This window comes from Cheilinus undulatus, linkage group 6 (assembly GCF_018320785.1).
Source record: "Cheilinus undulatus linkage group 6, ASM1832078v1, whole genome shotgun sequence".
In the NCBI taxonomy this organism is placed as follows: domain Eukaryota; kingdom Metazoa; phylum Chordata; class Actinopteri; order Labriformes; family Labridae; genus Cheilinus; species Cheilinus undulatus.
Window position 1 is genome coordinate 13,911,510 of NC_054870.1, and position 144,179 is coordinate 14,055,688.

General features: G+C 40.3%; 2 protein-coding genes across 5 annotated transcripts; one reads left to right on the forward strand and one right to left on the reverse strand.

Moving 5' to 3' along the window:
• Positions 1–29,441: 29,441 nt before the first annotated feature.
• Positions 29,442–60,107, forward strand: LOC121510901 (serine/threonine-protein kinase VRK1-like). Of its 4 annotated transcripts, none has more exons than XM_041789245.1 (15): positions 29,442–29,602; positions 29,828–29,973; positions 30,303–30,434; positions 32,757–32,812; positions 36,262–36,331; positions 37,082–37,169; positions 38,867–38,975; positions 40,450–40,542; positions 40,881–41,013; positions 52,184–52,304; positions 53,354–53,412; positions 57,145–57,323; positions 58,924–59,070; positions 59,284–59,478; positions 59,736–60,107. In XM_041789245.1, exons 3-15 carry the CDS (start codon positions 30,308–30,310, stop codon positions 60,105–60,107), a joined length of 1,749 nt encoding a protein of 582 aa, XP_041645179.1. In that variant the 5' UTR covers positions 29,442–29,602; positions 29,828–29,973; positions 30,303–30,307. The 4 variants fall into 4 exon arrangements, with proteins under 4 accessions (XP_041645179.1, XP_041645178.1, XP_041645180.1 ...); XM_041789246.1 differs by having other exon boundaries at positions 29,588–29,692; XM_041789244.1 differs by lacking the exon at positions 29,828–29,973.
• Positions 60,023–111,233, reverse strand: fancl (FA complementation group L). Its single transcript, XM_041789249.1, has 14 exons — positions 110,910–111,233; positions 110,380–110,438; positions 108,555–108,615; positions 107,983–108,039; positions 107,589–107,686; positions 92,360–92,456; positions 88,806–88,874; positions 75,071–75,221; positions 74,877–74,960; positions 72,500–72,545; positions 66,869–66,950; positions 63,732–63,848; positions 62,703–62,774; positions 60,023–60,159 (listed from the first exon to the last, which is right to left on the reverse strand). The coding sequence occupies exons 1-14, from the start codon at positions 110,994–110,996 to the stop codon at positions 60,124–60,126; spliced, it is 1,116 nt and encodes a 371-aa protein (XP_041645183.1). The 5' UTR covers positions 110,997–111,233; the 3' UTR covers positions 60,023–60,123.
• Between the last annotated feature and the right edge of the window lie 32,946 nt (positions 111,234–144,179).

The window sequence follows — 144,179 nt, forward strand, 5'->3', positions numbered from 1 at the left end:
TTTATTCTCATTTTGAGGGCTATAAATTGCCAGTTTTTCAGTCATGCTATTGATTTTGAAAATGATTCCATCAACCTTTCATCCATCCATCATCATGATAATCACTGTCATCACCATCGTAGCATGGCAGTGAAATTTCACAGCTCATAGGGGAAATAGAAATTGTATAGTTCTGGAAGTATTCAGCTCCTGCAGCCTTTAATTTCTTATGTATTTTCTCATAAAGCGCAGCACCCTGCTTATAAGTGCAGCTGGAAAAAGATAGCCTTTTCAGAGCAATATTTCTATTTCCCCTTTTCAAATTTATCTGCTTCTTGGAAGTGGTTACGACTATCTTTATCAACCTTAACACGGAAGCTTTAATCCTGTCTCCTCCATCAGAGAGAGAAGACAGGAAAGTCTACAGGCTGAAGTTTCCCTGCATCCTAATAACCTCTAAAAATATGAGAATTTCACTGAACTAGAGCATAAAACATCCTATGGTATAAATACATAAACATATCAGCTTGTAGACAGTTAAGAAACTCATGAGACCAAAACAGACCAAACTCTTATCCATATAAAATACATCTGTCTACACACCTTCCTTTCATCATCACTGTATACCTCAGTCTTAGTTTGATTCACCTGCAGAAATTAATTCCTCCTACTATTGTAATAATAATAATAATAATAACATCATCATGTCCCATGAGATCCTTTGTGATAAATAAGAGTGTTGTATGGGTGAGTGCTAGGTCCTCTTATAATTGCTTCATGAATTTTTGTGTATGTTTCTGAACTCATGTCAGTATTGTTCTTTTCCTTTTTCTTTTTGTTCACATTTGCATTTGAAGAAAATGTGCATTAAAACGTTCATCCAACCATGCTTTATGAAGCAAAATAAAACCACCACAAATGTGAATGAACATAAACTAACCGTAGTAGATTCCATTTTGCAACACATTTAAAGACAGCAAAACAACAGAAAGCTCAAAATATAAAAAATATTAATATAAAAAGCAAAATAAGGTGAAGTAAACACAAGTGCTTAGGACTGATCTGAAACTGGCTGGAACCGCTCTCATCCATAAACTTTAATGGTCATATATTCTACAGTTTACTGATAAGGTAAAGATGTAAAATTTTCATGTGAAATATTGATGCTTCTTTTTTTCCACATTGTATTGTCCTTTATTGATTGATTCATATATGTACACATTTGAATGATAGACTCAAGGCAAGGATGGTAGAATGGAAACAGAAAGACATTTGTTTTGAAATTATTGATAAGTAGGGGCCTTAGAGTTTGGTCAATCTAATCTAATCCAACCTATGGCTGCTGTCCAACATGCCATTACCCGCTCTCTCCCTGATTTTCTTCTCTGTACACTGTCCTCTTCTCTTCAAATAAAGGTAAAACACCCAAGAAAGTAATGCAAAGAAGTTTATTTTAATCAAAGACTAGAGCTGTCTTTGGGGTTTAAAGCATTTGTGAATCACTTCTGTTCAGTTTTTCAATATTTTAACAAGATCTGTGGGAAATATATTAATAATAATTGTTCTAAAATGTACATGAATTCTTTAGAGGTGGAAATGATCACATCTATGCCCTAAACAGGAAATGCACCCTGCAAGAAACAGCCAGTAAAGTGGTAAATAAATGCCATATTGTGAAAAAAGAGTCATGAAACTCTGTGTCATCCTTTGGTCTAAAACATTAAAGGACAGAAATGGGTTTCTGTAAGGGACACATAACTCCAGTGAATACACTGCAGTGAGAACCGGTCTGAAATATGAAAGGAAACTTTACGTCAAAGTCAACTTTTGTGGTTGAAAAGAAAAAGGAGAAAAAGGAAAAGTCATGCAAGGCAGACATCACACAGCGCTGATTCACCGTGTGACCAAACGCTGAGCCCAACTAGAGACTAATGAAGTCTTTAATTTGGTTATAGTTTATTAATGTCAGAGACACTCCCCCATTAATCATATTATAACGCCCCTGAGTGTGAGTGAGCTTAATGTGTGTATACCCGGCCTGTGTGTGCGTCTGCAAGCGTGCTCCAACGTTACAGACGAGTTTTTATCTACACGCTGAATGTGTGTGTGCGTGAGTGCATGTTTGAGAAAGTGAAGGAAAAGTGTGCAGCTCTCCACCCGCAATAATATCGCATACATTTTAGAGGACCGTCATTATCGCCGTGGGTTACCCCGCGGCCCCCCATCACAAACCCCACAAACCATTTTCATTCCAAACTCATTAATATGCAAACTTATTCAAATGAGATTGTAATTAAGCATCTACTGAGTGGGAACCCTTTTCATGATAATTTATGATAAACTCCGCGCCACCTTTGATTGAGATTGATTTTTGGCGCAGGCAAGCCGACCTGAATACAAAGCTACACCTGAGAGACCTGGAGGGAGAATAACACTTTTAAAACAGCAAAACTTATTTCATGGCTGATTGTGCCACAATCATCTTGGAGGAGTAACAAAGATCTATTTGAATAATGCATTCCCACTGTGCAGGCGATGTGCTCAGCCTTAAAAAAAAAAAAAAAAAAAAAAAACTTGGGCATATCTGTTCTTGGCATCGAGGTGACAAAGTGATGTGTGGCTGTGTGAGTGTGCTTTATAATGAAAGATAAACCAAGCAGAACTCCATTTAACCAACGTATTACTGCGTTCTCACTTACTACACCTTTTTCTGTTGAAAACTATTTGTTTAATGTTCAAATGGATGGATTGTTGACCTCTGAGGGCATTTTCATTCCAGACCAGTGGTGGCTGGTCAGTAGGGGGCACTAGGGCACTGCTGCCCCCACCATCCCCCTATCACTCTCTTTAAACAGAGAAAGAGAGATCTTAAAGTGTCACTAAACTCCAATATTTCAGCTGAGGTTCAGCTGCACTGGAATTTCAAAAAGTGCCTTCAGAACTTCGTAGAAAGGCCCATTTTCTCCTTCCTGCTGTCCCTAATCAGCCACATCTTTCTGTCTATGTTGCTTCTTAGATTTAATTATAAGTCAGAATGTTGTAACCATCAAGGTAGACTTACCATGAGCTGGGAAATGATAATGATAGATGCTCATGTTGGGGACACAATTTCTCATGTAGTTGACATTGTTTTTAGGAAAAACATGGTTTAGTCACAATCTCAGCCAGCAGCACTACATTACCTACAATACTACTGTGTCACAGCATCATCCTTTATTGGCTGAATCCATCTTTAACCTCCAACTACTATAAAGGCTGTACTGCAAGGGAAAATCGCTCCCTCTTTTGTAGATCAGAGCAGTTCCACTGAACTCTTGCCAGTCCACCTCTGGTTCTCCACCTCCAACTTCACTTTGAGGTGGAAAACCACAGAATCTTACATTAAACACACATCCTTTGTAACAAACACAAACCATTTAACCTCCTAATGTACTCACCCATGGTAGAAGCAAAAAAAACAACAAAAAAACATGGGTTTATGTTGAAATGAAAGGCTAATTAACCCAAAAAAGACCAAACTGATCCATAGTTGACATTCTGCTCCTGCCTGAACTCATAGTTCTTTCATGATCTTGTGCCTTCTCATCTCTTTCTGCACTGCACAGCACTCCAGACACAGTTCTGGTGTGTAACGTCGATGCAAAACCCCTGCGCTTTGGTTTGCAGCACAGTATTGTATGTGAAAACTGGAGGTTGGTGCAACACATATGCATTTAATCCAACACTAGAAGCCAGTTTAACAGTAGTTCTTCAACAAAAAGCAGTGTAAATTGGACAAAGAAGGTACATCAGCAATAAATGATCATCTAAACCACATCAGTTTGTATATCATCCACTTATTTTTTAGGAAAAACATGGTTTTCTCACAAACTTGGTCAACAGAACTACATTACCCACAATCCTACAGTGTCACAGCATGTCAGTCCTAGAGGCAATCCTACAGTGTCTCTGACAGGTGGATTTCTCCTTTAAAGTGAAACTTCCGAAATTCAGTTCAATAGCACCTATCTGCAGCAGTTTCAGGATCACAGATTCAGGACTGTAGAACCAAGAGCTGTGTTTTTTGCAACAGTGCCACCCAGTGAAATGGAGGAGCATTGCAAGTGATATTGAACAAGTTGCAGCAGTTCCAGGACTGCAGATTCAGGACTGTAGAACTAGGACCTGAGTTTTTAACTTGAGTTGACACGAACTTTATAGGCAGAAAGTTCACTTTAAGTACTTTTGATGATGTTTTTAGTTTTTTCCTTTTAATTTTTTATGACTGTTTCATACATGTTAAGTTGTGTAATCTCAATACAAATTCCTTGTTTAAGTTTAGTTGAACAAGTTTTTGTCCTACTAACATAACCTTTTTAATCATTCTGAAGGACATTTCATCCCTTCTCTCAAGAATACATACACCCATGCACACACACACACACACACACACACACACGAGATGGCTTGGAGGAGCTGCACCTGAGCACCGATGATATGGAGGTGGCTGGGGTGGAGGAGGGTTGTACCAGTTGCACTGAAACAGACTAACTGTGAAGGATTGAAGAACAGATTTTAAAATATGACAACTGCAGGATGATTGGATGATTAGTTGTTGCAGAAAGGGATTGGCTTAGAATTGAAGTGAGAGGATGCCCATACCAGCTAATACCAGAGCAGGAAAAGTGAAACACATGAGTGCATGACTGTTGATGAATAAGAGGATACATGGACATGAAAAAGTCTTCCTGCTTGAACTTACACATAGCTTTGTTTATTCCTTTCCAGTGTCTAACAACCAGAGATGCACACAAGTCACTTTCTGCAAGTCAAATTCAAGTCTCAAGTCTTTGGTCATGAGTTCAAGTCAAGTCTCAAGTCTCCGATGGTTGTAATGAGTGCTCTATGATCTGCCTCTGACATCCAGTCTGCTTAGACCGCATTGTTCTGTCTGAGGAATTTAAATCCTGTACTGCGTTGACACCATCAGTAGGGTGGAGTCAATCCTGTACTGTGTTATCACCATCAGTAGGGTGGAGTCAATCCTGTACTGTGTTATCACCATCAGTAGGGTGGAGTCAATCCTGTACTGTGTTATCACCATCAGTAGGGTGGAGTCAATCCTGTACTGTGTTATCACCATCAGTAGGGTGGAGTCAATCCTGTACTGTGTTATCACCATCAGTAGGGTGGAGTCAATCCTGTACTGTGTTATCATCATCAGTAGGGTGGGGTCAATCCTGTACTGTGTTATCACCATCAGTAGGGTGGGGTCAATCCTGTACTGTGTTATCACCATCAGTAGGGTGGAGTCAATCCTGTACTGTGTTATCACCATCAGTAGGGTGGAGTCAATCCTGTACTGTGTTATCACCATCAGTAGGGTGGGGTCAATCCTGTACTGTGTTATCACCATCAGTAGGGTGGAGTCAATCCTGTACTGTGTTATCACCATCAGTAGGGTGGAGTCAATCCTGTACTGTGTTATCACCATCAGTAGGGTGGAGTCAATCCTGTACTGTGTTATCACCATCAGTAGGGTGGAGTCAATCCTGTACTGTGTTATCATCATCAGTAGGGTGGGGTCAATCCTGTACTGTGTTATCACCATCAGTAGGGTGGGGTCAATCCTGTACTGTGTTATCACCATCAGTAGGGTGGGGTCAATCCTGTACTGTGTTATCACCATCAGTAGGGTGGAGTCAATCCTGTACTGTGTTATCACCATCAGCAGGGTGGAGTCAATCCTGTACTGTGTTATCACCATCAGTAGGGTGGGGTCAATCCTGTACTGTGTTATCAGTGTTATCAGTAAACAGTGTTTCACTATAGCCACAGTTCTGTTGTTGGTAATGTATGTGCTATGTATCATATGTACTCTGCTATAAGATCCCTCATCAACATGATCAATTTCAGCTCTCCTCTTAATAAAGCTCCTCTCTGCGTACATATGAAACACTACAGACACATGAGTCAGACTTCACTGATAGAGACAGACACTGAGACACTGGAGATTAAATGTTCTTGTTATTTGTCAGATATATTTCTTTAATGGCAGTAGTTCAATACTAACACTGTTCATTCTGAAATAAAATAAAAATTCAATGAGCTTCTCTAATTCTCACTCAGACAGATCTTCAACAGAGTATGCTGAGTATCTCTCTATTCTCCTTAATAAACTTCTGTCATCATTTATGGTGTAAATTTCTTTATACGAGTAAAATCAAGCTAAATTTAGCTTTATTCAGCTGAAATCTCCTGGACTCTTTAGTTACTAATTTATCTGTCACAGCCTCGTATCTATCTGTGTCTGCTTCTCGCTGCCTCCATGAACCGTATTTAAAGTTTTAATGTTCCTGTTGTCAATGCAGAGATTCCAACATTAATTTGTTCACCATAAACATACGACATTAAGGGAATAATAACCAAATCATATAATGCAGGAGAAAAGAGTTTAGGTATTCTGAAACTTTTGCCCTCAACAGACTAAAGTCTGAAGTCTGCAGTCTACCAACATTTTAGCGTGCCTTTCCTGAGTAGGTGTGTGCGTGAGCGTTGCGTTTGTGTGTCATATGCAGCATGAACAAAGATGAGGAAGAGAGGAGAGTGGTTGTTGGTGCCGCGTAAAAGGCGCGTGAACCATCAAACATAAGGAGAGGAAAGGGCAAAAAATAACAGAGGGACAAGAGATCATGATGGAAAAATTAAAAACCGAAGATTGTGCGCGAGTCCCAAACCACAAGTCCGAGTCAAGTCTCGAGTCTTTTGTACACGAGTCCAATTCAAGTCTCAAGTCACTGATGTGTGCGACTTAAGTGCGACTCGAGTCCAAGTCACAGACTCGAGTGCCCATCTCTGCTAACAACCCACACAATTTTCAGCAATATTTCCTTAAGAAAGTTGGATTAAGTCCCTCCATTTTCAAAGGATTCTTCTTCATTGTGTTTTGCTCCTCTAGTTTGAACTATTGGCTACACTGTGCTCAACACTGCCCCCATGATTGCCTGTGATATTACAATGTTTGGTCCTATCCATAAGCCCTGAGAGAATGGGTGGAATATGAACAGAATAGACATATGTGTTTCAAACAGAGCACAAATGAGACATTTAGTTCCCAGAGAAGCTGTTTTGGCTTGTAGAGGAGCTGACAAGTATGGCTGAATAGAGTTTGGACTGGTTTGTTTGAATGGCGCTCCATGTTGATGTCTTTGTTATTAATGGGGTTTATACACAACTTATAACCTCCAGTTTCATTGACATTGATATTTCATTTAGAACTGGGACAAGTTCTGATACATAACAACATAGTGGGCCACTAACAGGTCCATATGTGGCGTGTTTGTTTTATTAAGGTAAAATATAATTAGCGAGTTCATCAAGTACTGAAATTATTCATGTAACAGCCTTCTTCTGGGCTTTTTAATATGTAAAATTAAATCTCACCTGTAATAAACTAAGGTGTTAATAGCTGACAGGATTTTCTACTTCCAACCTTCAGGAACTCGATGTCCTCCTCAGAACTGTGTGTGACCCACATCAGGATCCTGGCCCATTATTCGGGAGCCAGCTCTTTGGATGCAGATGGTAATCGCCTTTGTAATTAAGACTCTGTGGATACCAATGGGGATGAGGAGAAAGAAAGCGTTGTTGTTTGAGGAACAACATCAAAGAGAGAGGTAGTCTCCAGCAAATGATAGTTGTGTAATTGCCCTGCGGTACCTGCGAGCCGTATGACCGTCTACTCTCTGAGCTAGTTAGGAGCCCCAGGTGAGAGAACAGCAGGGCCGGATCTCTGCTTCCCCTGAAGTCTGCACACATACACACACCTGCATAAATTGGATAGAAACTTTGGGATCAACATCAGAGGTGCTTTTGTATTTTCAAAAGTATATTGTTTATTGGGGTCAGAATGATTTAGGGGCGGGATTTGGGATGAAACAAAAGAAAAGCAAAGTGCTGTTTGTTTGTGCAACTGCAAAGTCTAGTTAGCATAAAGAATAAATCAATAAATTCTTCTCTGCCAGCAGTCTTCCTTTGTTGTTATGTTGGACGCTTGGTGTTGCTGTGAGAAGGAAAAATAGGTGAGTCTTGTTAGTGGGGATGGCTTGCAGGCCAGCAGCCTCTCCTGTTTGTGTGAAACTGCTTTCACAGAAAGTGTGCCTGAAACGCGCAAAAATGAGCGAAAGTGAGCACGGTTTTTCTGAATGTTGGCTTGTTTTATATGAATATTTTTGTTTCTCCACAATTTACATTCACACTTCACATATACAGATTTCATAGTGCCCTTTCATACATCGCTACTTCACATATTTGAGGTTTTACTGAAAATATCTCCTTGAACATTCTGGAGGCTCAGGAGTTATGCCAACATATTTTAAGCTCATTGAGCTTTTCATGTCTTACATATGGTGTAAAGTTCCTGCATATTTTGCATACAGTACTTTATGTGTGCTGACAGAATGCCAGTTCATATAAAAGAAAAGAAGCTGACCTCCAGCTGATGTGGAATTTAGCAAACCTTCTGGTTCTCTATGACCAAAATTCTTATCAACACTCTTTTGCATGTGCAGATGATTTTTTAAATTCTTTTTTTGTTTAACCTTCACTTAGTTTTTTAAATATTAAATTAGAGATCTTTTTACAATGAACACTTCCTCAGAAGATCAACAGCTGGGAGTGACTGAGACTGGGACAGAACTTTTTGAGGTGTAAAGGTGAGAGCTCTCTGGGTCCCAGCCAGTGAGGGGTCCATGGAAGTCAACAAAATCAAGGTCTGTTAAGTTAAGCTGTGATATCACATATTTTATTTTTGACCTGAATGATAACCACTCTTATCAAAGCAATGAACAGTGACTTTATATTTATTCATTCTGTTCTACAGTATAACCTTTTCAAAATGTAAACCTCTTCTGTTAAAACTGAATTATCTTTTTATTGGAAATGTTGATAATATGGGTGAACATACTGAACTAAATGATTAGAAAAAGTTTTGTCAGACTTCAGAGCGAAGTCTGAGGCCATGGTCTTCTGCCGGACATTTGTAAGTAGAGTGAGTCTTTGCCCCAAGTGAAGGAGTTCGGGTATCTTGGGGTCTTGTTCACAAGTGAGGGTGGAACAGACCGTGAGATTGACAGGTGGACTTTGACTGTTCTTGATGAAGTAGAAGAGAGGAGAATCCATGTATCTAATGTTAGGAATAAGCATGATAGAGTCCCTCTTCCTTTCCTTTCTTTTCTTTGTAAATTGTTTTGGACTGGTTTTCATGTGGGAAATAAACATTGGGTTAAGCTGTGTTGAAATGTCCGACCGTCTTGAATGCACCATGACAGCAGTGCGCGAAGCTGCGACTGTGTCACCTTTAAATGACGTCAGAAGACTCAGGTAGTGGGGAACGCTGCCACGGAGAAGAAGAAGACGCCAACTCGGACTCTACAGCAACCAAATTCCCACGGACTTGAATGAAACTAGTATTTGTTTTTGAGTTGTTATCCAACCGAACTAAAACTGAACTGGAAGCAAGCTTGGGCTCGCCGATTCACACCACGCTGGCAGGACGAACTAGGCCGGAGGCCCTGACGACAGCGGCGTGCAGGTGAGCTTACCCAGCTTGTATTTCCATACTGAAAACCAGTCCTGTTTTCCTTCTGCTTTTCTTTAATACACTGGATGTTGGGGCTAGAGTTTTGACAGGGTTTACTTACCCGGGGTTTAGCCCGCAACATAATTGGGGGCTCTGGTCCGGGATCTGTCTGAGGATTTTTTACGCTCTATCAGCGGTCCTTGACAGGACACTGGCTTTAGACAGTTAGTTACGTCCAAACATTATTTTGTGTAAAGAGGCACATTGAGTTGTATTCAGCTCGGGAAAAGCTTTGTGTCGCCAGGTTAATATTAGGTGTGGGCACATAGCTACGTACAGGCTAGCTGCACGGTGCTAACCTTTTCACATTACTAATGTTTGTGTATGTATACAAAACGAAGATAGTTAGTTTTCCTTGTGTGTATTAACGTGGACTGGAGGTCGGTACTCGTTTGGTTTGAACCGTGTTTGGCGAAACATTTGCGGTTGTGGCTTGTGTTGCTTTTCGCGACATCAGAAGCCGTGTGGCGTTTGGGTTCGCTTTGTTTTGGCGTGTTTCCGAATGGCACTTGCGGATTTTGAGTGTTATATTGTATAAATCGTGTCGGATAAACTTCCTCTTTCTGCATGGTTGTTTTGTTTGTGAGGCTATTGTGTATTGTTACCTTTGCGGTAACTTTTTTGGGTGTTGCCCATTTGTTTGGCCCACTTTGTGCATTTGTTCACACTTACCATGAATACCTTTAAGGTAGAGGAGTTTTGTGACACTGATTTTGGACGCAGTGAATTGCGTAAGCTCCGAAAGGAGGATTTGTTTGCTGTAGCGGACCATTTTGAAATTGATGTTGCCCCGGAGGCTAAGAAGTTAGCCATTGTTGAGCTTCTTATTAAAGAGCTTCGTTTGCACGATCCTGTGCAGGAGAGAGAGAGAGAGCAGGAACGTCAGCTCGAGTTAACAAGGGAAAAGGCGAAGGCTGACGAAAATGACAGGATGCTGCAACTTGAATTTGCTAAGGTAAGAGCAAAAGAACAGGAGCAGAAGCTTGAGTTAGCGAAAATAGCTTTAGAGCAAGAAAAGCTTAAAGCTAACAGTAACGCTTTACAGCGTAAGCATGACACTCGTTTTGACATTGCAAGCTGTTCAAAGCTCATGCCGAAATTCAATCGTGATGATGTTGGGTCTTTCTTTGATGCTTTTGAGAAAATTGCCATGGAGCTTGATTGGCCTCAGGATAAATGGTCGTTGCTTGTTCAGAGTGTTTTGGAGGGTAAAGCCCAGGAAGCTTATGCAGCTTTGGATGTAAATGACAGTAGAGACTATGAAGCTGTCAGGAAGGTGGTCTTAGCTGCATATGAGGTTGTCCCTGAAGCATACAGGCAGACTTTTAGATCTCTGCGGAGGAAACCTGGTGAGTCCTTCCTTGATTTAGCTCGTCAACAGGAAGTTGTGTTTGACCGGTGGTTGGCAGGCACCAAAACTTATGACTTCCAGGAGTTAAGACAACTTATTTTGGTCGAAAAGTTTAAAACTAGCTTGCCTCGAAACATTGAAATTCATTTGAATGAGTTGGATGTGTGTGATCTTAGGAAAGCTGCAATGGCTGCGGACTCCTATGAGTTAACACACAGAGATGTGCTGTGGAAGGGTAAGCCCGGTAAACAGGTGCTTCCAGACAGGCCTGCTGAGGCCAACATGGCTAAAGCCCCTTCCACCTTTGTTCAGTCTCAAGGACCAGGTAAAAGGTTTGAAAAACCAATCCTCCCTAGGAATGACATAATCTGTCATTATTGTAAAAAGCCTGGTCATATGAAGTCCAACTGTCTCAGTCTTAAAAAGAAACTGGGTGAGGCAAAAGTTGTCGGATTGATTGGTGCCCAACCTGAGATTATGTCTGGTGAGGTTGGCAGTTTGAACATGGCACCCAGTCAAGTAACTGAAGGGTTTGAAGGTTTTGTTTCTAAAGGTTCTGTTGCATGTACACCCGAGGGTGAAATGGTCCCTGTAAACATTTTAAGGGACACAGGTGCCAATCGTTCCTTGTTGTTGAAAGGTGTTTTGGATCTTTGGTCTGACACCTATTTGAATGCATGTACCCCAGTAAAAGGGATTGGGGATGGTTTTGTTAGTGCTCCTTTGCATAAAGTGTTTTTGGAATCTAATGTTGTGAAGGGTCCAGTGGTTGTGGGGGTTGTCCCAGACCTTCCCATTAAAGGGGTGACTTTGGTGTTGGGTAATGATTTAGCTGGTACCCGAGTTTGTGTCACACCTGTTGTGAGTGAGGAACCCTGTGAGGTCCCAGAGACTGTGGCTCTGGAGCAAGAGCACCCGGAAGTGTTCACCGCATGTGTGGTAACCCGTTCTCAGTCTCGTGCTGTGGACAATGAAAGCTCCAATCAAGACGAGGAACTGTCTGATGGTTTGGCAGATACCTTTTTTGCAAAACTCGCTGAGGTGTCCCCTTGTTCTCAGTTTTCTCGTGAAGCTCTTATTTCAGAACAGGAAAAAGATCCCTCCTTAGCTTCTTTGAGGAAAACTGCTGGTTCAGCGGAAGACCTGAAGGGAGCAGCCGAAGGTTTCTATCTCCAAGATGAAGTTTTGCTGAGAAAATGGCGTCCTCGTGACCGCCCGGCAGATGAGTCATGGGCTGTTATGACCCAGATAGTGTTGCCAAACAGCTTTCGGCAGGTAGTCCTGCGTTTGGCTCATGAGGTGTCAATGGCAGGTTATTTAGGCATTCGTAAGACCCATGAAAAAATTGGTAGGCATTTTTATTGGCCTCGGATGCATAAAGACATTGTTTCTTTTTGTCGCAGTTGTCATGCTTGTCAGGTGACAGGCAAACCGAATCAGACGATTCCAGTTGCGCCTCTTTGTCCTCTTCCTGTTATGGAGGAACCCTTTTCACGTGTGTTAATTGATTGTGTTGGGCCTTTACCAAAAACTAAGAAAGGTAATGAATATCTCCTGACAATTATGGATGCTTCCACAAGATTTCCAGAAGCTGTACCTCTGAGATCTATCAAGACCAAGGTCATTGTTGAGGCTTTGCTTCACTTCTTTTCTCGGGTGGGTTTACCGCGAGAAGTCCAACATGATCGTGGCTCCAACTTTACTTCTGGAGTGTTTCAGGAGGTAATGCACGAGTTAGGTGTTAAGCAGATCATGTCCTCTGCATATCACCCGCAGTCGCAAGGTGCCATTGAAAGATGTCACCAAACTTTAAAATCCATGATTAAGACTTACTGTGTGAGTTATTCAGGTGACTGGGATGTCGCAATGCCCTTTTTGTTGTTTGCAGTCCGTGATTCGGTGAATGAGGCTACTGGTTTCAGCCCTTTTGAACTTGTCTATGGACATCAGGTGAGAGGACCTTTGAAAATGGTCAAAGAGCAGCTGCTGCGTGCTGAGGGGTCAGCAGAGACTCCAGGAGGAGTGCTGCAGTATGTAGCGTCTTTCCAGGACCGGTTACATACAGCTTGTGATTTGGCCCGGAGTAATCTACAGGCTGCAAAAAGTAAAATGAAAGCGCAGTACGACAAGAAAGCTGTCAGGCGTACCTTTAAGCCTGGAGATCAGGTTCTTGTGTTGTTGCCCATGGGTGGAGAGAAGTTGGGAGTGAAGTTTTATGGTCCGTACAAGATCCTCAAAAGTGTAGGTGACTGTAACTATGTTGTGGAGACTCCTGATCGTAGACTCAAGTCGCGTCTTTGTCACGTAAATCTTTTGAAACCATATTATGCTCGTGACACGTCTTCTGGTGTTTGTCTGGTGTCCCAGACAGCTGTTGAAGATGAGGACAGTGAAGATGAGGAGGTTGGAACAGTTGAGCCAGTCACGGCTAGGCTTAAAAACTCTAGTGCTTTGGCTAGTCTGAGTGAGTCACTTGGTCATCTCACTTTGGACCAGAGAACTGATGTACTGCGTTTAATGGATCAGTTTAAACCTCTGTTCAAAGATTCTCCTGGTTTGACAAACTTGATAACACATGATGTGGACACAGGTGAGGTGGCTCCGATTAAGCAACATCCGTATCGGATAAACCCTCAAAAATGGGCTCAGGTAAAACCTGAATTGCTCTATATGGAAGAAATTGGTGTTATTGAACAAGGCTCAAGTGAGTGGAGTTCTCCTTTAGTTCCTGTTCCTAAGCCAGATTTGACTGTTCGTCCATGTATTGATTACCGAAAGGTAAATAATGTGACGAAAACGGATGCATATCCTATTCCAAGACTGGAGGATTGTATCGACAAGATTGGAAGTGCTCAGTTTGTGTCAAAGTTTGATTTGCTCAAAGGTTATTGGCAAGTTCCTTTGACAGAACGAGCAAAAGAAGTGTCTGCGTTTGTAACGCCAGAGTGTCTATACCGGTGTCAGGTTCTTCCTTTCGGCATGAAAAATGCGCCAGCAACATTTCAGAGGTTAATGAACCTAGTAACTTGTGGTTTGCAGAACACTGTGACATATCTTGATGATGTTGTGTGCTACAGTTCGTCCTGGTCTGATCATGTTGAGCACATGAGGAAGCTTTTTGAGTGCCTTCAGGAGGCAGGGTTGGTGATAAACTTACCAAAATGCGAAATAGGTAAGGGACAAGTCACATATCTTGGCCACCAGGTGGGTCAAGGCTGTGTAAGGCCAAGAACTGCCAAGGTGCAGGCTATTTTGGATCTCCCTGCTCCAAAGACAAAACATCAGTTGATGCGTGTGTTAGGTATGTGTGGCTTTTACAGGCGGTTTGTTCCGAACTTTGCCGCGGTAACTACACCGCTGAGTAACCTGTTGAAAAAGGGGGTTAAGTTCATTTGGTCAGCAGATTGTCAAAAGGCGCTGGAGATGATAAAAGCTATCCTAGCTAGTGAACCAGTGCTAGCTGCTCCTGACTTTTCAGCCCCGTTCAAGCTGGCTGTAGATGCCTGTGATGTCGGCGTGGGGGCAGTGTTGCTGCAGACTGATGTGTCTGGTATAGATCGCCCTGTTGCTTACTTCTCTAAGAAACTGAATCGTCATCAAAGACGATATTCGACAATAGAGAAGGAGGCTCTGGCTCTGGTTTTGGCCGTTCAACACTTTGGGGTTTACATTTCTGGTGCTGGTGGGGATCTGGAGGTCCTAACGGATCACAACCCTCTGACATTTCTTGCGAAGTTCAAGACTTCCAGTCAGAGAGTGTTCAGGTGGAGTCTGGTTCTTCAACCCTATAGTCTGATAGTCAGACATTTGCCAGGGAAAGACAATGTAATCGCAGATACTCTGTCAAGAGGTTGAAGTTGTATTGTGAGTGTAAATAATTTGGGTGCAGTGTTGATTGTTGTGCTTGAACAGAAAGCAAAGTGTTCAAATGACTTAAAAAAAAAAAAAAAAAAAAAAAAAAAAAAAATTATGGATTTTTGCAAATGCACATATTTGAAAAGAAAGTTTGGTCTGCGCTGTAGCCTAGACATAAGATGAATGTCTTGTTTTTAGGGAAAAAAGGAAAATTCATTAATATAAAAATGATAAAATATATTAAAAAAAAAAAAAAACCCACAAAAACAAGGTTGGGTGTTTTTTTTTGTAAGGGGGGGAGGAATGTTAGGAATAAGCATGATAGAGTCCCTCTTCCTTTCCTTTCTTTTCTTTGTAAATTGTTTTGGACTGGTTTTCATGTGGGAAATAAACATTGGGTTAAGCTGTGTTGAAATGTCCGACCGTCTTGAATGCACCATGACAGCAGTGCGCGAAGCTGCGACTGTGTCACCTTTAAATGACGTCAGAAGACTCAGGTAGTGGGGAACGCTGCCACGGAGAAGAAGAAGACGCCAACTCGGACTCTACAGCAACCAAATTCCCACGGACTTGAATGAAACTAGTATTTGTTTTTGAGTTGTTATCCAACCGAACTAAAACTGAACTGGAAGCAAGCTTGGGCTCGCCGATTCACACCACGCTGGCAGGACGAACTAGGCCAGAGGCCCTGACGACAGCGGCGTGCAGGTGAGCTTACCCAGCTTGTATTTCCATACTGAAAACCAGTCCTGTTTTCCTTCTGCTTTTCTTTAATACACTGGATGTTGGGGCTAGAGTTTTGACAGGGTTTACTTACCCGGGGTTTAGCCCGTAACACTAATCATATTAACTTGTATATGAGAAACCTCACAACTGTCCTGCACTGTAAGACCAAACAGTTAAAGGTTGTTTAAAACAAAACAGGAAAAACAAAACTGAAACAGCTATCCATTCATCCATCCATCTTCTTCTGATTATCCAGGGTTGGGTCGCGGTGGCAGCAGGCTAAGCAAGTCTACCCAGCTGACCCTCTCCTTCACAACACTTTCCAGTTCCTCCTGATTCCCGCCCAGTAGGACATGCCTGGAAGACCTCCACAGGAAGACTCTAAAGAGGCATCCTGATCAGATGCCTGAACCACCTCAACTGGCTCCTTTCGACATGAAAGAGCACAGGTTCTACCTCGAGATCCTTCCAGATGTCCCAGCTATCCCTAAAGCTGAGCCCTGCAAGCAAAAGTTTGTCATGCTCTGCTCACGTGTGCAAAGATAAACACATTTTTTGTGCTGCACAAAAATTGAACTCACAGACATTTTTTTGTTGTCCTCACTTCTGTTTACAGCACAGGTAAACTTGGCTAAGGCACATGCTCAGATGACCCAGACTGTTATATTTATTCTTTTTCTCCTTGTTTGAGAGTTGCTTTAACCTGGTCACTGCTACCTACTGGACCATGGTGTGAATCAGCAAAAGGCAGCCCAGCCCTCAGATGTTACAGGTAAATGGTTAATATGTGCATCATGATGGACATCTTTTTTTTGCAGATGAGCGCAACCAACTGCAAGAGTCACACTTTCAGAAGATGATGCTTTCAGAGATGAGGTCTATTCACTCACTCTTGCTGTTCACATTGACTGCTCACAGCAGGTAAAATAGACCCTCAGACCACTAGTAAATGTCCTGATGTACAATCCATGCCTACACATTATCCCTTGAATATCTTTTTTTCCTCTGTAAATGACCAAAGTACAGGAAGGAATGTGTAAGTTCAATCTGTGATTTTGTGGTCAGCAGAGGCAACAATCCTCCGGTGCAGCGTGGACAGTTCTGGTCTCCACGTTGTCCATAAATTACTGATAATGGACACTTTGTTGGCCCTAATCCTTTACGTAAACCTAACCTGCTGTGTGCTGAATAATATCTGAATCATGTCTTCTAAGGCCCCCTCAGGAGCAATTAGAGCAGTAGCAATGACACATGGTTAAATTTACTTGAGGACAAAATTAGTGCTGCTGGGTTGTTGTTTACAGCTTGATTTATGGCTGGTATAATCCCTCAGGACCAATAAAGGACCGTTTTAATAAGCTGCTTGAACAGACTTAGACTGAAAAACATGAAGTTTTATTTTTAATATTCTTAAGAAACTGATGAAATACTTCAGATGTAAAAACAAATACTGGGACAGGTGATTGTTTGTTAGTTCTGACTGCTTTGAAAAAAAGTCAGCAGAAGATAAACATCTTCATCCTAATGATGCCTCTATGTAATCCTGTAAAAATGAATAATTAGAGCCATTATAAATAAACTTGGCAAAAAAATAAATCTTATGGTTTTTTTATAACTCATTTTTAAAGGGTTGATTTTTCTGATGTTGTTTCCTAAAAGACCTGGAAAAGCATAAAGGAAACATGGTGAGTGCCATGCTTTAAGGAGTTGAAAGTAATGTGTCAAGCTTTTGCTTCTTTTTTGGTCAAGCTACTATTTTAATCTGTAGATTTGATACTTTAAAAAGTGCACAAAAGTCATAGAGGCCTTCCCTTTTCTTTTGGACTTAATACCTTTATTAACTACCCAGTTAGACTCAAAAGAAGAAAGTGATTGGATGTGTGAAGGCTGTTTTATATCAAATGTAGCAGTGACAACAGTCCATGAACTGTCAAACTCACATTAAAGGTTGAATAGAGGCATGATCAAGTGATGGTTTCAGTCAGTAATCAAAGATTACTGCTCAAGGTAAGACGGTAGACATCAAACTCAAAAGTTTTCCAGAAAATTCTTGCTTATGTGGTCTTGTCACAGTTATTTTGCCTTTTTGTCATCGTTTTCACCCACAGGTTAACACTAGACTTGGTATTGCCTCTGCCAAGGTCTGCCATGTGAATACACAAAGCTGTGAACGTGTCAAGAGCTGGAGAGTTCTGTGCAGTGTCCTTACAATAAAACTTTCATTTTTTCCTTCAGTCTTAACATATTATTTCCTGCCTGTTCTTCAGATTGATGAGAAAAGATCGACGGACAAGCTTCCAGTGGTATTGTATTGTTCAATGTCAAAGAGATAATTGATATTGGGTTTTTTGCTGTTGGTGACTGTGGCTTCTGTCAGAGAGACCTTGAACAAACATGGCGAGGCTGTAGAGGGAAAATGAACTAATCACTGATATGTCCAGAGAGATAGCAGAGTCGACCCTCTGACTTCAGCATTTCATACTTTAGAAAATGAGAATTTTCAGATAAAAAATCAAAGGTTTTTATGTAACTTTTTCTTCGGAAAAAAAGAATGGATGATGACTGCTCATAGTTTCAGAAACTGAGCATCTTTGGCAGGAAGCAGCTAAAGCATGCAAAAACTTTGCAAAAGGTTGTTGCATAAATGGGGATAGTCAGGGGCAAAAGTAGTTAGAAATTTAAAAATGGATGAAAAGGGGCAGAAACAGGATAAAAGTGGTAAAAAAAAAATTGTATTAAAAAATGGCAAAAGGGTGGCTTAAGTAGGCAAAAAGATGAATAAGAAAAAGTGGCAAAAAATGGGCAAGTATGGAGGGAAAGTGGTTAAAAAGTGGTAGAAATGGGAAAAGGGGCAACAATTGGATAATAATGGCAAAAAATGGGCAGAAAGTGGCAAAAAGCTATGGCAATAATGGATGAAGAAAGTGGTTAAAGTGGTTAAAAAGTACCACAAATAAATATTTCAGCATTAGAACCCAATAATAGTTTGCCAGGAGGCTAGCATCATTGCTACTGATCCAACAGACATACTGTACATTGATATCATCAATAAATCACAACTGGCGAGGGCCCATGGGTTTTTCAGTGGCCCAGCCAGTTTTTTGGGCGGGCCTGCCTCCAATACTTGGTCTTATCCACAAAGCATCTAGATTGGATGATACTCAGGTGCAAACAAAAAAGTTACAACTCTGCATATATTTTCTCTTGTGCTTTAAATTTGGGAAGATAAAGCAAACACTGTACGATCTCATGCACAGTGGTGGAATGTATCACATAGCACTTTAACTATGATGTGTTGGTCCTTAATTGACTCAACTATGAGCTCCTCTCCAGCGTATTGATTGGATCAATAGCTGATCTGTCAAGCCAACGACTCTGGTCTGATATCTGGTCCAGTTTGAGCTGTCCACCTCGGATGTGATGGGTATGCTTCATGATTTTATGGCTGAATTGATCTATGGGCTATGGTTGTTTATGAGAGGCCTCTGAGCTGAATTGACTCCAATGCAACATTTGAATTGATCTACTGTGACTATGACTATCCAATGACAGAAGAAGTATCCAGATAAACCCCAGAGTTTTAGCTGTGATTCATCTACCCTGGAATTAAAAAAACGAACATGGAGGGAAGGGGGAAAAGACACACCTACTACTTCCCTTCTGCTGTCTGCATAAGCTAAATAGATATGATAATAAGCAATAATGCCAAAACCACCAAAGGTAGACTTACCACAAGCTACCTAAGTATGAAACAATGATATATGGCCATGCAGAAGACACAAGTTCATATATTATCAACTTCGATTTAGAAACAACATAGTTTAATTGACTTCTCAGTTAAATGGAACAACATTGCCCACAATTGCTGAGATTTACATTGCGGTCTCTGATTGGTTTATCATACCTTTGCCCACTAAACTTCCATATTCTGCTTAGTTTGCTCAGCAAAACGACTCTGTAAAATGACTTCATATTTTGCTTGGCAGTTCTGAAGAGAGGTGTCTGGCTGCAGACACTCACACAGACCGTTCATCTGAGAACCTGTATATCTCAGAAAGGAAGTGCCATAATTTGCTGGTACAACAAACTGCCAGTTTTAGATCTTTTTTAAATTGAACATCATAACACAGTCTGGCAGTTACATTCATGAAATAACCACATTGCAAACATCACAGACCAAGCAACATCTCATCAATAAAACAGAGAAAAAGAGCAGAAGTCCAGTCCAGGATAGAATTCTGTATATGATATGGTATATATATTTAGAAGTAGTTACACACACGGTGGCTTGCTTTAGCTTCGTTAGCTTAAGCTAACATGGCTACGCTAGCCACATAGTTAGTGTTACCACATAAGCCAAATTAACTATATTAGTGTAAGCAACAAGCTTTAGCAAATGTAGCTAAAGCTAACTAAGCAATGTAGATGAGGTTGATATGTAGCTTACTTAGCAGCTTTGTAAGACCAAAATTTCCCAGTTTGGGATCAGTAAAGTAAATCTAACTAACTTTAGCTGAAGCTGACATAGCTATGCTAACTGCTAAATAAGGTTACCACATAAGCCAATGAAACTAAGTTTGCTTAAGCAATATGAGCTTTAGCCAATGTTGCTAAACCTGGCTTAGCTGCATGGATAATGTAAATACTTTGTTTACTTAGCTGCTTTACAAGCTTAGCTTCAGCTAGTGTACATAGCTATGCTGGCTACAGAATTAATGTTACTACATAAGACAATGTAGCTAAGTTGGCTTTAGCAACATGAACTTTTGCTAATGTAGCCAAAGCTAACAGCTATGAAGATAGCATAGATACGCAGCCGCTTTGTGAGCTTAGCTGTAGCTATGTTAGCTATGTAGATATGTCAGCTACATAGCTCTGTTGTCTACGTACCTTGGGTAGCTAAAACAGCTATGTTAGCTGGAATATTTACACGGAGGCAAAAATAATAAAATAAAAAGGCAAAAAAAGGGGGGTATAGAGAAAAATAAAAAATAAAAGGACAGAGGTCATACAACTCTCAAACAGTTAGTTCAGTTTTGTTTTTATTAGAATGTAAAAAGCTCAGGGCCACTTAATTTTTAATGTCTTTTAGACAGTGTAATGGATGTTTAGTAGAGCTGCCCTGGGGAACTCCACGGGGCATGGGGTCACAAGAGGAAACACAGTCACCAGTTTTTACTTTAAACATCTCTCTGTCCGGTAGGTCCTGAAAAAAGTTCAAAAACTAAGCTACACATCTGTAGCAGTGAGTACATTCACAGGAAAATATTGGCGTACCTAATTACTGAATAGATTTAGATTCGGCTGTAGTCCTGGAGGTATTTAAAGATCCCAAACTGTCAAACTTTTTTCTGTGCTGGCTTAGTACCACACAAAGTTATCATCAGAGGGAAAAACCCTCAAAAGAGGTTCAAATTCTGAATGAGGAGGCTGTTGAGTGGACGCAGATTAATAGAAATGAGCAGTCAAAGCATCTCAATGTAAATCCAGACGCGCATCTTCACTCATGAAGGGAAGCCTCCTCAGTACGATGTATGCATGAAACAGAGCAAATTACAGTTAAACAGCGACATGACTCTAATTTTGACTTGCTGGGCCACGTCAAGAAACGTAAGGACTAAATGATGTTTGGTTTGGGGTTTTACATTTCAATTTAGCCCCAGGCCTGGAAACCATTAAGGCCTAATCTGAATCCTGGTCAGTGCTTGCTCCCTGGAGCAGAAAGTAGGGTTTTATTAGCATCAAATCATACGCAGCATTGAGAATGCACATACACACACTGGCAGAGACCCAGCCCACATCCAATAATGGTGAAACAGCATCTCATTACTGGCCATTAGATTTGTATTACTTTCATTTGAACTGGCAATACATCTCATATTCATAAAGGGAACAAAGTCACAACATGAAATAGTGACACAGCTGCATGATGGGAGCTGAGAGACAGGGCCAGGAACAAATGATTCATAAAATGAAACAGTTTGAAAACGTCGTTTATGATCAGGGGCAGACTGTTACTGACAAAATGTAACGCCCACAAATGTGCTGACAGGTTTGACTACCGTGGGTAATTAAGCAGTTAAAAACGTCAGGTACTGAGTGAATTTTAGTCTAATTTTTATTGGAGGAAAAATGTAAATGCATGTGTGCATGATTGAGTGAGAGGGAGGAGGTAGAAGTGAGGGCAAAGAGAGTAAAACCTCCTCCATCTCTTTGGCACAACGTCCATACTGAGTGTCTCTCACTGATGGACACAGCACATTAACTGACTCATTATCAGCCTCCCACCATATGGACTCAGGCCGGGGTGGGTCAGAGCCACGGCCGCCCCGATCTGCACCCCCCTAATTAGGACAATTACGCCATCTCCATCACAAGGGCCAGTTACACAAAATGGTGTCACGCCCTCGCCGAGATTGGTGTCACCAAGCCCAGACTATGAGAGGCGGCGGGAGGAAGCTGCACCGGCGCTCTGCAGGCACCACCGAGCGCACAGAGCAATTACCCCGGGTGAGAGGTGGCAGAGTCGGAGGGTGGGCTTGAGAGAGAGGAGGAGAGCAAAAGAGGTTGAGGGCAAGTGAATGGGGAGAAGGAAACAGAGAAAAAATGGACAAGAGGTACAGAAGGGCGAGGGTTAAAACCTGGACCACAGCGAGAGGTTATGGTATCAATGAAGTTAACATTTTGTGACTTTTGGATGGATTGAGTGTGGATGTCCTACTGTACAAGGACATGAGTTTCATTCAGTCATTTAACCTCGGCTGGGCTCGCTGAAGTGAAGTCTTTTGTAGGTGAGAACTGGTGAATGGAATTGTGGGACATTCTGGAAATGTGCTGCAGAAGTAGACAGCCAGGGTTACAAGAGTTTGGGATTTTTAAGTCATTTTAAAACCTTAGTTTAGTGTTAATACTGGTTTTGCTTCCTTACCATTTAATTTTTAATGGTTTAAGTTTATATAATGTGGGATACAAGTCTGATAGAGATTCAACGCTGCTGGAAAAAAATTAAGCATCTTACATTTGAAAAAATATGTTATACTTCAAGTATTAAACAACCCCTGCCACCCACATAAGATAAACAAGCTACAGCACCCACTTGTACAAATGGTCCACCTTGAATAAGAGGAAGATTTGATACAACTTTTGATACAACTTAGGACCTAAAATAAATGTAGGGAATTTAGGGAATTAATCCCAATGACCTTATAGCTATAATATGTTGATTTTTTAAACTGAAATGTCTATTTCCATTTTTACAATACACTTGTTACAATTGTTACAATGTCATTTAGCAGATGCTTTTCTCCAAAGCGACGTACATTTGAGAGCAAGAACAACACAAGCAACAATCTAGACAAGAAGAAACAACATCAGTAAGTGCCATCAAGTGCTTTTTTTAAATGACTACTATGAGGTGGTGGAGTCTATTTTTTAAAAAGGAACAATAGATTAGGTTTGCTACAGTTATCAGATCCATAGGAAGTTTCCCTAAGGGGTGTTGGAAAGGAGACTCCAGCTGGTCGTTGATCCTTGGCTACAGGAAGAACACCTGGGATTCTGTGCTGTCCGTCGGACATGAGGACTAGCTCTTTACTCTTGTAGGGCTTCTTCAGGGAGCATGGGATTTTGCTCGTCCAGTCCAAGTGTTTTTTGTGAACCTGGAGAAGGCTTACAATCATGTCACATGGGGGTCATGTGGGGGGTACTGCAGGAATATGGGGTCCCAAGGCCACTGTGGTGAGCCATCAGGTCCCTGTATAACCAAGGTGAGTGCTGTGTCTGCATCCTAGGCACAAAGTCAAACACATTCCTGGTACGTGTATTGAAATGCAGCAGGATTTTCGGTTTGGCAGCCACAAAATTTTATCCCTGCTTTTTGCAGGTGATGTAGTTTTGTTGGATTCTTCAGCCAGGGACCTCCAGCAGGCATCTGGGCGGTTTGTAGCTGAGTGCAAAGCAGGAGTAGAAATATCTTGGGGTCTTGTTCGCGAGTGAGGGTAGAAACAGCCGTGAGATTTACAAGTTCAGCATAGGCATTACTGCAGATGTTGTATCAGACCGTTGTGAAGAGGGATTTGAGCTACTAGGTAAAGCTCTCTTTAGCAGTCCATCCTCATCAATGACATCAAAGCTTGTTGTTAGCATGGATTCAGCTGCAGGGTACTACTGCCATAGTTAAAAGTATATGTTGAAATTTGCACTGAAATGACTATACTGATTTAAAGGGACAACTCTTATGTTATATCTGTGTTTAAGTTGATTTCTTACGTTACCTTAATTATTCCAACAGCTTTCAAAACTAGAGACAGGCAACTTTTAATACTTATAATGAGACGTGTCTGGTTATGGTGGCTGCCTTCAAAGAGCCACCTTCACAAATATGACTTTTTTATCATTGCTGTTGAAACACTGGATGTTACATGAAAGACTGCAAGAACCTCTCCTGAAAGCTGACCTTTTGTTGCTGCATCTCAGTCATGTTTTCTACTGCTTACTTGTGATGGACCAAAATAATTCTCGGAAATTGGTTTTGATTTCAGTCACCCTGTCTGTGACGTGAGATAGCTTGTGGTCAGATGCCAATAATCGACCTGACAAATAACTGCCTCCACACATAAGGACTTAAGTGCAGTAGACCAGGACTTGACTTTCATGTTTAACCAACTGTAATCTTTGTCTGCTTTAGAGACTTTCACAACTTTTAGAGTAATTAAAATTAATAGGGTTCATGTAACTGGCTGTGTACAACTGTAAATATACATGCGTATGTAAGTAATCTTTGGCAAACACTTAAAGAATTTTCAAATTTGACCAATTCTTTTAATATGAGAGACCCCACACATTGAGGCATATAATCACAGATTTAATAGATTTAATTGAGCAATGACACAATAATCACAGTACACCACACACTGATTAATTCAGCAACACAGTCTTCACTCTCAAAACTCCAACACTTGCATGGTCAAATGTGACTTTAGAGTAAGCAAGCTAAAAGTGGCTAGCTTTACGCTTCATGTTTATTATCATCACTGTCATGGCGGTGTTTGTTGTGCTTCCTCCTTCAGTCAGCTTGCGTCAGTTTTGCATAGCAATCCTGCCCACAGGATTTCTGATTGTAAATATGGAATATGAGTAATATTTATCCCAAGACAGAGCGATTTCTTCCAGTCAGATCGGAGGGAGAAAGACCACTGTAACACACCACACACAACAAGAACACCTGGAACGATCATCTTTGAACCAACCGATAATCAGGCCTTTTCTGGTTTTGGTTGGAAGGGGAAATCAGTCTTAAAATCAGCATGATTATCCTGTAGTGTCTGCCAGGCTTGACATAACTAATGTACCTTGTCACTAAACCAAACAACTAGTCTTTGTTCTTAGACACAGCCAAGTTTTTTGTGATTACAAACTTGACTTTGGCTCATGCCAAGGACTTGCAAGACAAGCACTAGATTGGTGCAGTACTTAAATCGTAATACACATTTGACATGGAGAGGGAATATGCTGCAACTTCTTGCCGAAATAAGGATGTACACAATTGTAAACAGATGCATTGCAATCTCTTTGCAATCATACATATGCCCTATCCATTTATGTTCAGTAAATAGTAGGTATTCAGATGCTATAGGCTCTCTAGAGCAATAATTAGGCCCCATTCATTGGAAGTGTTGTTTAACTGATCTTCAGACAAACAGAGCACATGACTTAAAGCTCATTTTCAATCCAAAGCCTGTTTTCCCAGGTTTCCTTATGACTACCTGATGTTCAACTAGTGATGTTTTATTTTCTTCCTTTCATACCAGAATCCTTGAGTCTTAAATTAGGCCCTGAGGGTGTTTGTAGATCGATGGGCTCACTGCAGGTGCACACTGACAGGAACAACAAGAGAAGGCATTTTCTCTCCCCTTTCATCAGAATAAAACAAGCTTGATTGGGAGCGATGAGTGGAGAGAAGTGCGTGAGTTCCTGTCCACCACCAGTTCTGGTGTTACACTTGTTCCCGCAGCCTGTGTTCATTAGGCAGGCGGGGTATTGACCACGTTGTACAGCAAAACGGAGATCAAGCTGGGTTACAACAGGGACGCCTGGATTCCTGAAACAAACTGGTATTGATTTGAGTAAGTAAGTTGAATAAGAAGTATACAAGAGGCTGCTTTGAAGGCCCAACCCCATGTCAGAATCCACCTCTGCTTTTATTTTATTGCATGTTGCAGCTAACATCAGCTGCCCTTATTGACTATGTTCGAGTATTAATGCGCCGCTGGAGCACATCCTTGTATTAAAAGTAGCAAGGGCACAGTTGGTTCAGTCTGGAACTAAATTTTACTTTCAGCAGGGTCAAATTCTTTGAATTAAGAAGAACAGCCAACAGCTGCCCAATGATAGAGACTCTATAGCAGTAATTAGGCAGGTAAGGACTTTCATTATATTACAAGTGAAGGACATAGCCAGCTGTAAAGACTATTCATTATAATCTGAATAAAAGGAATTTTAAAAAACTGGCTCTAAAAATTAGGTTTGTATTCATTAATATTCAAATGAACTTAGATGTTACATTTGAGATGGTTTATTGAGATTAATAAAGAAAAATTGATTTAAAGTATTTGGTATCCTTATGTCCTGGTATGAATCCCATCAGGGCCTTTGTGGAGTTAACATGTTCTCACCTTGCATGTGTGGGTTCTCTCCGGGTTCTTGCTTCTTCCCACCTCAAAGACATGCTCGTTAGGTTAATTGGTGACTCTAAATTGGCTGTAAGTGTGAGTGAGTGCATGTCTGGTTGTCTGTCTCTGTGTGTCAGCCCTGCTATTGACCAGTCCAGCGTGTACCCTGCCTCTCACCCAATGAAAGCTGAGATAGGCTCCAGCCTCCTGTGACCCCAACAGGATAAGCTGTATAGAAAATGGATGGATGGATTATTTTAGCTTTTTTGAATTGGCTATATTAAAAAGAAAACATGATCTAATGTGACCTCAGGCTTAAAAAAAACAAAAAAAAAAAAAAACATTTTCAGTGTTTGGTCATCAAGACAAGCAACAGATGATCCTGTAAACAGCACATACACTTCATAACTGTAGAGCACTGATCATCAACTGGCGGCCCGGGGGCCACATCAGGCCCCCCAAAGCTTCCTGTCTGGCCCCCGAAAGATCGTTAAATTCAGAAATGGAGGTAAAGAAGATGTTGTGGTTTTAGGAGTATCCTTTGGCTTTAAATGTCTGCAACTGTTAAATCAATCCAACAAACAATTAATATTGAAATTGTTTTAGAAGGACTGAACATTTGATCTGTTTTTACTGAAATTTACTGTCATGATTAGCAGATATTTAAAAAAGGGTTACGGTTGGCAAAAGTGTTACAAAATAATGGGTGATGGGAAAAATGGGTTGTGGAGTGTCACAAAGGGACAAAAATTGGTAAAAAAGTGGTGAAAACAGGAAAAAAAATGGGTGAAAATATCAAAAATGGGGTTAAAATTGGCAAAATAGGGCAAAAAAAAAAAATGAATGGGGTTAAAAGTGTCAAAATAGAAGAAAAGTGGAACCAAGAGGATATAACATGCTGGTGATTTAAAAGGGGTCAAGAATGGAAAAAAATGGGTTAAAAGAGGCAAAAACAGCACAAATAGCCTGGTAATGTTGCAAAAAGGTGTTAAAGGGTGGCAGAATGGGTCAAAAGAAGCAAACATTGATTTAAATGTTGAAAAAATGTTATGAAAAAGGGGCTAAAAAGTGTCAAAAATGGATAAAGTGGGTAAAACATGCAGGAAAACGGGTTTTAGAGTGGTTCAAATCCTGCAAAAAATTGGTAAATATGGGAAAAAGTGGCAAAAGTATTAGAAATGGGTTAAAAGTGGCAAAAATGGTGCAACAAATAATGACCAGGGGTTAAAAAGTGGAAAATAGAAGAAAAGTGGCAATAATGAATAAGAGTGGCTCAAAGAGGATAAAACATGCTGAAAAAATGGTTTAAAACTGGCTAAAGATTTGAAAAAAAAAATGAGGTGAAGAGGCAAAAAGTATCAAAAATGGGTTGAAAGTCTCAAAAACAGCAGAAATAGCCTGGAAAAGTTGCAAAAAGGGGTTTAAGAGCAGCAAAATGGTTGAAAAGTGTCAAACATTGATTTAAAAGTTGAAACAATTATTGAAAAAAATATAACGAAAATGGGTTAAAAAGTGGCAAAAAATGGATAAGAGTGGGTAAAACATGCAGGAAAAGTGGTTTAAGGGGGGTTAAAATCTTGCAAAAATTGGTAAAAGAGGAAAAAAGGTGCAAAAGTGTCAAAAATGGTTTAAAAGTGTCAAAAATGGGGGATAGATAGGGACAGATCTCCCTGGTAATGACTAAAAATGTCTTAATACTTATTACTTAATACTACTACAATAATATTTCAATCAGACCAAAATATTTATTTATTTATTTATTTTTTGTGTGTATTTGAAAGTCCAGCCCCCACGGTCCCTGTTGAGAATAAATCTGGCCCTTGTGCAGATGTACTTGATGACCTCTACTGTAGAGCCATGATAAATGCCTGATAGGCTCTAAAAACTTTGACATTCTTCACAGTTTTGGGCAGCTGTAGCTCAGTCTGGAGAGACTTGAGGTGGGAACTGGGATGTCACTGGATGAAATCCCCGGATTCAGTGTGCAAATTGATCTGGTTGCTGAAGAGGAGTCAGCTCACTTCTAAAGTATAGCTGAGGTGTCCTTACAAGGCACTGAAAACTTGATCAATGAAAAAAACTCTCAAACAGATGCAGCTAATATTCAGATGCTGAAAACAACAAAAACTTGCTACAGTAAAAATCCCTTTAAACAATAACTGTTGAGGAAAAAACTGCTGATCAAGTACTGGAAAAAGGAAATGACAGAATAATGAAACTTATTAACTCTCATTATAAGGCAGACACAGAAATGAAACCAAAAGGTTTCTTTCTTTCTTGAAATACATTCCCCCATTGATTGGTATTGCACTTTTCCAATTGGTACAATCCTGATTTTCACATTTGAAACTGGTAACATGCAGGTTTTATCATTTTTTAATACTAAATCACATTAATCCCATTTCCCCTCAGAAGAAAAATATATTTATACTGGTGATATATTAGGTATTACACGGGGGAGCAAATTGAGAACACTTTACTGGCGCTCTGCGCAATACAGTATCACCTTCAAAATCATTTTATTAGTCCATAAAACTCTCAGAGATTCCCAAATGATTGGTGAGGGGGCCTGAAGTGACTCTAAAAACAAAATCACTGCAGACCTGAAGTCTATCACTGCTGTGTCTTTATTCAAAACTAAAATAAAACCTATATTCTACAAAGAATTTCTGGGTTGGCGTTACTGTGATCCTTGTATGGTTGTATGCCCTGTTTCTTTCCTTGTTATGCTTCCCACTGTTAAATTTATCAGTCTTGTGTCTGATGTGATTGTTCACAAGCTGTCTAAAGTGTTTTTAATGATTGTGAGAATAATTGTTGATCTATTTAACCTCTCAATGTAAAGCACATTAAGCTTTCCTGTAATGAAAGGTGCTCCATAAATAAAGTTGCTTGCTTGTTATATAAAAAGATAGGCTGACAGTCATATAGATATTTCTCTTTTAGGTGTGCTTTGCCTTTGAGGTTGTTGTTTTCTCTTAATAAAAGATACTTAATCAAGTACTGAATATGCTGCACAAAGTTTCAGGGCTTAAACATGAAATTAATGAAGGCATCCGGTTTTAGATGATTATTCGTAAATCATCCGGTGATATTCTCAATCTTTAAAATAATAAAACACATAATCCTTTTACTGGGAACTCCCGCCTCTCCTGCTCTTCTATTGGCTAACGGCTTACTGTAAGTCATATCATTGGCTGTGGGGCGTAGCGGGAGGGACAATTTCAGGAAGTGATCGTGATTCGCTTTTGCTTCTCACCGGCAGATAAAGAACTGTTTCTGAGGAAATAAAAACGGAAAGAATTTCAAAAACCCTGGCAGGTTATAATTATGTTTGTACACTGAGAGCTCAACTGACAACGGACAGCTTGCGTTGCTACGGAAGCCGGCGGACGAACGTCTGTGAGTAGTTTAGTGATAAACAAAGTTAGCTTCTTTACAGCTAAATACGCTTTTCTAATGTTTATCAAGACGTTGCTTACTTCCCACAAGGTAATCTTTAACGCTTGTTTAACAGATTTCCGTCGTTATACGGTTAACTGCCCAACGTAGTCAGTTATTACTAACGTTTAATGAACTCCGTACATTTATTATTTGACAGTCTGCCTTTCATTTCATTCTGACCAGACACTTACCAGGTGGACAAAAACAATATAAGGCTCGGTTTTCAGCTAATTCTGGCCTTGAAACAACACTATGAAAGTTTGCTGCTAAACTACAACCTCTCTCAATGGAAAGAGCTGAAGTTCAGTTAAATTAACTAAAAGGAAAAGGTAGACGATGCTTGATTTACTTTTGTTGATGAGTTAATTAACTCAGATTATATTCTGATATCAGATACTTTAAACTGTTTTATTGGTTTCTGAGTATGTGTAACGATATAATACGTTATGTCACATGATTTATTTAACTTAACCCACTTTGTGTTGTTTAAACCCAGTTTTTTTCAGTGAGTGCAGAGCATTTTTACAGATCAGTTTTGTTCCAGCGTAGTGTTGTACTGGTTAGACCAGTTTTGTGTTAATCATTCACCTTCAGTAATTTCACAAGTGTATTTCATTCTTAAAATGATTTTCACAGACATTTCCTTGAACTTGTCTAGTTTAAATGGCACCAAGAAAGACAGCATTACCCAAACCGCTCCCAGACGGCTTCATACTGACAGACATGGAGAAGAAGAAATGGAGACTGGGGAAAATCATTGGACAGGGTGGCTTTGGACTGATCTATCTTGGTAATAAAAATACAGTGTTTCATGACATACCTACACACACATTAACAATGTACACCCCCCCTACGTAATTCAATAGATGCACATGCTGAAGAGTAGAATAATATTCCTGTGTTTCATAGCCAAATACATGTATTGTTTCAAGGAGCCTATACACTAGCTGATCTGTTTTGTAAACTTGCTTATCTTAAAATGTTTCAACTCTGCTGCTTTTTTTGTTACGTTGCTGTATTTCCCCATCTCCTCCTTAAGATGTCTGTAATCAGCTTCAAATGACCCTTTGTCTTGTTTTCTCTTGACATGCTATCGCATTCATACCTCAGGGTCTATCTGAAGGAGAGCTGGTCCATAATGCCCTCCTATTGATACAGCAGGACAAGTTCATAATTGTTTCCTCTTTAGTTTTACAGTTATCCTCACACACCTGGCTGTAGCTTCCTCTTTATTATTTTACTTAGGCCAAGTTTATTACAGGATCAAGTTTATTACAAAGTAAATACAGTGGTGTGAAAAAGTATTTGCCCCCTTTCTGATTCCTGAGTTTTTTTGCATATTTATCACACTTAAATGTTTTGGATCATCAAACCAGTTTTTATATTTCACAAAGACAACCCAAGTAAATAGAAAATGGGTTGGGGATCCAAACCTCTCTGGCCCTGTGTGAAAAAGTAATTGCCCCCTGAACCTAACTGGTTGTGCCACCCTTGGCAGCAATAACTGAAATCAAGCATTTGCGATAACGGGTGATAAGTGTTTCTCATCACTGTGGAGGAATTTTGACCCACTCTTCTTCACAGAATTGCTTTAACTCAGCCATATAAGGAGGGTTTTTCAGCATGAACTGCCGTTTAATGTCACACCACAGCATCTCAGTTGGATTTAAGTCCAGACCCTGACTGGGCCACTCCAACACCTTAATTTAGTTTTTCTTGAGCCATTCAGAGGTGGACTTGCAGGTGTATTTCGGGTTGTTGTCCTGCTGCATAACCCAAGAGCGCTTGAGCTTGAGGGCACATACTGATGGCTGGACGTTTGCCTTCAGGATTTTCTGGTAGACAGCAAAATTCATTGTTCCATCAATCACAGCAAGTGGTCCAGGTCCTGAAGCAGCAAAGCAGCCCCAGACCATCACACTGCCACCAGCATGTTTGGCTGTTGGCATGATGTTCTTTTTTATCAAATGCTGTTATTTTTACGCCCAATATAATGGGACTCAAACCTTCCAAAAAGTTCAACTTTTGTCTCGTTAGTCCACAGAATATTTCTCCATAAGTCTTGAGGATCATCAAGATGTTTCATGGAAAATGTGAGACGAGCCTTTGTGCTCTTTTTGGTCAGCAGTGGTTTTGGCCTTGGTATTCTCCCATGGGTGCCATTTTTGCCCAGTGTCTTTCTTATGGTTGAGTCATGAACTCTGATCTTAACTGAGGCCAGTGAGGCCTACAGGTCTTCGGATGTCGTTCTAGGTTCTTTTGTGACCTACTGGATGAGTCGTGGTTGCACTCTCAGAGTGATTTTGGTTGGCCGACCACTCCTGGGAAGGTTCACCACTGTTCCTTGTTTTCTTCATTTGTGGATAATGGCTCTGACTGTGGTTTACTGGAGTCCCAAAGCCTTGGAAATGGCTTTGTAACCTTTTCCAGACTGATAGATTCCAATCACTTTGTTTTTTTCATTTGTTCTTGAATTTCTTTGGCTCGTGGCATGATGTGTTTCTTTTTGAGATCTTGAAGCCTACTTCATTTTGTCTGACAGTTTCTATTTAAGTGATTTTTTTGATTAAACAAATCTGGCGGTAATCAGGCCTGGGTGTGGCCAGTGAAATTGAACTCAGCTTTCCAAAAACAGTGGTTAATTGCACTTAACTCATGGTTTAACAAGGGGGGCAATTACTTTTTTACACAGGGCCAGAGAGGTTTGGATTCCCCCCCTTAAAAAATTAGGTAATCTTTCAAACACTGCATAATCCATTTACTTGGGTTGTCTTTGTAAAATATAAAAATTGGTTTGATGATCCGAAACATTTAAGTGTGATAAATATGCAAAAAACTCAAGAATCAGAAAGGGGGCAAATACTTTTTCACACCACTGTAGATGATAGTCAAACTACAATGTATTTTCGATTGTTTGAAATGGAAAGCAGTCTATATTGACAAGATATTATGCCTAACTTAGTAACAGTAACCAAGGAGGGCAAAGCCTGACAAAGGATCAGTTTCTTAAATTTACAAATTCAGTTTACAAGCAAAACAAACACACGATGTACCACATATGTGTATATTGCAACTGTCTCATCTTCCCTCTCTGTCTTCTGTTGTCTCAAAGCCTCCCAGGATGTAGACAGACCTGTAGCAGCAGACACTGACTTTGTCATCAAAGTGGTGAGTACATCTGTGGAGGACACAGTCACAGACACCCTATCTGTTAAACAGATATTCTATGTTGCAATTTATCCTGCAGCTGCAGATTTGATATTTGGCATTTGGCTGATTATTGGTATCGTTCTATCAGTTTGCCGATAACTGATAAAGTAAATTAACCAAAAAGTGCACTACTTTGGCTTCACTGCAAAGTGTGTCTTCCCCTCTGGCTTTATTTTCACTTTCCAGTCTACCCAAATGTCCCACATACAACACAATCTGACTGGCTAGATTTCACATGAGTACCAGCCAATAAACACTTATGGCCAAACCAATTTCTACCCCTTATTCCTACCCCTTGCCCCTTGAAACAGAGTGGTAAGGGGTAGGTGTGAAAACCTTCCCTTAAGAAATGAGACGCCCCTTGATTGCTGTACATCAGCACACATTGCAGATAAACAGTGCGTCATCAGAAGTGACAATAAAGCTTCGACCATCTCGTTCATACTATGGATCTCCGTGTCGATCTTCTCCATATATTTAGAAAGTTAATAGTTGTGATTTACACGTGTACATACCGAAAATACAATAAACTCCAATCCCTAGTAGCTAAAGGTTGAATGAGAAAACACAACTGTTGTATTTTCTATAATCATTTATGAATGCTTAAATACATTTACACGCCTCCTAAGTTGTCTATTGTGCAGTTTCGCAAGTGAATGCAGAGCATGGTGGGAAATTCATCATACCCCTTGGTTTCAAATGTGGTCCTGAAAAATCTTTGGTATTGGTATTGGTATACCCCTCCAACTGAGGTGAATGTGCAAAACCAAGGGGAAGGGCTAAGATAAGGGCTAAGGGGTAGGAATGGGATCGACCCTTAAGCCTGGGCACCACCAACACAGTGAGCAAGTGGAATCACTTCCTGTTTTTTTTCTGCTGCTACTATGTTTCTCTGTGCCATTACTCATGCTGACAAAGCCAGGGCTAAATTGTTAACTCACTGAGTGCCAGCCCTTTTATAAAATGGAAAGTGGCTTGTGCATTTTTGGCCATTTTGAGTCATCTTTCAAGACCCACAGAATATTTTGTACTATGACTCTGAAAACACCAAATATCTCAAATGAAAGAAGAAACTCTATTTCATCATGGAAAAAATGTTTGTTTGCACCTTGTTCTGTTCTTGATTGATCTGAAGTTGAATAGAGGCTAGTTTCACAAAAAAGACCACAGTTTTTCTAGAAAGCTGTGAAAATACATTTTTGTGAAAGAGTCTGTCAAGCAAAACAGTGATTTGAATGTTATAATTTTGCCTTCAATGACATAAAAGACATCTGAAAACTGTATTACAAATGTTATTTTATTGTAAAATAAATAGCAATGCTTCCAGTCACTGTCATTCACACTCTGGAACTGGACAGCCTCCATGGGACCTCCCCATACGCCTACGCCCTCTCCTGCTTGCGTATCCCCTGGCACTACCTGTAAATTATAGAAGTAATAGAATCTAAAATAGGTTGTATATATATATATATATATAATATATCATATATAATATATGATATATAATATATAATATAGAATTTTTTTGTTCGTACCTCTTTTTCTGCCAACAGACAGTGTTGTAGAACTGCATGGGGCTTGCTCTTCTCTCAAGTCTGCTTCTGAAATCACAGAGCAGGAATGCATGAGTGATGGTTTCATTCGATAAATTTGGCTGAATAATCAGTGGGTTCCTAACGTTAACTTACCTCCATCACTCTGGGACGGAGAACAAGATCCGCTCCGCCCACTCGGCAGCCATTCCTCAGAGTCTGGGTCGGAAAAGTCCGTCTCTGAAGTGTCATCGCTGTATGCATCCAGCTGGCGAGAGGCTGCCTTATTTCTCTGACGCACTGGGGAGACGTCACGGCATTCTTTAGCCTCTTGGCCGGCCGAGGCAGATCAATGAATGTGCTGATCCCTGGATTCGCTGTTTTTAGTTCAGTGTTGGTTTCAGTGAGTAAGCGATTTCTCAGGCAAAAGTATAAAGTTTCTTCCAGCGTCTATTTTAGAACTTTTAGCTTAGATTACCTCTGTAACGAGCGCTCTGCTCTTTGACCCCAGGGTCTCCACCTCTCATCTCTGTGGTTTTGATCTACCGTCTCTTCCGTGTTCCAACCATCTGACTACGTATCCCAGAGGCCCCAAAATTACTCACAGGGAGTGTGAGAGCGCCCCCTTGTGCCAGTTGCCGAAAAGACACTTTGAAGTATATATACATCTATGGCACTCAAGCGTTGGTTTTCAAATGACGTATATATACGTCAATGGCACTCAATGAGTTAATTTTCTTTCATTTTTTTAATCATGCAATTTTACTTTTGCCACATTGAGTATATTTTGCACATCACAATAAAAGCACATCAGCTCCTAAAATCCATCAAAAATAATGTGGTTTGAGCCTATGTAAGTAGGTGAGATAGGCGATATGGCCTAAAATTTTTACCACAGTATTTTTTTTTGCTCTTTTCAGTAACAGTGTTGTGTCCCTGTATTACAAATCTAAAAGGGATAACATATTTACATGAGTACTGAAGTGCGGAATCCCCCTCTCTACCTAAAATAAGCCTGTGATAAAATACTCAACTCATGTATGAGCATAAGATCACAGGAAAATGCTCTTATAAGTCTCTCTGTGTTCACTTCTTTGTTACTGCACCCGTAGCTTTCAGTTTCATTTCTCTCCTGTGCAGGTGTGTCAAGCTGCTCCTTACAACAACATATTTTCTGATGTGACATCCACAACAAAAGGACTCATATTAACTGACAGCCATTGCATTTTTATTGTGAATAACTTGTCAGAAATAGCATGTTTATCATTGAATTAACTTAGATTTAGCAAAGTTGAGGTGTTTAAAGCTGCTTCTTTGACTTTTTATTAACACCACAGCCCGCTTTTTTTAATCATCATAAGCTTAAAAAAAAGAATTATGTATTAAAATTCACTTTAAACTGTTTAAATGTCATTATAATACAAATAACTGCTGCACTGGGCTCAAAAAAAAAAAAAAAAAACAAGTTGCTCATAACATAAGGTGCATTGTCCTCAGCCTTTTGAATATTACTATATGCTGGGGGGACATTTTGCATTACATTTGGACCGAAGCTGAAGCATAGTTCAGCAGAGTTGGACCTGCATCCGTCAGTGAATTCACTTACTAGGCCTGCTCCCTAGTAAAGCTCACATGCAGCTGGTCTTGTAAACATAGTGACTGTATTTGAACAACCTCATAGAAATTGTGAGACCAAAATATAAAAAAAAGAAAATGTCCAAAGTTTAAAAGTACTGGAAATCCCCTTACAAGGAAAAAATGGGAACGAAGCTTTAAGAAATGCTTAGAAATGTATACCAGAGATGTTAATTGTTCCTAGGCTGCTGCTTCTTTACCCACTGATCATTAAAGGTTTAATAATGCTTGTATGTGCAGGAGTACCAGGAGAATGGCCCCCTGTTCTCGGAGCTCAAGTTCTACCAGAGGGCAGCCAAACCGGAGAGCAGTGAGTAGCACCGCCCGTCCAGCGCCATGGCAGCTCACTGGAGCACGAGTGTGTTTGACTGATGAAGTGGCCGCAGACACGGAGGCTTAGCTGCCTGCCGCACCGTAATTAATAATAAGCCAAAGCAAACATGCACCTCGGTGGCAGTTAGCCCCCCTCATTGTGCTTGTCTGAGCTCTCCAACGCCTTCGTTTGGAGAGGAAGCCACTCACACGTAATGATGGCCGGGCCTCCGCTGAGCCCCTGACCACCTGCCAGCCTGGTCGAGCGCCAGTCAGGCCAGCCGCCATAGAGCCCAGAGCCAGGCCTACTGCTTTGTCTGGGGCCTGTGTGTGTTTGTAGTAGTTTTCATCCTCAATGCGGTAAGATTGATATATTTATGTATGCTTTAATACACTTACAAGGACAAATTGGAATTCTGGACAAAATGTCAGCCTCTTTTCACGAAGTTTGGGAGCTTTTTTCAGAAGGGTCTTAGAAATGAGGAAATGTTCCTCTTGGGGCTTGTTCAAGATTATGATACCATCAGTCTCTCATCAATAGCTTCCCCAACCTCTCCCTTATAACTTCTTTTTGTGCATCTACTGGGTCCAAAGGTTTCTGCTTCTTCAAAGCAACCATTGTGATTTTGAGTCTAATGTAGTTGGTGTTTGGACTCCTGTCCTTCAATCTATTCAGACACCTAATATAAGAGTCTGAAAATAGAGACGTGCACACATCTTGACATAATTATTCTTTTTTGTTCAACAGTGCAGCAATGGACGAGGAGAAAGAACCCGGACTTTCTGGGTATCCCAACATACTGGGGATCAGGACTTGCTGAACACAATAACCTCAAGTAACGTATTTTACTCTAAATACCATAAGATCTGGATTATATGTTGCATGGTATTAAAACACAGTCTTTTTTTTAGGGGACTTCTATATAACCTGACATGCCAATGGATTGTTTCATCCATTGCATGCATGTTGCTTAGATGGATTTGATGTGTCTCAAATCCATCTAAGCAACTGCTCACTGAAAGTGTTTTGGAAGGGCAGCATGTTTGAAAACAATCCAAGAGGGTTGATTGGATGAACGTTCTTTCTGTCTCGTTCATTTCAACTAATTTGGGCAACAAAGTATATGATGTAATTGGCATGCACAGCTCCGAAGTGAACTTTCCACAGTAGAAGTCGTGGCGGTTATTGCTAATTATTATTGGAGCTAGCAGGTGAATCAAACTCATGACGAAGCCAGTCAGGAGAGGAGTAAAAGCATTTTTTGCCTGCCGTCTCATTTTTGACAAATGATGCTGATTGGCTCAGCCAGTTCTTCAATCAATTCAGACTGGAGCTTTGCAAGATTGGTCTGCTTGTTGACAGGAATCTGACCTTTACCTCTGCTTTGCAAGGTTATCTTCCAGCAGTTTTTAGGTGAAGCAGTTTCCATTGTGTTAAACAAACTCCACATCTTATTAAATATGATATCGAAAAGGAATTAAGGAGAGAACAGATGAAACTAGAAAGAGCAGCAGAAAAACAAAAATACTTTAGCTTTCAGCCTACAATGATAGTTGTGAAGTACAGACTCAAAGCCTGAGAGTCACAATGTCCACCTCCTCTGGTCATTTATTGTCTTTAATTAAGGAGAATTTTCAAACAAATTAGCACTCCACAAGATTAATTAACTGAAAAGTATACCCTTGCTGTCTTTAAAAGCAGAATTAGGACCAAATGAGGGGGAAAAGCTGTTTAAAAGTCGTACCAAACCTACCAGCCTTAAGCAAAGAAGCAGCTTCTTGTAGTGCACTGCGAATGGGGGCGAATTTTCAATAGCATCAGTTCTCATGCAGTGTGCAATAGTGGCGGTTACACTTTAGAAGATTAACCCCACAATTAAGGGTATTTCTTAAATATACACTGCTGGCTGTCAAACCACGAAGGGAGATGAGAGATTAAGCCTGATCTCTCAGACCAGAAATCAGAGTCTCCCATGCCTGGGAGCTGGCTCTCTTTTAACCTTGCTAGATCATCATGGCAGCTGACTCTAAACTCACAACCTAGTCAGTAAAAAGTCATCCTCAGAGTTGAGCTTAAAATAAGCTTAGGGTTTTGTCATTTTTCTTTATTCGTTTTTAGTAATGTCGCCATCATGGAGATCTTCAGCTTAAGAAATATATTTATAGAACGTTTTACCATCATAACGTGTTTTATGCCACAGACAGTGCTGTGCAGTTGCAGCAACACATAAGCCGACTGTATGCATAACATCCCGGAGCCTACATATCCTTGTTTTTTCCTGTTTAAAATCACGTTTAATTTCAGCAGATGATAAGGACACAGCCATCTTGGGAAACTTATTTTAATGTTTGGTCATGATATCCTGAAGTCAGTTTAACACAGCTGCTTTAACTTTAATGTGATGTGTGATGTCCAGTTTTGATGTATATTTGTGGTGACCTCGATTTAAAACAGGTTTTTTATATCAGTAATTAAAACAGGGTGTGTTTCAGAATCAGTAAAACTGGTGGTTTTTCTTCCTCTCCTGTGCAGGTATCGTTTCATGGCTATGGACCGCCTGGGCAGTGACCTTCAGAAAGTCTTTGAGAAAAACGGGGGCCGCTTAAAGAAGGCCACTGTGCTGCAACTTGGCCAAGGACTGGTGAGCTCATCTGTGTCAAATGAAAGGGACAACTATTTTTTATAGTCATTGATTGTTGTTTAAAACTGGAGCTTGAGCACCAGCTATCGAGATAAAAATGCTGGGTTGAAGGCCACTTTAACAGATAACGACCCCTTTTAACCATAAGACTAACATGACATACACTATATTGCCAAAAGTATTTGCTCATCTGCCTGGACTCGCATATGAACTTAAGTGACATCCCATTCTTGATCCATAGAGTTTAATATGACGTCAGTCCACCCTTTGCAGCTATAACAGCTTCAACTCTTCTGGGAAGGCTTTTCACAAGGTTTAAGAGTGTGTTTATGGGGATTTTTGACTATTCTTCCTTAAGTGCATTTGTGAGGTCACACACTGATGTTGGACGAGAAGGCCTGGCTCTCAGTCTCCGCTCTAATTCATCCCAAAGGTGTTCTATCAGGTTGAGGTCAGGACTCTGTGCAGGCCAGTCAAATTCGTCCACACCAAACTCTCTCATCCATGTCTTTATGGACCTTGCTTTGTGCACTGGTGCACAGTCATGTTGGAACAGGAAGGGGCCATCCCCAAACTGTTCCCACAAAGTTGGGAGCATGGAATTATCCAAAATCTCTTGGTATGCTGGAGCATTCAGAGTTCCTTTCACTGGAACTAAGGGGCCAAGCCCAGCTCCTGAAGAACAACCCCACACCATAATCCCCCCCCTCCACCAAACTTTACACTTGGCACAATGCAGTCAGACAAGTACTGTTCTCCTGGTGACCGCCAAACCCAGACTCGTCCATCAGATTGCCAGATGAAGAAGTGCGATTCGTCACTCCAGAGAACGTGTCTCCACTGCTCTAGAGTCCAGTGGCGGTGTGCTTTACACCACTGCATCCAACGCTTTGCATTGCATTTGGTGATGTATGGCTTGGCCATGGAAACCCATTCCATGAAGCTCTCTATGCACTGTTCTTGAGCTAATCTGAAGGCCACATGAAGTTTGGAGGTCTGTAGCGATTGACTCTGCAGAAAGTTGGCGACCTCTGCGCACGATGTACCTCAGCATCCGCTGACCCCGCTCCGTCATTTTACTTGGCCTACCACTTGGTGGCTGAGTTGCTGTCATTCCCAATCGCTTCCACTTTGTTATAATACCACTGACAGTTGACTGTGGAATATTTAGGAGGAAACTTCACCACTGGACTTGTTGCACAGGTGGCATCCTATCACAGTACCACGCTGGAATTCACTGAGCTCCTGAGAGTGACCCATTCTTTCACAGATGTTTGCAGAAACAGTCTGCATGCCTAGGTGGTTGATTTTATACACCTGTGGCCATGGAAGTGATTGGAACACTTGATTTCAATTATTTGGATGGGTGAGTGAATACTTTTGGCAATATAGTGTACCTCTGACTTTGTGTGTTCACTATTTTATCATTAAAATCTGCAAATCGCATCATTTGCCCTGTTTTTGTTTGTTCCAGGTGTCGGTTCTTGAATATATTCATGAACATGAGTATGTTCATGCAGACATAAAAGCTGCCAACCTCATGTTGGGTTACAGAAACCCTGAACAGGTTAGTCCACTGCTGATCACTGCTAGTAATCCTTCTTTTCTGCAGGAGCAAGGTCTGCTCTATTACCCATAAAATATAGGAGACGAGCCTCAGTAGCGTAATGTTGGAAGAGATGCCAAATTAAAATATTCCGAAGAGTATGCATTGGATGCCAACACCAAAGCAGTTCAAAAATGGAAGTAGTGCTGGCTGAAATGAAACCAAGACAGGCTGATTTAATGACAGGATATTTAGTAGCATCAGTAGTGGTTATGTCGCTAAGAAGATGTCAATTCTTTCTATCTGTTGAATGCCTTTGAAATAATAACTTAAGTATGCTTTCCTGTTGTGTGTTTAAGGTCTACCTTGCAGACTATGGACTGTCTTATAGATACTGTCCTGATGGAGACCACAAAGAATATAAAGAAAATCCCAAGAAGGGCCACAACGGAACGATTGAGTACACCAGCCTCGATGCCCACAAAGGCCTCTGTAAGCTCTTGTTGTATTTATTTGTCGAATCCAGATTTCATATCAGGCAGGTCCATCTTGCAAAGCTCCAATCTGAAATGAATGTGCTCATGCTGGGAATAGAGTGGACCATCAGCATCGTTCAAGGAGAACGAGGCTGTGGCTATGGGTGGAGATTAATTGTGCAGCAAGCCAGCACACATTTGTAACTGGTTATGTGCTAAGCTCAGTTGTAGCTATAGTATAGTGGCATTTTTTTAATCAAAACTGGACATAATTTCTGTATTATATGAAGGAAAATGATTTCACTAAAAGCTTTTCTTGGTGAAAAAGATGCTTTTCTCTTCTCCCAACTGACTTTGTTCGTTCAGCATGTGTTTGTTTAAACAACTGGCTCCAGTAATTGTTAGCAACTGTGGCAGCTTCTGTGTCAAGCTTACAATTTATGAAACTGGACATGTCCACCAGGTCATATGCTTCGTTGTTCTTATTTACCCATGATGAATGAGACATACAAAATGTTCACCCAGTCCTTTTTTGAAAGGTCCTGCCTTTCCCTAACACTTTCAGCAGTTCAGAATTTAAAAAGATATTATGTCAGTAGGTGGAGCCACAGGGAGCCAGGAGATCTCGGGAGAGCCGGAAGCTGGCCGGTCAGGTTTTGCCAACAGTGTGTTGCCAGTGTTCTGATTGGCTCATCAGCAGAAGAGGTCCTCCCATCTTCAGTGACCTGAGTCCTCTCAGTGGTAGCCATTAGTGAACGCAGTAGCAATCAGAGGACCCAAGCAAAACAGTCTATCTGGCATGTCAGATTACAGATTGACCGTGAGCGAGCCATCTCACATCCTGTCTTTGGTCAGAGTTGTGTAATATGCAAATCAGCTACTGTAATGTGACACAGAAATAACATAATGGCTGCCACTGATAAAACACCTCTGTGTCCTAAAACCAAGAGCACTTACCTTTGGTACTGCACATAAAAGTATTTTCCAGCACCAGTTTAGCTCTGTTGGTAAAGCAGGCGCCCGTATTCTGAGGCTAAAGTCCTTAATACTCTGGTTGTGGGACTGATTCTCGGTCTCAGCGCATGTTTGGCACACTTCTATTCCCACTCTATATCCCCATTTTTCCTGTCTCTCTTTAGCTGTTTTATCCAATTATCCACTATCCAAAGGCAAAAATCCCAGGACCAAGTGGGCTGGTCCAGGCCCCAGGGGAGTCAGCAGCAAGTAACGTGCTGACACAAGAGCCTGTTGTTGTACACACAACTTAAACGTAACTTTTATCCTGCTAATCTTTTCAGCTATCAATTCTCATTTCCCCTCTCTCGGTCATGACAATGAGAAACCTCTCCCTCTCTCTGTCATACACAAAGACATCCAGAGCTCCTGTCTCTTGACCCACACGGCAGCACTCAGCTGGTCACAAACAGAACAATACTTCTAATATATTATATTAAGATTACATGTGAGACTTGTAAAGTGGAGATGCTTATCATGAGAACTTGATAATATGCAAGCACCAATAGAGATGGTATGTTAGATTTCTCACTTTTAAAACTCTTTTTTGTCATTTATTTTACCTCAAAGTTTGATCGATGTAGTGATTTTTTTCCCATTTACTTTTCACCGTCTTAGCTTACCTTTGCCTTAAAACAGAGTTTTTTCTCATCTTCACACATCTTTTTCCCTCCTTTTCATCTCTTTGTCTTCTGTCACTCTTGAGGTAAACAATGAAACAAACTCATGTCAATATTTAACTTTCGTATAGATTTATTTATACAAAAACATTGATAGCCTTACAAAAACTGTATCGTCCATCCTACATTGTCACTTGATCTGTTTAACTGTTGAGCATATTGCCTCAATAGGAGCCATCAAGTAACTGCACAACAGTCTGTCTAAATAGTCAACATATCACTCTGGTATTTGCTGACTAGTCGACCACCAAAATAGTGATTGTTGCATCCCAACTCAAAAGTAGGTTGGGCCCTTGCCCTGTCTGTTCCACAGTTCGTGCTGTGGCAGGCTAGTTCATGAATGGAAATTAATAACTCTGCTTAATAATAGATTGATAACTCCCCACCCTGGAACACAAAACTGTTTGACAGCAGTCAGGTAATGAGTCAGCTGCTGCATGAATACGCTTTTAACATTAAACATTCTGAACATGAAAAATGCTGTCAGTCAAAATGAAACTGAAAATAAGACCTATTTAAACCAGCAGTTCAAGTTAACAGCATAATTTTCCGATGAGTTTTTCTTGTCAGTTCATGGTAAATATCTCTTTGCAAATGCCAGGAATACAGAAAAACCTAAACATAACCCTAAAGACCAAAAACATGTCCTGATTTATCCCAGACTGCTTATTTTACTCACTACTTTTGATTTTCTGTCTGTCATAAAGAACAACAGGTTTTCAAATGGTAATAAATGTGTACTGTAGATGTTTACAGTATCTATGTTAACCTCACATTAGAATATGTCCTTTCAGTTTACAGTCTTACTTCATCAATACATGTAAAACAGTCTCTCTGCCCCGCCACCCTCTGCCTCCCTCGGCTGATATTGGGAACACATTAACTGGCAAATTGCCTACATGCTCCCTCTCTTCATTGACCATCGATTCTCCATCCCCAGCCCCTCCTGAATTCCCCGGTACCGTCTCTGTTTAACAATTCCCTAATTAGCTGAAGTCATAACCTGCATCGTGTATTCATCCCCCATTAATTAAGAGCTTTGATGTTTGGTTAGAGCGAGGCCTGAGCCACAGATAACCTCTCTGAGCTCTGCACAGGACAACTCCACTCTCCTCCGGTTCAATATTGTGAGTTAGCATGGCTCAGACTGCCTAATCGCCAGGGTAGTGTTTCTATCAACAAGATCGATAAGTAAAAGAGGGCCAGAAAATGTCCTGGTCAGCAATAACTATGAGATGAAAGTCAATTTTAATATGATTGAGAAAGAGGAAGGGAAAGAGTGGGATAATACATGTTTTTGCTAAGAAATGTGCTTGCATGAGAACCACAAAATGTTGAAACCCTGAAAGAGATCATTATTTTTTAAACACTGACACATTCCTTTATTGTACTTGTATTCTTTAACAAACGGAATATGACTCAATATTGGGAAAAAAAAGAAATCATTTTGGGGTTTTAATGCTTTTATTTAGGTAGAACATTGGATAAAGTGAGAAACTTGGGATAGGGCGAGTGAGGAATTGCATGTGATAAAGGAGCCACAGGCAGGATTTGAACCTGGCTGCCTGCTTAAGCTAGGTTCACACTACAAGATAATCATGCCAATTTTGGATCAGATCCCCCCTTTCATAGAAAGTCAGCAGAGGCCTGTTTTAAGAGTGATCTGTCCCGCTCATCTGTTTGAAAGATGATCAGAGCATCTCCGATTTCAGAGAATGAATATCAAATATATTGAATATTTTTGATCAGAAAATGGGTGAGGACAGCTGAGTGGGCATGAGCAGGATTGTAGGGTGAAACGGACCATTAGCTAATCAGAAAATAAAGTGACCAAAGCAGGAAGCACAAGAGACAGTCATGTCAGTGACAGTAAACATGAAGTAAGAGGGATGTCAGAAGTGGAGTATCATTTTCTTGATTTGTGGCAAGAACACAAGCTTTTATACCAGCGGTTTTCAACTGGTAGCAACTGGCTTTGCAACATCTTTTTTTAACATCTGCGACCCACTAATAATGGCTTAGTGACCCACTTTAAGGTAGACCCACCACTTGAGAATCAAGTCACAAATCATACCACAATCCAACTGAAAAGGGGAGGAGTTGGCTTGTTTACTTTAAAGTCACATTTGACTGAGCAAAATTTGGAGTTTTGTGAGTGGAGTCTTTGAATGAATCTGTTATAGTGTGTTGTGCTGTGTTGGTCATCTCATTGCATACCACACAATATGTGTTGCACATCAGTGATCAAGCCAAAATCTCACCATCTTCATATCCATGCAAAGCCATATCTTTAGTTGATGTAAAGTTGTAGTATGATGCATAGTTGTTCAAATTCCCAGCACACACCTAGGCATGCCTCACTCCAACATTTAGGAACAACTTAATTACATAATTACATGCTAAAATGTATGTTTTTTTCAGCCTACATTTTAGCCACACCAGCCTTATTCACAGTTGTTGATCCAAGCAATCTGCTCTCGCAAATCTAAACCTTTTGTACCTGTTTGTAGTCACTTTTACACCAAATTACCCAAAACACATGCATATGTAATCAAGGCAAAGTGGGAAAATACTCAGAATAACACAGAAAATATTAAGTTATCTAAGTGGTTCTCAACTGATCCAGCCATAGGTCCCACCAGTCTGTCTTACAACAGATCGACCCGAGTTTCCAAAAAATTTTGAACAACGCATGTTTAGTTAATTGAATATGTTGCAGTTTGTAGCACGATTGGACCAAAACACCTGATATAAAAAAGAAAAGGGACAAAAATGACAAATTTTGTACCCTCTTTCCCCATCATTATGTGTCAATTTTTGCCAATTTTCCAGAGAACTTGTGGAACTACTTCATTATCATGGGAGAAGTAGCATTTATTGCAAGAAGAGAAAAAAAAATATTTAAAATATTGATCAAAGATTTAAATTTACCCAATTTCACAGTAAAAGAGGGTAAAATAAAAGGTATTGATGCATGTCAAATAAGGATTTTAGGACTTTTGCCACCTTTTTTTTTTCAGACACCTAGTCATGACCCACTGAAAACTGCTCCACCACCCACTTTTGGGTCCTGCCCCACCAGTTGAGAACCACTGGTCCAAGAGGATGTTCAATTTTTGGATATTTTGATACCTTATGATACTGAGAGTTTTGAAACAATATTTTCATCACAGCAGTTGTCTATCTTATCTATCCGTAGAATCCAAAAATACCAGTGCTAACACGTAAAAGTATCTGTGGTTGTTGTAGCTATATTAATCAGGCATGGTTGTGCAAATTCCCAAGGCATACCTTTTGAGAACCACTGATTTAGAGGTCAGGCAGCTTTGTGGACATAACTGCATGAAGACTACCAGCAACAGATAAAAACCAAGGCTCCAATGTATCCTCAAAAGGGCTAAAAAAGTCTGAACTTTGACTTTTGAAGGTGATAAAAGTCAAAATTCTCTTTTTTTCTTGTGAAAGGTCTTAAATCTTAGATGACACTTTAAGATTTATCTTTATCCAGTCTTTCTTTTCTAGATAAATATTCAATTTTAAACATTCTTCTCATTTACACTGTGTGTCCAATTAATAATCAGATTTTGTTTTTTATGACCCAAAAATGTCTTTGCCCTTTACTACTTGACCTTTCATAAACAGTTCATTAAATCAGAAAGTGTAGTCCTGGTCTGTTGTACCAAGAAATCATCCATGCCTTTCATTTTTGACTGCTGCACAAAAGGTGGTATTAATTTTTTTAGTTCAGGTCTTAAAAAGTCTTGAATATGTTTTTAAGCATGCCAGAACCCTTGAAAGGATATTATTGTGTTGTGAAAGTAAATTGCTCTATAATTCAAAACTCCATAAACACCTGCTTCAAAGCAAATGAGCATACTTACTTTCTGCTGTGCATGGAGATTATGACAGAGGAAGAGACCTTTACCTGCCCTTTTCTGACCCGATGGCACCAATCCCCACAAAGATGTTGACATGTTGCCATAGTAGGGCTTGGTGAATGCAGCTGCCGACTGGCATGCCTTTGAACTCCGAGCTAAACGGTGTAATTACCACCATTCGATGGGCGTCCAGTGGACACAAGACCGTTTCTAAACAACACGACTGTAAAGCACAAGGGTTAAGAGTGTGACACCACAGCATGCTTTAGGGAATCTGAATAACAATAGGAGATAATTAACAAAAACACCAGCGCTGCCTCACCTCCTTGTCTAAAGCATGTAGAGGACATGTGAGTAGTGTGTGTTTATATGTATGTGCGTGTGTATTTTCAAGGAACCTCCCTCTGAGAGCTGTTTAAGTGTGTACACACGTGCATATCTCTCTGCTCCACTGTCCTTTGTCTCTCCTCTTATGAGGGCAAAACACATTAAATACAGAAGAGCAGACGCACAAAACACTATTATGAGCTCAGATAAGGTGCCCAAAGCGCTCACAGAGGGCAGCAAAGCTTAATGTAGTTGTTGATCTTTTTAATTGTTAATCTATTATGCTGCTCTGGGAGTTGCAACACTTTTTCCAGTGTCAGTATCACATGTATTTTTCATCTTTATTCTCTTTTAACAGGCTCTCAGTAGCAATGAAGAGTTGTGTGATTAGGAAGCCCCACTGTAATGCTGAGTGAACACATTCTTTTCTCACACAAGGACAAAAAGACCTTTAATTCATTGTCAGACTTGCTCAGATGTAATGCAATAGACAAGGCAGTAATTGCAGGAAACCTTCTGTAAACAGTGTTTTTCCTTGCTGATTTTTTAGTCAAAAGTATCCAACTAGTTGTTCATACAGAGGTGATAAATAAGGGGCGGTGTTCAATAATAGCCATAGTATCCCTTAATGGAAAAATGTGCATGTTTAAGAATAATGTTCTAAGAGTGTGTTTCCATGTCCAGCAGCAGCACCATTGTCTGTGTTTGAAGATTCTCTAAAAGTGATGACAGAACTCCTGTTAATGATGTAGACCTCATTTGTCAAACAAACAAAAGGTAAAAAAAAAAAGATTCAGAATTTAGACATGCTTATGGTCATGATCACGTGATGGAATCATACCATCATCCTCTTCACAAGCGCAGCTCACAAAGTGATGTACGGCAAAAGACTGTTTTAAAAAGCTGAAATACTGTAAATTTGGTGTAGAAGGTGCACTCCTAGTACCTTTTTCCCAAAAGCTGCCCTATATATGTTATATGCTTGGATGACCAATATACCAGATATCTACTCAATGTGAATTGCAAACAGCTGCTGTACTACTCAGAATGTGCTGGGATATATAAAGACACAAACCAGGCCAGGCAGGATCTGGCACCACTTTTTAACTGCTTTTCCTTATTAGGTCACAATAGTGCATTCAAATAAAACAGGCAGGATACCGTTAGTGTTACAGTTACCATTGAGTGCTAGTTTGACTGGAAGCACTTCTCAGTAAGGATAACAAGTGATGGGTGGAGCAGGGCATGCTGTGAGTCAGCCTACAACAATCACTAGCAGTCGAGAGTTCAGTTTCTGTATTGTAGCTGGTAGATGGGCAAACTTCATACAGCGAAAACAGATGGTACTAAAAGAGCAACACAGCTGCACAGAAACTGCACATTGTTGTCTTTGCTGAGTGGTTTGAACCCTTTTCCCCTTGGGTGATTCCAAAAAATGAACTGTGGCTGATAATCTGTCTTTCGACACTGATTGGTCCTGTCACTTTCTAACCGGGCCCAAATGGTTCAGACGGGAGCTTTGCAAGATGGATTCGCCAGTGAGAAAGTGACAGGAAATGGGCGTATCCATCTGCTTTGCAAGGTTATACAATGATAATATTCTCTTTAAAGATTGACTGAATCCCGGACCATTTTTTCCAGCTACAAGCCTTTGTATATACTGTTGACCAAGTTGGATCTAGACCTTAGACCTTAGATTCATCTGTGGACTTAAAGGATTGAAAGTAGGGTAATTATTTTCACTAGGATTGCAAATTAACCATGTTTTTCAGAAAATGAGGTTGCTGAAATATGAACTGTCTTCTACAAGAGCATATACCATGGTTTCATATGCTGGTAGTTTGTGGTGAATCTATCTTGAATGTTTTTGACTTTATGGTTAATAATCAAAGCTGCAAAAGTAGAAACTCTGGTTGTTGGTTACACCTTAAACATTTCCACATTAAGCCTTCTGGGGACACACCCAGTGACAGCACTCAACACTTAATCTCTTCATTTTGTCTTCTTCTACTCATCAACATGTCTTGATATCTCTTACTTACATTTTGTGAACTAAAACTTTGTTAACCTGTAATCAGATTACTCTCCATCCATTCCTTGTATCCTGGTCTTGTGTGGCAGTGACCATGTTTCCTCCTCCTTAGACCAGCCTGTTGGATGGAGAGGATCAATGCATGCCGTGGCTCAGGGAGGAGATTTCTCCCCTCTGATGGAGCCAGTCGATAGGTAATTTCTCCGGAGACGTGTTGCGGCCGTTACAGTATTGAGCTGCTAAAACTCCCCGGGCTCGACCCCTCTGGATGGACTTGGTCGACAAGTATTGATAGACTTCGCACATTAATGTAGACCCCTGCAATCAAACACACTCACAATAAGATGCAAACACAGTCCAGACTTGTGCTTAAAGAAAACTTGTCCTGTATGTTATTTATATTTTCTCTAGTTTTTGTTATTGAACTTTTCATGAAATGTGAACATATACTCGATACAGATGCACGTTTACAGTGCTCTATTAATTAGATAACAAGTTCTTAGTTTTGATGTTAAACACCACAGATTTGGAAAATAGATAAAATTATAACAAAGACAAATGCTATGGCCCCTGTGGTACACTTTGCACAAAGCGTCTTGGCACACAGTGAAGGTATCTTTCCTTTTTTTCATCTCTTCTAGTTGTTTTCACCCCAAGCTTCACCACTGTGTAAGTAGCTGGTGAGCTTGCTCCTTTTTGCTCCCATGGGTGTGTTTGTCTTGAAATGAGGTGTGGTCAGGCGCAAAGGTGGCACTTCCCTAACTTAAGGACGCAGAAATTGACAGCACCATAAACCATGTGAAATCCGTTCTAAACAATGCAGCACTACTGACTCAGACCCTGTATGGATCACATCATTCACTCCCTACTTCAATTGCCATTTTTGTACTATTTTACAGGCTGTAATTTCAAAGAAATATACACGGATCATTGATAGGTGAAACATAATGAGAGACATGTTTGGATTTTTAATTTCTTTTAGAGAGTTTTAATTCTGTTTAAACTCATAAATCTGCATTTATATCAAACTTTGACTAACCTTGCAAAGCTTTCCAGATGGACTGGCCAGATTCCATGTCTGTCTTTAGGAAAATCCATCTTGCAAAGCTCCAGTCTAAAACAATTGTGCCCAGTCTGACAATGGATAGGACCAGTCAGTGTCATATGAGTAGAATGAGGTAGTAGCTACAGGTGGGGTTTGTTTATATTGGAAGCTGGTAATAATGGCTGAGACAGATTTAGGAATTAGCTTGGATGTAGCTATAGTATAGCAGCAGTTTGATCAGAACTGGACCACAATGCTTTGTATAAAAAAGAACAAAGAACCCTACTGGAAGCTTTTCATGGTGGAAAATGGGTTTCTACTTTTCTGCCAACCTACTTTGTCATGACTTTGCCATAGTTACGGGTAAGGTGTAGCTGTATTGCAAGACAATGGTAATGACTGTTGTTGGTGAAGCTCATAGCTCGGATGTAGCTTTAGCGGCAGTTTTGTCAGATCTGAACAGCATTTATTTATGGAGGGGAGCAGAGAGCCACACTGAAAGCTTTCCTGTGCATAGATGTTTTTTGCACTTCTCTCTACTGACCTCGGCATGAGTTTCATCCATAGACTGTAAAAAGAACTGGACAAAGCCTGTGTGACGTCAGCCGTTTGATTACAATAGGCGGACTCAAACAGCTTTTGAAGCTAATCAGCGGTGGCTTCCATATTGAAATCGCTGTCACAACTGAACTTTGAATCAATCTAAAAGCTCGCCCACTAACTCAACTTCCTGTCAGCTAGCTAGCTAGCATTCTGCTTGACAGAAATGTAGCTTTTGCCTATCAAGCTATCTGTCAGTCAAATGAGACATCAGTCAGTGCATTGTGAGGTTTTTCCTAAATATAATCGAAACGATTGTGGTTAAAAAAATTCCCCCCCTGTACAATGAGAGGACATGAAGTCATTAGCTAATGAGAAACATTTTGTTTCTTTAAACCAGGCTCTAAACCAGTTTATTTCTAGTGTGAAAAAATGCTTTTTAACATGTGTTGTATATGTGACTTCCGGCGTTCCTGCAGCCAGCCTCAAGTGGACACTCGCGGTATTGCAATATTTTGCACTTCTGCATTGACTTCCTTTTCCAGGACTAGAGGTTGTTGCTTGGTTTTATCCAACAATGAGTGCCACCGTTGATCAACCATGACACCGCCTTACTGCTGAGATTATATTCCTTACCGGAGCTGCACAGGCTAACTACCTAATTTGGTCATTTTGCTCTTATTGGTCCATAATGAATGTGACGGACAGAATTTTAGTCCAATCACCTTCAGATAATTTTTTCAAAGCTCTGCCCTTTCCATACACTTAGTATGGGAGGTATCCCAGAAAAATTTGAAATATACCCCAGGCATGCAATGTATAAATGAAAGTCTTATCTGGCAAATCAGATTAAACGTTGACTGCGCTAAGGACAAAGCATTTTATTTGAATATTTTTGTGAGTTGCTATGTGATAATTGAATTTGGCGCAGATTTTAAAAACATTTTGAGCCTTTTTATGCTTTTCATTAGACAAATCTTATGGCAAGTTTGTGTACACTGCTACACTGGATAGTGGCCATTTCCGTGGTGGCAACTTGGCATCTGCGGCTGTCTGCTGACTATAACAGCAGCATGGATACTTGGATAAAAACATTATAAGCAACCTTGGCCAATCTGAACTTGAGATTGTACATACAAGACATCATTTACAACAACAACCTGATTTAAAGAAAAAAAATGCAGTATGCCACACTTTTTTATTAAGTATGACTCGCTAAGTTAGTCCACTCACTAGTAATAATTTTGAAAAAACAGCAGCATATTATCAACACAGTCAAGTAGTGATTTTGAATATATTTAGTTTTAAAATTTAGTTCACTTTTTTAAATATTTTCATTTTTTTGCTAATATTGCTATACAGGACTGTCAATGATAAAGCTACTGAGAAAGATATTTTTAGAGAAGAAAAATGTTTATTATTGTTCAGTTATTGTTAGATGTTACTAAGTAATGGCAGCTTGTCAACTTGCTGTTTTCCCTGGAATTGTATCTTTTTTCCTTTGCAAGGACACAGAAAAATACTGAATTTGTGGTTGACAAATGTGAGACCTTTCACAACTGAAATGTGAGGAAGTAAGGCATAGTCCATTTGTAAAAATGAGAGGCAGAAGCTTTAAAGTTTGGCAAATTTTATCTTCCTGACCACTTCATATGTATGTTTTTGTGTAGCTCCATCCAGACGAGGGGACCTCCAGATTTTGGGCTTCTGTCTTCTGCACTGGTTATGTGGATCTCTGCCTTGGGACAATGTCCTGAAGAACCCAACGCAGGTCCAAGAAGCCAAGGCTAGGTAGGTATTCACTTTTACACTTTCGGTTTTTTTCACTTTCTCTACAGACCTGACTGAACAAAGTGTGTTGCCAGGTAATCCTTGCATGAACTTGTATGTGTCTTTATGCATTATATTTGCCATAAAAATGTCAGAAATCTTTATTCAAGCATGAATAAGTTCAATGGAATCCTTCACACCAGTGACATAATTTCACTCTGTGAAATTGCAGCAAATATTTTTTTAACTGTTGTCAATTCTTTTAACTTTTGGAGGAGGAGCACAAATCTGACCAATCAAAATGCCCGGACTGACACAGGCAGCAGGCAGCCCGCCATGTTCATGTGAACATAGATGCATGGTGCGCACAGTTGGAGCTGTTTACAAACTAATGGGACTTTGCTCCAAAAGTCTCCTCTTACATTAGATATACAGCTAATCACTGCTCCAGGTCAATATGCTTCCTCACATTACTTGTCTGACCAGTCCTTGCATCAAACCTCGACTGTGCCCTTTATATTATTATTGCTATTTAACTTATTGAAAGAAAGTAAAGTCCGTCCCTACTCCCAGCCAACTGAGCTTAGTGGAGAGAACATCTCAGTGTTAAGGCGAGCCTGGAAATAAGTCGTACGTCCAATACAGGAGATAAGACTCCATCACTTAACTTAACTATAGACAAAAAATAATGACTTATACTTGGACATTAAACCCTGCACTGTCCCATTGACATGGATGGTTTTACAGAGAAAGTTGGAAAAAGAGTGTAGCCCATAGACTTTAATCTTGAATTAAATCCAATCATGAAATTGACTAGCCCTCTATTTGCCTAAACACTAAAGTTATTATTTTTTTTAAATTTCATGATGTGGAAGTCTCAGACCTGATAACATCTCCTTTGTATAGAGCTCAAACGAATGACGCCTATGCATATTCTCAAACGAAATTTGCCTGAATTCAACATGTTTGCACGTGTGTTCCTCCTAACCTACGACATCCCTGAACTCCATCCATCAGAACTGTTCTGTCCTCTCTTGATCTTTGTTTTATCTCCTCTTCTCCTCTCTCAGGCTGATGGATAATCTGCCAGGCTCGGTCCAGCAGCTGTCAGTGAGCGGAGCCAGCACAGGTAAGCTGGGGACCACAGGGCTTTGTCAGGTAACAGGACATCTTTTACACTTCTTAGGTTAATCAAAAAAAAATTGGAAATAAGACGACAAGCCTGTGGAGGAGAGTAGAAGAATCTCTGTGTCTAATCTTCTGCTCTTTTAATGGAGAGCCAGAGGAGAGGCCAGAGCCAAAACTAATTTAGATACCAGGCTGACGTGCACATAGTGTATGGGTAAGAGCTATTGTGCTCTTATATATATGCCCAGGAACATTAAAGAGATGTAGTTCGAGAAATCATATAAAGGCATTTAACTGAAAATGATACTTGCTCTAATTTTCTCTTAATTCTTAAAATGTACTTACTTGGGAGGGGGCATCATTTGGTGCTGTGCTTGTCAGAGTATAATCTTCTCAGTTTTACATTTCATTAGTTTTACTTGTACCTTTATAAGGTTTCCAGTAACTTTGTGCTGTTTGCATGGGGCAATGGGGATGTGTCATTTGAGAGTTTTAGTTCATTTTCTTAAAAGTTTCTCTGTTATAACCTGACACGCCAGATGGATGTGTTTCACACATCCATCTGGAAAACCTCCCATAGATGCTGTTTGGGAAAGGGCAGAGACTTTGAGAAAAAAAAAAAAAAAAAAACTCAGAGGGTGATTGGATGAACGTTCTGTCTGTCACATCTTTACGGGCCATTTAGAGCAACAAAACATGTGACAGCACCTACCAAGGTGCGCCACCACCGAGGAGTAAACTCCATAGAGAACTGCATCACGCGAACCATGGCGACTGTAGACTTTTGTTGTTTGTGAAAAAAAACAAACAAACAAAACAAAACAAAACAACCTGATGCTGTTCTTTGTTCTTCTTTCAACGAAGAAATGTCATCAAGTTCTGATAAAATTAGCCCTTTAGCAGCATCCATGCTAATGTCTTCTGCCATAATTGCACCGATCTCTTGTTGCTGCTTGCTTACATCACGACTCCACTGCGCCCGAAAGTACTGCCCCCTTGACACTGATTGGTCCTGCCACTTTCTAACCGGGCCCAAACAGTTCAGATGGGAGCTTTGCAAGAAGGATTTGCCAGTGGGAAACACAGAAACGGGTGAATTCATCTGCTTTGCAAGGTTATCACTGATATAGATGAACACAAAAAATGACTATATTGAATATTTTTTTCTCTCTGCTGTTTATATGCCATTTTTTAACATTTAGAACAGGAAATTATACCAGAAGAATGCAGTCTGTTTTTAAGATTTACTCTGAGCTTTTTGCCTTTATTTGAAGAGGGCAAGACAATGGATGAAGTAGGAAATCAGAGAGAGAGAGAGAGAGAGAGTGGGGGATGACATGCAGGAAAGGAGCCACAGGTCAGATTCAAATCTGTGCCATTACCTTGAAAAACGACAGGATGCAACCTAACCACTAGGTCTTTTGGACCTAACATGCACGGTCTTTTTATGTGCATTAATTAAATTTAAATCAAACAATTATTTTTTTCTTATTTGGGTCTTAAAGTCATTTTTGGATTTTGCCAACTTACTCTCATCAACCTGTGCAGCCCTCTGCACAGGGGGAAGACACAAGGTGGAGACTTTACAAATAGACTTGCTGTGCGTTGTTGTTACTTTAATAGGATCAATCATTTAAAAAAAAAAAAAAAAAAAATCCAAGTCACTTTTAGTCTACATGATCAGTCCTTTAATGAAAGCTCACACACTGTGGTGAATACATGCAGCTTGAATGTAAAAATAAGCACCATGTCTGTGAACACTTAATGACCATATATTTGCCCACAGCATTAACACGTACCAGGGAGGTGGAGGGGCTGCTGTTAGCATGAGTACAATTACTCAAGACCCTCCTTGTGTAACTGAACATTTGCCTCAAGCATCATGCTTGTGAATCTGTTACAGCAGCAGTGCCACCTGTATATAGCAGAGGTTAGATTTATTACCAGAGCCAGAAACCAGCCCAACATGACTGAACAAGAAGCATGTTCAAGCCATGATGTCTACCTTCCCTCTATCCCAGGCCAGGTCAGCCTTGATGGGAGTTAAAGATGCCATGTTTGAAATAGTGACATAGATATACTTTACCCTAGACTTTTGATTTGTTTTGTCCATTTCTCAAGCTTAAGAACAACTTCACTCAGTGGAAAACCACTACCCAACCCTGGCCCATGTTTCTTGAAATCATATTTTGTATTAAAAAGTACATTGCAAGTGGTTTGTTTACCAAATTTATCACTGTTTTCTTTAAATGTATGTTCTTTACATAATGAGGGAGAGAAGTGGTGCTGGCAGCCAGTTCCACTCTGTGAGGACACAATGAAATAGTGCAGTGGAGCACATACAAGGGAAAGGGGGCACCTTCATACACTGTTGGAGGAAAAAGAAGCAAATGCCTCTCTGCTGACAAAGCTCTGCACGTTTGGTGTACAGTACTGTGTGTGCATCTGCACCTCATCCTCACTGCTTGACAGGTGAACACAGGAGGGCACTTGTTCAGTTTGTTCATGAGGGAGAGAAATTTAAAGGAGGCAGGTTTTAAGGTAGGCACCAGTCAAGGTAGCTTAGGGATCCAAGACTGGGAGATGCAGGAAGATTTGGAAGGGAAACTTCTTGTTCCACAGGAGATAGTTTGCACTAGTTTGAATTGAGTGTCTTGACCAAGGACACATCAACATGTGACTGGGGAAGCTGGGGATCGAATCCACCACCTTCCACTTGTGAGATAACTCTACCTACTAAGCCCCAGTCAAACTGTAATTATTATACATATGCTCATCTCATTCAGGGTTGAAAAATGATAGGTCATTCAGCCCTAGTAACTGCTGTTAGGATGCAACTTTTGCTGGCAAAGTAATTGAAAGAAACCAACGCAGAGGAAAAATGATATTTTTGTTAGTCCAAAGCACATTCTGCATCTTATCTGAGATGGACAATCCTTAGTGAGCGCAGGGCTTTGAAGGAAATCATCCAAATTTAACTTGAAATCTTTAAATCATGTCCTTAAATTGGAAATAAAATACCTTTGAGAAAGACAGGAAGACCTCCTCTTTCTAAACAAGGTCTAAACACACAAACATAAAGCCACATCACATAAATGAGGCTTTCGACCTACAATTTAACACTTCTTCTCTCCTTCAGTTACCTGGAGCTCCTGAATAACTTTGTAGCAGTTAAACAGCTGTCCCATTGACATGCCTTTCAAACTTTGTCGTGTTTTATCTCTCCTCTTTATGGAGAGGTCACTCCTGTGTGAGGGCTGAGTGTGTGATGTATAGTAGGGACCAGGCGCCTCTCTGCTGACAAGGCCCGGCTGCTGGCCTCAGATAAGAGCTGGAGAATGCATCAACTGTGTGTGTGAGAGAGAGATACAAGTTCTCCTGCAGTGTGTGTCATACGCGTCGTCTGGCCAGTGTGTGATGCATCGCGGCTGACTGTGGATGACACTTCCAAACACACACATACCAAATGCATATCCATAGCCGTGCCATGCCTAATCTACCCTCTGTGAGAGATACATTGCCAAGTGGTGTATTATCTGTACAGTGAGACCTTCAGGTTCAGCCTGCTTTTTCTGCTTCATGACTCAGGTCTGCCAAAAGTCTTCAAACAGCAAATGCTTCAATAGGGGCTTGTGCTTGTATGAACTAGTAAGTCACGGTTAGTAAAATCAGTGCAGTGCCTGAGCTTGATAATTCAGCATTTAAATCTGACACTGACTGTTTCTGTCTTTAGATGAGGTGGCTGCATTCCTCCTATATGTTAGAACTTTGGACTACCAGGAAAAACCAGACTACCAGCATCTGAAAAAACTACTGGGCAACGTCGTCAAAGGAAAACTTGACTTCTCAGTCCCTGAAGACTCTACAGAAAAGTTTACCACCAAGAGACGAGATCCTGCAGTCAAAGAAAAGGTAGGAATAAGATCCAATCAAGCACTTGAGAAAGAGGTAATTTTATACTTGGCTGTGTTCAAACCACAACCAAAGCAAATTTTGCCTTTTTCTTCTAGCTTTGAGTTTGACTTCAGGACTTTTTGTGTTTCTTTATATTGGCTTACTGTATGTCAGTGAGCCAATATCCATCCTTTCAGATAAGTTTAGTACCATATCCTGTTGTGCATGGAATAACTGGATTGTCATTGCTACCTTCTACAACCTTGAGTCTCAACTGTTGGGTCAGATGGAGCTGGATACGAAATGGAGCGTCTGCTGTGGAATTGCAAAGACTGACTAGAGTGAGGGATTTGCTCCGAGTGCTTTGTGCAGAGATCTCTGCCAAAGACTGGCTACACACGACGTTTTTCAAAACTTAGCCAACTTTGAAAACAGGAGAAACCACTGACAAAAAGTCCAATTTCAACCAGTTTTTAACAATATAATCCTCCGAATGCACACAATAGACAACTTAGCCAGACTGGGAAGATGTTTTATTTGTGTTTTTTAGCTGTAAAATGGTGAAACATCTAGTTGGTCAAACCACATGGTGTGCCCGTCTCATCAGGTATTGCAGGTATTCAGTCAGAGGATTTCCCCACAATAAAAAAAACTGGGGCTTATGGAAAACCCTGCTGACATAATAAAAGAAAAAATACACTGAACGGGCTTGATACCATGCAAGTTTAAATTTTTAACATAAAAAATGAAAATTTGTATTTAAAGTGAATCCTTAGATATATGCTCCAAAGTATAAGATTGCACTGACCCATAACAAACAAAAGACAAATATAAAAGACCTGACTTCTTGTGCATTTTTGAATTCAAGTCCCAGAGGAGATCTGCTCCACATAAGAAATACTAAATCTTAAATATAAATACAGAAAAGGTCATTAAGTTTTAGGAGAGTAGTCAACATTTTTCATTCAGTGAACGTTCAGCAGCTTGAGAGTTGGTCACAATGATTGTTTCCTCTGTCAAGTCTCTTAACCTCAGAGTGGAGGAACGTGACAGTAAAGTGAAGGGGAGGGTTAATCCTCCCCTAAAGCAGCCCCCATGAACACGCTAACCAGGGGCGGGCAGGTCTAAAGCTGGATGAGGACTGCGATTCTCCTCAATTTTGCCACAATCACTTCTTGACCCCTCGGGCCTAGCGAGCACCCTCTCAATGGCCCAATTTGAAGAAGTTGATGACACACACTTTCCTCAGCGTAGGGCGTCTCCAATTATGCTCCTGATTTCCTCTCCTCTCCTTGTGTCGTTTCATTTCCATGCTAAAGTGCTGGCCAGTTTGATCCCTAGTTAAACAGAAGTGGCCATTTAGCGGCGGTTTAGCGAGGAGACTAAATGTCAGCAGAGATAAAGGCCATTCAGTTCATACGTTCTCTGAATCAGTGCCACTGGTGTTGTATAAATATGTTACTATTTTATGGATAACTGCAGTTTTGTAGAAAGGAAGTTTTGGTTAAGAAAAAAAAGCATTAAAAGTATTCCTTTTTAAATAAGGAGGAAAAACTGAGCACCAGAAAAGACATGAAAACAGCAAACAAAATCATTGTTGCAATCACTGTCTCAACAGAAAGCGGGACGAGCCAAAGGGCCCTCTAAAGCCAAGGCTGCAGCTGCAGAGGTGGATGAAGAACAAAAAGAGGAAAGGAGGAAGTCTAAACCTGTGCCTGCTCGCTACATAAGAGGACCTCCCATCACTAAACCTCAGCCCCAGCAGGTAAGATCTGAACAATGTGCAACTAACTGTGAAATGCACTTTTATGACATAGTTTTCTTCTAAAAAGTTGTCCATACCATACACAACAGTGAAACCAGTAAATTTTTGTATTCGTATAATGTTGCCCTTTAAACGGTAAGGGCAAAGTTATATGAATACAACAGTTACCCAAACAGGAGTGAATCACTGATGACCTGCTGTGTTTGTTCACAGAAGGAAGATGGAGCCTCTGCTGCTGTCAGCAGATCACTGAGGCCAAAGCAGAAATCTCCTTTGACTTATGAAGAAGAGAACAGTGAGGATGAAGATGAAGAGGAGGAGGAGGAAGAGGAGACGCCCAGACCCAGACCCATTCCTGCATGCTATGTGAGAGGACCCCCAATAGGTCCAAGAAATCAACCAAAACAGGTGTGAGGCCAAGATGTCAGAGCTGCAAGGCTCCACTAACAGCTTTAATTTAGATGAATATAGGCAAAGATTTGTAGCCTTTTTAATGTTAAAACCAGAAGATATATTCTGTGGATATAAAGAAAATATTCTGCAGTATCAAACATGAGTATTAGTGCAATCTTTCCTGCTTTATTTATGTTGTTGAGTTCTTCACATATAGTCCAGGTTAGCAGTACTTATAAGAAGGCAAACACATAAATTACCCTCTTTAACAGACTACTAGATCCAAAGAGAGCGGCTTGGAGAGACAAGACTTCAACGTGACATCAGAGCGACGACTCCACCCACAAAGGAGGAAACTCAATCAGGCAGATCATGAAATGAAGGACCAAAAACACAGGGATTCATGGGAGACATATGATGAGAGAATGCTGTACCACAGAGAAGGCTACAAGCATCAACAGTGGAGGGACAATGAGAGAAGACATGTTTGTGGTGAATGGGAAGAGTTTTTTCTTAGAAGGTCAAAACAGGAGGCTGGTCCATCAGAGCGGAGAGGACTGCTGTCCTGGTTCGTCTATTTAATTATCCTCCTATTCCTGGGTGCTGTTCTTGGAGTTTGTCAAAGTGCATTTAGTCACTTTTGAGAAGGATCCAGGTGTCTCAGGACTTCTGGGCCGCCATTTTTACTGTGATGGGCTGAAACAGAAGGAGAAGCATCACATTACTACTGTTTATTATGATTTCAGCTAAGCTTGAAGCTTGGACTTGGTATTTTTAATGTATCTAGAGGACAGCTGGATAAAGAATGTTAAAGAAGTAGCAGGTTGCTTGAGTCCGCAGCCTCATATCAGGTTCTGAGAATATCCTTTGACTAGTATTAAACAACTGATATAGCACGTTTGTGCCACTTCCAGCATCACAAAAGGGAACCTTACTGCTATCAGGATGTGTTTTAAAATCAAACAAAAAATTTAGGTGTTTTATTTGAGTCAGATTTTGGTGTTGACCCACATATCCGGGACATCACCAAAAAAGCTTTTTATCATTTAAAGAACATTGCGCGACCGTTTCTCTCTCAAGCCAATGCAGAGACATTAATCCTTGCTTTTATCACTTGTAGAATAGACTATTGTAATGCGCTTCTTTCTGGTCTCTGTAAAAAGAATATTTCCAGCTCCATCTCCTCCAGAACTCAGCTGCACAGATGCTGACAAAGACCAGAAAGAGAGAGATCACATTACACCAATTTTAAGGTGTCTTTTGGAATAGATTTTAAGATTCTTTTGCTGGTTTTTAAAGCTCTTAATGGTCTTGCCCCTTCTTCTGATTTGCTTTTACCTTATAAGCCCAGTATGGCCCTCAGGTCTTCAGGAAGTTAACGGTTCCCAAAGTTAGAACAAAAAATGTACGGTGAGACATCTTTTTATCACTACGGCCCTGTCTGTGACACACATAATGCTTCTTCATACCCAAAGGTTAACCCCTTTTTTCCTATCTGGTTTCAGACTTTTGACAGTGTTAGCACCAGAAATAAAAACGCTGTTGTCCTAAGATATGGTGTCCTCATTATTTATGATTTGATGGTATTACACCAGTAACTATAAACTGGTAAAAAAAATAAAAAATAAAAAAACAAAAAAAACTAAATAGGGTTGTGTGGACTTGTGTTACTATGACGGCTTGGCTTTGTTCTGTGGCATTACAGAAATTCCAAAGAATCATATAGTATTCACAGGATCTAGGGCCAGTGCCACAGCTACTGTAGTAGGGGAGAATGGGGACGGTTGTCACACTCATATCTCATTCTTCCTGAGTTTAACCTCAGTAAACCTCCTTACAAGTGACTTGATTCAGTGTATAGGGGAAGCTTTCTGCAAGCTTTTCAAAATAAAAGCATTATCTACAAACAAAGGGAGTTTCTCCAAAGAAATGCTGAAGTGGGCTTTTTGCTTTAAAAAGCACACTGGTCCCAATTTACTAGAGAGAGGTTTTACATTTCAGAAGGCATTGACTAAGACATGTCTTTATCCAGTCTTTGTTTCTTAGCCAACCCTCTAAGATTTGAATCATCCTTTTTATGGGTATATGCTTGTCTACGTCACAATTACCATCATTTTCAGCAGTGCTGCCTATACATAATCTATGTCACAGCCCTGTGAGCTCAGAGAGAAGCCTTCTGTGTTAGAGCCAGAGCTCTTCTTCCATTTTTAATGTAAACATGAGTGAATTTTGTAAGTGATGGCTTCTTAATGTTTCTGCTCACTATATATTAACCTCTCCTACCCCTAGATGTGCATCAATACAGAAAATAAACTTCCCTAAACTATCAAAAAAAAGTTATTGGTTATTGACCATCAGGTGTAGGAAATTATCTGTAATCAGCATTGGCTCAAAAATACTTATGGTGCATCACCAGTAGCTTACCCTTTATTTTGCCTCTGAGTAAACCCTCATGGTGTCAACCACAACACAGTAAGAGAAAAAAACTTCTGCAAGGCAGCTGTTAACAGGAACTCCCGTTTTCTCCATGGTAAAATTATAGTTTTAGTCAGTTAGGTAAGAGAGTGACATTAAAGATGTTCCTGTAAAAAACAACATACTATAAAAGCTCTGTGGAGCCTGTCTAGAGTGTAGTTAGATATATTAAATAAAACCTGAGCCCTTTCATTAGCCATACTTTGATATGCTATTCTTCACTGAAATATGTTCTAATTATCAGTGCCTGACTTTTGGCTGTGCTGAAGTTGAAGCAATCTACCGGTTCAGTTTCCTTTTATTTTGACCTTTCAGTAATTCTGACTTAAAAAATTCAGCCAAGGTAAAAACTACTACAAGTTCGTTTTAAATGATCAGTGTTGCTTAATGTGCTATGATGGGTGTCTTTGTGGAAAACTGAAGTGGGCTCTTAATTCTGACTGGACTGCAGATGAAGGACTCGGAAACATACTCTAAAATCATATGTTTAAGTAAAAGCATATTTAATCTGGCTCAATAGCATGCTGTATTCACGGAAATCTCCTAACACATACAGCTCTTTCACGTCCTCCCACCTGGAGTAGCATGAGTGAAAGTGGCTGAATGTGACGTATTGTGGTGAACACACTCAGCGGGCTTTCAGCAGAGAGAAGGCTATATGATGTATAGAGCCAGACTAATTAAGATATCTGAATATCTTTTGACTCTCTACTGAAGGCCTTTATGAGAAGGCGGCTGTCTGTCAAATTCAACTGAACACATACCTTGCTGCAGTAAGGACACTCTCCAAAAACAATGTTGAAGCTCTGTCTGCTGGAGGGCAGCGCTCGCAGCCACTGAAGGGAAAGGACAGAGAGGGAAAAAAGACTGCTTTAGAAATCATTACCTTGGATGTGATGTGTCAGTGTCAAGTGATAATAACGCTTGTTTCAATGCTCACTTACTACTGCACACTTAAAAAGAATGCACAAGATTATCTGGTACTTTGAAGCGTTTGAGGGCTTTTATGTGGAACTTCTGAATATTCGCTGGCCACTTGTTCAAGGCTTTTAAAAGACATTGCAATAAAACAGTTTTACCAAATACTGAATGTAAATCAAGTCATTGCTGTGCACGCACAGGGAGTGTATTTCCTGTTTGACACAAAGCAGCACTGCAACACCTCCTATTCTTTACCTCTACGGTTCTTTACCCGTCTCAGTCCTATACACGGGGAGCTGGATCCATCCCTAGGAATGCTGCTTTAGTCCACTTTGATTTCTATCTAGTCCATACTGTGGACCATCACTGCCTACATGATCTGGTTCTGGTCAGAATGGATTAAAAATATAAAACACCTGTGGGTCAAACAGACAGCTCCAAGAAAGTCTGAGATTTTCCATCAAATCAAGTAATTAGATAATTAGATTATCTCTATAATATTCTCAGTAATGATGGCAGACTTTAAAAAACATTCCAGTTAAATTAGTTTTGTTACAAACAGGAATGTTCTCAAATGTGCTCACTGCTACAATGACTGCAGATCCATCATGTTAGCCTTAAATGGACTGGACAGATTTATTTATAACAATCATATCGAGTTGCTTATTTCCAAACAATAGCTTGATGACTGAAAATTGCCTGCAATATCACATTACTCTCAGTGAGGTTATGAGACAAACAAGCACTCCTAAACATCTTGTCAGGTTCTCAGAAACCATGATGGATGGTTTCAGTTTTTTTTTTACAATTTATAAAACAATATATAGATAATTCTGATGGTAGATATCAATCATACATTGCTGTGTACTTACCTCATAAAGACAGAGCTGGTGGAAGGGCTGGCCACAGCGAGGATCATTGCACACCTGGTCAGGGATCGCAGCTTCAAGACGATACGAGTAACAGATCCCACACTCCACACTGAAGCTCTGCACATACATACACAACAAAAACAGTCAGAATGCTTTCTAACATGCAGTTTAGCTAAACAAACTAAAGGGGAATTCTGCTTATTTTGAATCCGGGCCCCATTTTCCATGATTGGATGTGCTATTGACTAATAGTTACATACTTTTTTAAAACTGAGCTGGTCATCACTTAAGCGGGTGACTTTAAAATAGGTTGTTATATTCTGTAAATTCATCTGGCTGAGTGATAAATATACATCAGTTTAACGCAGCTATAAACTGTAGCTGCATAAACTCACTGGTATAGCAGCCAAAGCCAAATTAAATTATTGATAAGCATGCCACTTCAAACAAGTTGCTCGTTTGAAGCATGCTACTTCAAACAACTTGCTTACAATTTAAGTCCATAGTAGTTATTTTTTCTCAGATGCTTTTATTGTGAACATCTACATCAGGAAATGTGCTCAAGTCAGTCGCAGTTTAACACACGTCAGCAGGGTGGAGATGACACTTTAAAACTATCGTCACGAACCGTCATGGTTCTACAGTAAATGTTCAAAATGTATTACATTCATTTTTATCTAAAAAATTACACACAATACACCGTATACACTTTTGAAAATATATATTAAAAAAAACCTTTTTCTCAACACTTTGTTGAAGTACCTTTGACAGCAATTACAGCCTCAAGTCTTTTGAGTATGATGCTACTACCTTGGCCCACCTATTTTTGGGTAGTTTCTCCCTGTCATCTTTTCAGAACCTCTAAAGCTCCATCAGGTTGGATGGGGACGTTAGTGCACAGCCATTTTCAGATCTCTCCAGAGATGTTTAATCGGGTTCAAGTCTGGGCACTGGCTGGACTCAAGGACATTCACAGTTGTCTCAAAGCCACTTCTTTAGTATCTTGGCAGTGTGCTTAGGGTCATTGTCCTGTTGGAAGATGAACCCTTGCCCCAGTCTGAGGTCCAGAGTGTTCTGGAGCAGGCTGTTGTCAAGGATGTCTCTGTACATTGCCGCATTCATCTTTACCTCAACCCTGACTACAAAAACATCCCCACAGCATGATGCTGCCACCACCATGCTTCACTGTAGGGATGGATTTGGCCAGGTTATGAGCAGGGCCAGGCTTCTTCCAGACACGACCCTTGGCATTCAGGCCAAAGACCGGTTTCATCAGACCAGAGAATTTTGTTTCTCATTGTCTGAGAGTCTTTCAGGTGCCCTTTGGCAAACTCCAATCAGGTTGTCACTCTACCATTACACGCCTGATTGGAGGAGTACTACAGGAATGGATGTCCTTCCGGAAGGTTCTTCTCTCTCCACAGAACAACACTGGAGCTGTGTCAGTGACCATCAGGGTTTTAGTCACCTCCATGACTAGGGCTCTTCTACCCCGATCGCTCAGGTTGGTCGGGTGGCCGGCTCCAAACTTCTTCCATTTACAGATGATGGAGGTCACTGTGCTCACTGGGACCTTCAATGCCGCAGAATTTTTTCAGTTGTCTTTCCCAGATTTGTGTCTCGAGACAACCCTGTCCCAGAGGTCTACAGACAATTCTTTTGACTTCATGGCTTGGTTTGCGCTCTGACATGCGCTGTCAACTATGGGATAGTAAATAGACAGGTGTGTGCCTTTCCAAATCAGGTCCAATCAACTGAATTTACCACAGGTGGACTCCAATCAAGTTGTAGAAACATCTGAAGGATAATAAGTGGAAACAGGATACACCTGAGCTTAATTTTGAGTGTCACGTTATAGGCTGTAAATACTTATGTTCATGTGATTTTTTTTTTTTTTTTTTAATATTTGCAAAAATTTCAAGCTAACTTTTTTCAGTTTTTCATAAGGGGGTGTTGTGTGTAAAATTTGAGGTAAAAATGAGTTATTACATTTTGGAATAAAGCTGTAACAGAACAAAATGTGGATAAAGTGAAGAGCTTTGAATACTTTTTGGATTCACTGTATAAATCAGAAACTATTTGTTCCTTTTTTACTGATGAACTAAATCTTAAGGCTAAAAACCAAGGAATGAACTGGACCGTTACCTCAGTGAACTGTTAACACCCCAACTGTAAATGTAAAAAGCTGCACAGGTTGAGAGATGAGCAGCTTTCCGAATAAAATAACAAGTATGCTGAAGTCCGAATTAGATGGCACTTGGATCCGGATCAAGACCATGGTCTGCTAATTAGTGTCGTTGACTCAATAAGGATGTCGACACTGAGCGCCTGAGTCCTTGTGCTCCCTGATTTAGACCCTGAAATTTGTAAAACTGGGGCTCAGGTTGAAAAAAACACCAGAATTCCCTTTAATATTTTGGCAGTCTCTGTAATCACAAAGTGCTGAAGCACCTTTTACTGAGAACATTGCTGACATCACCCTGTAACACCGTGAGATCTCCCTCTCTCTTAAGTCCCACCATCACAAGCTTATCACACACTTCTCCCTCTCTCTGCTCTCGTTTGCATTTCAGTGTAATGAGAAGCTCCTGTTTTTCTGGGGCTATCCATTAAGAGAGAAGGTGGCAGGAAAAAAAAAAAAGAAGCAAAAAAAAAATCAACATCTGGTCAACTCAACTTTTTTGCACTCCTCTGAATGTTAATGAAGCTGAGGCATTAATCACCGCAGCGACAGCGAATAAACACGACGCCCTTTTAACCCATCTGTAGAGAGGGGAGGGGAAAAGAACGAGTGTTTAAAAAAAGAGATAAATGGTTTTGCGTGATTAAAGCGATTTGATAGAGCAGAGAATTCTGCCATCTTTGTTATTCTAATGATCTTTTCTGTAAACAACCCAATTAAAGGGAGAATTTGTGCCCACCTCATGAAAAAAACAAAAAAGAGAGCGAGAGAGAGAGAAATATGGAAATAGACAGAGAAATAGGCAGTAGCGTATGTCCGCCCCCTTATAACTTGAAGCTCAAGCACACACAGACAGGAGTACGCATGCATAGATGTAAACACACACAGCTCCTCGAGGTAACCGTGATGGGAACGGACATGTTTGAAATGGAAAGGGGGCAACTGTGTGACATACAGATTTTTCGTGGGTGGCAGGTGACGGGAATTCGATCTCCAAAACATCCCGGAGGTTGTGCAAGACGCTGGAGTCCGGGTTCCTGCCAGCAGACCACAGACAGCTCCTTCACACACTAATTAACCACATGCAAATGAGCCTGCAAAGACACTGGGGGATGATTAGGAGACTTTCACCATTAGTATGAAAAAAAGACTCAAAAAAGCCGCTGCATTTATCTTTTCTGCTTCAAACCGAACTGTGGTGGAGGTGGAGGGAGATTTTCCTCAGACGTGTCATGCAGGGAGGCAAATGTTAAAACCTGTGGTGAAATGTAAAACCTGTACTTTATTTTTGAAGTGTCATTTATCTTTCCTCATGAGTGATAATCAGGAACTGGTGTGCATAATTTGACTCATCAGACGCTGATAGCATTAATGCAAGTTAAAAAAACAGAGGACTGAAAGATTTGTTAAAAGTCAACATATCCCTGGAGAAAAGACCAAAACCAATGATGAACTGATGCTGACAGTATTGTGTGTGATATCTTCTTCCTCTGTGGTATAGCGCTCAGAAACACAGCTAGGAGACAGAGTTTTGAACTGGAACAGACATGCTGTCTATTTTAAATGAATTAAACACACACCTAACCACGGACAGAACAAGAAGTCCAGCACTAAATGTGGATTCATCCACAGCAGGAAGGAGTCCCACTCTCTCTGAGTGCTTTTTGCTAAATATAAACTGCAGTTTAAGGTCACTACTCCACTAAAATAAACAAAACCTATATCTATAAAACATTTATTGTTGTGATGTTTGGATACCTCGGAAAACACCTCAATCATGCCAACAATTCTCTGTCATTTTAATCTTGAAGTAAAATTTCAGTTTTCCTGAATGTATTCTCTTCGCCTCTGTTTATGACGCATGGGTAATATGTTGCCACAAATGCCAACAGATTGTAACGAGAACAAGCAAATACACCACTAAACAGTGGATATAGTTTTTAGACATGTTTCAGTCGAAAGGCCAACTTTAATTGAAAACCTCCAAAAAGTAAAATTCAGACTTTTTATAACATTTTCAGACCTTTCAAATCTTGAATCCAATGCAAGACATTCTAAGAATCTGCAGAGTTCTCTTCTCTCTTAAACAAGTTCTCTTCTCTCTTAAACAAGAGGTCACAGCTTCACCAAAAACAGCTGAAAACAGCTCAGTGATTGGGATTACAGTGATATCTATGAGTTCTCTATCCCACCAAAAGTAAACAAGATCCACTGCTTTATAAACGGGTCAGAAACAGTTTCTACATAAGGTTACAAAAGTAACATGAGTGCCTGAATATAAATATTTTTTTGGGATCCGTAAGTCATGTATTTGTTGTGTTTCACATCACATCTATTACACAACATTTTTAATTCCAGCATGCTGGGTGAAATCATAGATTGGGGAAGCAACAACACAGCCGTTTTCTAAGCTTAGAAAAGCAAAACTGGCTAATCAATGGTCCATTTCATAGCTATATTATAGCATCTCATTATGAACAGTAAATTGTTGGTTTTGGCCTTTTCAGTGGGATTTGTCCATAATTTAAAATCACAGGGAACAGTCTTACTTATATATGGTTTGAATCTTGGCTATGGATACAAGAGGGTTATTGCTGCATGGTCAGGTCAAAGATGTCAAGAAAAACATGTAACCAGGATCAGGTGCTCTTCAGGGTGGGGGGAAAAGGATGAAATTGCAAAAAATGAATGGATGCCAGCAGTTTTAATTTTGACAGCTATTTTTAATTTAAGTTTCAGTCTTAGTCTTTAGATGGAAAGCCTTTTAGTTTTAGTCACATTTTAGTCATTTCTACCCTTTAAAGTTTAATTCTAGTTTTACTGGATGAAAACTTACAAACATTTTAGTCTTCACTTTTAGTCCAAGCATTTATTCTCTTACCTGAACATGGTACCAAATCATTGTAGAGTGTTCGATGCACTCTGCCAAACCCGGAGTCCGTGCTTTCTACAGCTGAATGACAGAATAGCTACAGATGCTTTGTATTTTGACATATTTACCCACAATGGAGAAATATCATGGATTTTGAATGTCTGACAAAAACTAAATTACATTTTAGTCTAGTTTTAGTCATCTTGATGAAAACTAAACTTACTGGGAGACCACAGATATGAGGGCAATTTCAAAAATTTTTTTTATCTTTAATCCTCTGAACGCACATACTAGACAACTGAGCCAGACTGTCAGATCACTGGAGACCACACACACACCTGCCGACCTGCCAGCGACCTCAGTGATCACGTGACTTCAGAAAAAACAAACAAACAAACATGGATGTCTGTCGATATCCTCTTGTTGGACTCCACAACAGGCTACCCTGGTATGTGTTATAGGTGAAGCAAAATCATAAAACTTGGGAAAGACTCAGGATGAAATCCTGGCTGAAATTAAGTTTTTAGTTGTGTTTATGGTAGTGAGCGGTGAAATTACGTATGATCAGGCTGTGACGCTGCCCCGTCTGCTCGCTCTCATTGGTTGTTGTTGGTACTCCGTCAGAGGCAATTGGACCTGGAATTGTAAATATCAAACATGTTTGATATTTATGATTCAGGATTTTGGTGGCTACAACGCAATTTGGAGCAGTAAATCAATCGTGCTGACACCCCACACATGAGGATTATTCAGACAAACAGTTGTTTGCGACGAGGCTCCTCTCGGGATACACCCCCACGATTGTCGGGGAAGGAAAATCTTGCCCCAAATCAGGCTTAAAATCCTGTAGTGTGTGGCCGGCCTTAGCTTTAGTCACCAAACATCTATTTTTGGCAAGTCTTAGTCTGGTATTTCTCATGGAAAAAAGGCTATCCAACATTTCTAGTTATTGTTTTAGGCGATGAAATTATCACTGCTTTCCAGATTATTTGCAATCAAAGTTCATAGTAGAAATAGAAGTCAACAGTGCAAATCAGAGGCACTCTGATGTAATTTAAAAGTCCTTTGTTTGGGGCGCAGTTGTCCTAGTGGTTAGGATAACCCCTCCCCGAATGTACACAGGTGGACTGGGTTCAAGTCCAGCCTGTGGCTTCTTTCTCACTTCTCTCCCCCACTCTCTCATTCCTGTTTCCAACTCCATCTACTGTTCTTCACTCTGAATAATGGCATGAAAAGCCAAAAACATATCTAAAAAAAACCCTCATTTAATAGGGATGTCTACACAGTTTAACTCCAACAAGTCTTCACCCCTCAATGAGTTTGGAGTCGAAACAGAATTTTTAATCAGAGTGCCTGAGATTTTCACTTTTGACTGCCATTTCTACCAAGGACTTTGTTTGTCCATAACCTGGCAAGACATTCAACCATTTTTTGTAGTTTCTTCCTTGACTTTCACCTTGTTTGTATGATACATTAAAGGGGATTTATATTGGATTTGGGCATTCAGATATCAAGCAGATATCATTAATACACTGCCTGGCCAAAACAAAAAAGTCGCCACCTGGATTGAACTAAGCAAATAGGTACGAGCCTCCTATTGGATAATTACTGCATGGGCGATTATCTTTCAGCTGGCAACAAGTTATTTAACCCCAGCTGATGCAATGAGTAACTTCTCATTTCTTGAACAACCATGTTGAAAGACACATCCTGTGGTCGTGGAAAAGATGTTTAAGAAGGGTCAAATCATTGGCATACAAAAAAGGCTTCAGTTTGCTAGAGAGCATAAAAATTGGACTCTGGAGGAAAGGAAGAAGGTCATGTGGTCTGTTGAGTCCAGATTTACCCTATTCCAGAGTGATGGGCGCATCAGGGTAAGAAGAGAGGCAGGTGAAGTGATGCACCCATCATGCCTCATGCCTACTGTACAAGCCTGTGGGGGCAGTGCTATGATCTGGGGTTGCTGCAGTTGGTCAGGTCTAGGTTCAGCAACATTATGTGCCCAAAGAATGAGGTCAGCTGACTACCTGACTATACTGAATGACCAGGTTATTCCATCAATGGATTTTTTTCTTCCCTAATGGCACAGGCATATTCCAAGATGACAATGCCAGGATTCATTGGGCTCAAATTGTCAAAGAGTGGTTCAGGGAGCATGAGACATCATTTTCACACACGGATTGACCACCACAGAGTCCAGACCTTAACCCCATTGAGAATCTTTGGGATGTGCTGGAGAAGGCTTTGTGCAGTGGTCAGACTCTCCCATCATCAATACAAGATCTTGGTGAAAAATTAATGCAACACTGGATGGAAATAAATCTTGTGACACTGCAAAGCTTATTGAAACAATGCCACAGTGAATGTGTGCTGTAATCAAAGCTAAAGGCGGTCCAACGAAATATTTGAGTGTGTGACCTTTTTTTGGTGGCGACTTTTTTTTTGGCCAGGCAGTGTTTTTTGTGAGGTTGGACCTTAAGGCATATGGAGAGTGGTACAATAATCAGTAGTTGAGACTGCATACAGAGATGGTCTGGGGTGCCTTTATCTGGACTGGTTTGGTTGTGTGGATGCGTCACATACTAAAGACTGCTCTGCCACCTGACTTGATCTGTGGTATTCTTCTAACAGTCGAAAGCATGGCTTAATTACATTGGTCCTGCCTCACTTAAGAGAAGTGAGAAATCCAGCTTTTTGTAGAGATCTTGACTATTAGTCTGAGCTCATCTTCAGTTATCACATGACTCTTCGTTTGGTTAAGTTTGCCTTTTGTTATCTCTTTCACACAGCGGAATGTGGAAATCATCTTTAAATGGAGCTGGACTCCATCAAGGAACCAACTCAAACTGTGGACGACAAATCACAACTTCTCACAACTTACCAACTTGAGTTGAGTTGATATTTCAGTTTAACCAGTATTCCAAAGGACTTATTTGCTTCAAAGTATATCACTGTGCCATTTCAAAGCATTATTATGATAAAATGAGGGAGAAAGCAGGCACTGCTATTCTTTTAGCTTGTGGCTGATTCCACCCATTTGTCTGTACTGCTACACAGGATGCAGGGATACCAAACCATGGTAAGACAGCCACAGAAATGATGTTTGGGCTATTGTTTGCATATCAAGTGGACAATTAAGTTCTGGTATCAGGCTGTCACTGAAGACATATTGCTAATGCATAGAGTGGATCTAGGTACTCAAGTGCAGTCACTTGGTATCTGAATGCTCAAAAAGTTTGTGAATCCCTTATAATAAATAGTCTTAATAACCTCTTGCTGTTTATAACTGTGTTTCTCAACTGGTGTAGTGTTTCAGGTCCCAACAGCACCTGCTTTTGACAAACAATGACCCAAATTTTTTTTTTAATTTTCCAATCATAGCCAAACATTTCTAATGAAATATTGGACCATTTGGACCTGAAATGGAACAAAGGATACAACAAAACAGATATGAGACATCCTTCAAAATAAAAGCACATATTAGACTTTTTGCCACATATTTTTTCCAGGCACTTATCTGTGATCCACTGAAAATGGGTTCACAACCCACTTTTGGATCCCAACCCAGTGGTTGAGGTCCAAGGGTTTAAAACACACTCTGCTTTTCTTCCTTGGAAAATGATATGAATATTTTACATATATAATGATAAATTTGAATCTTGTATTATTACCCTGTAGAAAACACTCATAAAGGCTTGATAGAGAAAAACTTACCACAAGTGCATGTTGGCATTGAGCTTATTCCTCAGTGGAGTCACCACTACAACAAAAGAAAGGAAATTACTAGTTCTTGCATGTAAACTGTGCAACTAATAAAACCTTAAATATGATTTGAATCTTTTTTCACACATTACAAATGCCTGCAGATTCACTATTATTGTATATAAGCCTCAGAAAATTAGACTCTCCTAAAACAACATACTCTGCATACCCTCAAACGCCGTGTCTTATTTGACGACAGCCCGGCTCAGCACAGACGGCGGCGTCACCGCTGTCAGATATGAACCATCATTGCTTCCTCTGTTCCACAGGGGAGCTTTGTCTCCGTGCAGCACTCATCACTTTCACTATTTGTTATTCCTACATGCAAAAAGCAATATTTCTGCGCGACCCCTCGTATTTGAGGGTCGCCGCCCGCCTCCCGTCTTGGTGGCTGAGGTGTGTATGTGTTTAATATCTTTTGAGTTGCATTGCTAGGCAACAGGCTAGGAGTTGCATGACCTTGGGTTTACAGAAACAATGGCCGACAATTGATGGGGACTTAAATAGAAAGCTGAAGCTCGCCAGCTGGCTCTGGTGTTGGTATGGTGAGAATGAAAACGTGCCGTTCTGGAAACAAGTCCTCTGACATGACAGCAGACGATAGTCAACATAAACCAGCGTGGTTGGAGTCGAGACATGGAGAAATCTGTGGAAAAGCAGCATTCTTCCTCTTTCATTCACGCCTGATGGCTCCTCACTGATCTGATCTGAATACTGCTGGGCACAAGCACAATTTGTACTTTATTGCCTGGGTTGATCCTCGGCTGGCAGATCATTCTGTGACAACAGACGTCTGATTGCAGTGATACAGGCTTTATGAAGAGGCTCAGGACCAGAGCTCCCAATAGTGATGGAACATTTATCCAATAATTACTTAATTACTCTTTAAGCATTGCCAGAAACATTGCTGAATCTAATGAAGTACTCAATAGGTTTTATCGTAAACAAAGAAGAACATCACCCTTCACTGACTGCATAAAAATGTTTTGTTTTTTTTGTTTTTTTCTATTTTAAAATTTTAGTCTTGAAAATTAAGTGGAGAAGTCTCGATCCTATGAAAGTTTTCTGCTTTTTTGATTGGCATTAATTTCAGATTTACAGGTGACTAAAAAGTTAATATTCAAACTAAAATGCAAACTTAAGATTACCAAAAGTACATGCAGCAAAGTCCAATTTCCATTAGATTAAGTAATGTCCAGTGTTTATTTTATTTCATTTACCTAAATATAATATATAATCACTTGTTTTGTTTTAGATTTGTGTTCAGCAGGGTGGGATATTAGGAACCGCCACCAGCCAAATGCACATACTTTTGAGCATTCTCAGGTTCGTTTGCTCAACTTATTAACCACTGCAGATAAATAAGCTGCCTAACCGAACAGAGTGAGTTTGTTACAGTAAATGGCACAAATTAAACTCCTTTTTTCTGCTTGTTCCTACTGAATTTATGAGCAAAGCCAAGTGGACCTACACGCTCGCTGACCAAAAAACCCTGCTTGCTCCTTCCTGTGTCAGAGCTGCTGTCTGATGTTTACAGTTGGATGTTTTAACTCAGTATCATTCATATGACAGTAGTTCTCTACTGAAACTGGTGCATCTGTCTCTGTGCTTAAATCAATGTCATGTTCATCACCAGTCTAAGGTAGTTAAACAAAGCCTGAATTTTGTTTAATTCCAGTACTGGTGTTCAGAGAAGTAGGTTGTGCAAAACCTCAGTCAATCATCTCATAATCAGAAGTTATCAAGCTTGTCTGGCATATACTGAAAAATTTTCAAAATCTTAACCCATGTTTTAAATTTGAGAATAAAAAAGCTAATTATGGCTAGCTGTTAGCTACCTCCTACTTCCATTGTGGTAGGACTGACTCTGTGGACGACCGCACTGACAATTCAACCCAATAAAAATCAGAAATAATACTACATAAGCAATGTGTGATGTTTTGGTAATGTAAAGCAGCTCTACGGTAACTTAATCACAATCTTACCAATGTTATTGTTGTTCAATTTTGTTCTAGAAACACTAGCACAATGTTATAATAACATTGCTATTCTGCAATGTTAGTTAACTAGCATTAAAATAAAAAATCGTACAACTTAACATATGTCCACATGTCCATATGTATGGACATCGGTCCAGTATGGTAGACTGGAATGTAAAACACATCTTGATGATCTCTTTTTAAAAGTCAACCATTTTGTTGACCTGCAGCAAAAGGACAGCCAACATTAGCCAACACTGCTGGCATTATATTTGAGCAGATACAGTTCTTGTGCTCTCACTGCCTGAAAACACCCTCATGTATTGGTGTGTCTCTGCAGTCCTACCCACCATGCTCTGCTCCCAGCAGGCAGCACTCTGGCAGCATCTTGGGGTGTCTGGGATCCACCTCCACTTTGATGGACACGTTGTTTCCTGCATACATACAATATATGAGGATGAACAACAACAGTTGACTTTTTTTGTTTTTTAGGAAAAAACCTTTAAAGACTTGTCTTTGATGGTGCAGAGATCTTTCTTCCTACCAATGGCAATGCGCCTCATGGTGTCAGAGCGGCTGGGTTTCTCTGGCTCCAGAATCCAGGTCTTACTGTCAATCTCATCCAGGACATCCCAGAAATCTGTCAGAGACTCCAAAACCAGCAGGAACTGACTGTGGAGCTGGTCCAGAGTACTCTACCAAACCAGGACAGAACAAGAACACCTGTCACTTATAATGGAAGGGTTTTTGAGGTCCTTCAACAGAAGAGGACTTGAACTTTACAAAACTGTGTCAAAACTGAAACATGCCGTTTCTTTCAATACAAACTTAAAAATTATCTTGGTCACAGTTTTAATTCATAAAGATAAAGGCATACGAAGGCAATTGTAAGTGGAGCAGAAACACAATTCTTTGCAACAATGACTTAACCGAGACATAAAACGTACTAGGTGGTAGTTTCGTCACTTCAATATTGATACCCCTTTTTAACATCAGAAGTAAACCAGGCCATCAAAGAAAAACTTGTTTTTCAACATTACGGTTCAATTTTATGTTGTCACATCCAAATAAAGGATCATGTTTTGTGTCTATTTTGTAAGCCAAGTGCTAACACTAGAGAGCGGCTGAACAGTTGCAATAGGATAGTTGATATCCTGTTTAGTTAGTGAACAGTCAGTGTGTTCATATGTACAGTTAAATGGAGGTATGGTTATTAGGCCATTTTGTTTGACTACTGTTCTATTTAAGCCCAGGGGAAATTCATTTATTGACGAAAATATGTCTGCCTCCACTCTGAAAGATGGCGAAGATCAATCAATCAGTTTTTTTGATAGTGTCAATTAGAGATAGGGACTCGAGTCCACTTAAGTCGCACACATCAGTGATTTGAGACTTGACTTTGACTTGTGGTTTGGGACTCATGCACAATCTTAGGTTTTTAATTTTTCCATCATGATTTCCTGCCCCCCTTTCACTCTTTTCCCCTATCGTCCCTTTCTCTTTAACCATTTGTGCGTCTTTACACAGCAGCAATGGCTGCTCTCCTCTTATCCTCGTCTTCTTTCGTGCTGCATAACAATGACACACAAATGCGACACTCGCGCACACACCTACACTGAAACGCGCGCTAACATGTTGGCAGTGTAGACTTCAGGCTTCAATCTGTTGAGGGCAAAAGTTCCAGAATACCTGAACTTTCTCCTCCTGCCTTAAAGCTCCTCTCTGACCACAGAGGATCAGCATCAGTGCTGTCTGTGTGTGTGTGCTCTAGCTGTGTGTGTCTCTGTGTCGCATGGGTCAAGGGTGTGCGCTATATTGAAAAATTATTTTTTAAATATTCCCTTGATACTATATGTTTATGGAGAACAAATAAATGCTAAAGTCTCTGCATATGCGTTCTTAAGAAAACGTTACTTAAAAATTTGACGTGTGTATTTACATGGAATATGATACATTTGCTGTTTATTGATAATAAACAGATATAAAACTTTAAATACGGTTCATGGAGGCAGTGAGAAACACAGACAGATGGAATAAAGAAAAAAAAAAAAAAAAAGCTTAATTTTAAACATATTAAGACATTTGCACCATAAACATGACAGAAGTTTTTAAGAATTGGGGGAGAAATACTCAACATACTCTGTTGAAGATCTGTCTGAGTGGGAATTAGAAATGTTCCTTGAGTTTTTATTTCATTTCAGAAAACAGTAAATTAGATAGGGTTTTATTGTTAGTATAAACTTACCACCATTAAAGAAATGTCTGTCTTCTTCCCCTGGTGTCTGTCTCTATCAGTGAAGTATGACACATGTGTCTGTAGTGCTTCACATGTACACAGAGAAGAGTTTCATTAAGAGGAGAGCTGATACTGATCATGTTGATGAGGGACAAAAGAGAGAGCATGTGTTTCATATATACCAGAGGTACATATGATATATAACACATAGTTTCCCAACAACGATGAGTGGCCATTAACCACAGTGGCTGGTGTAAAAACAAGATAATGTCAAGCCCTGATTATATGCAAGCATACACATGCGCATGCCGTGGCCAGCCAGCCTCAAACAATAACAGTACAGGCTTTGAAATCCTTAGATAAAACCATGCAGTGGTCTAACCAGACTGGACGTCAGAAGCAGATCATAGAACACTCACTATAACCATAGAAGACTTAAGACTTGAGACTTGACTTGGACTTGTGGCCAAAGACTTGAGACTTTGGCTTGGAATTGCTACTCAAAGACTTGAGACTTGAATTGGACTTGGGACCAAAGACTTGAGACTTAGCTTGAACTTGCCACTCACAGACTTGAGACTTGACTTGTGACTAAAGACTTGAGACTTGGCTTGGACTTGCCACTCACAGACTTGAGACTTGACTTGAGACTTGGGACCAAAGACTTGAGACTTGGCTTGGACTTGCCACTCACAGACTTGAGACATGACTTGGACTTGGGACCAAAGACTTGAGACTTAGCTTGGACTTGCCACTCACAGACTTGAGACTTGACTTGGACTCAGGACCAAAGACTTGAGACTTAGCTTGGACTTACCACTCACAGACTTGAGACTTGAATTGGACTTGTGGCCAAAGACTTGAGACTTGGCTTGGACTTGCCACTCACAGATTTGAGACTTGACTTGGACTCGTGGCCAAAGACTTGAGACTTGGCTTGGACTTGCCACTCACAGACTTGAGACTTGAATTGGACTTGGGACCAAAGACTTGAGACTTAGCTTGAACTTGCCACTCACAGACTTGAGACTTGAGTTGTGACTAAAGACTTGAGACTTGGCTTGAGACTTGGGACCAAAGACTTGAGACTTGGCTTGGACTTGCCACTCACAGACTTGAGACATGACTTGGACTTGGGACCAAAGACTTGAGACTTAGCTTGGATTTGCCACTCACAGACTTGAGACTTGAATTGGACTTGTGGCCAAAGACTTGAGACTTGGATTGGACTTGCCACTCACAGACTTGAGACATGACTTGGACTCAGGACCAAAGACTTGAGACTTAGCTTGGACTTGCCACTCACAGACTTGAGACTTGAATTGGACTTGTGGCCAAAGACTTGAGACTTGGATTGGACTTGTGGCCAAAGACTTGAGACTTGGCTTGAGACTCGTGGCCAAAGACTTGAGACTTAGCTTGGACTTACCACTCACAGACTTGAGACTTGAGTTGTGACTAAAGACTTGAGACTTGGCTTGAGACTTGGGACCAAAGACTTGAGACTTGGCTTGGACTTGCCACTCACAGACTTGAGACATGACTTGGACTTGGGACCAAAGACTTGAGACTTAGCTTGGATTTGCCACTCACAGACTTGAGACTTGACTTGGACTCAGGACCAAAGACTTGAGACTTAGCTTGGACTTGCCACTCACAGACTTGAGACTTGAATTGGACTTGTGGCCAAAGACTTGAGACTTGGATTGGACTTGTGGCCAAAGACTTGAGACTTGGCTTGAGACTCGTGTCCAAAGACTTGAGACTTAGCTTGGACTTGCCACTCACAGACTTGAGACTTGACTTGTGACTAAAGACTTGAGACTTGGCTTGGACTTGCCACTCACAGACTTGAGACTTGACTTGAGACTTGGGACCAAAGACTTGAGACTTGGCTTGGACTTGCCACTCACAGACTTGAGACATGACTTGGACTTGGGACCAAAGACTTGAGACTTAGCTTGGATTTGCCACTCACAGACTTGAGACTTGACTTGGACTCAGGATCAAAGACTTGAGACTTAGCTTGGACTTACCACTCACAGACTTGAGACTTGAATTGGACTTGTGGCCAAAGACTTGAGACTTGGCTTGGACTTGCCACTCACAGATTTGAGACTTGACTTGGACTCGTGGCCAAAGACTTGAGACCTAGCTTGGACTTGCCACTCACAGACTTGAGACTTGAATTGGACTTGGGACCAAAGACTTGAGACTTAGCTTGAACTTGCCACTCACAGACTTGAGACTTGAGTTGTGACTAAAGACTTGAGACTTGGCTTGAGACTTGGGACCAAAGACTTGAGACTTGGCTTGGACTTGCCACTCACAGACTTGAGACATGACTTGGACTTGGGACCAAAGACTTGAGACTTAGCTTGGATTTGCCACTCACAGACTTGAGACTTGACTTGGACTCAGGACCAAAGACTTGAGACTTAGCTTGGACTTACCACTCACAGACTTGAGACTTGAATTGGACTTGTGGCCAAAGACTTGAGACTTGGCTTGGACTTGCCACTCACAGATTTGAGACTTGACTTGGACTCGTGGCCAAAGACTTGAGACCTAGCTTGGACTTGCCACTCACAGACTTGAGACTTGAATTGGACTTGGGACCAAAGACTTGAGACTAAGCTTGAACTTGCCACTCACAGACTTGAGACTTGAGTTGTGACTAAAGACTTGAGACTTGGCTTGAGACTTGGGACCAAAGACTTGAGACTTGGCTTGGACTTGCCACTCACAGACTTGAGACATGACTTGGACTTGGGACCAAAGACTTGAGACTTAGCTTGGATTTGCCACTCACAGACTTGAGACTTGACTTGGACTCAGGACCAAAGACTTGAGACTTAGCTTGGACTTGCCACTCACAGACATGAGACTTGAATTGGACTTGTGGCCAAAGACTTGAGACTTGGCTTGAGACTCGTGTCCAAAGACTTGAGACTTAGCTTGGACTTGCCACTCACAGACTTGAGACTTGACTTGGACTCAGGACCAAAGACTTGAGACTTGGCTTGGACTTGCCACTCACAGACTTGAGACTTGACTTGAGACTTGGGACCAAAGACTTGAGACTTGGCTTGGACTTGCCACTCACAGACTTGAGACATGACTTGGACTTGGGACCAAAGACTTGAGACTTAGCTTGGATTTGCCACTCACAGACTTGAGACTTGACTTGGACTCAGGATCAAAGACTTGAGACTTAGCTTGGACTTACCACTCACAGACTTGAGACTTGAATTGGACTTGTGGCCAAAGACTTGAGACTTGGCTTGGACTTGCCACTCACAGATTTGAGACTTGAATTGGACTTGGGACCAAAGACTTGAGACTTAGCTTGAACTTGCCACTCACAGACTTGAGACTTGAGTTGTGACTAAAGACTTGAGACTTGGCTTGAGACTTGGGACCAAAGACTTGAGACTTGGCTTGGACTTGCCACTCACAGACTTGAGACATGACTTGGACTTGGGACCAAAGACTTGAGACTTAGCTTGGACTTACCACTCACAGACTTGAGACTTGAATTGGACTTGTGGCCAAAGACTTGAGACTTGGCTTGGACTTGCCACTCACAGATTTGAGACTTGACTTGGACTCGTGGCCAAAGACTTGAGACCTAGCTTGGACTTGCCACTCACAGACTTGAGACTTGAATTGGACTTGGGACCAAAGACTTGAGACTAAGCTTGAACTTGCCACTCACAGACTTGAGACTTGAGTTGTGACTAAAGACTTGAGACTTGGCTTGAGACTTGGGACCAAAGACTTGAGACTTGGCTTGGACTTGCCACTCACAGACTTGAGACATGACTTGGACTTGGGACCAAAGACTTGAGACTTAGCTTGGATTTGCCACTCACAGACTTGAGACTTGAATTGGACTTGTGGCCAAAGACTTGAGACTTGGATTGGACTTGCCACTCACAGACTTGAGACATGACTTGGACTCAGGACCAAAGACTTGAGACTTAGCTTGGACTTGTGGCCAAAGACTTGAGACTTGGCTTGAGACTTGGGACCAAAGACTTGAGACTTGGCTTGGACTTGCCACTCACAGACTTGAGACATGACTTGGACTTGGGACCAAAGACTTGAGACTTAGCTTGGATTTGCCACTCACAGACTTGAGACTTGAACTGGACTTGTGGCCAAAGACTTGAGACTTGGATCTGACTTGCCACTCACAGACTTGAGACTTGAATTGGACTTGTGGCCAAAGACTTGAGACTTGGCTTGGACTTGTGGCCAAAGACTTGAGACTTGGCTTGAGACTCGTGGCCAAAGACTTGAGACTTAGCTTGGACTTACCACTCACAGACTTGAGACTTGAGTTGTGACTAAAGACTTGAGACTTGGCTTGAGACTTGGGACCAAAGACTTGAGACTTGGCTTGGACTTGCCACTCACAGACTTGAGACATGACTTGGACTTGGGACCAAAGACTTGAGACTTAGCTTGGATTTGCCACTCACAGACTTGAGACTTGACTTGGACTCAGGACCAAAGACTTGAGACTTAGCTTGGACTTGCCACTCACAGACATGAGACTTGAATTGGACTTGTGGCCAAAGACTTGAGACTTGGCTTGAGACTCGTGTCCAAAGACTTGAGACTTAGCTTGGACTTGCCACTCACAGACTTGAGACTTGACTTGTGACTAAAGACTTGAGACTTGGCTTGGACTTGCCACTCACAGACTTGAGACTTGACTTGAGACTTGGGACCAAAGACTTGAGACTTGGCTTGGACTTGCCACTCACAGACTTGAGACATGACTTGGACTTGGGACCAAAGACTTGAGACTTAGCTTGGATTTGCCACTCACAGACTTGAGACTTGACTTGGACTCAGGATCAAAGACTTGAGACTTAGCTTGGACTTACCACTCACAGACTTGAGACTTGAATTGGACTTGTGGCCAAAGACTTGAGACTTGGCTTGGACTTGCCACTCACAGATTTGAGACTTGACTTGGACTCGTGGCCAAAGACTTGAGACCTAGCTTGGACTTGCCACTCACAGACTTGAGACTTGAATTGGACTTGGGACCAAAGACTTGAGACTTAGCTTGAACTTGCCACTCACAGACTTGAGACTTGAGTTGTGACTAAAGACTTGAGACTTGGCTTGAGACTTGGGACCAAAGACTTGAGACTTGGCTTGGACTTGCCACTCACAGACTTGAGACATGACTTGGACTTGGGACCAAAGACTTGAGACTTAGCTTGGATTTGCCACTCACAGACTTGAGACTTGACTTGGACTCAGGACCAAAGACTTGAGACTTAGCTTGGACTTGCCACTCACAGACTTGAGACTTGGATTGGACCTGTGGCCAAAGACTTGAGACTTGAATTGGACTTGTGTCCAAAGACTTGAGACTTGGCTTGGACTTGCCACTCACAGACTTGAGACTTGACTTGGACTCGTGGCCAAAGACTTGAGACTTGGCTTGGACTTGCCACTCACAGACTTGAGACTTGAATTGGACTTGTGGCCAAAGACTTGAGACTTAGCTTGGACTTGCCACTCAAAGACTTGAGACTTGACTTGGGACCAAAGACTTGAGACTTAGCTTGGACTTGCCACTCACATACTTGAGACTTGACTTGAGACTTGGGACCAAAGGCTTGAGACTTGGCTTGAACTTTCCACTCACAGACTTGAGACTTGACTTGGACTTGTGACCAAAGACTTGAGACTTGTCTTGAACTTGCCAAACAAAGACTCAAGACTTGACTTGGACTTGCAAAATATGACTTGTGTGCATCCCTGGTGTCAAGTCATAACAAATTTTGTGCATATATTCAACTAAAATGTAGGTCTAGACTGTACTCTGTTGTATTGTTTTATTTCCTTATTAATCAATGTCTATGTTGACTTTTTAATGTACTTACTTGTTATAATTTGTATTTAATGAAATTTTGAGACCAGACAGTAATCCATTATCAGCACAGCACTTGACAAAATTTGGCAAGTGACATGTCAAGGAAAGACTGCTGTTCAACAGGCAGAAACCTCAACCAGAACTAGACCCATGTCATCTGCTGGAAATGAGATGCACACTATCCCTGTAGCTTATGGAGTTATTTGAAGGCAGATGACATAGGACTTTTAATATGTTACATGTTTATGCTTATAAACTTCTGGGTCAAAGGTAGGGGGGAAACTGTCCAGCATACTCTGAATACCTAAGCTAGTTTAGGTCTGATTGGGGTGTATAAATGCACAAGTAAGTCCATCTCCAACCACATGATCCAACTGTGTTGGCTGGACTTTAAGAGATATGACTTTGTACAATTCTGGACAAACGTGTTAAAATTATGAAAATCAGGGCAGATATCGATAACAGTGTGTAAAATAATAATTTAGTGAGTGCTTTCACTGATTCAGGTGTTTTTTCCCAAGACTTCTTTTGATGTCAACTTTCCAAATGTCCTCTTATGACATCTATTCATGTCACATTATTTGCCAACAAGGCTGTTATCAGCTGATATCAGTGTTACATTGATGCATCTGCACATCTCTGTAACATGCATTTTAAACTCCACTTTTAGTCAGAATAACACAATTCAATCAGGAACACTCTTGTCATACATTTTACTACCTTATTACAAAATGGATATACAGTTTTACTTGGCAGAGAAGGCTCTGCTCAAAAGATGCTCCCTGGGTTAATCAAAAAGCATGCTTTGACTTTCCAGGGAACACATGGCTAGAAACCCCCATATGGATAGGTACATTTATGACAATGTGTACTGAGTACAATAACATTAGTGCAAAATCAATTAATCCATAGTAGCATGAATCTCAATGTGAGGGTGCAACAAGGTTTACTATAAAGGAGGAGGCTGGGGTGGAGGAGGTTAAACTTGCCAGCAGTAGCAGAGTGGTGCATCAGCATTAATGCAAGCAGAGATTAGTGAGAAGTATGTCATATTTAAATACATTGCTGTGTTGAGAGAAAGAGCTGTGATAGGCTGTGGGTTGGGAGGCGATAATTGGGATCAGCAGGCTGTCAGCTGATCACGGATGGGCATATAACTACCGTGTCCTGCGTGAACTACCACTGAGCTTCATTAATTTGACTTTTTCCAGTGACAAAAAGTGAGAGACAGAAATTGCTACTGCATAAACATCAGTTGAACTTTTTTCATGACAGCAGAGTAGGTTTCATTGAATGGTAATACAATCCATGACCCTAAATAAATCCGCTGCTGAAATCTCAATTTTTCACTCAGCCACCTCTAATGATTTTGCATGAACAGGTAACACAATTTGTCATGTTGGTTTAGATGTTTTAATCTTCAACCACATAATCTAGATGTGTTAGTCTCACTTTGGAAATTCTATTTAAAACTATATCAAGTGGACAACCATGTTTATATCTATTTTAAAAGTCCATCTTAGTTGGACTAACACAACAAATCCTCTTTTTCTAACTGCATGGAGCATACTGAGTGGTGGCTATTGTTCCTGTGTTTTCATCAGTTGTGTGTGACGGCCAATCCCTTCAAAATTCTAATACACAGAAAGCTGAGAAGCAGCAGCTACACCAAAATGTGGTAAAAGCTCAGTGAAGATTTATCTTATTATTACAGAACTACTTTGGTAAAAACATTTACCCACCATGTGGCTGGTAGCCCTCTGAGATTACTCGCCATGCTGAAAATCTGCCAGCACTGGCACTTGGCTGTTAATTTTGGATCCTGGTTGTGAAGCATAGGCGGCACCTTTGTGTACATTTCCAAGGAAAAGTTTTGCATTTCGCCAGTTGAAAAACTGGGAGGAGATTTTTTTAAAGATACTATGAATGCATGAATGCAGAAATAAAAGAGAAGATTTCAGTGATAAACCAATCATATACTGTCTCTCTTCCATTAGATTCATGCAATCGGACTGGCCCACTGCTGTGTCCCCAACTGTAATTTGGATTAACACTAACGTTGCTATTGGCTTGTTAATGCATCTAGATACATAGGAATAATATCACTACATCCCATTTCAAGAAACTAGAGTAACTCAAAGAGCCAATAGAAATTGACCAGTTGGTAAAAACTGTAACAACTTAATGCCCACACACATCCTCATTTACACCCACACACACACAGAAGAGAAAGGGAGGCTGATGGAGGTGTCGGAGAGCAATACAGATGGAATGAGAGGGAAAGAATTAGGGGAAAAAATGAACCAAAAATTATGGGTCATTGTGCCAGCACAGTGCACACAATTAAGCATCGTCCAGGTGCTGAGAGCCTCAGCAATTACAGCCCAATTAATGCCAGTGGCATGATTACGGTTATGGCTTAGGATAACTACACAAGGCCCAGTTCAGAAGAGAAAAAAAAAAGAACAGGGGAAGAAGAGCTGGTAATTGAATTCCTGCTGTATTTGAGAAGAGACCATGAGCGAGAGCGGGGGGCTGTGAGATGGCATAAAAGAGACTGAATCAGAGCTGTGATATTATCTATTTATGCTGTCTCTGACTGACCTCAATTTGGCTCTTTAAAGCTGCTGGGCTGATAGAATTCACTCCTCTTTACATATGTATGCTGGTAAACTTAGCTGGAGTCAAAAAGCACAGAAAAATGAACATTTGAGTTAAAATAAGAAGGTCAAATAAGGCCCAGCAGATGAGATGCCTGTTCAAGGCCCACAGATCAGGAAGCTCAGAGAACTTTTATGTGACAGAGAGGGGAGCATTGCAAAGGCACAGAGCGGCCCAGAGAAATAAAGTCCAGCAGAGACCCACAAACAGCCCAGTTTTCAGGAACTGCATGTGGAAACACAAATAACCAAACTTTAAACCACCAAATTACTCAGATTTCTTTCCTGTATCATTCCACTAAAGTCAGGGTGAGTTGACGTCAGGATGCAGCAGGAAACTTTCAAGAAAATCTACTGCAACCATTTGGAAGGTGGTGATGATGTTTATATCCTGTGACATTGCAGGGTAGAAAGTCTGTTCTCTCTGCTAAGCTTCTCATGTTTATGTCTGAGAACCAGAGTGAAGCTCTACAGGAAGGCAAATGCTGCTAACTGAAGCTGAGGCGGCTACTAGTGGCAGGAGGCTTCATTGCAGTTTTAGAAGGGCATTTGACTGGGAATTCAAACAACTATGGGAAGTGACACAGCACACTACATAAAACATAAATATGATGCCTTAAAAAGGTTCTAAAATACACCAATCTTTATTCATTTTTATATTTATTTTATCATTCTCAGGATATTAGACCATTCACTTCTGTGTTTTCTTTTTTTTATTTTACATCTTTCAAAACCTGTTTTTTTCTTTTTTTTTTCCAAACTGAATACACAACAAGCTGTACCAACTATTAGATTTCATTCTCAATAACACAAGACGGATGAAAGTGTAAGCTACACTCATGTCAGCTTAAAAGTAATTCATGACAGAAGCCTAGAACTAGACTTACAACTTCAGGACTTTTTTTTTTCCTTTTTTTTTTTAACTGAAAATGTGAACACATATACAAACCATGACCCCAAAACTGAGGTACACTGAACCATGACCTCTGTGACCGTTACACCCCTAATAATTGGTTTGCCTTTTTCAAAACAGAAGTGTGGTAATTAGTGGGCGCATTGCTTACGATTTTTTTTATTCAGCTTTTTTATACTCACAGTCTACCACTTACGTGTATGAAATAACCACATTGCACACATTACAGACTGAACAACATTTCATAAATATAACAGAGAAAAAGGTCAGAGGTCTAATCCAGGGTTAAATAACGTATAAACCCAGTAGTTACACAAACGGTGGCTCGCTTCTTTTCGTTAGCATTAGCCAAAGCTAACATAGCTATGCTAGCTATAATCAATGTTACAATATAAGTCAATATAACTAAGTTAGACTTTGGGCTTTTGCAAACGTAGCTAAATCGAACATAGCTATGTAGTGATTGAGTTGCTTAAACCATAGCTAAAACCAACAAAGCTCTGCTAGCTACGTAATTAACGTTACTACATAAGCCAAAGAAGCCAAGTTAGTTTAGCAACATAAGCTTTAGCATAAAAACAAATGTAGATATGTATAGAACATAGCTATGTAGCTTACATAGCAACTTTGTGAGCTAAGCTTTAGCTACATTGGCTACTTAGCTATGTTAGCTATGTAGCTCATGCAGTAAATGAAGCTATGCAAGCTTCGCTCGCTGTGTTATGGTGTTTTCATAGAGGACGAGCTTCTCTCCTGTAACGGACTGTTTACTTGGAAACATAAATGTTTTGGAATAAGGTTTTGTAGGTCAGGTCTTTTCTGGTATTCTAACCATTACCTAAACAGCAATGGAAGTTTAGTACGACTTTATTTTGAAAGTTTTAGTGTGTATTTCCATTCTAAATAAACAGCGTCTCAGATGAACAGTCTGTGAGAGTGGCCATCAGAGTTGTTCAGTTTTCAGCCAGACCCCTCTAAACATCATGCACCCTTAGCTAAATTACTTTAGAGCAATGTTTGGCTACTTGTTTAACATTTTAAGCACAGCACAACAATACCATGATAATAAATACAACTGTGATAATTATGGTCATCATAGTTGAGGTACATAATTTTGATATTATTGCAGCTCTATATGTTATAATCCATCTTTATGGACATATAGTTAAATAAACGTCTTGGTTAGGACTTTATTCCTTGATTGACCAAAGACCCAATTATATTCTTTGACTTTGAAACTCTCAATATTTTAATTAATACAGTTTTAAGTTGTTAAAAATCACCTTTACATGGACTGAGAGCAAGCCGCAAGGACATACACCACACTCACACAGACACAGGTTTATTTCTCTTGCCATTCTAGTTCCACACAAACGCACAGAGTGGCATGTCTTGGCCCTGCAACAGAGCAGGCAATAATTACTCATTCAAATGAACATGTCAGGACTGCCGACAGACAGGCCCTTCCCCCCGCCACACATATGCACACACACCGACACACACACTTCACAAATCAGACAAAAAACACACTTGGCACAGATGCAAGCACATACACAAATGATAAGCACATACACGTACACACACTTCATGTTGCAGTGTGGGAGAGATCCATCAACGGCCCAGCAGGCAGACAGGCTCCATACGGTAGCGCTGTTCTAAGCTGGTCTTCACTGTACGCCTGCCATGTATCAGCTCAACAACACACACATATACACACTGATATGCGCACACATTAGCATCTCTCTGCTCAGATTCTCTTCTTCACCGTTTCCTCTCTGATTTCTGCCTACACACTCACAGAGCACTCTGGGATAGATTTGAAGCGCTGGGTAGAATGGTCCAGTGCAATGCTAAGACATGGAGGAGTAGTTTTTATGATGGAAAACTGCTGGTGTGACTGAAAATAAAAACAAACTGGATCCCTCAGTGTGTTTAAGAGTGACACAGACTTGAAGGCCGCCACAAAGATGAGAAGCAGAGCTGCAATAAAAGTAGAAAGATAGCAAACTAATATCAAGGAAGCAAAGAGAGAATGCATGGTTGGTTTTACATCAAAACTGTTTCACACCACATTAGGTGAACTAAAACTTGACAGGCTGACAGCAAAATGCCTTCAGAGATCAGCTAAAGAAGCATTACAGCAAATTATGCAATAGTAAGGACAGATTACGTTCATGTGCTTTTGTTGGGTTTCGCGATGTTCCTAGGACATTGATTTCGCATACAACTTTAATATATATATATTAAAGTTGTATATATATATATATACATATACATATATATATATATATAACACACACACACACACACACACACATATATATATATATATATATATATATATATATATCTTTAATATTTCAGCCCTAAGATATTTTGGGACGTTATCGTGATATGCAATTTTAACACTGTTATGTTCCTAATCCATAAGTTTGTTCATATCATTTTGAGACTTGATTTTATGTAGGGGTTCATCTCACAAAAATAGAAAACCAGTACAATATTTAGCCTAACATTTTAAATAGACAAGAAAGGATAGAGTTTGTGAGTAGATGCACCTGTACATACCTGTGGTGTCCAGGTTAAGGCCAGAGGAATGGGCAGGTGAGCTGTGCATTCAGGAGCCTCTGCAGGATGCTGAGGATGAATGGGAAAATTATACGGTTCTTATCAAACAACTTATTGATATGTAGTAACAAGGTACCAGTCAACAACCTGTTTTGCTACTGTGGATGGATCAAACTGATTAAACAGGTTATTCCACCTGTCTGTAAGGTTTTTGCCAGGTTCTCATTAGCAACTGGTTATTTTGTCTTTTGTCTTCTTTAGAATTCAATGTAAAATTTGGTGCAGTCATACAGGACAGTTTTCATATGTAGCCAGAATCTCCTTAAGCTCCTTAATAAGAGGCTTTGGTCAGCACATCAGAGCCAGATTTCCTCTCTCTGTTCACCTTCACCAACAAGCTACTGTACTTTGTGTCCTTTCTCTGAGTTCTTCCTCTCCCTCTCCCTCCCCTGCTGTCCAAGCCCCTCTGAGAGGCTGTGCCAGCGTTGCCTCCTCCCTGGCTGTGCCTGGTGAGGGATGACCTGGCGCTGGATCTGGCGGAAGCAGCTGGAACGAAGGGAGGACTTCAAGCTATTTTTACCCGGTGCCAGAGGGGTGAGGAGGGCCAGGTGGGCAGGTGGGCTCAGAGTGGGGTCCACCACCCTCCCGTGTCTCTGGTGGATGTCATCTGGGCACAGGTACGCACCACCTCCCTCTGCCACACCCCCACTACGCCTGGAATAAACGCAACAACACTGTGGGGTACTTATTCATGCCAGGATCAACAGGAGTAAGGTTCAGAGACACAGGGATATGTGTTTTTACTCTGAGAACAGATTCAATATTGAAAAAACTTTTAGACATTTAAACTTGTGTTAACCCTTTTTAGCGACGAAAACTGGTACCTGTTGGTTATTCGGGTGCTAAAGTAGACTGCACATTTTTATAAGCTTCCTGTAAGGTGAACTTTTGGTTGGACAGAGCCCACCACTGTTATGCAATGCTACAATTCATTTACAGCCTATCTTTATCTGTATATTAGCACATAGAACATAACTTGACATCCTGATCCTGTCTGTTACATTATGGATAATTCCTTTTTTATATTACCTCTGGAAGGGAGGGAGGGGAGAGGGAGAAAAAGAGAGTGCATATGCACCACTATGCACAGAGAGGAAGAAAAAGGACAGAACTTCATTTGATCCTCTGTCTTCATGTATCACAGTTTACCTCTGAAGTGTGAAAACAGTCCTGCAACCATAAATCCCCTCCTGTGATAAACATCCTTTTTGTTTTTGTTTTTTTTGCAGATTCAAAGCATTTTGTAAAGGGATTGAATGAATGAAATGTGTGTAAAGATGAGCTCTGCTTGCTGTGCTTGCACATGCACATCGGCAGGTGTTTGGTCCAACGTGCTTCTTGTACAGGTACATCTCAAAAAAAGTAAGTGTGGTAAGAAAAAGGTAGACAAGCAAAAATGATGCACTCAGCCTTTAGAGGATTGTCAAACAAAGCAGATTCAAGAACTTATGGGAGCTTCATAAGGAGCTGACTGAGGCTGGAGTCAGTAGCTCAAGAGCCACCACACAGACTAACAGGTCCAGGACATGGGCTACAAGTGTCGTATACTTAGTGACGAGCCACTCCTGAACCAGACCACATTATAGGCCTTTCATCTGGGCTAAAGAGAAAATAACTGGACTGTTGCTCTGTGGTCAAAAGTCCTGTTGTTAGATGAATGACAATTTTGCATTTCACTTGGAAATCAAGGTCCCGGAGACAGGAGGAAGAATCCAAGATGCTTGAAGTCCGGTGTTTTCAGTTTCCACAGTCAGTGATGGTTTGAGGTGCCGTGTCATCTGCTGTTGTTGGTTCACTGGTCTTTATCAAGTGCAGAGTCAACACTGTCAGCTGTCTACCAGGAAATTTTAGAGCACTTCATGCTTCCATATGCTGGGAAGCTTTATGGAGATACTGATTTCCTCTTCCAGCAGGACTTGGCACCTGCCAGTAGTGAAGCCAAAACTACCAGAGACTGGTTCGCTGACCCTGGTATTACTGGGCTTGATTGGCCAGCCAACTGGTCTGACCTGAGCCCCAAAGAGAACGTCTGGGGAAATGTCAATAAGAAGACGATACACCAGACTCAACAATACAGACAAGTTGAAGGCTGCTTTCAGAGCAACCTGGGCTTCATAACACCTCAGGTGTGCCACAGACTGCCTCAATGCCACATTGCATTAATGCATTAACTCATGTAAAATGATCCCTGACCAAGTACTGGGTACATAAATGAGCATACTGTATATTTCATAATGTTAACATTTCTGTATTATAAATGCTTTTTTATCTATGTTTTGTAATATTCTGATGTTTTGAGGTAGTGGATTTTTGATTTTTGTGAGTTGTAAGCCATAATTATCAAGACTAAAACAAAAAAGCTTGAAGTTTTTCATTTTGGATGAGATGAATCTAGAATGTATGGAAGTTTTATTTGAAACAGATCAAAAAGTAACTTTTTCTTATTATATATTCTTTGCGCTTCACCTGTATATTGTGGTTTGTAAGATCTAGTGGTAATACTTGTGGTTATGCCATTGGTGAAAACTTACATTATTCTTAACTGTTTTAAATGCTTGGCATAAATCATCTGCTAATCATTTAATGTGGGTAAATGTGAGAACAATATTTTGAATCCAGTCACTGTTACCTTAAGTGACAGAAATGACAGCAGACAATTAGAGTTGAGTTGTAATGAAGTGAAAACAGCCTTTAAGGTTAACAAGAAGCAGTAATGTCTGATGGACTGTTATTCTTTATTAACATTCTTTCACAAGCCTGGTAGTTGTTATAATGGGGCTGGGGGACTCATGGGGATCCTTGAGCCTATTAGAGGGAGTTACCAGTGACTCTAATGCCACAATAATTGAATTCACACAAAATTATCACATTCTGAGAACCATGTTCTGGTACACTCAGATGACTCTGGAGCCTCGTCTGCATGCATCTACAATTCATAGTAGAATCAACCACGGTAATTTGATGTTCCTGGGATTATAAAACACTGTGCCACCTCTTCTCTGACAATTTGTAGATCTGTGACATGCAAACATTTCAGACACCCTGCTACTCCAACAACCTACATCTACCTTTATCTACTGCAGGTAAAGGTTGTTCGTACTTTCCTCGACAGCAGCGAGCACAGGCAGCGACTATGCAGATGAGTGTGGGTGTATTGGTTTTCTTTATGCATACAGGAAGGTTTTCCATCATGCTGAGGTCTATGTGGAGATGTTTTATCTGTGCTACATCTCAGTCACAGTGGGTTATCATGTCTCTCCACACCCTCTCCAGTTTGACCTAGATTTAGGGGTGCAGATGTAAATCACTGATTTGCTATCAGCAAATTGAACAACCCATACGCGTTCAGTGGAGTTGGCCTGTTTGGATTTGGATTGGCGGTAGGTCAACATCAAATTGTAGAGTTTTCCAGTTGATGGTGGATCATTTTCAGTGTGGAAAGTCCTTACAGTAAGCAGTGTGTGTTACTGTGTGTTCAGGAGAGATTTTCTTACCTTCGACTTGAATTTAACAGTGAGGACGTGCTGCCTTCCAGAGGAATCGTCTGCCTTCAGTTTCACCGTTCTAAACTCTGTGTCTATGAAGAGCAGCCTGAAGATGGACACACACACAATACATAACACAATAAATCAACATCCGTACACAGAGAAGGGTACACTTAACAGTGTAAACTGACAGCAGCCATCATCCGTCATTAATCATTGCTGCAGAGAGCAATATTGAGACATCAACACTTTAGATTTATCACTCTAGGCAACAACACAGGGACACTGCATCAGGCGACAACTCCACATTTAAAACGACAAGATGTGTTGCATGCTTTTCTTCTTTTCTCATTTGCATTCATCCCAATGTTTTCAGTGCTTTAAGGAAGGAATATAATAAATTCAATCACACTGAGGTTGAGAACATTGTTGTTTATGGTGAGTCAAAACAAAAAAAAATCCTGTTATTTATGTGATGCACAGATGTATCAAACACTGGTCAAATAATGTGGCATGAACAGATATCACTAGTCAGTGTTTATCTGTTGTGTCAAATCATATTATTGCAAGCATCTGGTGCATCTAAACGCTAAATCAAACACGTGATTGGTCAAACTCTGATCTGGTCTGGTCAACAATGAGAGAAAATTAGGGACGCATAGTATTGGATTTTTCCGCTATCTGCTCTGCCTATAGGCCTATTTCTTATTTTAGCTGATACCAATACATACAGGACTAGCACATCTAGGGCCAAAAACTGAGACTGAAAAAAGGTGTTTAACTGTAAGTAAGCCCGCCATGAGTGCAGCATCAGGTGGGAAGGAGGACACAACCCCATCTCTGCTCTGGATGTCCTTGTATATAACCAAGGGCATAGGAAAATAAACTGTTGAAAAAACAGCAAACTCCACACCTTTAGGGTGGAGTAAGGGGCTTATGTGGCAATAAGGGTACCATCCAGGCAGGTCGCAGGGTTGCCCTGAGCCCCAAGTCATGATTTGGATGTTCAAAGAGCCCAAAAACTGCCAGCGATCCACAGGTATATCACCAGGTGTGAAAAGGTCCGAACAAAAGAAATGAAGTTAAACTGCCAAAAGTGTGTATAGTGCTTGACTCTGAAAATGTATCATTTTAATTAGTGTAATGTGGAGCACTTCACATCCCACACAGAAAGTCAAGAATCTTTTGATTAGTTTGTGTTTGCCCAAACAAAACCATTTAGCACTGCTAGTAAAACATGACACATTTTGTGAGACAATTTCAGGTAAATGTAGGGCTAACAATCAGGGCATTTTCACACCTCCAGTTTCCTTGATCTGTTCCAAATCAAGGCCAATTATATTACATTGTTGCATTTGACATCAACTTTGGTCTGTGCTTACATGGGGCATTTACAAGTGGACCAAAACCTGTGATGTGTGAGGAAAATGCTCTCTGATTTGTTGTGGTTTAGGAATACACCTATACTGGCATACAACATTGGCACTTTGACCTGAGATAAATCTGAAATAAATATTTCAGAGTTACAGTCATGGACGAAAGTATTGGCACCCCTGGAATTGTTCCAGAAAATACACAATTTCTCCCAGAAATTGTTGCAATTACAAACGTTTTTAGTATACATATGCTTACTTCCTTTATGTGCATTGGAACAACGCAAAAAAGCAGAAGAAAAAAGCCAAAATTTACACAATTTTACACAAAACTCAAAAAATGGGCAGGACAAAATTGTTGGCAACCTCAACTTAATATCTGGTTGCACACCCTTGGGAAAAAATAACTTCCAATCAAATAACAAACCAATCGCTTCCTATAACCATCAACAAGCTTCTTACACCTCTCAGCTGGAATTTTGGACACTCTTCTTTCGCAAACTGCTCCAGGTCTTTCAGATTTGAAGGATGCCTTCTTGCAACAGCAATTTTGAGATCTCTTCATAGGTATTCAATGGGATTTAGATCCAGACTCATTGCTGGCCATTTCAGAAAACTCCAGCGCTTTGTCTCCAACCATTTCTTGGTGCTTCTGAGGTATTTTTCGGGTCATTGTCCTGCTGGAACACCCATGACCTGGGAGGCTGATTCAATCCAAACCTAGGGATGCACGATAATTATCAGTACCGATAAATTCTCGGCCGATATTGCATATATTTTACAGATTTTTACTATCCCGTTGATAAAATATTAACCAATAAAATCCACTGATAATAAAGGCGTTTGTTTTCTTTTTCATGAGACTACAAATTCCGAAACAGCAGGTGGCGCCGCAGTACAAGAGGAAGCAGCCTCAGTGCTAAGAGGCTTTCAACATGGCGGAGTTATTCAGTATTTACGGGGAGGATAACAAGACAGTGTTTGTAAAATTTGCCCTGCAAACATCCCTATGAGTGCAAAGAAGTCCTCGACAGAGCTTAGAAGTCACTTAAGTCATCATCCTTACGACGTTAAAATAAAGCGACAGGAGCCACTAACCTCAGCCGAGGGCATTAGGACCGAGCAAAAGGCTAATACCAGGCAGAGTGCTGATTCAGCAGGCATTGGATGTTTTCATTTGCCAATCAGAGCCTGGCAGAAAAAAATGGGAACCAGTGACCTATTGTGGCACAATGACTATCATAACAGATAAAAATACTGTAGTAAATGGAGGAAAATTTCTTTTTTTTTATTTATTTATTTTTGGGCTTTTCATGCCCAAAAATTCTATCAGAGTTGTAAACAGGAGAGAGAGTGGGGAGAAACATGCGGCAAAGGGCCACAGGCCTGATTCGAACCTGGACCGCCCGCGTACATGGGTAGCGCCTCAGATTGCCAGGCCATCTGCGCACCAGATCATTTCTTAAGAAAGGGTTTATTACTTCCCTTTAATTTAGAGACATTGTTGTTCAATAAAAAACATAAAAAATTCTCCTGAGGTTTATTACCACAGAAGTAAGCAGGGAAACAACATTTTCTGCCAGCAAATGCTTCTTAACCCTGAAAAACATTATTAATCTATGTTTCAAGCAAAGGCTTCTGTGTTTTATGTGTCAATATAACACTTAATGTCCCATGTTATACAGGTCTGGATAACTCCAAAGCTCTTAGATCCAATCACAACGCCAGCAGAATGACTTAACCTGGTGAATTAAGGCATTAAGGTTTAGTTTTGTGAGAAAGACCCAAAAGTCTGTGTGTCAAGTTTAACAGGTACCAAAGTGAACCACTCTGCCACTGTCTGAGTATATATATGGAGTGCTAACACCAGTGGGACTTAAGTAGTCTCCAGAGTCAGATTTAAGCTCACATTAAATTATTTGTCCCCTGGTGACCTTAGCATGGGTTCACAGTTTCAAGCTTGAGTCAACCTGTAAATCAGACCACCTCCTCCCTGAGCTAATTATAACCTACGAGGCCGAGGACAAAACACTGATCCGGCCAGAGCACACACTAAGACTGCTGTCAGATTTACTGCTGCTCCTGATCACTATGAAGGAGTCACTTCCTCCCCCTCTGGAGTCCTTCTCTGGTCTACTGAAGACCCAGAGACAAAAGACTGATCTGAGACAAAGGATGTGGACTGTCCTCCTCCAGATTTACTGTACGCTACGACACACTCTCTGTGCAGAGGCTGACATGGGCTGTATATCTGCCAGGGATTTATGGAGTGTGTTAGAAAGGAGTGATGTGAGCGCTGCGCTCAGGAATTACACACACACTTAGGGAAGTGATGGAATGACAAAGTCCAATGGGCCTGATTCATAAAAGCCTCTTTATGCTCAAACATTCAAACAAGCATCTGCGAAGGGCAGTGCTTCTGAAGTTCAAATACAGTCTTAAAGCTGCAATCCATACACACCTAATACAATGACAACACCAGTGGTGTTTATCCACTATGTAGCACCATCCCGACTTCTATCAAGGATTGTACCTAGAACCTGGTACCCTATCGCTATTTTCTTCCAATGATTTATCTTTTTAAACCTTAATTCTAGAGAAAGAGTGGACAGAAACAGAACAGGGATGAGAGAGGTAGGAATTACCTGCGGGAAAGGAGTCACAGGTTAGATTCAAACTCAGGCCACCTGAGTAAACGGGGTACGACCTAACTGCCAGGACATTTGCGCCCATTACTTGGTTCTTTATTTTGGAATTGCCTCTGGTGAGGTTCCCAGTGAGCAGAGCCAGTACTAAAATGTGACATTAAAACCCTGTTGACCACTGAGTGGTCAGAGATCACTGTCATTATGAACATCATAAGTGGGATAACCGATACAGGCATCAAACCCCTTGCACTGTCGGCTTCATACTGTTGTATGACTTCCCAAATTCTCCTGTATTTCAACAGTCTCACTATTCACAACCATTTGGTTGTACTCCTGCAGTCAACGTCTTCTCAACGAAGCATTTCCTTTAAGGACTGGCAAGGCAAGTGCTGGTGTAATGTGGGTTTCAAACACCTGGAAGTACCACCGTATGCCCCAGTCACCGTATGACCCAGTCAAATTTGAAGAAGGTTTGGCAGAACTAAGAAATGGATACTGCCCAGTCCTACTGATGCATCAATGTTGTGTACAGCGTCACAGTAGTCTTGCACAGCTGTGCTATGATGATCCCAACTACGTTAAGGAGGCACTATAACATGCACACATTCGCACACTAAAAGAACAAATTAACACCAATATCAATGTTGTCCCAAAGGTCTACAATTTAAAAGATTTCTTAAACAGACTGTACAGATTTTACATTAACTGCTGTCTGATTTCCTATAGCCAGAAAAATTTCCATATGACTACCAAGTGTTTGTTCCTTACTGGAACTTCATTCATATTATAGTGGTTCATGTAACAACAACTTGAAAACTGTTTAGAGGTGTGTTTTAACTGATGACTTGCTTGTTGAAAGTCCATCTTAATTCAAAGAAGTAGGTCATGCTGTAGAAGCAGCTGTAAACATAGTAGCTCCATAGACTCAGCATCATCTCTGCTGGAGCTAAGTTAAAGCAGTGATTTCTATTATGTTTGTTCTCCATAATAAAATTCCTCATTTGTTTCTTGCTTGAGTGCTTTTAGTTTGATTGGTAGCTTCTTGACAAACCTTAGCAGGGGAGAAACTTAAGTTGCAGCTACAAAAAGATGAACAGAGAGAGACTGGTAAAAACATGTTTCTGTGATCGTGTGCTGGTTTGCCATCACAGGCTTGTTTTAGGGGGAGAAGGCTACTGAATATGCATTGAAATGAGTCATCTTTAATTTTTGAATACTACAATATAATACCATCACCACAAAGGCCAAAAATACACCATGATATAAAGTTCAGGTTATCACCCAACTCTAAGACAAGGCATTAACAGGGTCTCAACCTCTTCTTCATAAAGGAAAGAGCAGCAGAAGCAGGAACACTTGTACATCTAAAGGGCATCACATTCTCATGATAAGTAGCTAGTTTGGTTGTTTTTGAGACTCAAAGTACAAATCTAATATTCCATTTCTTTGCAATGTTATCCTACTAAACCTTACTCTAACCTTAAAATTTGACTTGATGACTTTACATTAAGATACAAATTCCAGAGGTTGGATGTTCAAGCTGCTGAACAATAATTTAGCAGACCAAAAAAAGGCAACATTTCAGCTGGGAGTTAAAAGATATGTCATCCTAAAGAACAGATCAGTCCGACCAGTACTCCTTATGACCATTCGTTAAGGTTCAGGACTCCACAGAAAGTATCAGCGGTGAAGAAGTCTCATCTGAACATCACTTAAAGACACATCTCTTCTCCTGTGAGCTCTTACACTCCGGATACAGAGCATAGCTGCCGCCCCTACTTGGCCATGATGGAAACAGCGTGACAGTCAGGCGTCCTGCTGGGAAGACTGATGAGAGCATCCCATTTGCAACTCAACAGCCAAGTGAGCTTCTTCCAGACAGTACACACCACACACATTTGGGCCTGTGTGTTTTTGTGCATCTTTTTTTTTCTTTTTTTGTGTCGACAAAGTGATTAATGAACAGTGAGAGGTACACATGTGTAGCGCTGGTGTGTGGGGCATAAGAAATGCACATACACATAGTGGCAAAAAACAAGGTATGTTAAAGGAAGTGGAGGCTTTCAAAAAAGCAATGTACTGTATGTTCAGATCATACACACAAAGAAAAACACACACACTTATCTTAAATGGCACAAAAACCTGAATATTAATTATATCGGTGTGTATTCTTTATACAACAACCAGGCCACTCTCATTAAGCATTACACTTTACTACATAAATCTCAATATGATTTGAAAATGTATTTACATCTAATCATTAAACGGCCCATTAATTATCTGACCTAATAATGTTACAAAATGATAGAACAACAAATGTTGGGAAAAAAGATGCTATAAACAAGATAAAACCTCTTTAGCTGAGAAATGAAGTCGAGAAGTTTCAGAAACTCCAATATCTTTAGTGGCCACTTGGCTGGCTTCAAAATTGAGGGAGTCCCCATTTAAACCTCTATTATATTGTCTAGTTTTAAAGCATGACTTGGAAGAGAAAAAAACACACTGTAAGAGATTTCTCCATTAGGTCTTATTTGTACTTCTGTGTCAGATCTTTATCATATCATGCACCAAAAGTTCGTGTAGCCCTGAACCTTTGCAGAAGCCTACGTATGAAGGCTGACATGCACCTCCTAGAAATGTAACTGCATTTCTAAACAATGCAGATCACAATGCACATGATTGGTTAGCTCAGTGTTAGTAACTGTTAGTCTCTGATTAATGTTTGCAAGCATATTGTGTAGCCATGCATGATACTGGATTTTTGCCAGTTTTGCAAGTATTGCAGCTTCCAGCTCACAAACATAATGGTCAAAAACAATCTTAAAATATTAGAATATTGTTGAAAAGTCCAATTTGCAAAGGATTCCTGAGCCTTTATTCTAACACTCTGGGTCAGTACACACAACTAAAACCGTGGGGAAGACTGCTGACTGGACAAATGTCCTGAAGACAATCACTGACACCCTCCACAAAGAGGGTAAGCCAAAGAAGGTCACTGCTTAAAGGGCAGGCTGTTCTCAGAGGCTGCATCAAAGCATACTCATGAAAAGTTAACTGGAAGGGAAATGAGTGGTAAGAAAAGGTGCACAAGTGACAGGGATGAGCTCAGCCTTCAGAGGATTGTCAAACAAAGCAGACTCAAGAACTCCGGGCAGCTTGACAAGGAGTGAACTGAGGCTGGAGTCAGTGGATCAAGAGCCAAAACATTAACAGGTCCAGGAAATGGGCTAGAAGTGTCGTGTTCCTAGTGTTGAGCCACTCCTGAACCGAAGACAACATTGTAGGCCTTTGACAGAGAAAAAGGAGAAAAAGAAAGGGACGTTGCTTAGTAGGCCAGTCCTGTTGTCAGATGAAAGTTAATGTTGCATTTCACTTGGAAATCAAGGTCCTGGAGACTGGAGGGAGACTCCAAGGTGCCTGAAGCCCAGTGGTTTCGGTTTCCACAGTCAGTGATGGTTTGAGGTGCCATGTCATCTGCTGCTGTTGGTCCACTGTGCTTTATCAAGTCCAGAGTCAACGCTGTCAGCTGTCTACCAGGAGATTTTAGAGCACTTTATGTTCAATATGCATAGCAGTTTTATGGAGACACTGATTTCCATTTCCAGCAGGACCTGGTACCTGCCCACCGTGAAGCCAAAACTACCAGAGACTGGTTTGCTGACCCTGGTATTACTGTGCTCGATTAGCCAGCCAACTGGTCTGATTGGCTCCACACTTGGGTGGTAATACAGTAATACAGTATACTGGGGTATTAAAAAATAGCCACGTTATTGCTTCAATTACCACCATTAAATTTTTGATATGTGATGAGTGCAGGTTTTTAAAGAAATGCCTTGAAAACACTTGTCCCTCCCTACCAGCAGCACCACTGCCAGTGTGTGAAGATGCTTTAACATGATAAAGGAAATCTTATGATTTCATTTCAATTTGGAAAATGATGAAGGCTCTCAGAGCTATACCAGGTATTTAAACTCATGCGTGGCGCGCAATGGCCTGGCTTCCTGGTACGGTGCTGGCACAGGGATGTGGTCCTCTCTAAAGTCAAAGTGCTTAAGTGCACTGCTGGCTATAATGTGATCCACTGTATTGTGAGTTTACAGAACACTTTAATTATTCTTTCTGTGTGTAGGTCAGTGATAAGAAATGTTTATGTTTAGGTTATTAATAACCACAGGTACTGCGTGCTGCAGTAGCAAAGTCAAGAGTAATTACCCCATCAACAGATTTTAAAAACGTCTTAACTTTTCTTAACTCCTGTTTTTTGAGAAATGTGGATAAAGTTTAACAATGTAAGTTATTTCAAGCTCTGACGTAGTCAGTAACTTTTCATAAGCTTCTTATTAAGTGAACTTGCCCACGACTGAGCTCACCAGGCTGCACAACGTGGATATAAATAATTAAGGCGGATCTTTATCTGTTTAGAAGCACACAGGACATTGATTCATATTTGTAGATACTGTATAATAATAGTTGTGGATGATTACTTTGATTTATCCTCGTACAATAGGGTAAAGAGGTCATATAGCTAAGTTAATATGCGCAAAGAGAGAGAGAGGGAGAGAGAGAGAGAGAGAGAGAGAGAGAGAGAGAGAGAGAGGAGGAAAGGAGACGAAGGATGATTTGATCCTGAATCAGCTTACCTGTAAGGTGCGAGAACAAAGGATTCACTTCCAGCTATGAATGGACAGTAATACTGTATACCCTGGTAAAATTTGGGGATGGTATGATGGTCTAAAGAAATTGATACTGCCCAATCCTACTCCACATCACCTCACACTGATGCAGTAATTCATGCAAAAGGAGCTCCAACCAAGTCCTGAATGCATAAATGAACATAATTTTCCAGAAGCTAGCCATTTCAGTGTTATAAATCATTTTTATTGGTGTTTTGTAATATTAGTACACACCTTTATATTGTAAAAAACACTGTCTTCTATGGTAAGAGAGGCTTAGTCAAGTGGACCTGAGAGAGAAGTGGGAAGGCAGACACTCTTAGTTATTTGATGTTTGGGACCAGAAGAGAAATTACACTACCGACAGGCAAAGCATTACAGAGCTAGGGGGATACACCAACAATTACATAATGTGCACAGTGACATAGCTATGGCATTTTTTTTAATTTAACCTTTATTTAACCAGGCTAGCCCCATTGAGATCAAAGATCTCTTTTTCAAGGGGGACCTGGCATACATTTTACACAGAAGTATAAACCAGATGTTTAACATGTAAGGGTCATGGCTTACCTATAAGTACACAGATTTCATAGAGGCCAAGTCACACCTTAGCATTGGTAGTGTCCACTTACTTTCAGATGACTCTACAACCTGAGATGTGTTCAAGCAAGGTAGTTAACACTGGTATCAGATCGAATAGGATTGATGTCAGCAGATACCGAATGCCCAGATTTCGGATTAGTATCAGGTTTAAAATGCTGGATCAGTATTTGACCAACTGTAAGTCTGAAATCCCTGAGCAAGAGGATGTAAAAGCCTTGAGTATGTAGTGTATAATATATCTTTGATAACTCAAAGGCTGCCATCCCCCAGTCCACTTCCAGCCCCACCTTGTTTTCTAGACATGGTCACTTCAGGCTCTAACAGACCAAGTCGGCAAAGAGCAGATTTCAGAACTTAGTACTTCAAAACAGCAGTCTACAGTCTAATGGGTGACGTCAACTCTTATTTAAATCCGGTGGTTCGAAAGCCTCTAATCCCTCAGCCCTGGGGCTTGGCTGACCCAACAGAGCCCTGCTGTCAGAGAGCCACGATAACTGGCCTCAGAAGAGCAGCAACACAGTGTGACAGAGTGATAACACTGTGAGAAGAAGAGATGACACTCTGTACGTACACTGAGAGCCTGTGAACATGAAGTGCCAGCTGTGCCCGTAATGAGCCCCAGAGCTTCCAGGGCCACGTTCTGAGGCCACCGAGTGATGGCGACTGACCTACTTGACCTCATTTTCCATTAATTAACATGTGGTATGCCATCTTCAGCCAATTAAGATGACCACACTCTCAAATGGAGACACAGCGAGAGAGAGCAAAGTGAGAAAGACTCACTTACCTGGCCCAATCAGCAGACAGAATTACAGCTGAAAACCCCTGGTGGCTATTAGCACGGCCCATACCAATTAAGACGCTAAGCGAATCTCGAGTGCTTTGGAGATTGAGGCCCACTGTGTATAATGCCTTCTAACCGTAACACGACACTGAAAATGATGTTGGACCCATTTCCAGCATAAAGCATACCTTCACCCCCCCCTCTCCTATTAAAACCTGAGAGTCTTCAATTAGAGCCATTTGCATTTTGCTAATATCATAATTGTAGCCGTGGTCATTAATAGGAAAGTGGAAAATGAGTGTAGTAGTCAAGGCTTAATCCGAGCTGGGGGAGAATAGATATCTCCTACTAACCACCACCACCCCCCTCCTTCTTCTTCTACTCCTCTCCTGACAAGTGGAGACGACGGTATTAGCCAGGCCTGTCATCATGCGTGGGCTGAGAGTTATTAAATGTGACCTGGATTTAACTATAACTCAATAACTAAAAATAAGGAAGTCATTAGGAGCCATTTGTTAATGTGAAGCTGTGTTGTTGCAGGCTCTCCGATTGGTTAAGACTGATGGGAGGAATACAAGGAGCACTTTGTAAAGCTGTTTTAAGCAGCAGAGATTTTTAGAAACATACACCTCCATATGTTAATCTTGCCTCTGGGGAAAACACACAAAGAAACAACAAGATATCTATATTAATAGTTTAAAGTACAAATTTTTGGCCTACAAATTCTGACGTTTACAGTAAAACCAACAAATTTCCTCTAGGCACTTCTGCTGAGAAAAGAGAAAACAGAGGGGTGAAGCAATCTCCATCATCAGGCAAATTAGTTCAAGAGTATCATGGGACCATGTAAGAGGGAATGGAAATGTTACCACATTGTACATTAAGAGAAAATAATTATTTGATTATCGCTTTGTTCCTACTGTAAGCCAATTCAAACAACTGTTAACATTAAGTGGCAATTCATTCAGTAGCAGGATAGCAGCAGTTTATTGTTGTAACACTGACTGTAGTTTTATCGAGAGTTTATCTTTGAGGACCCTCATAAAAATGATGATGACACTCCTAAAACCAGAACCCCCACTCATGCATGTATGTTTCCACCAACCACTTTAGATGCAGTACATATTAGGAGTGGAAATCTACTATCATCTTTTTCAAAACAATCCCAGCCCCGCCCCTTTCTGGGGGAAAGTATTCCATCAAAAGAATAGCAGTGAATAAGAAAGATGGGGTCTTTACTGATGTCAAAGCTACAAAAACTGCACAGTATACCTGGTATTTGGAGCCCTAATTCAGTGGCCAGTGAGTTAAAGATAAAAACTGACTTTTCACCATAAGGACTGGCATCGTAACATAAAATAAACTAAGTTCTTGGTGAATGTGAGTGTCATCCAAGCTTCCTCTGTCAAACTGGACAAAGGACCCCAACTTATCACAGGAGATGTTTTATGGTCCTTGCACACCAAATGTGTTTTTTTCATGCGAATAATCCACACTAAATTATTATTTTTTGAGCATGTAGCAAGTCAATGCAGGCTTTTACACCAGCAGCTTAAATTTGCCGAGCCAAATTGCTGCTGATAGTTTTTCAATCCATGTTTGATTCGTTTTTTAGTTTCGCTCCGAAAGCAAAAATCTGACCAATCCAAACACTCGTTGCCGATATTAGAAGAGTTTTGAGGTAGACAAAGGTGCAAAACCTCCTGCTCTTTCCTCTTTTTTCAGGTGAGTTTTTTTCTCCTGCCAGTGATGAGTTATACTAGTCTTTAATCTGATATCATGTAGCCTGGTAAAAGAGGGAGTCAGGCAGTAGACAGCCCAGCGCTACCCATGTGAACCGAACTGTGCTATGCCTACAGCTGGAGCTGTTTACAACCAAACTGGACTTGAAAATTACCTTGTGACCAGTCCATAACAAAAACAAGTGAGCCCCCCTTGCAGCAACCTCAAGTGTGCCCTTAATATTATTTTGTAACATTAATTAATTTATAAAATGAATCAAAAGGAAGTCCCTCATCCCAGCCAACTTGGCTGATAGGAGGGAGCAGCGCAGTGAATCAAACAGTGACAGAAAATGGCCCTGACCTCCTACTTGTGTGTAAATGTACTGTTAGGGAAAAACTGGAGGAAGAGAGAGACAGACACCTTATTTTATCTTCAGCTCTAATAAATCTCAGTTTACCACGGGATCATGTAAAACACACCGCAGACTTTCGCAGCCCTGACTTTCTTTCTTTAAATGTGCAGAATTTATTCACAAGATTGTGTCGCCCCTGTTGTGATCAGAAACACATTTTAAAATTTGCCTCTGAATTTGTCGCGTTTTTGTGCCATTTATAATATGCAAAGGCCTTCAAACTGCTATCACATTCCTCGTGTGTGCATCTCCACCATGTTAAGTAAGTTAGATCCTACCTTTAAAAATTGTTAATACATCAGTGCATGTGTGACAGGAAACAGGAAGGCAGACTACCGCTGTTTCAGATCTACAGCCATTTAGTCCAGGGCTCACTTTAGAGGGCAGGAAGCAACGTTGGACCAATCTTACTAGTGCATATACCTGTATAACCTCCAATTTTCCCAAATCCTCTGCCTGTGAGACACACAGGGGTTTTGCTCTGACCGAAGGTGAGCAACCTTGAACACTGGAAGTGGGTCTACCTGTGCAGCACCGCACAGCCTTGGCCAGCTTGAGACAAAAGAGGGCACAATATCGCAGGACAACTACAAGTTCACATAGGAATAGTATGGCAAGAGTGGATTATGTTGGCTTTTTGGGGTTGATATGTCATTCACTGAGACATGATTCCATTGTATTTTTGCTTCTTCCATAGGTAAGTCAATTATGAAGTTAAAAGGTTTATGCTTCAAATCTTCAAAAGATGTGTGGTTACAAGTAAAATTCTGCGGTTTTTCACCTAAAAACTTAACTTTTCTTCATCAATTGCACTGTAGAAACTCTGTGACCCACTGACTGCTTGATGACTTGTTGCTTGTGCCACAGAATGAGTCGTAATGTTGATAAAGTAATGATTTTCAATTAGAAGTCTGTGCATTGTGCTGTATTTTGAAATTGACCAGATACTATGCACATGTTTCCGGCTGTTTGCATTGATCTGCCCTATGTGGATTGTTGCAGTTTGGCAGTGGCTGGTGCTGAAAATAGAATTCGTGCACTCCCCCAGGGAAGCAGAGAGGAGTGGCACTTCTGGGACTCCCCAGAGATGGACAAGAGTGTGGGCAGTGGAATTGCAAAGATGGACTAGAAAGGGAGCAATATGCTCCTCAGTTTGCTTTCCTAGCAGATCACAGAGAGTATGTGGAAATTGGAGGTAAAGTGCTAAGACATACAGCATGTTATAACCTTAAGCATGTGCAGCTACCACTTCCCCAAACTTCATGAGACCTAATGCAATGCTTCACTACCCAGAACATGCTGGAATACATTACATGAAAGGCCAGAGTGGAGGGGGTTGGTGCTGCTTTTTCTGTTTTTGTCAGCTTGTAATCCTGCATCTAAAGAAAAAAGGGAGCATACTTTTAAGGAAATAATCCTTATGGAGTTTTGGTTTGAAACAACCTTGTCTTCAACACTCAGCTGAAGTAAGTGACAAGCGGAGGAGGGCAGAACAACTCACTGTGAGTCCAGAAGTTGGACTGCTCCTACCCATACAACAGAGGCCTTACATTCAAGAGCTTACGATATTTTACAAATCATGAACCTGCTGGTGGCCCACTATGTTTTTTTGTCATCTCTTTCACAGACCAAGACATGTGACTCAGACAAACAATAACATATGATTCTGTGGAGAGATCTGTCCATGAGTCTGTACTAACAGTCACTTTATGGATATGGTGTACATCAGCACTCACTTCTGCTGCTCTTTCCTCATGCATACGTCCCTCTTGTTAGCTGTGATGGTGGCTTTAATTCCAGCATCACAAATGCCATCAGCTTAAAGAAGCCTTCACCCTACACAACCTGGATGTTGTGTAAAGTATATCTCTAGTCTCCATTTTCAATATTAGTTGGTACCAGTGTTAAAAAAAAAAATTGTTTGTTTGCCTCTAGTGTAACGTGTCTTCAGGCATTCCTAACAGAAAGACACTGATTACTGGATAAATGCTTTCCATGGACTCGCCATTTCATTTTTTGTGTGGGTAAAAACATAATTAATTTATTATTTATATCGATGTGCCATAGTAGCTTTGTGACTCTTGTAATGGCCACCTTGGCCTTTAATCACCAGATTAATTTTAGTCCATCCTTATGTAAAAGTCACATACACTATATGGACAAATGTATTTGGCCACCTGACAATTAGACCAACTGGGACTGTAAAGACATTATAAGGAGTTAGCTTCCTCTTGCAGCTGTAATAGCTTCCCCTCTTCTTGGAAGGCTTTCCACAAGATTTTGGAGTATTTCTGTGTAAATTTGTGATCGTTCATTCTGTAGGGCATTTATGAGGTTAGGCTTTGATGTTGGACGAGAAGGCCTGGCTTGAAGTCTCTGTTACAGTTCATCCCAAAGGTGCTTGATGGGGTTGAGGTCAGGAATCTGTGCGGGCCAGTCAAGTTCTTCCACATCAAACTAATCAAACCACACCTTAAGTCCTTGCTTTTTGCACTGGGGCACAGTGCATGTGAGGCGATGATGTGAGGCGTGCATGCAGCTGCTCGGCACTGGAAACCCATTCTTTGAAGCTCCCACTGTCAGTTTTAGAGCTAACATTATTGCCAGTGGAAGTTTGGAACTCCAGCTATGGAATAGGCGGAGCGTTGGTGACTTCTACGCACCATGAACCCCAGCAGTTGTTGACTTCACTCTGTGATTTCTAATAACATCACTTACAGTTGAGGTGGCATCCATCACAGTACTGCATTTGAAGTAACAAAGTCATCAGAATGACTCATTTTGTTTCTGAAATTTTTCGCAAATTGAGATGTCATGGCTAAGAGCTTGATTTCATACACCTATGGCAACAGGTCTGATTAAAACACCCGAATTCATTAATTAACAGGTGTGGCCAAATACTGTGTCCACATAGTGTTTTACCAGCAGCTCACTTCAATAATTAAATTATTGCAAACCTTTAAAGTTTCACTTAAACCTTGTTGCTGAAACAATGTAATGTACAGTAAGTGGTCACTTACTTGTCCCAACCAAGGGTCTCCATCTCAGAGATGAGCTGAGAGTAATACTGAGGTGGTGGGATGGAGCGGCACTCAGGACGGCTCTTCAGACACACTTCCTACAACGCCAGAAAGAAAGTCTTTTATTCTAGAGCTGATATTGCACTCATCATAGCACAGCTCCACCACACTCCACAATATCATAAAGACAGCAGAACTGAATCAGGGCCAATAACTCGCGTGCTTTTGTTTGGTGGGAAGCACAAAGGCTGTAAGACTTTCCATTAATCTAACAAAATATACATGTACATGTGTGCCTCACAATCAAGGCTATTGATAGAGCCTGAAGGTTCCTATTCATAAAGCAACAATGTCACAGTGACCGCATGAACCACTGTGTCTTTCTCCTCCTTACCAAGACGGTCTTCAACTCCAGAATGAAACTGACAAGCTCGGCCGACTGCTGTAGCCTCTGTGAGGAGTCAAACAAGAGAGAAAAGACATCCTTGAATGGGAGGATAATGAAGTGACAGTGTCTATTTTTCCTCTAGCCAGCCATTCAAATCAAACACACTGTTTGTGATTAATGGGGGCTGCCACCAGCTTTAATAATTAATGATAGCTTAAAGGCTGTGAAAATAATGAACTTTACAGCCCGGGGTGAAATATCAATCTCATCCAAATAACCCTGAGGGGCCACATAACAAATAGGGACATTTTCCAGGCGATGTTAATTAAACAGTGAAAAATATTTTTCTCTGCTTGAGAGTGAGGGCCAGCCTGAGTGGTGGCACTGAGTATGAGAAGGATGCTTGGCATGATGCAGGAAAACACAAAAGGAGCCAAAATGACAGAACAAAAAATGTTAATCACAGCAGAATCAGCCTAATTGCAGTCAGAGCAGGCAGATGCAACACAACATAAATTACAAGGACACAGTTTTCAGCCAAATATAGCCCATGGGTTTGAACTCCATGTACCCATTACCTGCTTGACGATGTGCTCGTATCCGTGCAACAGGTGTTTCAACTGCCAACAGCAGTGCAGCCTAAAAGAACAAAGACATGATTAGATATAACAGCTTTATAGAAAATAACGCAAATAATCTATGGAGAAATCAGCTTAAACATGGATCCATATTAAGGCTATGAGATACTGGAAAGGACAGGCATTGCTTTAGATTTTCTTTTGAGACATAGATTATGGAATGAAAAACTACAGGGAGTAATCTCCCCAAAATAATAGAGTTTTATAATGTAGGCTTGAACAGATAAATAACATTTAAATCATAAAAGGACAATGCATAGACCGAGTACATTTCCATCTTAGGCCAATAGGTTGTTTGCAGTCACGCCAAAATCAGATGGTGGTCAGGAAGTGAAAAACACCAGGTAGGAATTATGGGAAATGAAGGAGAGTTAGTATGTCATAGCTCCAGATGGACATGTACGCTGCAGGTGTCATCAGGAAAATTCTACAGACACCGAGTATGATCCCTACACTTTACAAAAAAGTGATTTTTCTCACAGGTTAACAGATTCACCCCGTGTGGAAGTAATTAAAATTGTACATTTGCAGTGTCTGTATAGCAAACACTCATATTGCAGTAATGGCAAGTGTGATTTATTGTACAGCCATGATTCAATAGTCAAATGAGCATGTGTTCTAGGGGTCAAACACACTGATTTTTCAAGGCCAGTACCAATTCTCAGTGGTTCATGAGACCGCTAACTGATATTTGGAACCAGTATGCATTTATTATGATGTACAACATGTACTTAATGTGGCAAAAGTAAAAATCCATGATCAAAAATGAGGGAAAATTAACAAATTAGCCCTAAATCTTTCAGCATAAGAAACCACACAGAGCAACACAGGAAAACAGGAAGTGATGTCATTTGCTCACTGTGCCAGCGACCCAGTTTTAAGTGTTGATTGGCCATTGCTAATGTGACATCTAACCAGTGAGATTGTGTTGTATGTAAAACATAGGGTGAGACCGTTGAGTGTGAAGATACAGCCATAGGGGAAGACAAAGGTTAAAAAAAAAGAGTTAAAAAAAAAAAAAAAGTTAAAGTATGGTTGCTTTGGTTACAATGTACATAAGTAGAAGTCTATAAATCTACTCAAAGAAAGGTAAGTCATTTAAAGTTTACTTGAGGTATTGAGTACTGAGTTGCTACTTTTGATACCTGAGATGGTTGTGCAGTGAAATAACAACAAGAGAATATGGATCTCTTATCAGGTGTTTCATTATAAGGTGTGACTTAACCTAAAGTAAAATGCAACAGCTTCTTTAGGATGAAATGTGTAATCGTTGTCTCGCTATATGCTACTGAATGCCATGTGAAGTAAAAGCTGAACAACCGGACAGTATCACCGGTTTCATGCCGATAAAAACTTGGACCGCCTCATTTTGCTATTAATTTTTTTTTTTTACTCAAATCTTGATGTTTTTTAAAATGTAATGTAGTACAATAATTCCCCCAGAACATACTTAAGTAAAAGTAATGATCTTGAAAAGTACTTAAAAAGGTACATGTACACAAAAAGTTACTCAATTACAATAATTTGAGTAAATGTTATTAGTTACCTTCAACCTCTGGAAGACACACCTTACAGCGGAGCCAAAGTAGTGCACTTTCCGAATAATTAATTTTATTGATTATAGTAAAAATAAAATAATGATACAGATAATGGGCAAAATTCAAAATATTGGCCTCAATAATCAGTCAGGCATATAATAGGTCGACCCTACTCTGTTAACATATATGTCTGAACTTATAATCTTGATGAGTTGTTCACATTGTACCTGGCCCGTTTCAGCTGATGATCTGGTGGAAGTGAAATTCTCAGTCTGAAGTCTTGTTCCTGTGAGAAGAAAAGTAAAATTGTTTAATATAAAAAAAATATACCTAAAAGTACAGCTGACTATAAGATATGGACCAAAATAAGATCTCTGTAAGTTTTAGGAGAATAACAAAACATTTGATCTCTTTTTACTGTTATGAGATACAAAAAACAAAGTTACTTCTAAATTAAATCTTGATCTTTCATCTAAGCTCAATCTCAGTGAAAAGCCAATGTCACACAGGCACTTTTACTGACAAGCAGCTGCAAAACGTCAACGTGTAGATGAAAAATGAAATAAAAATATATATAAAAAGCTATAACATAAGAGGACATTACACATGGAGCAACAGTACAGACTCTTCAGCTCAGTATATGAATACTGTACTCTGCTGAGTCGAGAGTAAAAAGAACCGTTATATATTTCGGAACGAAGTTTGAAGAATCGTTGTTTTAACACTGAAGAAACGTTTTTCTGTCACTCTATCATACCTGCACTGTGATGAATCCGTCATAGACCGTTTTCTCCTTGTTTAGAGGTAACAGCATTGAGTTATCCCTCATCAGTGAACTCTCCATGTTGATGTTATATCAGCCCAGCTCTCAGGCAAACTTCAAACCAGGAAGACGGCTGACTTAGCAACGTTAGCACGCAAAACAGATTAAAATACCGATGACTGTTAAATCACTCGGAAGCCTGGATAAAATATTTCGGTGAATGTCTTCCTGAATAGCTGTGAAGTTACTTCTTTGAGTCGGGAGACGCTCTCCAAAGTCGAGACTCTGACAGAATCACATCCCGCCATTGAAAGCAAAACATGCTACGTCACACAGCTGCGTTCAGAGACCCAAAGAAAATGTCGGAATTCCGATACACGCGCTTATTGATTTGTGTTAGGCTACGATATCAGCATGAACAAATACATTTTACATATATCTACTGACTATGTTTTCGACACTTAAGTTGTAAAATTATGAGGCCTATTCGGTTGTTTTTCTTTTAAGTAAGCCAGTTTATGCAATGACTGATTTAGAATCCATCGAGTTGTGTTACTTACATAAAGTATTTAAATGCCTCATGATAGTTGAAATGTCTCATGTTTGAAAGAAAGAAATAAGTAGCTAGCTTATAAATGCGGATATAAATTCCTTTTGAACAGTTCGAGTTAAAAAAAACATCTATCAGCTGATATTTAGAAGTGCTTTTGGTCGTTCTTTATGGAGGGCTTCCGTTATAGCTGACATTTTAAGGTATACATTCTGTAACAAGGAAACAGGGGATGCAAAAAATATAGCCTGACCTGCTGCCTAACCCATTGCCAAAAATGCATTCACCCTAATATTGTCCTCAGGACCTCCTCAGGTTAAAAAAAGGCTATCAGCCCAAGATTTTGACTGTTGAGTTACATTTGTACCGAGTTAAGCAGGCTTTCTGTTAGGTTCATGTATTTTGACACAACACCAGGAGCTTACAAACCCATTATCCCCCACCACCCTGGCATTTGGACCACACACCTGCTCAGGTAAGTAGCTACTGCAGGTAAGAAACTAACCGGAAGTTACAATTGACTGAAAGATGAAAAATTACAACATCATAAAATTAGTCTGTTAAAATATGCAACCACCTTTAATTTTGTTGTCAGTGACAAGCAGAGGAACATGTGACCTTCAGGGACAGGCACCTAGGTAGTATAAGTTGAAATTACACAATTGTAGGTTTAGCTGTTAGGTTAAGTGTCCTGTTGCACCAGCTGCCCGTGGTTTAGGTTAAACCCACACTAAACCATACACTGACACTTACTATAATAAGGAAATAACCTCAATCTAAAGCCAAGTCAATGTGGTAAAGGATGGATTTACTCTTGCGTCAATAAGCCCTTGCTCCACAGTTCCTGCACCGAGCTTTGACTTTGACCTCAAACAGCAAAGTATGCAGAAGAATACCAGGAACAAGACAAGACAAAGGTGAGAGATAGCATAAGAACCACCCAGACAAGAAAATACAGTTAATGTTGTTCAATATGAAGGATTTAGGGAAATCAGAAAATGGTGGCTATTGTTTTTTTTTGGTATGTGACATTAAAGTACAGTGAACTCCTGCCCTGATTTGACCAATTTCATCCCATTGTCAGGCTCTGTGTCCAATGTCCTTTGATCCTTAAAACTAGCCTATAAAAATATATAGTCTTAGAAATAGCCTAAATTCCAATTTTGAACAACCCCTGCCCAGATTTTTTTCAGTTGAATTACCAAAACAATGTACCATGCATACACTTCATATTTGACTCTATGTGCTTATCATACAGGTTGGGCTGTACAACATCAGGTAGACTAGCCGTTCTGTCTAAAAGGAAGTCACTGTTTTCCAACGAGCTCAAGGAGAGTAGCTGCTTTTCTTCAAGAAATACCAGGTAATGTATATCCCATGTTTTCTCTCTCTAAATGTCCAGTTACCGTCATCATTTACAGTACAGTGGAATTACCACAAGTTTTCCAAAAATTTTAAAAAGAAAAAAATGAAATATCACATTAGCATAAGTATTCAGACCCTTTGGAACAATGCTTGAAATCTAGCTCAGGTTCCTCACATTTCTCTGATCATTGCTGAGATGTTTCTACACCTTGATTGGAGTCCACAAGTGGTAAATTAAACTGATTTACATGATTTGCAAAGGCACACACCTCTCTGCAGAAGGCTTCACAGCTGATAATGCATAGCAGAGCAAAAACCAAGCCACGAGCTCAAAGGAACTGCCTGCAGAGCTCAGAGAAAGGAATGTTGCAGTGCACAAATCTGGTGATGGCTACCAAAAATGTCTGCTACACTTAAAGTCCCCAAGAGCACAGCGGCCTCCATAATTCTCAAATGGAAGAAGTTTGGCTCAACCAGGACTCTTCCAAGAGCTGTTGGCCCAGCCAAACTGAGCAATTAGGGGGAGAAGGGATTTAGTAAAAGAGCCAAGGGTGACCAAGAACTCGATGATCTCTCTGACTGAGCTCCAGAGATCCTGTGCAGAGATGGGACCAAGTTTCAGAAGGACAACCATCACTGCAGCCCTCCACAGGACTGGGTTTTATGGCAGAGTGGCAAGATGGAAGCTCCTCCTCCTCAGTGCAAAACACATGAAAGTACACTTGGAGTTTGCAAAAAAAAAAAAGAAAAAGACAGCTGAAGGACTCTCAGACTGCGAGAAACAAGATTCTTTGCTCTGATGAAACCAAGATTGATTTGTCTGGCCTCAATTTTCAAAAATGTGCCTGGAGGAAACCAGGCACCATTCATTACCTGCCCAATACCATCTCACCAGTGAAGCATGGTGGTGGCAGCATCGTACTGTGGGGGTGTTTTTCATCAGCAACCACCAGACGACTGGTCAGGGCTGAGGGAAAGCTGAATGGAGGAGAGTACAGAAATATCCTTGATGAAAACCTGTTCTGCAGCGCTCAGGACCTCAGACAGGGCCAAAATTGACCCTCCAACATGACCCTCTGTGAATGTCCTAGAGCAGACCAGCCAGAGCCCTGACCTGAACCTTATGGAACATCTCTAGAAAGACCTGAAAACCGCTGTCCACTGATGTTCCTCATCCAACCCGACTGAGCTTGAGAGGATTTGCAAGGAGGATGGCAGAAAACCCCCAAAATAGGTGTGCAAAGCTTGTTGCTTCATATTCAAAAAGGCTTGTGGCTGTATTTGCTGCCAAAGGTGATTCAACTAACTACTGAGTAAAGGGTCTGGATACTTATGTGAATATGATATTTCATCTTTTCTTTGTAAGTAATTTGCAAAAATGTCTGAAACTCTGTTTTGACTTTGTCATCATGGGGTTCTACTGAACTGAATAGTCTGCAACATCATCAGACAGCCTGATTTGAGCTGCAGTGGTTCAGTCCAGTGGTTCAGGTCATGTCGAGTCTCCAGTCGTTAGTCTGATCTGGATTTAACAGTTTTAGTAGGTGGCAGCTCCCAGAGCAAGTTCAATCCAGAGAGATAAAATTTGGTAGGTATACTTACCATACTGTGACTTGAGAAAAGTCCTCTGTCATCATCCAACATTCTGGAAAAATGAAAGCAAAATTTGGTGATTCCAGGTGTTCTTTCAGGAAGAACTTCTCATGGTGTGTCTATTTAATCCAGCTAAATTTCGTTGAACACCTGAAAGAGACCTTAATGATGACAAGAAAACTTAAAGGACACTGTGGGTCCACAAATTTTCATCTTTGGTCCCACTCCTGGAGTTACATAGCACTGTAAGCAGTAGAGTAGGACACTTAGTGTAACTGGGATGGATGACATTCTTCCTAATGAAAGTCACTATGTGATCAAGTTTGAAAATACTACTCAGGGATGAAGAAGTTGTTGCTTATTGTTGCTTTAATAAGTCGTACACTATACTTGTAGGACATAAAGATATTTATGTAATTGAAAATCTTCAAGTGTATAACTCTAAGACCATAGACTTTGACAATAATGATGAGAAACTCTTTTGTATTCTGGTCATGACTTGCTTTTGAACAAGAAAACAATCAAATGGACACCTTCTGAATTTTGGCTGGTAATTATTGTTGGTTAACGTGCATCCATCAGCTACAGCCCTACCTTAAAACCAGTGGGCATAAAATTGCTTCAACATATGGATAATGGAACTCAGGAGGTACAGCAAATTCACATTTTTAATCCAATCAAAACATGATTACAACAAAAGCACACTCCAACAATGCACACTTGTCCTTCAGTTTCCTTTTGAGCCCATATTCACTCGTGGAGCTGTGAGGAGAGAATAGAAATGTGTGATTATACTGTACAGAGCTGGTGAGGGGAGTGTGTCAAAGCGTGCATGCCACACAATGTGCCTGGAGAGATTGATGTTTTTGTCATCCACCTGCTTCAAAGCTGTAAAAAAGCCGGCTGATGCAAATAGAGAAACCTAGCCAGGCAGGCTCACAAACAAAAGAGGGAGAACCTCACTGCTCCTCTTTTGCACATCTGTTTTGGAGGAATATCTGAGGTTTCTGTTGTGACGCACACTGGGCTCAAATGAAAACTGAATCTGAGGCTTGTGTCTGGGAATGGTAAGTGTTGAATGCCTCTTTTTGTTCTCGAAGGGAAATGGGAACAATTTAAGGTTTTTCTTTTTTTTTTTTCTTTTTTTTTTGAATGCGATGCATCGGCACGGTGGTAGTGGGAGAGGGATGCAGCAGCTCTCTTCCCTCCCTCTTTCTCTCTCTGTCTTTCTGTTTGGCTCGCTCTTTCGTTTCTTGTCATGGAAAGCAAATCTGCAGGCGTGCAGAGCGGCCGGCTTTAATGGCATTCCAGTTGCAAAAAGGGCGTCAAAATGTAGCATCAGAGGATAGCAGAGGGGGCAGATGCATATAGGCGGTGAGCTCTCTGTCGTCTTCTCTCTCTGTCTCTCTCTCTCTCTCTGTCTGTCTGACCGCTCTCCCTTCCGCTGCCTCCAGCGCCGGGCTCCGTCTGGGAGAGGAATGATCTATGGTGCTTTGTTTATCACTGGCCATGGTCACTTCTCTGGAATGCAATTGGCTGGAACTACACCGTGTGGGTCCTGCACCCTGCGTCTCGCTCTCTCTCTCTCGCTCTCTCTCTCTTGCTCGCCTTCTCTCTCTCTCTCTTTGAAGCAAGACATGAGCAGGGGTGCCTTGTCCGACGTGCCTTTTTATCTCTCTCTCTCGTTCTTTTTTTTCCTTCTTTGTGGCGTTTTGCATGTATCTGAATGATAATGGGACATATTGTTCCCTGGACCAGTGATTGATTGAATGGCTTGACATTGAATTTGTGCATGCCCAGCTGTAGATTATATTGTGTTTTGCCCTTTTTGAGCACTATTTGAATATGTACTTTATCTTTTTTTATTTTTATCTTTTTGATGCATTTTTCATGTTTAATCTGAATAATATATTGTTTGAATTCCAACCACAATGGGAGGGTGTGGAGCTCTTTATTTTCCTTTTTTACATCTTGAGATTTGAATTGCCAAAGGGTGGATTTTTTTTGGTCCATAAAAGAGAAGCATTTCATTCTTTAAATGGGGAAACACCGAAAATGTGCACATATGTCACAAAATGTGCAGAATATAGCATTTGACGTATATTATCTCTGACAGAAAATGCATTTTAAGCTCCATCAAAGTCTTAAATGTTGTACATAGAATAGTAACATCTTTCTTTATTTCTTTTTCTTTCTTTCTTTCTTTCTTTCTTTCTTTCTTTCTTTCCTATAAAAAGGATTTACTGATTGATTGACACAGCTATGATCGCATAAGCTTTCCCCTCTTTCAGCCTTTCTTGTGCAAACCATTTCCATTACTTCTCATCCATTTTAACTCTTCTTTTCAAACATACTAATTCATGCTCTAGTGCGTTTAAAAACCACGCAGCAGGCATATGCTGACACGGCAGCTTTACGCTGATTATTCTTCGTGTACATTGCATGATATTTTCTGCAAAAACTGTATCAAACAGCCACCAAATATCACTTTTCTTAGAGTATGTTTATGGCTGACTTTGTATATGTGTGTGTGAGTGTTTCCAGACAAGTGTTAGTGTGTCTTAGCCGTGGATTACAGGCCTCACAGATAGGCTTGTATCTAGACTGCTGTGTGACATGAGTTGATGGGATTACAGGAGGCGGGTTTCTGTCCCTCTACCCCCAGCCCACCCTGTCCTTCAGCGGGTGGAGGAGCCATAGGTAGAGCTTGGAGACACTCTGTCCGTGTATAAGCGTGTATTTGCCTTTTAATTAGCATTATACTAGAACATAATTGTGCTGATGCATGTATTATTCAATTTAGACATATTTTCTGCAACTTTTTGCAGAAAATTCTGTATTTTACAGCAGAAGAATCAAAGTAAGGAGAGATTTGTGAATCAAAATTCCTGCAAAGCAACACAAGTGTGCCGTACCCTTCATAAGTGAATCCAAATTGTGGTATGAGGAAAACAATCAATTGCATCAGCTCTTAACTTTTAACTTAAAGAATTATTTCAACTTCGTTTAAGCTCTTTGGCTACAATGTGCATCTTTAAAGCAGAAAGATCTTAGAACGGCCGCTAGATTAATCAATAACATAAAATACGTATATGTGCAGCTTCACAGTGAGTGCACTTTTTCTTTATAAGCACTCAAAATTTTGGCGTCCCACCATCATGAAAGAAGACAACAGTGATTAAGCGATGACAGTGCCACATGCTATGTTATGCTCATATGGTCCATGGTTTTTGTTGTGTGGTGTATGTTTCAGTGTTTGTTGTTTATTTACACTAGGGCTGTCAAAAGGTTAGATTTTTTTATTGCTAATAATCTCTGAATTTCTGTAGTTAATCATGACTAATTGCATTCTTTTTTTAAATATAATTTTCATATTTCAAAATTCCACTATTTTGCATTCAAAACTGTAATACAGACCTCCTTTTATAGTAACGTTGAAGGTTTTACATGAACTTAACCGCAGAAAAAGGAACTTGTTATGGACTGAAAAGGAAAAACGACTGAAAAGGACTAGTGCTTCATTATTTGGTAATAATATGCAATTACAATTATACTGCGATTTGTGATTGCAATTATGATATGATATATAAATATTATCATGAGTCTACTTACTTGTTTTTTTTTTTTTTACTTTAGTTTATTTGCAACAGATAAAAGACATGATACACATTTCTCAGAACAGAGACAAACAAAACAAAACAAAACACATGATACACATTATAAGTCTACTTACTTGATTTTCAAGGAAAATGCGGAGAATATTGATAGCTTTATAGTGTGTATTCACAACTCAAAACATACATATATTAGATAGCATAGGAGGAGCGGTGGTGGACTTATTTACATCACTGTGGCTGCAGGGAGATACTGCAGCAGCTTAACCAGAGTGTGCTTAAAGGGACAATAAATCATGTGTGTAATTGTAATGAAAATGCACTATTTTTTACACCTAAATGAACAAATAATGTGACTAATCTTGACAGCTTTAATCTATATTTGTTTTGTTTTTTTTTCAAAGTGTGAACAGTGTTAAAGTTGGATTAATGCATGCGGTGCAGACACTGTAATATCAGTGAGTAATCATATTAAATAATCATGATCTTCAGATGTCAAAATATTTGTGATAATGTTTTTTTTATCATAATCAAGCAGCCCTACAGTTAATGATGAACATGAAGACAGTAACAAGGATATTCATGCATAAGGAAAGTGGTTTAGGTGCAGCCTCATTGTTGCGTCTGCTTATTTATAGCCTCGTATTCACAGCTTTATTTGTGTATTATCATGTTGATGGTGTTGATTTGGCAGCCGTGTGAGGGAGAGCTGAGATTTTCAGGCTTCATAAGAATGTGTTTGCTGTAAAAAGACTCACTGTGTCTTCTTCCCAAATTTACAAATGCCACTTTATCATTAAAAAGATGCTATCTGTCAGGACAAAGCTGGCAAAATCACTGATAAGCTACCTATAAGTATTGATACTATCTGGATTATTTCATAACCCAAGCCAGGGCTTCTTCTCAGTGAGGCAGAAACTAAACGCGAGGATGTGGATGCAAAGCAAAGTCCACTCGAGCTGATTAGTGTGTGAAGTGTGCTTGTTAGGCATACTGTGAAGTGTGCTTGTTATATATCCAGCCCTCACGCTTGATTACTGCCGCCGCTTTACTACCGACGGCTGTGTACAGAGACACTGCTGGGATCTGATGTGTCCGGTGACTAATGGAAATATTAGCGGCTCGTGTTTTGAACACAAGACATTTCACAGAAAATTAGTGTGGGAATAAATTAAACAAGTTTGTGTGGTGCATACAGTGTATATTCTTTGAATTATGAAGAATTAAAAAGTCATCCTGTTACGCGCCGAGAAGTCTCCCACCTCATTTAACTTTATCCTCTTCCTTACATGTCCTTCTGTTCTCGTCTTCTCACCCTCTTTTGTACTTGGCAAAGCTTTAGTAGTGCCAATTGAATATGTTATTCCATATGCTGTATTATTGGACATGCTCCTCCATAATGCATGCTTTTCGACAAGAATCCCTCAGTAATTGTGCCACTGAATCTAATATGGGTTTGAAATATAATGTGAATATTTAGGGGGGGTGTGGGTGAAACTGCCTGCTGTGATTCTCCATCTGGCCTGTGCAGTATTGGAATGGACCATCCTCCCTCCGCCACGCCGAACCCAGAATAAGCTTCACTTTAAAGGATCAATGCTTTTATTATTGGAGTCGGTCTCGGTAGTGCCGGCTAATACATTCTGCATTGATCTCTCTTCCCACCCTCCCCAAAACCTTTATTGCCATTCCTTCCAGCGAGGCTCGCATTTAAAAAGATATCTTCGTCCGAATAAAGATTTTACAAAGTGACTGGAGGACAAATAAGCCTATAAACTGGGGTATTCACATCTTAGTGGGAAGGAAAGACAGGGGAGAATAAGGAGTCGGAGTTGCCAGCAGGCGTTTTGAATATCATTACCAGCTTTGCAGGGAGAAATTGAAATCATAAGCATAAGGAAAGTACCTGGTAATTAAAACTGTCTCGCTGCGCCAAGGCTTTGATACCTGCTCAAGAAAGTATATGTGAGTGTGCGTCTGCCTCGATGTAGATATTGTGGCTGCACAAATGTTGGTGACATAAAGAAGAGGAGTGCTCTTTTTTTCTCTTCCGTCTGTAGGATGTTTGACGATGACAAGCTACATGGTGTGAGAGAAAGCAGACATGGATTGCTTTATGTTGTGGCTTTATCTCTCTTAACTACTCATGTTGCTCTGAATAGACCTGTTTAGTCTCAGACAGGAGTAATGTGTCTTCAAATGCATTAATCATTTTGCCACTTCTCTGAAATCATATGCATCAGCACTCATTATCGAATGAAATTTAATGTAATACCCAAACGGATTAAAAACACACTGCTCAGTCGTGTTGTGACTGCTTGTGTCTTCAGTTTGTGGCCTGTGGAGCAGCCACAAACCGCTCTGTATCAAAATCAAACCCTGAAGCATGCGTGCCAGACCCTTATTGAACAAATTTGCGCCAGTGAAGCCAGCAGTTGAGGACATTAATGATCTGGACCCACTGGGGTCTGGTGCTCCGCGCCCACAGGCTAGCCGCTCGATCCCCAATCAATAGCTTTTTATTAAAATTGTTTGCGAGGCAACACAAATCCATATTGTTTTGCCTCGGACAGGGGCGCCCATGTGAAATATGTCGGACATATTTATATATTTTTTCCAGATGAATGCGGAAAATGATTGGTTGATATGCATGAGGAAAAAAACAGAGGGGCAGTGGTTTGGCATTATCGGAATATCCATTTCAGCATTGATTTTCATAAGAGATGCATTTGTGATTATCTTATTTTCCCTTCCCTCAACAGGGTTGAATTACATATCATGTTATCCCTGGTATTAAGGCAAAATTAATAACACAAGTAATTATAATACTTATGTCTAATGATATGCTGCGAGGGCCCTATTGATTCAGTGGAGATGCATCTCGGGGAAATGGCTTGGAGCTTTGCCTGACGACAGGCGCTGCCAGTGAGCTCAGCTCTGCGAGTGGAGTGACAAAATAAGATCAACAGCAGAACACAAGCCGCAATCCACCATGCACGTTCAGTGTCATTTTATACTTAAAATCCAATCTGTGGCCCATCATTAAGCTCTGATATCATATCTTTTTTCTCCCTCTCTCCTCATAACGTGCCTCAAATGTAACCCTGTGACGCTAGTTAGTCCAGGCACTGATTGTATTTGAAGTTTTGATATATTCAGCAGCATGTCCCTCCGGTTACTCTGCCTTCTTTCTTTATTCTTTTTGAGTCATATGAAGAGAAACAAGACAGGACAGTCAGGAAATTATTCCTTTTTTTAGTGAAAGAGCAGTGTGACAAATGTAACAACATGCAACAACTAAATTTTTTTTTTTTTTTTATGACAGTCATCATCATGTACTCTTTATAGATGCACCTGCTGTTATCTTTAGCATTTTATAACAACAGGGGTTTGCAGTTTATAATAAAGTTTCATGTAAACACTTCCTTGACCATTAGAGTTAAAAACCTTGATTGTGATTTCAGTAAACGTGCATTGTTTCTGCGAACAGAGATTGACGATCGCACCAGGAAGCAAAGGCAAGGAAAGGTGCAGTCATTTATAGAAATATTCAGGGAAATTATTATTATTTTTTTTACATGCAACTTCACACTGCAAAATAGCACTTTGTAAATGTGCAGGTGGAAGACCAAATTTGAAGTGCTTCCATTTGCATTTGACTCGTCATGTAGAAGCATTTATCCACATAGCATTGCAAGAAAATCAGGAATTCAGATGTGTTATTCCATCTTTAACACTTAAATTGATGTTTTTTAAAAATTTGTATGCAAAGAAAGGCAGTCACTTGTTAATTTCCTGCTCAATAAATTTGCTCTGTCTCTAGTTGAGAAGTTTTTTTTATGTTTTTGCTCAGGCATATTGGTCTGAGAGGTCATCTTAAACTTGAGCAATGCATAAGTTTGAACGATTTTAAAACCAGAATTTAGGACAATTTTCTTTTGAATACAGCTGATTTGTTGACTGATGTAACCTCAGCTTGTTAGGGTGACTTTTTTGCTTTATGTTTGGAACTTCTCGTGCCGCTCTTTTGGCCAGGACTCCCTTGCAAAAGGGACTTTTGCATCCCAATGGGATTACTCCAGGTTAAATAAAGGCTGACTAAATAAATAAAACAAATCATATAAAAATGTAAAAAGCGCATGTAAAGAAGGCACTTTGAGGGTGTGTATTTGGCCATGCTACTGGTCATTTTGGAGAATTATTATCTGAGTTTTAAAGAAAGCCAGTCACTTATGGCTGTACGTCTTTCAATGTTAAAATGTGAAAAGGTAATTTCACAGATTAGTGTTTTATATGCAAGGAATGCCATCAAATGTCTGATTTGTATCTTACATGTTGATTTTCATATGCTAGAATACAAATTTACACTTTCACTGCCAAGAGGAGGCACTTTGCACAGGCCCAGTTCGCCTCGTCAGTGTTGTTTGTATTCTCAATCTTGTCTCTTAACATTTTAATGAGTCTTTTATGTCTGTTTAGTAGGAGGTAAAATGAAAAGACGGTGGATAAATAGGCTGAAATGTGTGAAATAGTTTTGAAAATAAGGAATCCACAAGCACAAATGCTCTTCAAGCTCGTAGCTGTTTGTTTTTGTGCGCCTGATTCACAGGGAGGCTGTGGAAAACATGAATCTTTAGATGTGGTTGCTTTTATGAATGTAAAGTTGAGAGGAAAACACTTCACTGAGTTTGTTGTCGTTGCCTTGAATTTCATTCATTTATATCTATCCAGCTTTTGAGAAATTTTGTCAACATTTAATGACCTTTATGGGTTTGTGGTGTACATTCATTATGTACTTTGGCTAAATTATATGATTAAATTTTTGTTTTTTGACCTTTATAGCCTTTTTGTTCAAAGACAGAAGAGGACAGACTGAGTTAGTGCCTTAAGGTTACAGGTGCAGTTGCAATCACCCACCAAAAGAGGGCAACATGATGTCAGAATAGTCCCCCCCCAACACCACCAGTACTACCACCACTGCCTCCTTCCACAGCCAAGTGCAAGCCAGTGAACTGGGAAGAGGATGGGGTGAGGTGTGTGTGTGGGGGGGTTGTAGGTGCTGGGTTAAACGTGTAAGTAATAGTAATTTACATTTACGCCTGGAACGGCTTCCCCTGTGCTGTCAGTCTGCAGTTCAAAGCTCTCTTCCACTCTCCTGGCAACAAAGCCAGCCGTCTTGTCACGCAGGCGCCAGATAGCACGGCGGAGTGGATGAAGTTCTTCACAGTCAAGGTGTCATTATGGAAGACCTTGCCTCGGTGCTGCTGCTGCTGCTGCGGCCCCGCTTCAAAAAACAAAAGGGGGTGGCGGTGCGATGGGGTAGAGTAGGGGGAAATTAAATATGCCACTCTCCCTTCACTCAGTCTTCGTCCTCGCTCACACGCAGAAGCTCCAGACCCCCTAAACGTGGCTTTGGGCCTGAGCCAAGGACGCTCACATGCAGAACAGCTTCAGGATGCTGGGTTGATTTTGAATCTTCATTTTGATTTGACAGATATGAATTTCCTCTCACTTTGTAACTGTTTTCCAGCCTTTGATGAGGCGAAGCACTGTGGTCGAGGCTTATTAAAGAAGGCACAAAGGGCAGAAACCGATCACATGCTAACTGCTACCTTGTGCCATCTCTTGTTTTTGAGCTGAAAAAACCCACAGCCCATTTGCCCTGTGATGTGACAGCTCTGACGATAGGATGACAGATGTCTTACCAGCTCACCCCCTTGGTGCCAACAACCACCTCCATCCCAACCTTACACACCCCTCCTTCCTTTCCAGTTTGCCCCCAGTCGGCCGCAGAGCACAGCTGCATTGCTCCAGTATGACAGAGCCCCCCACAACCCTCTCTTGCCCCCCCTCTAGAGGAGGGTGATAGGCCTCTTTGGCACAGCGCTGCCTCTTTGTTCCCTGCCAGGTCGGCTGCAGGAGGCAGGGTCAGCTGTAATTCCCTCTCTGGCCAGTAGAGGACGACGTGCTCTGCTAATATCAGGAGCACAGGGCCTGGAGGAGAAGCAGGAGGGTCTTAGTGGTGACATTTATACTTCTTATTAAAAGTGACTGCTTATATCTAACACTGTAGTATTTGTTGGTAGTTATTAATAGACACAAGGCCTAATTATATGTGTTGTAATTGGTCTGACATGCATACACAGCAGCCGAGTGGTAATAACTATAATGCATAATGCTGCAGCTCTGCCAGTAGAACAATTCAATTACATTGGACATGCTGCACAATTAGAGTTGAGGAATTCACATGGAAGTGCAGCAGGTTGCATATATGCATGAAGAAAGATCAAATGCAATTGGTTAGTTGATCAAAAGCAGATCAACAACAATTTGATCACAGATTAATCAGAGAAACAGACTCAAAATAGTCAGAACTAAATACTTTGAATGGTACATACCTACCAATACAGGACACCTTTTCTGTGGAGGTGCACCGACAGTTCTCTATTTTTTCTTTAAAAAAAAAAAAAAAAAAAAAAAGGAAATCATACCTGTTTGCATTTTCATCTGTATAATTTCTATTGAAGACTAACAGGGTATATCCACAGTTTTGTGGTTGCATGTGTGAGCTTTCATTGGCTGTTCATGAACTAAAGCACTGTGTTTGTGGCTGTCTTAGGTCATTTTTAAAAACGGGATCTCAGTCTCCAAAGGTACTGATGCACACTGTTTGATCCTTGCTATCCTTGATCCTTGGATATGCCAGTATTTCCACATTATTTTTACTGATACAGTATTAATACCAATTTGCATAGCCATTTTTTGTCTTTGTAAAGTACAACAAGTCTCCTGGATGCTAAAATTGAACTGCTACTCATATCGAGACGGTCTTTTTGATATTTAAATAAGATAAATGATCTGAACCTTCCACTGATTGTAGATGTCTCCTATTTTAATTACATATATTCAGTAATGAAAAACTAAAAGTGTTTCCTTTGGATTTCATGTACCTTATGTGCTGAATGCATCTTTAAAAATAAAACCATCTGCCTTTTTCAGAGCCACAAACAGCACCGTAACAACCTCCTGACAGATAGTTAGCTCTGTAAATCACTAAGTTAAAATGTTTACCTTCTTATGTAGTGTATACTTCAAATTAAAATGTATTTTTCCAAATAAAGCACACTTTTGAAAGTTTGTTCACTGACACAATCCTGACAAACTGCTTTAAACAACACAAGATCACCTTCTTCTCAAAACTTTTAATTTTTAGTACAGATGGTCTGTGTAGTTCATCACAATTGGATTTACTGTTTAAAAAGAGCATTCAAAAACATATAAAAAACTACCCTTGGCCCCTTTAGGTAGTTAGATAGTACTCTCAGAATAAGAAATTGCTACATCAAAAACAAACATTTTTTCCTTTTCTATCCTGTTTTTCATTTTTTTGTGTCTCACTTGCGATCCTCCTTTGTTGTTTTTCATTTTTTGTTTTAAAAAGATGAATTAATCATATTTATGTGACCTGTTGCATGTGTTGTGAAAAAACAAAAAAACAAACAAACAAACAAACAAACAAACAAACAAAAAAAATCAGACCAAAACAAAAACAAACGTTAGTGTCAGTAATCTGTCCTTAGATTTTTCTTTTTTTAATCCAAACATGAAACAACAGGAGGGGAAAGGCTCCATTTTTAATTTATCCATTTTTTTATGAATAACAAGAAACAGAAAAATTGAAGGAACGAGAGACGGACCGATTCTCAGTTTAATATGGAACTGACTGTAAGGGCCACGGCGCTTTTTTTTTTTTTTTTTCTACTTTTATTTTAAACAATAACTTAGAAACAGCTTGTTTCTTGATTTCGGGTTTTTCATTTCAAAATAAAAGTCTGTTGGCCATCAAAAAAAATCCTCTCCACCTAGCCTTGTGTTTGCAGAATTGAGTGTAGCATGAGGAGCTTAAATATGGTGAATCAACTAGACTTAGACTAAAGGAGAAAATACAACAATCTTGTGACAGGAACTTGATTCGAAATAAGGTTAAAAAACTTATTACACAAAAAATAGATGATCTACACTGAATGAAAGCTGTTAGCACGATACAAATATACTAAACCGAACAAGCCCAACTGATTCTGGTTTGGTGATGTTGGCTGAACGCCCCCTACAGTCTGATGATCACACTGCAGCTCATACAGAAGACAACTAAACCTCTAAATTATATTTTCAAGTATACCTGCTTAAATGTTTTTTGTTTTTTTTTCACATGAGGGTGTACAGATGTTTTTCTTTTATTTACCTTTATATTGTGTGTTTATTGTTGTTAGTTTTTTTTTTTTTTTTGCTATTTTTCATTGATAGGGATGCCTCCTTAGGCACAATCCTCTGTCATCACCTGTGTTGTCTTGTTGAGTCTCGGGGGGGGGGCTTTTGTTAAAAAAAGTAGATTTATAGAACAAGGGGTAAAAAAACAAACCCAAAAACTCAGCAGTGGTGTGTCTGTTAGTTCTGCTTAAAATGCCACAGACATAATTCTCCACCTTACAAGGTGTTCATTCATGCATCCTGTTGATATGTACGGTCATACATATTGTCAGAGATTTTTTATATCTACTGATTGAAGTAATACATTTTAAAGACAGTAATTACTCAGTATATTGTGCCAATAATATCCTGCATCCCCATTTTGAAGAACTTGCACATATAACCTTAATTCCCATCTTTAAAACTTTGACCAAACAGAACACCCTGGAGGGTTGCCTTTTTATTAACTTGTGTGTCGACTTAATTTTCTCTGTAAAGTCTTAAAGTTTTCTCAAATGTAGTGGCAATCAAGCCCCAAAAAAAAACAAAAAAAAACACACACACTCACACAGGCACAAAAATATAAAAAGAAAATAAAAAAAGAAAAGAAAGAAAAAGGGCAATGTAGCATGCAGTAGTGATTTTGGAGGTACTTTTTCTATCTAGAATGAGGAATTCGACCAGAAACACCGGTCTCATCACATTTTAACCACCATAATCCACAATGTGTCTAAACAACATAGGATGAGATAAAGCACAGCATAATTATTAAGAACATCAGAATCAGGGTGGGTCATTTATGCGCCTCAGACAACAACATTGTTAACCTTTATGTTGTCCTGTTGTTGATCTGATCCATTTTCAAAAGTTATTTTGTGAATAAATATGTATTTCTTTTTTTTCTAGTTGCCTAGAAATAACTTCAGTGCTAACCTTCTTCACCTTTTGCACCCTTCATGATCAATTCTTACAATGACTTATGGGAGTTTTACCAGAATTTGATGGTCAAAACTGACCTGCAGGGTCTATGCAGCCAAAAAACTAACAATGACTGATAATTTTGACACAAAAAACAAATGTCTATGTAAATAAGGCATTTTGACTTCAAATAACTAAAATAAAGGGTATAATTTGTGTCAATTATGGAGTAAAGTTTGAGAAAATAAAGCTCCAACCCAGAAAGGGTAATAAATTAAACGTGTACTTTATTAAGAGGCAAACCAGACAAGGTTATTTTTGATGTACGCAGACTGTAAGTGTGATTATTTGTTGACTTTCAAAAATGATAATCTTTTATTAATTGCTCATCTTGCCTTAACTACAGTCAGATTATTTCATAATGTGTTTTTTAACTCAGAAACAAGGAATAATCTCATGTAGATAAGCCATATTGATCAGAAATGTGAAATAGAAAAGTATAAAACTTGTATGAATCAGCTGAAATGAAGCTGGTGAGAATGAACAGAACTTGGTGACACTTTGCACTATCTTGTTTTAAAACTGTAAATTCAGGTTGGCTCAAATTTGACAAACATGTAGTCCAAACAAGAAAATACAAGAATTACGTTAAATATAGCAAATTTCCCTCTTTTTAAAATGTTAAGAGTCTTTTCCTCCAGAAGTCAAAATGTCTAAACTCCACCTTGGGCTTTCCACACAACCTTACTGAGTATGGGTAAACAAATATATGTGTATATCCTATAAAAGCATTAGCAGGTGATATGTGTAAGACTGCATATGACAAGATATGTATTTGTTATTGTAGGAGAGATGGTTCTCAAAGATTAATACATAAATCAGGTTTACGGAGGGCCCATTTGCTGAGTCTTTTAGGAGCAAAAATCTCAGGTTTTCCTTTTTTTAATAACATGAAGAGCTGCATATTTTTAAAAAATGCATTAAACAAAGAGTGTTCAGCATTTTTGCCTAAAATTATTTGGAAAAAATAAAGATTTTACAGCTGTAAAAGCCTATTGAAGGCAGCGCACAATATCGTTGACATGATTTCGGTATCAGCAAATACTGGATTAAAACGCTGGATTAAAATTCAGTGCTGGCAGATATGAGAATTTCTGCTGATGTTTCTGTACATACAGTATTAGCAGGATGCATGAATAAGGTGAAGCGTTATGAACCAACAGAACGTCCACAGCAGAAGATTTTTTTTTTTTTTTTTTTTTAAATCAGTCAGCCAGCAAAGTCAGAGTCTGCCACAGTTTTCAACTCATCTTCTATTAAGCAACATTTAACAGTGATGAAATTTGTTGTAAGTTTCAGTGAGTGTTTTAGTTCAAATAACGGTAACTTTTGCAATCCTAATGTTAAGAATTAACAAGGTTACCACTGACCTCTATGGCGCCCAGCTGCTAGAGATTCCACCCTTTCCTGTCGTATTCGTGGCCGTGATTGTCGACTTGATCCCCCTTGAGTTTTCTTCATTTGGACTAAATATTTGTTGGATCAAATTTGACCAAACCTGATTTTAGAGCCTCAAAGTATTTGAATTATTTCACACTTTCCATAATATTGGAAAGTGTCACCAAATTCTGTCAGATCATTCTCCCACACTTCATTTCAGCTCATTCATACAGGTTTTACTCTTTCCCCTATGACCAATATGGCTTTTTATATACATTTCAAGTTTAGAAACATTTTGGTCTTAATTGACTGTCTTTACGGTGATAAATATATTTCATGATAGATAGTTACAACCAAACCATATATACATTTTTAAATGGCAGCAAATAATTACAAAATGCTACCCAAATTGGTCAAAATTGACCCTGTCAAGTTTGTTGCAGTATAAAACACAAATATAATTTATCCCCCATTTTGTTGGAGAGCTTTTTAGCCAACTTTATTCTGCTGTTAACCTTATTTTTTTAAACCATATTCCTCATGTACATGAAAGTATGCCTTGTTTTAGTGTCAAATTCAGCACAAACAAGATTTTTCCTTTGGCTACGTAGACCCTCTTGGCCTTTATTGGCCCACTAAACAACAAATGCTTTACATTTTTATTAAACTTGCATAATTCATTGATTTGAACATGAAGGATATGGGTGCCAAGGGAACGGTTCATGTTGTTTTTAGGCAATTAGAAAAAATAAATGCATACTTACCATATAAAACTTTAAGAACAGGCCAAGCAAAGGTTGTGCAACAACTAATAGAGGATGGAGATTTATTGTAAGTTTCAGTGAGTGCATTGCATGTATCTAGACTTTACAGTGTTAGACTTAATAAGGACCCCTCTAGCAGCTGGGCCCCAGAAAGCTTTCCCCTTTTTACCCCCCTTATAAACAACCCTGATCTCTTGCCTTTATCAGACAAAAGCACTTTAAAGACATCAGCTTTGGGCTGTTTGGAAATTTGACAGGCTTTTTTTCACATTTCTTTATCAACTTTAAAATGATGAAATGACTAAAAATGCATCAGATTAATTGATAACAGCAACATGATGGCAGCACTTACCTCTAAACATATGTGTGATGCATTACTACACACCTGTAATGCTGTATAACTACATTTATAAGCATTTGATGCTTATAATGCTTTATAACAGTGCTGCATTATAAAGCAAGTGTCTATAAGGAGTTATTAACATGCATATAATGTGTTACAGTGTGTTTGTAGTTACAAGCATTTATAGATATGAAGAATGCCTTTCAACATTAATTATCACTCTCCACAAGGTATTTTATGATGACTTATAAGGTTTAAAGTCAGTGCAGCATTATTCTGGTCACTAGCTGTATTTGAATATTTTCACACTTTTAATACATTATAATCAGTCAATAACACATTATAATCACTAATATATATTGTACACCATAAGGTCTAACATCCTTTGACACAGTGGTCCTCATTTCAAACTATTAAGAGACTTCAAAACTCGTAAATGTTTGAAAATATTATCTGTAACTTGAATCAATTAGTGTGTAAAATGTTGATCATCAAAAGTTTTAAATGGGTGTTCAAATCAGTTTTACATTTTGTTTGTTGTTATTGCACCGACTTAATTTTAACCTCATTCACTATATAAGGCAAGCAGTGCCTGTTTAAATGGACTTACACCATCTCATAATGGATTACATGACCTTACAGTCACTTTTGATAACATTATAAATGCATTGTATTAGTGATTACTATGTGTTATAGAATGATAATAATGCACTAGAAGTGTGTGCATATTTATCTTTGCTAATACAAGTGACCAGCAAACATGCTGGCCACTTGTATTAGCATAATTAAATGTCTCTTAGAGTGTGATCATTATTGTTTTAAAGCATTCTGAATATTGATAAATGCATCTAACCTCACACACGCTGTAACACATTATAAACATATTGATAATTCATCATAGACACTTGCATTAAATATTTTTTTAAATGAATTTTACTTAGGTATGTTTTTCCAGGAAAACTTTATTGAGATTAAGACTCATTTGCAAGAGTGTCCTAAGAACTCAGCAGCAGCTTTAACACAGACAGGCATATAAACAGAGCAGTTAAAAATCATGGAAAAAAAAACACGTCCTGCGTCACAGAGCAGAAAGTCATCAGTCAAAACATCTACAGCCTGATGCATCTCCCTCTGATGCTTTCATTCTACCTTTAAAAAGATTTAAAGAGACCATGTCCTCATGACATAAGGTCTCCTGTAGCAGACTCCAGGCTGCAGGAGGAGCGCACCTGAAACTCCTTTCACCCGTTTCGGGACGGACAGATAGAAAAAGCGAATTTTGTGACTGAGTCACAGAGCGCACATTTTAGCTCCCAGCATGTATGAGGGAAGCAGACAGAGTATAGCCTTTGAATTACAGATATGCCAATGATTGGTCAATGAAGGCCACCCAGCTCGATCATACAGAGTACAATGATGAGTTAGGGACTTAGGATTTTTTATCAACCTCAGTGCCCTGTGGTAAATAGTATCCACATTTTTAAGAAATTGAGAAGGTGCATGCATATATACATAATAATGACTTATGAATGTTGTTACAACGCATTATATATGACCATGAGTGCTTTTAACTGTGTTGTACTGCATTATAAATAGGATCTGAATGTGTTTTAATGTGTTAAGGTAGGCTTAATAGTAAGTTTTACCAAAGTGATCTGTTGGAGCTGTAAAGAGATGATTCTCAGGCCACAGAGTAGAAAATATAAATTTTGTTTTGATAGTTATTGTAATTTTGTGCTTTCTGGATTTGTTTTGCAGAAAAAAGGAAGTCTCATGGCACTGCTCACACCTCCAAAATACATCCATTGTTTTTTTTTTTTTTTTTGTTCTTTTTTTTTGTTTTGTTTTTTTTGTGTGTGGCTCACTACTCCATCCACACCATCGGCCTCGTCTCCTGTAATATTCCTAATCCCACGCACACCTCGCAGTCAACAGCAGGTGCGTTTATGCTCACTGTATGTAAACCTAACTCCTTCTTTTTGTGAAAACACTCGAAACAAACAAACTCATTAGAAATACGGCTCCTTCATTGTGTTATTTTATCTAGGCTAATGCGGTATGGATATTCAGCCAAGCAGACTTCTGCTGAAGTCGTCATTTCGCTTCACCAACATCCACCGTGTGTGCGTGCATATTTATTATTACTGCCTTGATTCCGTCTTGCCAGGTTTTTGTAGAACATTTAGCTAATTGATTATCACATACCTTGGCCTTATCAGCAAACCGTTATTTTGTAAATGAATATTCAAGAGAGATTTCTCCTCTCTTCGCCTTTGTAGTACATTATTTGTGGACAAAATATGCAAACAGAGAGAAAGGCAGCTTGCTTTTCTGCCTCACTGCCTAATTACATTTTGCGCTTGCACCTATACAGAGAAGCGTCGTGTATTTATAGCGGAGGAGAATGAATTCACACACTCCCCCGGCTGCAATCGTATGCCAGGCATCTGCTTATGAAGTGGCTCTTTCTCCGGGATGGTTCTGCAACAGCTCTCCCCCCCTCACCTTCCACAAGAGGAAAAAGAGAGATGGGAGAAAGAGAGAAAGAAAAAAGGAGCTTAATCGCTCCTGTCTGTTTTATGCCCGCTCCCCTCCTCCTCCTCCACCACAAACCCCTCAAAAATCCACCGCCTGGCTCATCTTCTGTGTGATCAATTTGACTTGTTTATGTTTATGCGCCGTCGTTCTTGTCGTCGTCGCCATCTTTGTGAGGATTCCTGTCTGGGGAGAGGAAATGGATGGCAGCGACAGAGAGGAAGAAGAAACACGGGAGAAGGAGGGAATGACAGGTGGCGAAGGAGCGAGGGATAGGGGGTGGTCAAAGAGTGAAGGATGGAGTGACAGAGGGGATTTGACAGACAGAAAGCTAGGGGAGACGATGTTGGGTGGAGGAGGTTTATCTGCGACATCCCTTGTCATCATATATGTAGATGCCTTTTGAAGTTTGCAGCGTGCTCCTGCGCCTGTAACACATCTTGCCCCCCCGCTCTTGATTGACGAAAAAACCCCGAGCACCTTACTGCGCCCAGTTAGGCTGCGGCGGCTAATCGTTCTTGGCAGAACATACTCTGCTTTAATTTTAGCCATAATGACGATGAGAGGGGCGAAATGATACTTTAAAGAGCAGAGGAGAGTGGAGGCAAAAAAGAGGGGAATGAAAAGAGTGAAAAAAGGACAGAGAGAAGAGTGAGAGAGAGAAGCTGTGAAGGTGATTAGTTGTACTGGCGGATCTTGGCGGTGGAGGAGGTTGGAACACTAATCCTTGCTTTGGTTGGAGACATTTTCGCGCAGTAGGTCCCTTCTTCCCGCCCCCTCTCAATTTTAAGCCCCGTGTCAAGCTCAAGCCCTTCTTTTCCACAGCGCTCACTTGCTCTCATTTCCTCTGCCTTCTGGCAAGCCCTGCTATTTATAAGAAAAATCATTTTTCTTTCTCTCTCCCTCTCTCCCTCTCTTTCTCCTTTAATTCTTTCCTGGCGTGTTTGATTTTCTGCCCTGCTTAGAGAAGGTGCCCAGATGAGTGGCAGCCAGCCAGGGCTCGTCTCTTCTCCCGCTCTTCCTCCCTCCCTCCCGTTTCCCTCCTCATCCTCCTTCACATGTGGCTTTTAACGGGGCTGCCGTGAGCGCACAAACACATATCAAATTTACATTGAATAACAGTAGCGGGCTGCCGCTGCTGTATATTGATGACTAGCTCACGTTCGAAAGCATTCCTGCCGCTTTGCATAACCAGTGTAGCGATGTGAATTGGCCCTCTGCCCAGACAATAAGCCATAGATTTTACAGTATGACATCATTTATCCAGTGCATTATTTGATTGTTTTGGCTGCTTTCTAATTTGATGGATCTCGCCGTTGTCTCTTAAAATCATCAGCATCACTTTTTTCGGCTTAATCCGTTCAGCTGAAAATATATGTATTTAGCACTCGGCAGCAGGGGAAAGCCTTACTACGGCTATGACTGTTTCAAATGCACATATTGAGCTACATTAATCAGGACAAAATAGCATATATTGTAGCTTTGGCCTGCTTCACTGCATATAAAGAAAACTGCACTTTTCACATTTACATTCATGCCAAACACTGCAGGGCCTGTCAATGCTTGGGGCCAGATATCATCCAAACTGCCATTGATTTGTTTGTCCTTTGGCCCTTTTCCATGGTTTGGGAAATGAATCATGGCTTCATTTTTTTTGTTGTTCGTCTTGGCATCATCTGTTTAATCCATACACTCCTCGTTTTCCATAAATAACAGGGCAGAACTCGGCTTGGACCGGCTTGTAACGCTGAGTGCTTTTGTTCTCAAAAGGATGACAGCAGCGCTCGAGGTGCTTCACACACAAACACAAGCGCACACATACACACACAAAAAGCATCCTTAAGCGCGCTTTAAGAGGTAAATTGAATTTTGAGAGCACCAAAAACATACATTTCTATATATCTGCAAGGCTACAAGTTCATGTTCACAATGTATGCATGGCAACAAAAGGGGAAAACATAAATGTTTGAAATATGGAAGTAACTCATCAAGTGTTGAAAAAGGCAGTTTAAAAGGTTTAGGTTACACATGATGTCTCATTGTAATCATAACCTTTCTGCTCCTCGCAGTTTCCCGCTCTCTTTCTGCGGTGTTCCTCTGCAACAGTGGGCAAAATTAATTTCTCTGACCTTTTCATGGCCCTAACAGCATGGGGTCAAATTCCAGCGTTCATTACGCTGCTGTTTTATTTCACTATAAAATATGTGCAACTGGATAACGAGAGCTCTGGGAATCACTGTATAGATTTTTATTTCATGATCCTGGAAAAAAAGAGAGGGAAATAATTAAAGGAGAATAAACAGCCACCTGATCAGATGGGGGTTGAAAAGGGAGGTTTAAAAAATGACTGAAGTGCTTGTGTTTTTTAATGTCTGTGTGTAGGGGGGGATGAGAGATGTAACATATGGAGTTCATGTGATGGTGGAGGTTGTCATTAAACAATCTGTATGTGTCTTTGAATGTAAATGCAGATGCACACATGTGCAAACACTTTGCATGCACCCAAGATTTTTTGAAAATCTCATTACCTGTGAGCTTTGAAGCTGTTGCAGCAGCAGAATTTCCCTGTAATCTCTTTTTAATTTGAAGCTAGCTGCTACATATAAACTCTAAACTTAAACTCTTCCTCCTTATTTTCCAGGACGGGGGTAGGGGCATTGTATGCATTCTGTAGAGGTTGGTTTATACGCTAATGCACACCAACGCAATAGTGCCAGGTGTGTGCCATAGATGTAAACACTGTGTAAGCACGATAATTGTGCCACTTTAGCAAGCAAAGCTGTGTGGGTTTACCTCCAAATAACCTTCCCCAACCATGGAGCCTGTGGCCAACAGCTGCCACGTAGCAGTGTCAGGACATAGAGCTCTGTATTTGATACGCTGTAGGTGGGAAGAATCAGATCTAGCAATGTTCAGGCGTAGATATAAAAGGAGGCAGATTGGATCTTTGGATAACCTTGCCCATATGTTAGTGTGACGCATGTGCTGTCCTTAAGGAAAAAGAATAATCCTCAGTTATTGAACCTTGGAACAAGATTAAAAAGTTAACTTACAGATACTCTTCAGTGGCACATGAGAAACTATATTCAACAACTGTATTTGACTGTTTTTCTTTGTTTCTGTGAATAGAATAGTTTAGATTCCAAACCTTGGGTAAGTCCTCTGGACAAAATGGTGAACAAAAAGCTTTAGTGAAACTTTGGTGTTAAAGCTCAAAGTTTAGGACTGTAGTCAACAAAAGAAAATCTTGGTTTACTAAAACTACACACACTTAACAACCAATTGATTGGTGAACAGAAAACAACCAAAAAAAAAAAAAAAAAAAAAAAAACGAACAAAAAACTCCTGTTTTATCTAGATCAGTGGTTCTCTGGTGTGTCTTGAGGCAAGTCTGGGTGTGGTGTGGTAATTTGTACGTTTCATTATTACTATAACTATACAGCCGCTTCAACTGTATGTTTTAAAGAGGTTTTTTGGATGGCTATGGATATGGCACACCTTGAGATTTTGGCTTGATCTTAGGTGTGCTTTGGCAAAAAAGGCTGAAAACCACTGGTTTAGATTGACTTAATCATTAATAGTGTGGTCAGTATGTCTTTGCTGGTAATCTAAATGAACTAAAAATAATCACAGGTGATGACTTTAAACCTCATTATGTCATACTGTTATAACATCTGACTCTGAGCCAACCAGCATGCAGCTCTATTCAGATTAATCCACTGAGCACACTACATTGACTGTTCATAGAAATATACTAAATACTTTGAATCATTGTTTTGGTCTTATTCTTTAAAATTAAGAATAGGACCCACTTGTTCCAGCTTGTAATTTTGAAACATAAAGTCTAGACACTATGCAGCATGTCTATACTGAGCTGAACTGTGAGTCCATCAGACGTAACTGTCTCTCCTCTAGTCTGTCTGTCTGAAACAGACACAAGACTTAACATATGCATTTCAATCAGACGATCATGGGACTTAAAACTCAGGCTATTAAGCAACAGGTAAATGAAACTAGTAGGCAGAGTTACAGGCTGTGACCGAGGGTGGAACAGAGGGGCAAAAACCAAAGGTAATCTTGCAAAACTCATGGATCTGCCAGATTCTATGTCTGTCATCAGGCAGATCCATCTTGCAAAGCTTCAGCCTGGAAATGTTTGTGCAATGTCTAAGAACGAATAGACCAATCAGTGCCATTTACGAACGCAGCTGTAGCGACAGGTAGGGTGCAGTTGTCTTGCACAAATGGTGGCACCTGGTGTAGTGATAAGCTTAAATATAATTATATTGGCAGTTTTCATCATAACTGGACCTTCATTTCTATAGTAGAGAAAGCTTTTCTGGGCAGAAAAGATGTTTTTGCGGCTTAGTTGTGCCGTAAGCTGGTATACCATGGCCCAGTGGAGTGACTCCAGTGTAGCTACAGTGGCAGTTTTATCTTACTAGGACATTTATTCAGTAAAAGAAGAGTGGCACTGAAAGCTTGTCTTGGAGGAACAGATGTTTTGGCCTTGGCATGAGTTTTTACATCAGCTGGCCCCAGTAATAGTTATCAAAGATGGCGACTACTAGGGGTTGACAAAATTGTTTTTACAGTTCCAATATCAATACTAATAGTTCATGAGGCTGATAACTGATATTTGGAACTGATATGCATTCATTTTGACGTACAATGTGTCAAATGTGGCAAAAGTAGAATAGCACGATCAAAAAATAAAGAAAAAAATAGCCCTACATCTATCAGTATGTGAAATGGCACAGAGCAATACTGTAGAACAAGGAAAACAAGAAGTGATGCCATACCCCCACTGTGCTATCTGGGGCACCCAGATGTAGGTGTTTATTGGCTAATACTCATGTGACATGTAGCCAATCAGATTGTGTTGTCTGCAGGACATTTGGCGAGACTGTAGAGAGAGAAAATAAAGCCACAGGGGAAGACACACCTCGTAGTGGAGCTAAAGTGGCACACTTTTTAATTTATTAATTTCATCGATTATTCGTCAAATAAAATGTCAATCGGCCAGATGCCAAATATTGGTCTCAATAGGCCAGGCTGGTAATCAGTCGACCCCAAGTGGCTATTGTGTTAAGTTCACTCTGGCTGCTCATGCCCACTACTTCAAATGTTTCATTGCTCTGATTGGCCCCATCAGTGAAAAAACCTGCCCTTCCCAAACTGAGACTATGGGCAGTTGCCCAGATAGATGTGACATATCCCATGCTAAAGACATATGAAAAAAATCTATCTGGCATTGCCGGTTACATGACTTCTGCAGCTCAAACATAATTTTGTGTGTTCGTGTTGACATACAAGTTGGAAAGGATCTGAAGCTCAGAGGAACAAAGGTTGGGAACCACTGGCTTACAATCTAGCTCTGTCTAGACCTGAATCCTACACAGAGGCCTTCACACATATCCAATGGGCATCAGATCAAAAATTTAATGATGAATCAAAATGATTCAAGCCCTTTGGTAGGTCTGCTGCATATCCCTGAGTGGCTAGCAGTTTCTTTGTATGTCTACAGGAATGTTGTGTGTACTCTAGTGTTAGATAAAAGTCTGTAGACAAAGATACAACTGGTCAGATTTTCTAGCTGGCATTTGAAAATATCAGACTTGCATTTCCTCATCAACATCTCGGGCCTTATATTCTACGCTGATGTGTCCTGTGTACAAACAAGCAGAAAATTTGCCAGAAAGACTGGAAACTGACATAAAAATTGCACTGCCTTGTAGTGTATGGATGGAGTATTGTAGATAAGGACACCTCAGTGCACAAGTGCATATGACACAGTAGGCCTCCACAGAATAGCTATGGACTATTGTGTTGTTCCTAGATGTATAGTATCCCATCCTATTTCTCCTGGTTATCCAAGGCCGGGTTGTGGTAGCATCAGGCTCAGCAACTCAACCCTGATATTGCTCTCCCCTGAGATATTTTCGAGCTCTCCCTGGTGGATTCTGAGTTGTTCCCAGGCCAGGGGAGATATCTAATCCCTCCAGCAAGTCCTCGATCCAGCCCAGGGTCTCATCCCTGTTGGATGCTTCTGGAAGACCTCCACAGGAGGGCCACCAGGAGGCATCATAATCAGATGCCTGAACCGGCTGCTTTCAAGGCCAAGGAGCAGTGGTTCCTTCTGGATATCTGAGCTCTTCATCTTAACTCCAAGGCTAAGCCAGGCCTCCCTCCTGAGGAATCTCATTTTGACTGCTTGAACCTGGGATCTCATTCTTTCGTTCATTACCCAGAGCTTATGACCATAGCTGAGGGTTGAAACAACGACTGACCAGTGAGTCGAGAGCTTTGCTTCCTGGCTTAGCTCCCTCTTTACCACAATGGTCCAGTACAACTTCTGCAATACTGCCGACGCTGTACCCTCACTCATGTCCAAGACCCAGAGATACTTGAACTCCATTCCTGTGCTAAATTATGTCATATTATGTTTCTACGGTTGTTTATATTGGATTAAAGAGCATTGTGGCAGCAAGTTGGCAGTCATTAAGAAAAACTACAGTGGCTACTAGTGGTGGGCAGCTGCAGTACAGTTTAGACGGAACGTTTGCTAGGGATTAGGGGCCTGAACTAATAGAAAATGTGTTTTAGAATATTTTAACTGACTCGTACTTCTGGTGTTGTTGACTCTGGCCAAAACTGATTTTTTTATATTTAAAGAGACAAAGGGCTGATATGGCTATAGATTGGATGAAGATTAAATTTCATTTAGACCTTAGTAGTCCTGAATATGATAAAGCCCTCATCCTGGGTAGTGAAACACACAGATAGACCCTACACATTGTCATTCTCTTAAAGATCTGATCAAGTAGACCCCTTTACATTTGTCCAAACGTCAGTCTCACCCAACAGTAATGGACTCCTGAGGTTTCAAATGCAGCTTGATTGGTGACCTCCCTGGTCCAGGAACAGCTAATTGTCTTTTTCTTAAAGTAACTGAACAAACCAAAAAAAGAGAGAGAATAAATTCTCTCCTAGTCCTCTCACCTTTGAGCGTCTGGTGATGGTGCAAAGTGAATAATGTTCTCAGCCCGTCTGAAAAAAGAAATCATCATATTCAAGATTTTAATTTTTTTTTTTGGAGTGACCACTGGGCTCTTAAAGTCACCGTCTGCCAGTGTCCTTGCCAGCCGCCAAACTCCATCAAGTCATCCCGACAGCTCGGGCCGGAAGAGTGCCGGACGATAAATGGAGTGAAACTTTCAGAGCTGTGTGTCAAAGGAGGTGAAGGGAGACGGAGACACAAAGAGGAGGAGGAGGAGAGGGTACGGGGGGAGTCAGTCTTCATCTTTTAATGGCAGCGAGCGTGTGAGGAGAGGACGCTGGAGGAGGAGGAAGGTGGAGGGAGAGAGAGCGAGCGTTTAGTTCTGATAGATATTGATAGAGATTGTAATGAATGTGGTGAGGGCATGGCACCCTAAAGCGCTACAGTGGTAATGCAGGGTGACAGTGTATTTGTACTAATAACCCTTAAAAGTGGTGATAAAATACTCCACTCCCCTACTGGAGCTGCTGATGGATGTGCTGGGAGTGATTAAACCGCATTAGGCTGCAAGTCCACTTACCCTGCCTCAGTGTATGTGTACGTGTGATGTCTGAATGTCTTAAAACACCATTCCCCGCAGGGATCAGGCTATTCCAGGTAGAGGGGCAAGTGCACAGCCATTGTCTGCATGTGTGTGTGGGAGCTGTGTATGTGTGTACCAAGGCATATGTTTCTCAGTAAAACCTGCAGAATGACACGTAGTGTACATCATTTGGATCCGTGATGCTTAAGTATACAGCGGCTCTTCACTCCGGTGTATTCCCAAAGGTTGGGAGTGCAGTGTCAGTGTCATTGTCATCCAACACGTTGCTGTGTTTTCTGTTGACAGGAAAGCGCACTCCGCTACTGTTTTTTTTTTCTGTACCACAGGAGATGTTTTGACTCAACATTGAGCCAGGGGAGAAGCCTGCGGCAAGACCACTGTACGAGGCTCACAGGGAATAGCACCGGTCCTGCATCATCCAGCGCTGTTTTCACTTGGCACTCAACCACACAAACACACAACCACAAATATATTCGTACAGACGAGCATCTGTCACATGCACATGCATCAAATGCATGCACACACACCAGTGTAGTTGCAAAAAGCGAACATTTTTGACCTCTTGTATCACCTTAAACAAAAAAATGTTCAAAAAAAATAAATAAAAAACTGTGAAATTGTGGAATTACATGAATGCACGCAGTATATAAATCCCTGTGCCAGGGAGGCCTCAGTCACAACAATTACAAAAGATGGCATCAAGGGTATTCAGGATCATGGGAGTGCATTACAAGGGGGAGGACTGGGCAACAGAACAAGCAGCTGATGGCAGAGATTAATCATAGTTCATCAGAAGTAAGCCGTAAGCATGAATGAGATATAGCAACAGGAACTTGAAGTAGCAGCTTATAGTTCCTTGTAGTCTGGGCTAGAGATATATTTTCTGTTTCATCATGAGTATTATTGTATATATACTTGACTATATTCAACATGTTGCTGGACAATACCTCCTGAGCTCAGGCCATATCAGTGCTGCATTACTCGGTAATAATGTGCAGTTGTAATTGATTCAAAAATGGTATTGTGTGTCTACTTGCTTTATTATCAAGGAAAACGTGGAGAGTAATAAATTCATATTATTGAAAAATAGAAGTTTTTCCTTTTTGAACATAAAGGTACTTCTACAAAGTGCAACAGTGGCACTATTGCAAATTTAAAGGCAGACACTTTACAAGTACTACTTAATGCAATTTAATGCAAGTAATTATGTATACAACTACCTGATGTGAGGGATGTAAACTACAAAAATGGAGACACTTGAAGAAGTTACTAGAACTCATTTAAAATTTGCATCAATAATCAGTTGTTACATCATATCAGCTCAGACTAATGCCCGGTGGTCAGAAATCAATGATTGACGTTAGTTGTGTACAGATGTAGCATTCTTAGAGTAGAGGCCATGCTAAATGGTGACTTTCAGATGACTGCATTCATAGATGTATTAAACTAGTATTTTGACAAACCATTCTGGTTAAAAGAAATATTGCACCTTCTGTGATTTGTAAATTGCAGCGGGCTATACTGAAACTTCGGGTACTTTCAAACCTACATCTTGTGGTCCAGACTTTTCAGTTTTATCTGAACCTAACTGACAGTTAGGAAACCTCCTCTGGACCCTGGTCATACCAAACAGCCATTCTTTGGTCTGCCCAAAAACGGTGGTCTTGTTCAGCCAGGAAAAAGAAATCCAACACCAAAACAAAATGAGCCGTGGAAGCAAATTGGGAGAAGAAAAGACCAACTAATGATGTTATAAAAAAACACATGAAAACATGGAAACTTTGCAACTATTATAAGAAAGGGTGAAAGTAGGGCTGGGTGATATATCGAGTATACTCAATGTATCGCGGCTTTTGCCACACACAATGTATAAAATGACTATATTGCAAACATTGACTGTAAATTATGTGGAAGTTCTGAGCTGTTTTGCTTCTCCCATTGTCCCGGAACGCACCTCTTTCACAGCAGAGAGCTCTCTCCCCCGCTCCTCCAGTAAACTCTCCTCCGTACATGCGCGTTTTTGTATCAGCAGAGGAGAGAGAAGCGTGGAAGAGGGAAGGGAGTAAACAGAGTAGCGAGGCGAGTTAGCGGTGAGTTAGCAGCGTTCAGAGACAGACAATGTGAAACAGCGCTGGATCTGGCATCTGGAAGAGGTCGAACCAAATGTGGTAATCGTTAAAACATGCCGCAAGATGATGTCGAGATAGCGGCGGCAGTAACACAGCACGATGTTACAGACATGAGTCCAGTGTTTTTGAAAAGCCAAGATTTAAAAATCTCATAAAAATGTGGTGTGATGAAGATGTCTAATGTAAACTTCACAGACACAACTCATGTCGCTGATTACAATTTAATGTAGGTTTGTCATGAAAAGTATGTCAGGCTTTTTGTAATAATTTTAGAGTTAAACTTAAACCAACCCAATGGTCCAGACTTTCAGGTGCGAAAAACACCTTAAATCTAAATTTTAATTAATTGCCCCCCTTGCCCTTCATGTTTAAAACTCAACTCTAAAAAAAGGAATGTACACGTTGCCAGCAGCTACAAAAGATGTGTTTGTCTCAGTGCAGTGGCAATAACACATTGTAAATGTGGAGTATTGTGGACTTGCATGTTGTCTTTAAAACAGTTGCTGACTGTGCTGCAGTGCTGCCTCTACACTGACCCTACCACACAGATGTAAACTGCATCTTGCGTCACGTTCACACCGATTTTTGGGGACCTGCACATCGGACATATCAGAGCAACAGGGGAGGCATGGCAGTCATTGTGCAGCCATGTAAGTCTGGCAACACTACACAATTTTACACAACCTAACACAAACTTTAAGCTTTACACAAGCCCCCCTCTGATGTGGGGGGTTGGAGGGGGGGTGGTCCTTGTCAAAGTTTTTGCATACAATTATTTGTCCAAATAATCCTCAAGCATGTGATGTCCATGCAAAATTTTACTGCTCCCTGCTGCTAGAGCCTCGCCCACCTTGAATCGTAAAGATCAAAAAAGTTTGATGCTATCCACTTTTATGGCCCACAAACATAAACACAACTTTACCTTCACTTCAGCCAGGATTTCACCCTCACCTTTCCATGTTTTATAATGTTTGTGGCAACTGTACACCAGGACAGCCCACCAAGAATTCTGATGTACTCCATGTTTGTTTTACTTCTGAGGCCATGCATATATTATACAACTTTCTGCAAGATGTCCTGCATAGAAATATTTAGTGTAAAGATAACTACATTTTATTTCCGTGGTTTTACAGGTTTTATAAATTGGTTATGAGTTTAAAAGCATACATAGGCGTATAAGGTCAAGGAAATAAAAATAAGAATACTTAGAATTTCTGAGTTTAAAAAGTTATACATTTACAAGGAAAAAAAGTAATAAAAAGTTGACTTTAAATCAAGAAAATTTAAAGTTTATGAATTCATATATATATATATATATATATATATACTATGTCATAAAGTTGTTAATTTACAAGTCACCGAACCTAAAACAGTGATGGACTGCCCCAGTTTACAGAGATGTATCATCTGTCCAGATAATAATGGTTTTATGGTGATTCAGGGCTCAAATCACAACTACTCCTTATTGCTCAGTCCAAATAAATATAATTTCATTAAGATCTTAACTACAGGACGTGGGCAAAGAAAATGGCTTCATCTGGTCATTTTCTTCCATGCAATGGGCAATTTTCAACTTCATAATCCTCAAAAGTCTATGTTTTGGTTCTTCAAATTTGTGACTTTTAAACCTGATTTCTTCCTCTAGCATTTAAAGATTCTTTATTGTCATTGTCACGTGATTACACGAGGAACGGAACTAAATACTGAGGTCCTGATAAAAACAGCTTAATAGATACTCAAATCAGCTAAATAAGAAGAGAGCTAAAAAGTGTGAAAAAAACCCAAGTCAAAAACTAAAACAAGCATAACCATCTCAACACATCCATGCATACCGTCATCCACACAGACACTAGCATACACAGGCAAACACAATCATACCACTCACCATAGGCGGAGTTTAGGGGTGGTATATACTGTATATTACCATTTAAAGTACAAGTGCAATTTCTGAAAGTTTATGGCTTTCTAAGCCTGAAAATTGTTTTTTTTTCCTCATAACTGTGTGGCTTTTAAACTAGTAAAGAATGAGTTTTTTTCCTCGAAAATTAAGTGATGCTCTTTTTTGCAGTGGCCCTAATATGCTGTTGTAAAAGCGTCTAGTATGGGGCCAGATCAGCTTTAGTGGCACAAACATGAGGTTACAGCAACAGAACAGCAGCCTT

Coding starts and splice junctions, on each gene's coding strand:
- LOC121510901 (XM_041789245.1), top strand. CDS start 30,308: ATGGCACCAAGAAAGACAGCATTACCCAAACCGCTCCCAGACGGCTTC. Junction 40,543..40,880: donor GTTACAGAAACCCTGAACAG/GTTAGTCCACTG, acceptor TGTGTGTTTAAG/GTCTACCTTGCAGACTATGG. Junction 52,305..53,353: donor GTCCAAGAAGCCAAGGCTAG/GTAGGTATTCAC, acceptor CTCCTCTCTCAG/GCTGATGGATAATCTGCCAG.
- fancl (XM_041789249.1), bottom strand. CDS start 110,996: ATGGAGAGTTCACTGATGAGGGATAACTCAATGCTGTTACCTCTAAAC. Junction 107,687..107,982: donor TGGAGTTGAAGACCGTCTTG/GTAAGGAGGAGA, acceptor CTGGCGTTGTAG/GAAGTGTGTCTGAAGAGCCG. Junction 75,222..88,805: donor CCTTAACCTGGACACCACAG/GTATGTACAGGT, acceptor CTGGTTTGGTAG/AGTACTCTGGACCAGCTCCA.